Source organism: Rhipicephalus microplus, chromosome 2, assembly GCF_043290135.1.
Source record: "Rhipicephalus microplus isolate Deutch F79 chromosome 2, USDA_Rmic, whole genome shotgun sequence".
NCBI lineage: Eukaryota > Metazoa > Arthropoda > Arachnida > Ixodida > Ixodidae > Rhipicephalus > Rhipicephalus microplus.
In genome coordinates this window covers 23,322,637-23,466,815 of record NC_134701.1, presented here as the reverse complement: position 1 = coordinate 23,466,815, position 144,179 = coordinate 23,322,637, and positions in this window count along the sequence as shown.

The window sequence follows — 144,179 nt, the reverse complement described above, 5'->3', positions numbered from 1 at the left end:
TTCGACTGCTGGTGTTTCTGCATTGTGACAATATACCCTGTGGCACACAGCCACTTCACACATCTGTCTACCTGTCCGGCTGTCTGCCAGCTTGTCTGTCTATTCGTCCGTGCATCCGTCTGTGCGTCCATCTATAGAACACTCAAAGTACCGCCATCTCGCATACCCTGTGGCGCATAGCCACTTTACACGTCCGTCTACCTGTCCGTCTGTCTGCCAGCCTGTCTGTATGTCCGTTGGGGCATCCGTCCGTGGGTCCTTCTAGAGAACACTCAAACTACCGCCATCTCGCATTGTGGCACATAGCCACTTTACACGTCCGTCTACTCGTCCGTCTGTCTGCCAGTCTGCCTGTCTGTCCGTCCGTGCGTCCATCTAGAGAACACTCAAAGTACCACCATCTTGTATACCCTGTGAAACAGCCACTTTACACGTCCGTCTACCTGTCGGTCTGTCTGCAAGTCTGTCTGTCTGTCCGTCCGTGCGTCCATCTGGAAAACACTCAAAGTACCGCCTTCTCGCATACCCTGTGGCACATAGCCACTTTACACGTCTGTCTGCCAGCCTGTCTGTCTGTCCGTCCGTGCGTCCATCCGTGCGTCCATCTAGAGAACACTCAAAGTACCGCCATCTCGCATACCCTGTGAAACAGCCACTTTACACGTCCGTCTACCTGTCCGTCTGTCTGCCAGTCTGTCTGTCTGCCCGTCCGTGCGTCCGTCCGTGCGTCCGTTCGTGCATCCGTCCGTGCGTCCATCTAGAGAACACTCAAAGTACTGCCATCTCGCATACCCTGTGGCACATAGCCGCTTTTTACGTCCGTCTACCTGTCCGTCTGTCTGTCTGTTGGTCCATGCATCTGTTCGTGCGTCAATCTAGAGAACACTCTTAGTACCACCATCTCGCGCGTCCTATACCCTGTGGCACATACCCGCTTTACGCGTCTGTCTACCTGTCTCTCTGTCTGCCAGTCTGTCTATCTGTCTGTCCGTGCGTCCGTCCGTGCGTCCATCTAGAGATCACTCAATGTACCGCCATCTTGCATACCCTGGGGCACCTAGCCGCTTTACACGTCCGTCCACCTGTCCGCCTGTCTGCCAGTCTTTCTGTCTGTCCGTCCTTGTGTCCGTCCGTGCGTCAATCTAGAGAACGCTCAATGTACCGCCATCTCGCATACCCTGTGGCACATAGCCACTTTACGCGTCCATCTACCTGTCCGTCTGTCTGCCAGTCTGCCTGTCTGTCCGTCCGTGCGTCCGTCCGTGCGTCCATCTAGAGAACACTCAAAGTACCACCATCTTGTATACCCTGTGAAACAGCCACTTTACACGTCCGTCTACCTGTCGGTCTGTCTGCCAGTCTGTCTGTCTGTCCGTCCGTGCGTCCACCTAGAGAACACTCAAAGTACCGCCTTCTCGCATACCCTGTGGCACATAGCCACTTCACACGTCTGTCTACCTGTCCGTCTGTCTGCCAGCCTGTCTGTCTGTCCGTCCGTGCGTCCATCCGTGCGTCCATCTAGAGAACACTCAAAGTACCGCCATCTCGCATACCCTGTGAAACAGCCTCTTTACACGTCCGTCTACCTGTCCGTCTCTCTGCCAGTCCATCTGTCTGCCCGTCCGTGCGTTCGTCCGTGCGTCCATCTAGAGAACACTCAAAGTACCACTATCTCGCATGCCCTGTGGCATATAGCCACTTCACACGTCCGTCTACCTGTTCGTCTGTCTGCCAGTCTGTCTGTCCGTCCGTGCGTCCGTCCGTGCGTCAATCAAGAGAACACTCAAAGTACCGCCATCTCGCATACCTTGTAGCACATAGCCACTTTACACATCCGTGTACCTGTCCATCTGTTTGCCTGTTTGTCTGTCTGTCAGTCCGTGCGTCCGTCCGTGCGTCCATCTAGAGAACACCCAAATTACCACCATCTTGTATACCCTGTGAAACAGCCACTTTACACGTCCGTCTACCTGTCGGTCTGTCTGCCAGTCTGTCTGTCTGCCCGTCCGTGCGTCCGTCCATGCGTCCGTCCGTGCGTCCATCTAGAGAACACTCAAAGTACTGCCATCTCGCATACTCTGTGGCACATAGCCGCTTTACACGTCTGTCTGCCAGCCTGTCTGTCTGTCCGTCCGTGCGTCCATCCGTGCGTCCATCTAGAGAACACTCAAAGTACCGCCATCTCGCATACCCTGTGAAACAGCCACTTTACACGTCCGTCTACCTGTCCGTCTGTCTGCCAGTCTGTCTGTCTGTTGGTCCATGCATCTGTTCGTGCGTCAATCTAGAGAACACTCTTAGTACCACCATCTCGCGCGTCCTATACCCTGTGGCACATACCCGCTTTACGCGTCTGTCTACCTGTCTGTCTGTCTGCGAGTCTGTCTATCTGTATGTCCGTGCGTCCGTCCGTGCGTCCATCTAGAGAACACTCAATGTACCGCCATCTTGCATACCCTGGGGCACCTAGCCGCTTTACACGTCCGTCCACCTGTCCGTCTGTCTGCCAGTCTTTCTGTCTGTCCGTCCTTGTGTCCGTCCGTGCGTCAATCTAGAGAACGCTCAATGTACCGCCATCTCGCATACCCTGTGGCACATAGCCACTTTACGCGTCCGTGTACCTGTCCGTCTGTCTGCCAGTCTGCCTGTCTGTCCGTCCATGCGTCCGTCCGTGCGTCCATCTAGAGAACACTCAAAGTACCACCATCTTGTATACCCTGTGAAACAGCCACTTTACACGTCCGTCTACCTGTCGGTCTGTCTGCCAGTCTGTCTGTCTGTCCGTCCGTGCGTCCATCTAGAGAACACTCAAAGTACCGCCTTCTCGCATACCCTGTGGCACATAGCCACTTCACACGTCTGTCTACCTGTCCGTCTGTCTGCCAGCCTGTCTCTCTGTCCGTCCGTGCGTCCATCCGTGCGTCCATCTAGAGAACACTCAAAGTACTGCAATGTCGCATACCCTGTGAAACAGCCACTTTACACGTCCGTCTACCTGTCCGTCTCTCTGCCAGTCCGTCTGTCTGCCCGTCCGTGCGTTCGTCCGTGCGTCCATCTAGAGAACACTCAAAGTACCACTATCTCGCATACCCTGTGGCACATTGCCACTTTACACTTCAGTCTACCTGTCCGACTTTCTGCCAGTCTGTCTGTCTGTCCATCCGAGCGTCCGTCCGTGCGTCCATCTAGAGAACACTCAAAGTACTGCCATCTCGCATACCTTGTAGCACATAGCCACTTTACACATCCGTGTACCTGTCCATCTGTTTGCCTGTCTGTCTGTCTGTCAGTCCGTGCATCCGTCCATGCGTCCATCTAGAGAACACTCAAAGTACCGCCATCTCGCATACCCTGTGGCACATAGCCACTTTACAACTCCGTCTACCTGTCCGTCTATCTGCCAAAATCTAGACAACAATCCGAGTACCGCCATCTTGCTCATCGTATACCCTGTGTCACATACCAGCTTTACGCGTCCGTCTACCTGTCCGTCTGTCTGCCAGTCTGTCTGTGTTCGTCCATGCGTCTGTCCGTGCGTCCATCTAGAAAACACTCTGAGTACCACCATCTCGCGCGTCGTATACCCTGTGGCACACAGCCACTTTTCACATCTGTCTACCTGTCTGGCTGTCTGCCAGCTTGTCTGTCTATTCGTCCGTGCGTTCGTCTGTGCGTCCATCTAGAGAACACTCAAACTACCGCCATCTCGCATACCCTGTGGCACATAGCCACTTTACACGTCCGTCTACCTCTCCGTCTGTCTGCCAGTCTGTCAGTCTGTCCGTCCGTGCGTCCATCTAGAGAACACTCAAAGTACCGCCTTCTCGCATACCCTGTGGCACATAGCCACTTTAGACGTCTGTCTACCTGTCCGTCTGTCTGCCAGCCTGTCTGTCTGTCCGTCCGTGCGTCCATCCGTGCGTCCATCAAGAGAACACTCAAAGTACCGCCATCTCGCATACCCTGTGAAACAGCCACTTTACACGTCCGTTTACCTGTCCGTCTGTCTGCCAGTATGTCTGTCTGCCCGTCCGTGCGTCCATCCGTGCGTCCATCTAGAAACACTCAAAGTACCACTATCTCGCATACCCTGTGGCACATAGCCACTTCACACGTCCGTCTACCTTATAGTCTGTCTGCCAGTCTGTCTGTCCGTCCGTGCGTCGGTCCGTGCGTCAATCAAGAGGACACTCATCGTACCGCCATCTCAAATACCTGGTGGCAGATAACCACTTTACACGTCTACCTAACCGTCTGTCTGCCAGTCTGTCTGTCCGTCTGTCTGTCTGTCCGTCCGTGCGTCCATCTAGAGAGCACTTAAAGTACCGCCATCTCGCATACCCTGTGGCACATTGCCACTTTACACGTCAGTCTACCTGTCCGACTTTCTGCCAGTCTGTCTGTCTGTCCATCCGTGCGTCCGTCCGTGCGTCCATCTAGAGAACACTCAAAGTACCGCCATCTCGCATACCTTGTAGCACATAGCCACTTTACACATCCGTGTACCTGTCCATCTGTTTGCCTGTCTGTCTGTCTGTCAGTCCGTGCGTCCGTCCATGCGTCCATCTAGAGAACACTAAAGTACCGCCATCTCGCATACCCTGTGGCACATTGCCACTTTACACATCTGTCTACCTGTCTGGCTGTCTGCCAGCTTGTCTGTCTATTCGTCCGTGCGTCCGTCTGTGCGTCCATCTAGAGAACACTCAAACTACCGCCATCTCGCATACCCTGTGGCAAATAGCCACTTTACAAGTCCGTCTACCTGTCCGTCTGTCTGCCAGTCTGTCTGTCTGTCTGTCCGGGCATCCTTCCGTCCGTCCTTCTAGAGAACACTCAAACTACCGCCATCTCGCATACCCTGTGGCACATAGCCACTTTACACGCCCGTCTACCTGTCCGTCTGTGCCAGTCTGTCTGTCCGTCCGTGCGTCCATCCGTGCGTTCATCTAGAGAACACTCAAAGTACTGCCATCTCGCAGACCCTGTGGCACATAGCCGCTTTACACGTCCGTCTACCTGTCCGTCTGTCTGCCAGTCTGTCTGTCTGTCCGTCCATGCATCTGTTCGTGCGTCAATCTAGAGAACACTCTTAGTACCACCATCTCGCGCGTCGTATACCCTGTGGCACAAACCGGTTTACGCGTCCGTCTACCTGTCTGTCTGTCTGCCAGTCTGTCTATCTGTCCGTCCGTGCGTCCACCTAGAGAACACTCAAAGTACGGCCATCTCGAATACCCTGCGGCACATAGCCGCTTTACACGTCCGTATACCTGTCCATCCGTCTGCCAGTCTGTTGGTCTCTCCGTCCATGCGTCTGTTCGAGCGTCAATCTAGAGAACACTCTTAGTACCACCATCTCGCGCGTCGTATACCCTGTGGCACATACCCGCTTTACGCGTCTGTCTACCTGTCTGTCTGTCTACCAGTCTGTCTATCTGTCTGTTCGTGCGTCCGTCCGTGCGTCCATCTAGAGAACACTCAATGTACCGCCATCTTGCATACCCTGTGGCACATAGCCGCTTTACACGTCCGTCCACCTGTCCGTCTGTCTGCCAGTCTGTCTGTTTTTACGTCCTTGTGTCCGTCCGTGCGTCAATCTAGAGAACGCTCAATGTACCGCCATCTCGCATACCCTGTGGCACATAGCCACTTTATGCGTCCGTCTACCTGTCCGTCTGTCTGCCAGTCTGTCTGTGTTCGTCCATGCGTCTGTCCGTGCGTCCATCTAGAGAACACTCTGAGTACCACCATCCCGCGCGTCATATACCCTGTGGCACACAGCCACTTCACACATCTGTCTACCTGTCCGGCTGTCTGCCAGCTTGTCTGTCTATTCATCCGTGCGTCCGTCTGTGCGTCCATCTATAGAACACTCAAAGTACCGCCATCTCGCATACCCTGTGGCGCATAGCCACTTTACACGTCCGTCTACCTGTCCGTCTGTCTGCCAGCCTGTCTGTATGTCCGTCGGGGCATCCGTCCGTGGGTCCTTCTAGAGAACACTCAAACTACCGCCATCTCGCATTGTGGCACATAGCCACTTTACACGTCCGTCTACTCGTCCGTCTGTCTTCCAGTCTGCCTGTCTGTCCGTCCGTGCGTCCGTCCGTGCTTCCATCTAGAGAACACTCAATGTACCGCCATCTTGCATACCCTGTGGCACATAGCCGCTTTACACGTCCATCCACCTGTCCGTCTGTCTGCCAGTCTTTCTGTCTGTCCGTCCTTGTGTCCGTCCGTGCGTCAATCTAGAGAACGCTCAATGTACCGCCATCTCGCATACCCTGTGGCACGTAGCCACTTTACGCGTCCGTCTACCTGTCCGTCTGTTTGCCAGTCTGCCTGTCTGTCCGTCCGTGCGTCCGTCCGTGCGTCCATCTAGAGAACACTCAAAGTACCACCATCTTGTATACCCTGTGAAACAGCCACTTTACACGTCCGTCTACCTGTCGGTTTGTCTGCCAGTCTGTCTGTCTGTCCGTCCGTGCGTCCATCTAGAGAACACTCAAAGTACCGCCTTCTCGCATACTCTGTGGCACATAGCCACTTTACACGTCTGTCTGCCAGCCTGTCTGTCTGTCCGTCCGTGCGTCCATCCGTGCGTCCATCTAGAGAACACTCAAAGTACCGCCATCTCGCATACCCTGTGAAACAGCCACTGCACACGTCCGTCTACCTGTCCGTCTGTCTGCCAGTCTGTCTGTCTGCCCATCCGTGCGTCCGTCCGTGCGTCCGTTCGTGCGTCCGTCCGTGCGTCCATCTAGAGAACACTCAATGTACTGCCATCTCGCATACCCTGTGGCACATAGCCGCTTTACACGTCCGTCTACCTGTCCGTCTGTCTCCCAGTCTGTCTGTCTGTTGGTCCATGCATCTGTTCGTGCGTCAATCTAGAGAACACTCTTAGTACCACCATCTCGCGCGTCCTATACCCTGTGGCACATACCCGCTTTACGCGTCTGTCTACCTGTCTGTCTGCCTGCCAGTCTGTCTATCTGTCTGTCCGTGCGTCCGTCCGTGCGTCCATCTAGAGAACACTCAATGTACCGCCATCTTGCATACCCTGGGGCACCTAGCCGCTTTACACGTCCGTCCACCTGTCCGTCTGTCTGCCAGTCTTTCTGTCTGTCCGTCCTTGTGTCCGTCCGTGCGTCAATCTAGAGAACGCTCAATGTACCGCCATCTCGCATACCCTGTGGCACATAGCCACTTTACGCGTCCGTCTATCTGTGCGTCTGTCTGCCAGTCTGCCTGTCTGTCCGTCCGTGCGTCCGTCCGTGCGTCCATCTAGAGAACACTCAAAGTACCACCATCTTGTATACCCTGTGAAACAGCCACTTTACACGTCCATCTACCTGTCGGTCTGTCTGCCAGTCTGTCTGTCTGTCCGTCCGTGCGTCCACCTAGAGAACACTCAAAGTACCGCCTTCTCGCATACTCTGTGGCACATAGCCACTTCACACGTCTGTCTACCTGTCCGTCTGTCTGCCAGCCTGTCTGTCTGTCCGTCCGTGCGTCCATCCGTGCGTCCATCTAGAGAACACTCAAAGTACCGCCATCTCGCATACCCTGTGAAACAGCCACTTTACACGTCCGTCTACCTGTCCGTCTCTCTGCCAGTCCGTCTGTCTGCCCGTCCGTGCGTTCGTCCGTGCGTCCATCTAGAGAACACTCAAAGTACCACTATCTCGCATACCTTGTAGCACATAGCCACTTTACACATCCGTGTACCCGTCCATCTGTTTGCCTGTCTGTCTGTCTGTCAGTCCGTGCATCCGTCCGTGCGTCCATCTAGAGAACACTCAAAGTACCACCATCTTGTATACCCTGTGAAACAGCCACTTTACACGTCCGTCTACCTGTCGGTCTGTCTGCCAGTCTGTCTGTCTGTCCGTCCGTGCGTCCATCTAGAGAACACTCAAAGTACCGCCTTCTCGCATACCCTGTGGCACATAGCCACTTTACACGTCTGTCTGCCAGCCTGTCTGTCTGTCCGTCCGTGCGTCCATCCGTGCGTCCATCTATAGAACACTCAAAGTACCGCCATCTCGCATACCCTGTGGCGCATAGCCACTTTACACGTCCGTCTACCTGTCCGTTTGTCTGCCAGCCTGTCTGTATGTCCGTCGGGGCATCCGTCCGTGGGTCCTTCTAGAGAACACTCAAACTACCGCCATCTCGCATTGTGGCACATAGCCACTTTACACGTCCGTCTACTCGTCCGTCTGTCTTCCAGTCTGCCTGTCTGTCCGTCCGTGCGTCCGTCCGTGCGTCCATCTAGAGAACACTCAATGTACCGCCATCTTGCATACCCTGTGGCACATAGCCGCTTTACACGTCCATCCACCTGTCCGTCTGTCTGCCAGTCTTTCTGTCTGTCCGTCCTTGTGTCCGTCCGTGCGTCAATCTAGAGAACACTCGAAGTACCGCCATCTCGCATACCTTGTGGCACATAGCCACTTTACACGTCCGTCTACCTGTCCGTCTGTCTGCCAGTCTGTCTGTCTGTTGGTCCATGCATCTGTTCGTGCGTCAATCTAAAGAACACTCTTAGTACCACCATCTCGCGCGTCGTATACCCTGTGGCACATACCCGCTTTACGCGTCTGTCTACCTGTCTGTCTGTCTGCCAGTCTGTCTTTCTGTCTGTCCGTGCGTCCGTCCGTGCGTCCATCTAGAGAACACTCAATGTACCGCCATCTTGCATACCCTGTGGCACATAGCCGCTTTACACGTCCGTCCACCTGTCCGTCTGTCTGCCAGTATTTCTGTCTGTCCGTCTTTGTGTCCGTCCATGCGTCAATCTAGAGAACGCTCAATGTACCGCCATCTCGCATACCCTGTGGCACATAGCCACTTTACGGCTCCGTCTACCTGTCCGTCTGTCTGCCAGTCTACCTGTCTGTCCGTCCGTGCGTCCGTCCGTGCGTCCATCTAGAGAACACTCAAAGTACCACCATCTTGTATACCCTGTGAAACAGCCACTTTACACGTCCGTCTACCTGTCGGTCTGTCTGCCAGTCTGTCTGTCTGTCCGTCCGTGCGTCCATCTAGAGAACACTCAAAGTACCGCCTTCTCGCATACCCTGTGGCACATAGCCACTTTACACGTCTGTCTACCTGTCCGTCTGTCTCCCAGCCTGTCTGTCTGTCCGTCCGTGCGTCCATCCGTGCGTCCATCTAGAGAACACTCAAAGTACCGCCATCTCGCATACCCTGTGAAACAGCCACTTTACACGTCTGTCTACCTGTCCGTCTGCCAGTCCGTCTGTCTGCCCGTCCGTGCGTCCGTCCGTGCGTCCATCTAGAGAACACTCAAAGTATCACTATCTCGCATACCCTGTGGCACATAGCCACTTCACACGTCCGTCTACCTGTTCGTCTGTCTGCCAGTCTGTCTGTCCGTCCGTGCGTCCGTCCGTGCGTCAATCAAGAGAACACTCATTGTACCGCCATCTCGAATACCTGGTGGCAGATAACCACTTTACACGTCTACCTAACCGTCTGTCTGCCAGTCTGTCTGTGTTCGTCCATGCGTCTGTCCGTGCGTCCATCTAGAGAACACTCTGAGTACCACCATCTCGCGCGTCGTATACCCTGTGGCACACAGCCACTTTACACATCTGTCTACCTGTCTGGCTGTCTGCCAGCTTGTCTGTCTATTCGTCCGTGCGTCCGTCTGTGCGTCCATCTAGAGAACACTCAAACTACCGCCATCTCGCATACCCTGTGGCACCTAGCCACTTTACACGTCCGTCTACCTGTCCGTCTGTGCCAGTCTGTCTGTCCGTCCGTGCGTCCATCCGTGCGTCCATCTAGAGAACACTCAAAGTACTGCCATCTCGCATACCCTGTGGCACATAGCCGCTTTACACGCCCGTCTACCTGTCCGTCTGTCTGCCAGTCTGTCTGTCTGTCCGTCCATGCATCTGTTCGTGCGTCAATCTGGAGAACACTCTTAGTACCACCATCTCGCGCGTCGTATACCCTGTGGCACATCCCGCTTTACGCGTCCGTCTACCTGTCTGTCTGTCTGCCAGTCTGTCTATCTGTCTGTCCGTGCGTCCGTCCGTGCGTCCATCTAGAGAACACTCAAAGTACCACCATCTCGCATACCCTGTGAAACAGCCACTTTACACGTCCGTCTACCTGTCCGTCTGTCTGCCAGTCTGTCTGTCTGCCCGTCCGAGCGTCCGTCCGTGCGTCCATCTAGAGAACACTCAAAGTACCACTATCTCGCACACCCTGTGGCACATAGCCACTTCACACGTCCGTCTACCTTATCGTCTGTCTGCCAGTCTGTCTGTCCGTCCGTGCGTCCGTCCGTGCGTCAATCAAGAGAACACTCATTGTACCGCCATCTCGAATACCTGGTGCCAGATAACCACTTTACACGTCTACCTAACCGTCTGTCTGCCAGTCTGTCTGTCTGCCCGTCTGTCTGTCTGTCCGTCCGTGCGTCCATCTAAAGAGCACTCAAAGTACCGCCATCTCGAATACCCTGTGACACATTGCCACTTTACCCGTCAGTCTACCTGCCCGACTTTCTGCCAGTCTGTCTGTCTGTCCATCCGTGCGTCCGTCCGTGCGTCCATCTAGAGAACACTCAAAGTATCGCCATCTCGCATACCTTGTAGCACATAGCCACTTTACACATCCGTGTACCTGTGCATCTGTTTGCCTGTCTGTCTGTCTGTCAGTCCGTGCGTCTGTCCATGCGTCCATCTAGAGAACACTCAAAGTACCGCCATCTCGCATACCCTGTGGCACATAGCCACTTTACATGTCCGTCTACCTGTCCATCTGTCTCCCAGTCTCTCTGTCTGTCCGTCCGTGCGTCCGTCCATCCATGCGACCATCTAGAGAACACTCAAAGTACCGCCATCTCGCATACCCTGTGGCACATAGCCACTTTACAACTCCGTCTACCTGTCCGTCTATCTGCCAAAATCTAGACAACAATCCGATTACCGCCATCTTGCTCGTCGTATACCCTGTGTCACATACCCGCTTTACGCGTCCGTCTACCTGTTCGTCTGTCTGCCAGTCTGTCTGTGTTCGTCCATGCGTCTGTCCGTGTGTCCATCTAGAGAACACTCTGAGTACCACCATCTCGCGCGTCGTATACCCTGTGGCACACAGCCACTTCACACATCTGTTTACCTGTCTGGCTGTCTGCCAGCTTGTCTGTCCATTCGTCCGTGCGTCCGTCTGTGCGTCCATCTAGAGAACACTCAAACTACCGCCATCTCGCATACCCTGTGGCAAATAGCCACTTTACAAGTCCGTCTACCTGTCCGTCTGTCTGCCAGTCTGTCTGTCTGTCTGTCCGGGCATCCTTCCGTCCGTCCTTCTAGAGAACACTCAAACTACCGCCATCTCGCATACCCTGTGGCACATAGCCACTTTACACGCCCGTCTACCTGTCCGTCTGTGCCAGTCTGTCTGTCCGTCCGTGCGTCCATCCGTGCGTCCATCTAGAGAACACTCAAAGTACTGCCATCTCGCAGACCCTGTGGCACATAGCCGCTTTACACGTCCGTCTACCTGTCCGTCTGTCTGCCAGTCTGTCTGTCTGTCCGTCCATGCATCTGTTCGTGCGTCAATCTAGAGAACACTCTTAGTACCACCATCTCGCGCGTCGTATACCCTGTGGCACAAACCGGTTTACGCGTCCGTCTACCTGTCTGTCTGTCTGCCAGTCTGTCTATCTGTCCGTCCGTGCGTCCACCTAGAGAACACTCAAAGTACCGCCATCTCGAATACCCTGCGGCACATAGCCGCTTTACACGTCCGTATACCTGTCCATCCGTCTGCCAGTCTGTTGGTCTCTCCGTCCATGCGTCTGTTCGAGCGTCAATCTAGAGAACACTCTGAGTACCGCCATCTCGCACGTCGCATACCTAGTGGTACATACCATCTTTACGCGTCGGTCTACCTCTCCGCTTGTCTGCCAGTCTGGCTGAATGTTTGTCCATGCGTCCATTCGTGCGTCCTTCTAGAGAACACTCAAAGTACCACCATCTCGCATACCCTGCGGCACATAGCCGCTTTACTCGTCCGTCTACCTGTCCGTCTGTCTGCCACTCTGTCTGTCTGTCCGTCCGTGCGTCCGTCCGTGCGTCCATCTACAGAACACTCAAAGTACCGCAATCTCGCATACCCTGTGGCACATAGCCGCTTTACACGTCCGTCCACCTGTCCGTCTGTCTGCCAGTCTGTCTGTCTGTCCGTCCTTGCATCCGTCCGTGCGTCAATCTAGAGAACACTCTTAGTACCACCATCTCGCGCGTCGTATACCCTGTGGCACATACCCGCTTTACGCGTCTGTCTACCTGTCTGTCTGTCTACCAGTCTGTCTATCTGTCTGTTCGTGCGTCCGTCCGTGCGTCCATCTAGAGAACACTCAATGTACCGCCATCTTGCATACCCTGTGGCACATAGCCGCTTTACACGTCCGTCCACCTGTCCGTCTGTCTGCCAGTCTGTCTGTTTTTACGTCCTTGTGTCCGTCCGTGCGTCAATCTAGAGAACGCTCAATGTACCGCCATCTCGCATACCCTGTGGCACATAGCCACTTTATGCGTCCGTCTACCTGTCCGTCTGTCTGCCAGTCTGTCTGTGTTCGTCCATGCGTCTGTCCGTGCGTCCATCTAGAGAACACTCTGAGTACCACCATCCCGCGCGTCATATACCCTGTGGCACACAGCCACTTCACACATCTGTCTACCTGTCCGGCTGTCTGCCAGCTTGTCTGTCTATTCATCCGTGCGTCCGTCTGTGCGTCCATCTATAGAACACTCAAAGTACCGCCATCTCGCATACCCTGTGGCGCATAGCCACTTTACACGTCCGTCTACCTGTCCGTCTGTCTGCCAGCCTGTCTGTATGTCCGTCGGGGCATCCGTCCGTGGGTCCTTCTAGAGAACACTCAAACTACCGCCATCTCGCATTGTGGCACATAGCCACTTTACACGTCCGTCTACTCGTCCGTCTGTCTTCCAGTCTGCCTGTCTGTCCGTCCGTGCGTCCGTCCGTGCTTCCATCTAGAGAACACTCAATGTACCGCCATCTTGCATACCCTGTGGCACATAGCCGCTTTACACGTCCATCCACCTGTCCGTCTGTCTGCCAGTCTTTCTGTCTGTCCGTCCTTGTGTCCGTCCGTGCGTCAATCTAGAGAACGCTCAATGTACCGCCATCTCGCATACCCTGTGGCACGTAGCCACTTTACGCGTCCGTCTACCTGTCCGTCTGTTTGCCAGTCTGCCTGTCTGTCCGTCCGTGCGTCCGTCCGTGCGTCCATCTAGAGAACACTCAAAGTACCACCATCTTGTATACCCTGTGAAACAGCCACTTTACACGTCCGTCTACCTGTCGGTTTGTCTGCCACTCTGTCTGTCTGTCCGTCCGTGCGTCCATCTAGAGAACACTCAAAGTACCGCCTTCTCGCATACCCTGTGGCACATAGCCACTTTACACGTCTGTCTGCCAGCCTGTCTGTCTGTCCGTCCGTGCGTCCATCCGTGCGTCCATCTAGAGAACACTCAAAGTACCGCCATCTCGCATACCCTGTGAAACAGCCACTGCACACGTCCGTCTACCTGTCCGTCTGTCTGCCAGTCTGTCTGTCTGCCCATCCGTGCGTCCGTCCGTGCGTCCCTTCGTGCGTCCGTCCGTGCGTCCATCTAGAGAACACTCAATGTACTGCCATCTCGCATACCCTGTGGCACATAGCCGCTTTACACGTCCGTCTACCTGTCCGTCTGTCTCCCAGTCTGTCTGTCTGTTGGTCCATGCATCTGTTCGTGCGTCAATCTAGAGAACACTCTTAGTACCACCATCTCGCGCGTCCTATACCCTGTGGCACATACCCGCTTTACGCGTCTGTCTACCTGTCTGTCTGCCTGCCAGTCTGTCTATCTGTCTGTCCGTGCGTCCGTCCGTGCGTCCATCTAGAGAACACTCAATGTACCGCCATCTTGCATACCCTGGGGCACCTAGCCGCTTTACACGTCCGTCCACCTGTCCGTCTGTCTGCCAGTCTTTCTGTCTGTCCGTCCTTGTGTCCGTCCGTGCGTCAATCTAGAGAACGCTCAATGTACCGCCATCTCGCATACCCTGTGGCACATAGCCACTTTACGTGTCCGTCTACCTGTGCGTCTGTCTGCCAGTCTGCCTGTCTGTCCGTCCGTGCGTCCGTCCGTGCGTCCATCTAGAGAACACTCAAAGTACCACCATCTTGTATACCCTGTGAAACAGCCACTTTACACGTCCATCTACCTGTCGGTCTGTCTGCCAGTCTGTCTGTCTGTCCGTCCGTGCGTCCACCTAGAGAACACTCAAAGTACCGCCTTCTCGCATACTCTGTGGCACATAGCCACTTCACACGTCTGTCTACCTGTCCGTCTGTCTGCCAGCCTGTCTGTCTGTCCGTCCGTGCGTCCATCCGTGCGTCCATCTAGAGAACACTCAAAGTACCGCCATCTCGCATACCCTGTGAAACAGCCACTTTACACGTCTGTCTACCTGTCCGTCTCTCTGCCAGTCCGTCTGTCTGCCCGTCCGTGCGTTCGTCCGTGCGTCCATCTAGAGAACACTCAAAGTACCACTATCTCGCATACCTTGTAGCACATAGCCACTTTACACATCCGTGTACCCGTCCATCTGTTTGCCTGTCTGTCTGTCTGTCAGTCCGTGCATCCGTCCGTGCGTCCATCTAGAGAACACTCAAAGTACCACCATCTTGTATACCCTGTGAAACAGCCACTTTACACGTCCGTCTACCTGTCGGTCTGTCTGCCAGTCTGTCTGTCTGTCCGTCCGTGCGTCCATCTAGAGAACACTCAAAGTACCGCCTTCTCGCATACCCTGTGGCACATAGCCACTTTACACGTCTGTCTGCCAGCCTGTCTGTCTGTCCGTCCGTGCGTCCATCCGTGCGTCCATCTAGAGAACACTCAAAGTACCGCCATCTCGCATACCCTGTGAAACAGCTACTGCACACGTCCGTCTACCTGTCCGTCTGTCTGCCAGTCTATCTGTCTGCCCGTCCGTGCGTCCATCCGTGCGTCCGTTCGTGCGTCCGTCCGTGCGTCCATCTAGAGAACACTCAATGTACTGCCATCTCGCATACCCTGTGGCACATAGCCGCTTTACACGTCCGTCTACCTGTCCGTCTGTCTGCCAGTCTGTCTGTCTGTTGGTCCATGCATCTGTTCGTGCGTCAATCTAGAGAACACTCTTAGTACCACCATCTCGCGCGTCGTATACCCTGTGGCACATACCCGCTTTACGCCTCTGTCTACCTGTCTGTCTGTCTGCCAGTCTGTCTATCTGTCTGTCCGTGCGTCCGTCCGTGCGTCCATCTAGAGAACACTCAATGTACCGCCATCTTGCATACCCTGGGGCACCTAGCCGCTTTACACGTCCGTCCACCTGTCCGTCTGTCTGCCAGTCTTTCTGTCTGTCCGTCCTTGTGTCCGTCCGTGCGTCAATCTAGAGAACGCTCAATGTACCGCCATCTCGCATACCCTGTGGCACATAACCACTTTACGCGTCCGTCTACCTGTGCGTCTGTCTGCCAGTCTGCCTGTCTGTCCGTCCGTGCGTCCGTTCGTGCGTCCATCTAGAGAACACTCAAAGTACCACCATTTTGTATACCCTGTGAAACAGCCACTTTACACGTCCGTCTACCTGTCGGTCTGTCTGCCAGTCTGTCTGTCTGTCCGTCCGTGCGTCCACCTAGAGAACACTCAAAGTACCGCCTTCTCGCATACCCTGTGGCACATAGTCACTTCACACGTCTGTCTACCTGTCCGTCTGTCTGCCAGCCTGTCTGTCTGTCCGTCCGTGCGTCCATCCGTGCGTCCATCTAGAGAACACTTAAAGTACCGCCATCTCGCATACCCTGTGAAACAGCCACTTTACACGTCCGTCTACCTGTCCGTCTCTCTGCCAGTCCGTCTGTCTGCCCGTCCGTGCGTTCGTCCGTGCGTCCATCTAGAGAACACTCAAAGTACCACTATCTCGCATACCTTGTAGCACATGGCCACTTTACACATCCGTGTACCCGTCCATCTGTTTGCCTGTCTTTCTGTCTGTCTGTCTGTCAGTCCGTGCGTCCGTCCGTGCGTCCATCTAGAGAACACTCAAAGTACCACCATCTTGTATACCCTGTGAAACAGCCACTTTACACGTCCGTCTACCTGTCGGTCTGTCTGCCAGTCTGTCTGTCTGTCCGTCCGTGCGTCCATCTAGAGAACACTCAAAGTACCGCCTTCTCGCATACCCTGTGGCACATAGCCACTTTACACGTCTGTCTGCCAGCCTGTCTGTCTGTCCGTCCGTGCGTCCATCCGTGCGTCCATCTAGAGAACACCTAAAGTACCGCCATCTTGCATACCCTGTGAAACAGCCACTTTACACGTCCGTCTACCTGTCCGTCTGTCTGCCAGTCTGTCTGTCTGCCCGTCCGTGCGTCCGTCCGTGCGTCAATCTAGAGAACGCTCAATTTACCGCCATCTCGCATACCCTGTGGCACATAGCCACTTTACGCGTCCGTCTACCTGTCCGTCTGTCTGCCAGTCTGTCTGTGTTCGTCCATGCGTCTGTCCGTGCGTCCATCTAGAGAACACTCTGACTACCACCATCCCGCGCGTCATATACCCTGTGGCACACAGCCACTTCACACATCTGTCTACCTGTCCGGCTGTCTGCCAGCTTGTCTGTCTATTCGTCCGTGCGTCCGTCTGTGCGTCCATCTATAGAACACTCAAAGTACCGCCATCTCGCATACCCTGTGGCGCATAGCCACTTTACACGTCCGTCTACCTGTCCGTCTGTCTGCCATCCTGTCTGTATGTCCGTTGGGGCATCCGTTCGTGGGTCCTTCTAGAGAACACTCAAACTACCGCCATCTCCCATTGTGGCACTGTGATGCAAGGTTCTTGTTGCTGATTTGTTTTTCTCCCGGGCTGAGCCTCAGAGAGTTTTTCTAATAAGGACAAAGCCGTTCGGTTTCCAAGAAACACACAAAAAGTTTAATTGAAAAGAAAAAAGGCAAAGATTCCTCACAAAACAAAACACTTAATAAACAGTTGACTGGACATGACGAAACACATCGGTAAACACCCAACAAGAACGTTCAAAGTCAGTAACTAAACCTAACGTTCGAAAGGGGCTGAGTGATGGGAGTAGCGCAAGAGTATCGGTGCAGTCTCACCCACAAGTTGGTTTTCGGCGGTGATGAGAAACCGGAACGCCGTGACTCCTGCGTCAATGCGTGGGCTGGACGAGGACGAGGGAACGCTGGCTGCTGACGACACGTCGAGAAACCAGGCCGGAACGTGGTGGCTCTGGCTTTAGGAGTGTGGACCCGTCTGTGACGAGAGAACGCAGGCTGGTGGTGACGCGTCAGAGAACCAGGGTCGACCTAGTCAAGCAGCTGGGCGCACAGCTCGGGCCCGGAGCCCGACGGCTGTAGCTCGCCTGCCGGAACCAAAGTCCGCAGGCCCTGGAAAGGAGTTCAGGACCGGATGGCCACGGTCCTTTGGAACGGGAACACGACGGCAGGAGGCCCCGGCCGGTTGAAGACCTGCAGGCTCGGGTCCTACGCCCGACGGCCCATCTTCAGCGCCCGGTCTGGTGACGACCTTCCGCTTGCCCCGTCTTCTTCGAACTCCCCTTGCTCTGGTCTGCTCAGGCTCCTGCTTCAGCTCTGGCCCACTTGTCTCGTTCTGATTGGAGATTCTGTACTTTCGTGGTACCCAGCCATTGGGCCTTGAAATCTCCGTGGTCTATGATCATTGGTTACCTTATCTTTTATTTTGTTCACGGGATGCCACGCGTCCTCATGCACGCGACATCTTCACTGTCGTCGTCATCGTCGTTGTCTAGGCAGCACCGCGCGTGCACTCTGTTCTCTTCTGTTTTTGTGACGCGCACTTTCCAAAGGCGCGCACTTTAAACGCGCACCACACATCACATACGCCCCCCTTTTATTCAAGTTTTTTTTTAGAAAAAAAAACTGCCGATGAGTGCGCGTTCTGCACTACGTCACAATTAAACCACATATTTGCACCACGCAGTTCAACACATCACCGGGCTACAGTTCGCTACATCGTCCAAAGGTCCACATTCGCTAACCACTATATACACACGAAGCAAAAAAATTCTGAACTCAACTAGCGGATCATAAAAATTCCCAAATTAGCCTGTTTAATACAGCCCATTTTTTTTTATATATACCCTATTAGGTAAAAAAAAGAACTACACATCGAGTCAATGTTATATTGCATGTAACTTCTTAAACTGCAAGTTCACATCAAACACCCTTCCGTGGGCCGCAATCAAGATCCAAGAGAAACCACCAGAATATCGAACTTGACGATTACGTTATAGCGTCCCAAACAAGACGTTTAATGGCTCTAACCAATTGACAAAAGTGAGGAATTCGACGCCGGTGGAATAATTGTCGAACGTATGCCCGTCTGAACCTAAAGCTGTGTATCACCAGACGCCCAACCTCTAAATCACAAGCATACACGCTGGAATGGCTGTACGCCAATCGGAAGCGTTTCCTCCAGGCGTGGCAGTAAAACCACGTCTGAATAATTTCATCCTTCCCAGGAACGCTTTCCTTGAGCTCGTAAGCCGATAATTGTACAGACACCTTTAGAAAAGCGACCTCTTCAACCGAAGATGCCGGAGAGCACCAGTAGGTGTCCTTCCTCGTACAATGAGTTGCTGGACCATTACTCCCTGCGTGCTCAGCCTCCATCACTTCAGCTTTTTGTCTTGCTCTTTCATCAAAACTTTGAACCCCTCTGCCCGAGTCATCGTGCCTATCCTCATTACCACGTAGAGCTGACTTACACTGCAACTCTACTCTCTGTTCTTCAAGTTTTTCTGCATTTTGCTCCAGTTTACTCATGAAAGCATCATCTACAATTTCTCGAGAACTCAAGCCCTCTCTCTGTATAGGCGAGTTATATTCATCGTGAAAAGCTGTGTACGTAGCACCTGTTGCTACATCCAGTGGCCCAAAACAAAAGGCAGAAACTAGATCGGAGCTTTCATTACGGCATTCGCCGGCGTTAGCTAGATGTTTTATTGCTCCTTCAATGGAGCTCTTCAGAGACAATCCTACCTCTGCATGAAGTGTGCTTGACTTCTCGCAGGTTTTAACACACCCTTTACTTTGAATGGAACGTTCTTGTTCCATGCTCACGAAGTATTCCCGTGCTTCAACAAGCTCCTCGAGCCTTTTAGTTTCTTCACTACCCACCTCCCTGTCATACGCTTGCCTAGTTTCACTCTCTAGCGAAAGGTCATGAGGTGGTACAGGGTCAGCCTGATATAAATTCAAATCGCTCGTGACGTAACTGCTGTCAGAGCACACCTCAGCCACTCGTTCACTCCTCTGTATCCCCAGCTTCCCCGTTCTTGCCAGGGCAAGCTCGAGTCGCCGCTCGAAGTCCACCCTCTCTAATTGGAGCTGCTGCTTCTTTGCGCGTGTCTCCAGTTCGAGCTGTTTTTCTTTTTCGCGCGTCTCGAGCTCAAGCTGCTCCTTCTTGGCCTGCGTCTCCCGTTCCCACTGTTCCTTTCGAGCTTCTCGTTCCGCAGCCCGTTGCTCACGCTCCCTCTCCATCCGCTCCTCGTACCATACTCTAAACTCCGCTCCCGTCAGTCCCATTTTATCCGCCAACTCAATTAACTCCCACGTGTTCGTCATCGTGTTAACCGCGTCAAAAAAAATACTGGAAAAACAAACGACTTTGTCCTGTCGCTGCGGACGCCAATTTGTGATGCGGGGTCTTGTTGCTGATTTGTTTTTCTCCCGGGCTGAGCCTCAGAGAGTTTTTCTAATAAGGACAAAGCCGTTCGGTTTCCAAGAAACACACAAAAAGTTTAATTGAAAAGAAAAAAGGCAAAGATTCCTCACAAAACAAAACACTTAATAAACAGTTGACTGGACATGACGAAACACATCGGTAAACACCCAACAAGAACGTTCAAAGTCAGTAACTAAACCTAACGTTCGAAAGGGGCTGAGTGATGGGAGTAGCGCAAGAGTATCGGTGCAGTCTCACCCACAAGTTGGTTTTCGGCGGTGATGAGAAACCGGAACGCCGTGACTCCTGCGTCAATGCGTGGGCTGGACGAGGACGAGGGAACGCTGGCTGCTGACGACACGTCGAGAAACCAGGCCGGAACGTGGTGGCTCTGGCTTTAGGAGTGTGGACCCGTCTGTGACGAGAGAACGCAGGCTGGTGGTGACGCGTCAGAGAACCAGGGTCGACCTAGTCAAGCAGCTGGGCGCACAGCTCGGGCCCGGAGCCCGACGGCTGTAGCTCGCCTGCCGGAACCAAAGTCCGCAGGCCCTGGAAAGGAGTTCAGGACCGGATGGCCACGGTCCTTTGGAACGGGAACACGACGGCAGGAGGCCCCGGCCGGTTGAAGACCTGCAGGCTCGGGTCCTACGCCCGACGGCCCATCTTCAGCGCCCGGTCTGGTGACGACCTTCCGCTTGCCCCGTCTTCTTCGAACTCCCCTTGCTCTGGTCTGCTCAGGCTCCTGCTTCAGCTCTGGCCCACTTGTCTCGTTCTGATTGGAGATTCTGTACTTTCGTGGTACCCAGCCATTGGGCCTTGAAATCTCCGTGGTCTATGATCATTGGTTACCTTATCTTTTATTTTGTTCACGGGATGCCACGCGTCCTCATGCACGCGACATCTTCACTGTCGTCGTCATCGTCGTTGTCTAGGCAGCACCGCGCGTGCACTCTGTTCTCTTCTGTTTTTGTGACGCGCACTTTCCAAAGGCGCGCACTTTAAACGCGCACCACACATCACAGGCACATAGCCACTTTACACGTCCGTCTACTCGTCCGTCTGTCTGCCAGTCTGCCTGTCTGTCCGTCCGCGCGTCCATCTAGAGAACACTCAAAGTACCACCATCTTGTATACCCTGTGAAACAGCCACTTTACACGTCCGTCTACCTGTCGGTCTGTCTGCCAGTCTGTCTGTCTGTCCGTCCGTGCGTCCATCTAGAAAACACTCAAAGTACCGCCTTCTCGCATACCCTGTGGCACATAGCCACTTTACACGTCTGTCTGCCAGCCTGTCTGTCTGTCCGTCCGTGCGTCCATCCGTGCGTCCATCTAGAGAACACTCAAAGTACCACCATCTCGCATACCCTGTGAAACAGCCACTTTACACGTCCGTCTACCTGTCCGTCTGTCTGCCAGTCTGTCTGTCTGGCCGTCCGTGCGTCCGTCCGTGCGTCCGTTCGTGCGTCCGTCCGTGCGTCCATCTAGAGAACACTCAAAGTACTGCCATCTCGCATACCCTGTGGCATATAGCCGCTTTTTACGTCCGTCTACCTGTCCGTCTGTCTGCCAGTCTGTCTGTCTGTTGGTCCATGCATCTGTTCGTGCGTCAATCTAGAGAACACTCTTAGTACCACCATCTCGCGCGTCCTATACCCTGTGGCACATACCCGCTTTACGCGTCTGTCTACCTGTCTGTCTGTCTGCCAGTCTGTCTATCTGTCTGTCCGTGCGTCCGTCCGTGCGTCCATCTAGAGAACACTCAATGTACCGCCATCTTGCATACCCTGGGGCACCTAGCCGCTTTACACGTCCGTCCACCTGTCCGTCTGTCTGCCAGTCTTTCTGTCTGTCCATCCTTGTGTCCGTCCGTGCGTCAATCTAGAGAACGCTCAATGTACCGCCATCTCGCATACCCTGTGAAACAGCCACTTTACAGGTCCGTCTACCTGTCGGTCTGTCTGCCAGTCTGTCTGTCTGTCCGTCCGTGCGTCCACCTAGAGAACACTCAAAGTACCGCCTTCTCCCATACCCTGTGGCACATAGCCACTTCACACGTCTGTCTACCTGTCCGTCTGTCTGCCAGCCTGTCTGTCTGTCCGTCCGTGCGTCCATCCGTGCGTCCATCTAGAGAACACTCAAAGTACCGCCATCTCGCATACCCTGTGAAACAGCCACTTTACACGTCCGTCTACCTGTCCGTCTCTCTGCCAGTCCGTCTGTCTGCCCGTCCGTGCGTTCGTCCGTGCGTCCATCTAGAGAACACTCAAAGTACCACTATCTCGCATACCCTGTGGCATATAGCCACTTCACACGTCCGTCTACCTGTTCGTCTGTCTGCCAGTCTGTCTGTCCGTCCGTACGTCCGTCCGTGCGTCAATCAAGAGAACACTCAAAGTACCGCCATCTCGCATACCTTGTAGCACATAGCCACTTTACACATCCGTGTACCTGTCCATCTGTTTGCCTGTTTGTCTGTCTGTCAGTCCGTGCGTCCGTCCGTGCGTCCATCTAGAGAACACTCAAATTACCACCATCTTGTATACCCTGTGAAACAGCCACTTTACACGTCCGTCTACCTGTCGGTCTGTCTGCCAGTCTGTCTGTCTGTCCGTCCGTGCGTCCATCTAGAGAACACTCAAAGTACCGCCTTCTCGCATACCCTGTGGCACATAGCCACTTTACACGTCTGTCTGCCAGCCTGTCTGTCTGTCCGTCCGTGCGTCCATCCGTGCGTCCATCTAGAGAACACTCAAAGTACCGCCATCTCGCATACCCTGTGAAACAGCCACTTTACACGTCCGTCTACCTGTCCGTCTGTCTGCCAGTCTGTCTGTCTGCCCGTCCGTGCGTCCGTCCGTGCGTCCGTCCATGCGTCCGTCCGTGCGTCCATCTAGAGAGCACTCAAAGTACCGCCATCTCGCATACCCTGTGGCACATTGCCACTTTACACGTCCGTGTACCTGTCCATCTGTTTGCCTGTCTGTCTGTCTGTCAGTCCGTGCGTCCGTCCATGCGTCCATCTAGAGAACACTCAAAGTACCGCCATCTCGCATACCCTGTGGCACATTGCCACTTTACACATCTGTCTACCTGTCTGGCTGTCTGCCAGCTTGTCTGTCTGTCAGTCCGTGCGTCCGTCCATGCGTCCATCTAGAGAACACTCAAAGTACCGCCATCTCGCATACCCTGTGGCACATTGCCACTTTACACATCTGTCTACCTGTCTGGCTGTCTGCCAGCTTGTCTGTCTATTCGTCTGTGCGTCCGTCTGTGCGTCCATCTAGAGAACACTCAAACTACCGCCATCTCGCATACCCTGTGGCAAATAGCCACTTTACAGGTCCGTCTACCTGTCCGTCTGTCTGCCAGTCTGTCTGTCTGTCTGTCCGGGCATCCTTCCGTGCGTCCTTCTAGAGAACACTCAAACTACCGCCATTTCGCATACCCTGTGGCACATAGCCGCTTTACACGTCCGTCTACCTGTCCGTCTGTCTGCCAGTCTGTCTGTCTGTCCGTCCATGCATCTGTTCGTGCGTCAATCTAGAGAACACTCTTAGTACCACCATCTCGCGCGTCGTATACCCTGTGGCACATACCCGGTTTACGCGTCCGTCTACCTGTCTGTCTGTCTGCCAGTCTGTCTATCTGTCCGCCCGTGCGTCCATCTAGAGAACACTCAAAGTACCGCCATCTCGAATACCCTGCGGCACATTGCCGCTTTACACGTCCGCGTACCTGTCTATCCGTCTGCCAGTCTTTTGGTCTCTCCGTCCATGCGTCTGTTCGAGTGTCAATCTAGAGAACACTCTGAGTACCGCCATCTCGCGCGTCGTATACCTAGTGGTACATACCATCTTTACGCGTCGGTCTACCTCTCCGTTTGTCTGCCAGTCTGGCTGTATGTTTGTCCATGCGTCCATTCGTGCGTCCTTCTAGAGAACACTCAAAGTACCACCATTTCGCATACCCTGCGGCACATAGGCGCTTTACTCGTCCGTCTACCTGTCCGTCTGTCTGCCACTCTGTCTGTCTGTCTGTCCGTCCGTGCGTCCGTCCGTGCGTCCATCTACAGAACACTCAAAGTACCGCCATCTCGCATACCCTGTGGCACATAGCCGCTTTACACGTCAGTCTACCTGTCCGTCTGTCTGCCAGTCTGTCAGTCTGTCGGTCCATGCATCTGTTCGTGCGTCAATCTAGAGAACACTCTTAGTACCACCATCTCGCGCGTCGTATACCCTGTGGCACATACCCGCTTTACGCGTCTGTCTACCTGTCTGTCTGCCTGCCAGTCTGTCTATCTGTCTGTCCGTGCGTCCGTCCGTGCGTCCATCTAGAGAACACTCAATGTACCGACATCTTGCATACCCTGTGGCACATAGCCGCTTTACACGTCCGTCCACCTGTCCGTCTGTCTGCCAGTCTGTCTGTCTGTCCGTCCTTGCATCCGTCTGTGCGTCATTCTAGAGAACGCTCAATGTACCGCCATCTCGCATACCCTGTGGCACATAGCCACTTTACACGTTAGTCTACCTGTCCGACTTTCTGCCAGTCTGTCTGTCCGTCCGTCCGTGCATCCGTCCGTGCGTCCATCTAGAGAACACTCAAAGTACCGCCATCTCGCATACCTTGTGGCACATAGCCGCTTTACACGTCCGTCTACCTGTCCGTCTGACTGCCAGTCTGTCTGTCTGTCGGTCCATGCATCTGTTCGTGCGTCAATCTAGAGAACACTCTTAGTACCACCATCTCGCGCGTCGTATACCCTGTGGCACATACCCGCTTTACGCGTCTGTCTACCTGTCTGTCTGTCTGCCAGTCTGTCTATCTGTCTGTCCGTGCGTCCGTCCGTTCGTCAATCTAGAGAACGCTCAATGTACCGCCATCTCGCATACCCTGTGGCACATAGCCACTTTACGCGTCCGTCTACCTGTCCGTCTGTCTGCCAGTCTGTCTGTGTTCGTCCATGCGTCTGTCCGTGCGTCCATCTAGAGAACACTCTGAGTACCACCATCTCGCGCGTCATATACCCTGTGGCACACCGCCACTTCACACATCTGTCTACCTGTCCGGCTGTCTGCCAGCTTGTCTGTCTATTCGTCCGGGCGTCCGTCTGTGCGTACATCTAGAGAACACTCAAAGTACCGCCTTCTCGCATACCCTGTGAAGCAGCCACTTTACACGTCCGTCTACCTGTCCGTCTGTCTGCCAGTCCGTCTGCCCGTCCGTGCGTCCGTCCGTGCGTCCATCCAGAGAACACTCAAAGTACTGCCATCTCGCATACCCTGTGGCACATAGCCGCTTTACACGTCCGTCTACCTTATCGTCTGTCTGCCAGTCTGTCTGTCCGTCCGTGCGTCCGTCCGTGCGTCAATCAAGAGAACACTCATTGTACCGCCATCTCGAATACCTGGTGCCAGATAACCACTTTACACGTCTACCTAACCGTCTGTCTGCCAGTCTGTCTGTCTGCCCGTCTGTCTGTCTGTCCGTCCGTGCGCCCATCTAAAGAGCACTCAAAGTACCGCCATCTCGAATACCCTGTGACACATTGCCACTTTACCCGTCAGTCTACCTCTCCGACTTTCTGCCTGCCAGTCTGTCTGTCTGTCCATCCGTGCGTCCGTCCGTGCGTCCATCTAGAGAACACTCAAAGTATCGCCATCTCGCATACCTTGTAGCACATAGCCACTTTACACATTCGTGTACCTGTCCATCTGTTTGCCTGTCTGTCTGTCTGTCAGTCCGTGCGTCTGTCCATGCGTCCATCTAGAGAACACTCAAACTACCGCCATCTCGCATACCCTGTGGCACATAGCCACTTTACATGTCCGTCTACCTGTCCATCTGTCTTCCAGTCTCTCTGTCTGTCCGTCCGTGCGTCCGTCCATCCATGCGACCATCTAGAGAACACTCAAAGTACCGCTATCTCGCATACCCTGTGGCACATAGCCACTTTACAACTCCGTCTACCTGTCCGTCTATCTGCCAAAATCTAGACAACAATCCGATTACCGCCATCTTGCTCGTCGTATACCCTGTGGCACATAGCCGCTTTACACGTCCGTCTACCTGTCCGTCTGTCTGCCAGTCTGTCTGTGTTCGTCCATGCGTCTGTCCGTGTGTCCATCTAGAGAACACTCTGAGTACCACCATCTCGCGCGTCGTATACCCTGTGGCACACAGCCACTTCACACATCTGTTTACCTGTCTGGCTGTCTGCCAGCTTGTCTGTCTATTCGTCCGTGCGTCCGTCTGTGCGTCCATCTAGAGAACACTCAAACTACCGCCATCTCGCAGACCCTGTGGCACATAGCCGCTTTACACGTCCGTCTACCTGTCCGTCTGTCTGCCAGTCTGTCTGTCTGTCCGTCCATGCATCTGTTCGTGCGTCAATCTAGAGAACACTCTTAGTACCACCATCTCGCGCGTTGTATACCCTGTGGCACAAACCGGTTTACGCGTCCGTCTACCTGTCTGTCTGTCTGTCTGTCCGTCCGTGCGTCCGTCCGTGCGTCCATCTACAGAACACTCAAAGTACCGCCATCTCGCATACCCTGTGGCACATAGCCGCTTTACACGTCAGTCTACCTGTCCGTCTGTCTGCCAGTCTGTCAGTCTGTCGGTCCATGCATCTGTTCGTGCGTCAATCTAGAGAACACTCTTAGTACCACCATCTCGCGCGTCGTATACCCTGTGGCACATACCCGCTTTACGCGTCTGTCTACCTGTCTGTCTGCCTGCCAGTCTGTCTATCTGTCTGTCCGTGCGTCCGTCCGTGCGTCCATCTAGAGAACACTCAATGTACCGACATCTTGCATACCCTGTGGCACATAGCCGCTTTACACGTCCGTCCACCTGTCCGTCTGTCTGCCAGTCTGTCTGTCTGTCCGTCCTTGCATCCGTCTGTGCGTCATTCTAGAGAACGCTCAATGTACCGCCATCTCGCATACCCTGTGGCACATAGCCACTTTACACGTTAGTCTACCTGTCCGACTTTCTGCCAGTCTGTCTGTCCGTCCGTCCGTGCATCCGTCCGTGCGTCCATCTAGAGAACACTCAAAGTACCGCCATCTCGCATACCTTGTGGCACATAGCCGCTTTACACGTCCGTCTACCTGTCCGTCTGACTGCCAGTCTGTCTGTCTGTCGGTCCATGCATCTGTTCGTGCGTCAATCTAGAGAACACTCTTAGTACCACCATCTCGCGCGTCGTATACCCTGTGGCACATACCCGCTTTACGCGTCTGTCTACCTGTCTGTCTGTCTGCCAGTCTGTCTATCTGTCTGTCCGTGCGTCCGTCCGTTCGTCAATCTAGAGAACGCTCAATGTACCGCCATCTCGCATACCCTGTGGCACATAGCCACTTTACGCGTCCGTCTACCTGTCCGTCTGTCTGCCAGTCTGTCTGTGTTCGTCCATGCGTCTGTCCGTGCGTCCATCTAGAGAACACTCTGAGTACCACCATCTCGCGCGTCATATACCCTGTGGCACACCGCCACTTCACACATCTGTCTACCTGTCCGGCTGTCTGCCAGCTTGTCTGTCTATTCGTCCGGGCGTCCGTCTGTGCGTACATCTAGAGAACACTCAAAGTACCGCCTTCTCGCATACCCTGTGAAGCAGCCACTTTACACGTCCGTCTACCTGTCCGTCTGTCTGCCAGTCCGTCTGCCCGTCCGTGCGTCCGTCCGTGCGTCCATCCAGAGAACACTCAAAGTACTGCCATCTCGCATACCCTGTGGCACATAGCCGCTTTACACGTCCGTCTACCTTATCGTCTGTCTGCCAGTCTGTCTGTCCGTCCGTGCGTCCGTCCGTGCGTCAATCAAGAGAACACTCATTGTACCGCCATCTCGAATACCTGGTGCCAGATAACCACTTTACACGTCTACCTAACCGTCTGTCTGCCAGTCTGTCTGTCTGCCCGTCTGTCTGTCTGTCCGTCCGTGCGCCCATCTAAAGAGCACTCAAAGTACCGCCATCTCGAATACCCTGTGACACATTGCCACTTTACCCGTCAGTCTACCTGTCCGACTTTCTGCCTGCCAGTCTGTCTGTCTGTCCATCCGTGCGTCCGTCCGTGCGTCCATCTAGAGAACACTCAAAGTATCGCCATCTCGTATACCTTGTAGCACATAGCCACTTTACACATTCGTGTACCTGTCCATCTGTTTGCCTGTCTGTCTGTCTGTCTGTCAGTCCGTGCGTCTGTCCATGCGTCCATCTAGAGAACACTCAAACTACCGCCATCTCGCATACCCTGTGGCACATAGCCACTTTACATGTCCGTCTACCTGTCCATCTGTCTTCCAGTCTCTCTGTCTGTCCGTCCGTGCGTCCGTCCATCCATGCGACCATCTAGAGAACACTCATAGTACCGCTATCTCGCATACCCTGTGGCACATAGCCACTTTACAACTCCGTCTACCTGTATGTCTATCTGCCAAAATCTAGACAACAATCCGATTACCGCCATCTTGCTCGTCGTATACCCTGTGGCACATAGCCGCTTTACACGTCCGTCTACCTGTCCGTCTGTCTGCCAGTCTGTCTGTGTTCGTCCATGCGTCTGTCCGTGTGTCCATCTAGAGAACACTCTGAGTACCACCATCTCGCGCGTCGTATACCCTGTGGCACACAGCCACTTCACACATCTGTTTACCTGTCTGGCTGTCTGCCAGCTTGTCTGTCTATTCGTCCGTGCGTCCGTCTGTGCGTCCATCTAGAGAACACTCAAACTACCGCCATCTCGCAGACCCTGTGGCACATAGCCGCTTTACACGTCCGTCTACCTGTCCGTCTGTCTGCCAGTCTGTCTGTCTGTCCGTCCATGCATCTGTTCGTGCGTCAATCTAGAGAACACTCTTAGTACCACCATCTCGCGCGTTGTATACCCTGTGGCACAAACCGGTTTACGCGTCCGTCTACCTGTCTGTCTGTCTGCCAGTCTGTCTATCTGTCCGTCCGTGCGTCCACCTAGAGAACACTCAAAGTACCGCCATCTCGAATACCCTGCGGCACATAGCCGCTTTACACGTCCGTATACCTGTCTATCCGTCTGCCAGTCTGTTGGTCTCTCCGTCCAGGCTTCTGTTCGAGCGTCAATCTAGAGAACACTCTGAGTACCGCCATCTCGCACGTCGCATACCTAGTGGTACATACCATCTTTACGCGTCGGTCTACCTCTCCGCTTGTCTGCCAGTCTGGCTGAATTGTTGTCCATGCGTCCATTCGTGCGTCCTTCTAGAGAACACTCAAAGTACCACCATCTCGCATACCCTGCGGCACATAGCCGCTTTACTCGTCCGTCTACCTGTCCGTCTGTCTGCCACTCTGTCTGTCTGTCCGTCCGTGCGTCCGTCCGTGCGTCCATCTACAGAACACTCAAAGTACCGCCATCTCGCATACCCTGTGGCACATAGCCGCTTTACACGTCCGTCCACCTGTCCGTCTGTCTGCCAGTCTGTCTGTCTGTCCGTCCTTGCATCCGTCCGTGCGTCAATCTAGAGAACACTCTTAGTACCACCATCTCGCGCGTCGTATACCCTGTGGCACATACCCGCTTTACGCGTCTGTCTACCTGTCTGTCTGTCTACCAGTCTGTCTATCTGTTCGTGCGTCCGTCCGTGCGTCCATCTAGAGAACACTCAATGTACCGCCATCTTGCATACCCTGTGGCACATAGCCGCTTTACACGTCCGTCCACCTGTCCGTCTGTCTGCCAGTCTGTCTGTTTTTACGTCCTTGTGTCCGTCCGTACGTCAATCTAGAGAACGCTCAATGTACCGCCATCTCGCATACCCTGTGGCACATAGCCACTTTATGCGTCCGTCTACCTGTCCGTCTGTCTGCCAGTCTGTCTGTGTTCGTCCATGCGTCTGTCCGTGCGTCCATCTAGAGAACACTCTGAGTACCACCATCCCGCGCGTCATATACCCTGTGGCACACAGCCACTTCACACATCTGTCTACCTGTCCGGCTGTCTGCCAGTCTGTCTGTCTATTCGTCCGTGCGTCCGTCTGTGCGTCCATCTATAGAACACTCAAAGTACCGCCATCTCGCATACCCTGTGGCGCATAGCCACTTTACACGTCCGTCTACCTGTCCGTCTGTCTGCCAGCCTGTCTGTATGTCCGTCGGGGCATCCGTCCGTGGGTCCTTCTAGAGAACACTCAAACTACCGCCATCTCGCATTGTGGCACATAGCCACTTTACACGTCCGTCTACTCGTCCGTCTGTCTTCCAGTCTGCCTGTCTGTCCGTCCGTGCGTCCGTCCGTGCGTCCATCTAGAGAACGCTCAATGTACCGCCATCTTGCATACCCTGTGGCACATAGCCGCTTTACACGTCCATCCACCTGTCCGTCTGTCTGCCAGTCTTTCTGTCTGTCCGTCCTTGTGTCCGTCCGTGCGTCAATCTAGAGAACGCTCAATGTACCGCCATCTCGCATACCCTGTGGCACGTAGCCACTTTACGCGTCCGTCTACCTGTCCGTCTGTCTGCCAGTCTGCCTGTCTGTCCGTCCGTGCGTCCGTCCGTGCGTCCATCTAGAGAACACTCAAAGTACCACCATCTTGTATACCCTGTGAAACAGCCACTTTACACGTCCGTCTACCTGTCGGTTTGTCTGCCAGTCTGTCTGTCTGTCCGTCCGTGCGTCCATCTAGAGAACACTCAAAGTACCGCCTTCTCGCATACCCTGTGGCACATAGCCACTTTACACGTCTGTCTGCCAGCCTGTCTGTCTGTCCGTCCGTGCGTCCATCCGTGCGTCCATCTAGAGAACACTCAAAGTACCGCCATCTCGCATACCCTGTGAAACAGCCACTGCACACGTCCGTCTACCTGTCCGTCTGTCTGCCAGTCTGTCTGTCTGCCCGTCCGTGCGTCCGTCCGTGCGTCCGTTCGTGCGTCCGTCCGTGCGTCCATCTAGAGAACACTCAATGTACTGCCATCTCGCATACCCTGTGGCACATAGCCGCTTTACACGTCCGTCTACCTGTCCGCCTGTCTGCCAGTCTGTCTGTCTGTTGGTCCATGCATCTGTTCGTGCGTCAATCTAGAGAACACTCTTAGTACCACCATCTCGCGCGTCCTATACTCTGTGGCACATACCCGCTTTACGCGTCTGTCTACCTGTCTCTCTGCCTGCCAGTCTGTCTATCTGTCTGTCCGTGCGTCCGTCCGTGCGTCCATCTAGAGAACACTCAATGTACCGCCATCTTGCATACCCTGGGGCACCTAGCCGCTTTACACGTCCGTCCACCTGTCCGTCTGTCTGCCAGTCTTTCTGTCTGTCCGTCCTTGTGTCCGTCCGTGCATCAATCTAGAGAACGCTCAATGTACCGCCATCTCGCATACCCTGTGGCACATAGCCACTTTACGCGTCCGTCTACCTGTGCGTCTGTCTGCCAGTCTGCCTGTCTGTCCGTCCGTGTGTCCGTCCGTGCGTCCATCTAGAGAACACTCAAAGTACCACCATCTTGTATACCCTGTGAAACAGCCACTTTACACGTCCGTCTACCTGTCGGTCTGTCTGCCAGTCTGTCTGTCTGTCCGTCCGTGCGTCCACCTAGAGAACACTCAAAGTACCGCCTTCTCGCATACCCTGTGGCACATAGCCACTTCACACGTCTGTCTACCTGTCCGTCTGTCTGCCAGCCTGTCTGTCTGTCCGTCCGTGCGTCCATCCGTGCGTCCATCTAGAGAACACTCAAAGTACCGCCATCTCGCATACCCTGTGAAACAGCCACTTTACACGTCCGTCTACCTGTCCGTCTCTCTGCCAGTCCGTCTGTCTGCCCGTCCGTGCGTTCGTCCGTGCGTCCATCTAGAGAACACTCAAAGTACCACTATCTCGCATACCTTGTAGCACATAGCCACTTTACACATCCGTGTACCCGTCCATCTGTTTGCCTGTCTGTCTGTCAGTCCGTGCGTCCGTCCGTGCGTCCATCTAGAGAACACTCAAAGTACCACCATCTTGTATACCCTGTGAAACAGCCACTTTACACGTCCGTCTACCTGTCGGTCTGTCTGCCAGTCTGTCTGTCTGTCCGTCCGTGCGTCCATCTAGAGAACACTCAAAGTACCGCCTTCTCGCATACCCTGTGGCACATAGCCACTTTACACGTCTGTCTGCCAGCCTGTCTGTCTGTCCGTCCGTGCGTCCATCCGTGCGTCCATCTATAGAACACTCAAAGTACCGCCATCTCGCATACCCTGTGGCGCATAGCCACTTTACACGTCCGTCTACCTGTCCGTCTGTCTGCCAGCCTGTCTGTATGTCCGTCGGGGCATCCGTCCGTGGGTCCTTCTAGAGAACACTCAAACTACCGCCATCTCGCATTGTGGCACATAGCCACTTTACACATCCGTCTACTCGTCCGTCTGTCTTCCAGTCTGCCTGTCTGTCCGTCCGTGCGTCCGTCCGTGCGTCCATCTAGAGAACACTCAATGTACCGCCATCTTGCATACCCTGTGGCACATAGCCGCTTTACACGTCCATCCACCTGTCCGTCTGTCTGCCAGTCTTTCTGTCTGTCCGTCCTTGTGTCCGTCCGTGCGTCAATCTAGAGAACGCTCAATGTACCGCCATCTCGCATACCCTGTGGCACGTAGCCACTTTACGCGTCCGTCTACCTGTCCGTCTGTCTGCCAGTCTGCCTGTCTGTCCGTCCGTGCGTCCGTCCGTGCGTCCATCTAGAGAACACTCAAAGTACCACCATCTTGTATACCCTGTGAAACAGCCACTTTACACGTCCGTCTACCTGTCGGTTTGTCTGCCAGTCTGTCTGTCTGTCCGTCCGTGCGTCCATCTAGAGAACACTCAAAGTACCGCCTTCTCGCATACCCTGTGGCACATAGCCACTTTACACGTCTGTCTGCCAGCCTGTCTGTCTGTCCGTCCGTGCGCCCATCCGTGCGTCCATCTAGAGAACACTCAAAGTACCGCCATCTCGCATACCCTGTGAAACAGCCACTGCACACGTCCGTCTACCTGTCCGTCTGTCTGCCAGTCTATCTGTCTGCCCGTCCGTGCGTCCGTCCGTGCGTCCGTTCGTGCGTCCGTCCGTGCGTCGATCTAGAGAACACTCAATGTACTGCCATCTCGCATACCCTGTGGCACATAGCCGCTTTACACGTCCGTCTACCTGTCCGTCTGTCTGCCAGTCTGTCTGTCTGTTGGTCCATGCATCTGTTCGTGCGTCAATCTAGAGAACACTCTTAGTACCACCATCTCGCGGGTCGTATACCCTGTGGCACATACCCGCTTTACGCGTCTGTCTACCTGTCTGTCTGTCTGCCAGTCTGTCTATCTGTCTGTCCGTGCGTCCGTCCGTGCGTCCATCTAGAGAACACTCAATGTACCGCCATCTTGCATACCCTGGGGCACCTAGCCGCTTTACACGTCCGTCCACCTGTCCGTCTGTCTGCCAGTCTTTCTGTCTGTCCGTCCTTGTGTCCGTCCGTGCGTCAATCTAGAGAACGCTCAATGTACCGCCATCTCGCATACCCTGTGGCACATAGCCACTTTACGCGTCCGTCTACCTGTGCGTCTGTCTGCCAGTCTGCCTGTCTGTCCGTCCGTGCGTCCGTCCGTGCGTCCATCTAGAGAACACTCAAAGTACCACCATCTTGTATACCCTGTGAAACAGCCACTTTACACGTCCGTCTACCTGTCGGTCTGTCTGCCAGTCTGTCTGTCTGTCCGTCCGTGCGTCCACCTAGAGAACACTCAAAGTACCGCCTTCTCGCATACCCTGTGGCACATAGCCACTTCACACGTCTGTCTACCTGTCCGTCTGTCTGCCAGCCTGTCTGTCTGTCCGTCCGTGCGTCCATCCGTGCGTCCATCTAGAGAACACTCAAAGTACCGCCATCTCGCATACCCTGTGAAACAGCCACTTTACACGTCCGTCTACCTGTCCGTCTCTCTGCCAGTCCGTCTGTCTGCGCGTCCGTGCGTTCGTCCGTGCGTCCATCTAGAGAACACTCAAAGTACCACTATCTCGCATACCTTGTAGCACATAGCCACTTTACACATCCGTGTACCCATCCATCTGTTTGCCTGTCTGTCTGTCTGTCAGTCCGTGCGTCCGTCCGTGCGTCCATCTAGAGAACACTCAAAGTACCACCATCTTGTATACCCTGTGAAACAGCCACTTTACACGTCCGTCTACCTGTCGGTCTGTCTGCCAGTCTGTCTGTCTGTCCGTCCGTGCGTCCATCTAGAGAACACTCAAAGTACCGCCTTCTCGCATACCCTGTGGCACATAGCCACTTTACACGTCTGTCTGCCAGCCTGTCTGTCTGTCCGTCCGTGCGTCCATCCGTGCGTCCATCTAGAGAACACTCAAAGTACCGCCATCTCGCATACCCTGTGAAACAGCCACTTTACACGTCCGTCTACCTGTCCGTCTGTCTGCGGGTCTGTCTGTCTGCCCGTCCGTGCGTCCGTTCGTGCGTCAATCTAGAGAACGCTCAATTTACCGCCATCTCGCATACCCTGTGGCACATAGCCACTTTACGCGTCCGTCTACCTGTCCGTCTGTCTGCCAGTCTGTCTGTGTTCGTCCATGCGTCTGTCCGTGCGTCCATCTAGAGAACACTCTGACTACCACCATCCCGCGCGTCATATACCCTGTGGCACACAGCCACTTCACACATCTGTCTACCTGTCTGGCTGTCTGCCAGCTTGTCTGTCTATTCGTCCGTGCGTCCGTCTGTGCGTCCATCTATAGAACACTCAAAGTACCGCCATCTCGCATACCCTGTGGCGCATAGCCACTTTACACGTCCGTCTACCTGTCCGTCTGTCTGCCATCCTGTCTGTATGTCCGTTGGGGCATCCGTCCGTGGGTCCTTCTAGAGAACACTCAAACTACCGCCATCTCCCATTGTGGCACATAGCCACTTTACACGTCCGTCTACTCGTCCGTCTGTCTGCCAGTCTGCCTGTCTGTCCGTCCGCGCGTCCATCTAGAGAACACTCAAAGTACCACCATCTTGTATACCCTGTGAAACAGCCACTTTACACGTCCGTCTACCTGTCGGTCTGTCTGCCAGTCTGTCTGTCTGTCCGTCCGTGCGTCCATCTAGAAAACACTCAAAGTACCGCCTTCTCGCATACCCTGTGGCACATAGCCACTTTACACGTCTGTCTGCCAGCCTGTCTGTCTGTCCGTCCGTGCGTCCATCCGTGCGTCCATCTAGAGAACACTCAAAGTACCACCATCTCGCATACCCTGTGAAACAGCCACTTTACACGTCCGTCTACCTGTCCGTCTGTCTGCCAAACTGTCTGTCTGCCCGTCCGTGCGTCCGTCCGTGCGTCCGTTCGTGCGTCCGTCCGTGCGTCCATCTAGAGAACACTCAAAGTACTGCCATCTCGCATACCCTGTGGCATATAGCCGCTTTTTACGTCCGTCTACCTGTCCGTCTGTCTGCCAGTCTGTCTGTCTGTTGGTCCATGCATCTGTTCGTGCGTCAATCTAGAGAACACTCTTAGTACCACCATCTCGCGCGTCCTATACCCTGTGGCACATACCCGCTTTACGCGTCTGTCTACCTGTCTGTCTGTCTGCCAGTCTGTCTATCTGTCTGTCCGTGCGTCCGTCCGTGCGTCCATCTAGAGAACACTCAATGTACCGCCATCTTGCATACCCCGGGGCACCTAGCCGCTTTACACGTCCGTCCACCTGTCCGTCTGTCTGCCAGTCTTTCTGTCTGTCCATCCTTGTGTCCGTCCGTGCGTCAATCTAGAGAACGCTCAATGTACCGCCATCTCGCATACCCTGTGAAACAGCCACTTTACACGTCCGTCTACCTGTCGGTCTGTCTGCCAGTCTGTCTGTCTGTCCGTCCGTGCGTCCACCTAGAGAACACTCAAAGTACCGCCTTCTCGCATACCCTGTGGCACATAGCCACTTCACACGTCTGTCTACCTGTCCGTCTGTCTGCCAGCCTGTCTGTCTGTCCGTCCGTGCGTCCATCCGTGCGTCCATCTAGAGAACACTCAAAGTACCGCCATCTCGCATACCCTGTGAAACAGCCACTTTACACGTCCGTCTACCTGTCCGTCTCTCTGCCAGTCCGTCTGTCTGCCCGTCCGTGCGTTCGTCCGTGCGTCCATCTAGAGAACACTCAAAGTACCACTATCTCGCATACCCTGTGGCATATAGCCACTTCACACGTCCGTCTACCTGTTCGTCTGTCTGCCAGTCTGTCTGTCCGTCCGTACGTCCGTCCGTGCGTCAATCAAGAGAACACTCAAAGTACCGCCATCTCGCATACCTTGTAGCACATAGCCACTTTACACATCCGTGTACCTGTCCATCTGTTTGCCTGCTTGTCTGTCTGTCAGTCCGTGCGTCCGTCCGTGCGTCCATCTAGAAAACACTCAAATTACCACCATCTTGTATACCCTGTGAAACAGCCACTTTACACGTCCGTCTACCTGTCGGTCTGTCTGCCAGTCTGTCTGTCTGTCCGTCCGTGCGTCCATCTAGAGAACACTCAAAGTACCGCCTTCTCGCATACCCTGTGGCACATAGCCACTTTACACGTCTGTCTGCCAGCCTGTCTGTCTGTCCGTCCGTGCGTCCATCCGTGCGTCCATCTAGAGAACACTCAAAGTACCGCCATCTCGCATACCCTGTGAAACAGCCACTTTACACGTCCGTCTACCTGTCCGTCTGTCTGCCAGTCTGTCTGTCTGCCCGTCCGTGCGTCCGTCCGTGCGTCCGTCCATGCGTCCGTCCGTGCGTCCATCTAGAGAGCACTCAAAGTACCGCCATCTCGCATACCCTGTGGCACATTGCCACTTTACACGTCAGTCTACCTGTCCGACTTTCTGCCAGTCTGTCTGTCTGTCCATCCGTGCGTCCGTCCGTGCGTCCATCTAGAGAACACTCAAAGTACCGCCATCTCGCATACCTTGTAGCACATAGCCACTTTACACATCCGTGTACCTGTCCATCTGTTTGCCTGTCTGTCTGTCTGTCAGTCCGTGCGTCCGTCCATGCGTCCATCTAGAGAACACTCAAAGTACCGCCATCTCGCATACCCTGTGGCACATTGCCACTTTACACATCTGTCTACCTGTCTGGCTGTCTGTCAGCTTGTCTGTCTATTCGTCTGTGCGTCCGTCTGTGCGTCCATCTAGAGAACACTCAAACTACCGCCATCTCGCATACCCTGTGGCAAATAGCCACTTTACAGGTCCGTCTACCTGTCCGTCTGTCTGCCAGTCTGTCTGTCTGTCTGTCCGGGCATCCTTCCGTGCGTCCTTCTAGAGAACACTCAAACTACCGCCATTTCGCATACCCTGTGGCACATAGCCGCTTTACACGTCCGTCTACCTGTCCGTCTATCTGCCAGTCTGTCTGTCTGTCCGTCCATGCATCTGTTCGTGCGTCAATCTAGAGAACACTCTTAGTACCACCATCTCGCGCGTCGTATACCCTCTGGCACATACCCGGTTTACGCGTCCGTCTACCTGTCTGTCTGTCTGCCAGTCTGTCTATCTGTCCGTCCGTGCGTCCATCTAGAGAACACTCAAAGTACCGCCATCTCGAATACCTTGCGGCACATTGCCGCTTTACACGTCCGCGTACCTGTCTATCCGTCTGCCAGTCTTTTGGTCTCTCCGTCCATGCGTCTGTTCGAGTGTCAATCTAGAGAACACTCTGAGTACCGCCATCTCGCGCGTCGTATACCTAGTGGTACATACCATCTTTACGCGTCGGTCTACCTCTCCGTTTGTCTGCCAGTCTGGCTGTATGTTTGTCCATGCGTCCATTCGTGCGTCCATCTACAGAACACTCAAAGTACCGCCATCTCGCATACCGTGTGGCACATAGCCGCTTTACACGTCAGTCTACCTGTCCGTCTGTCTGCCAGTCTGTCAGTCTGTCGGTCCATGCATCTGTTCGTGCGTCAATCTAGAGAACACTCTTAGTACCACCATCTCGCGCGTCGTATACCCTGTGGCACATACCCGCTTTACGCGTCTGTGTACCTGTCTGTCTGCCTGCCAGTCTGTCTATCTGTCTGTCCGTGCGTCCGTCCGTGCGTCCGTCCGTGCGTCCAACTAGAGAACACTCAATGTACCGACATCTTGCATACCCTGTGGCACATAGCCGCTTTACACGTCCGTCCACCTGTCCGTCTGTCTGCCAGTCTGTCTGTCTGTCCGTCCTTGCATCCGTCTGTGCGTCATTCTAGAGAACGCTCAATGTACCGCCATCTCGCATACCCTGTGGCACATAGCCACTTTACACGTTAGTCTACCTGTCCGACTTTCTGCCAGTCTGTCTGTCCGCCCGTCCGTGCATCCGTCCGTGCGTCCATCTAGAGAACACTCAAAGTACCGCCATCTCGCATACCTTGTGGCACATAGCCGCTTTACACGTCCATCTACCTGTCCGTCTGACTGCCAGTCTGTCTGTCTGTCGGTCCATGCATCTGTTCGTGCGTCAATCTAGAGAACACTCTTAGTACCACCATCTCGCGCGTCGTATACCCTGTGGCACATACCCGCTTTACGCGTCTGTCTACCTGTCTGTCTGTCTGCCAGTCTGTCTATCTGTCTGTCCGTGCGTCCGTCCGTGCGTCAATCTAGAGAACGCTCAATGTACCGCCATCTCGCATACCCTGTGGCACATAGCCACTTTACGCGTCCGTCTACCTGTCCGTCTGTCTGCCAGTCTGTCTGTGTTCGTCCATGCGTCTGTCCGTGCGTCCATCTAGAGAACACTCTGAGTACCACCATCTCGCGCGTCATATACCCTGTGGCACACCGCCACTTCACACATCTGTCTACCTGTCCGGCTGTCTGCCAGCTTGTCTGTCTATTCGTCCGGGCGTCCGTCTGTGCGTCCATCTAGAGAACACTCAAAGTACCGCCTTCTCGCATACCCTGTGGCACATAGCCACTTTACACGTCTTTCTACCTGTCCGTCTGTCTGCCAGCCTGTCTGTCTGTCCGTCCGTGCGTCCATCTAGAGAACACTCAAAGTACCGCCATCTCGCATACCCTGTGAAACAGCCACTTTACACGTCCGTCTACCTGTCCGTCTGTCTGCCAGTCTGTCTGCCCGTCCGTGCGTCCGTCCGTGCGTCCATCTAGAGAACACTCAAAGTACTGCCATCTCGCATACCCTGTGGCACATAGCCGCTTTACACGTCCGTCTACCTGTCCGTCTGTCTGCCAGTCTGTCTGTCTGTTGGTACATGCATCTGTTCGTGCGTCAATCTTGAGAACACTCTTAGTACCACCATCTCGCGCGTCGTATACCCTGTGGCACATACCCGCTTTACGCGTCTGTCTACCTGTCTGTCTGTCTGCCAGTCTGTCTATCTGTCTGTCCGTGCATCCGTCCGTGCGTCCATCTAGAGAACACTCAATGTACCGCCATCTTGCATACCCTGTGGCACATATCCGCTTTACACGTCCGTCCACCTGTCCGTCTGTCTGCCAGTCTTTCTGTCTGTCCGTCCTTGTGTCCGTCCGTGCGTCAATCTAGAGAACGCTCAATGTACCGCCATCTCGCATACCCTGTGGCACATAGCCACTTTACGCGTCCGTCTACCTGTCCTTCTGTCCGCCAGTCTGCCTGTCTGTCCATCCGTGCGTCCGTCCGTGCGTCCATCTAGAGAATACTCTAAGTACCACCATCTTGTATACCCAGTGAAACAACCACTTTACACGTCCGTCTACCTGTCCGTCTGTCTGCCAGTCCGTCTGTCTGCCCGTCCGTGCGTCCGTCCGTGCTTCCATCTAGAGAACACTCAAAGTACCACTATCTCGCATACCCTGTGGCACATAGCCACTTCACACGTCCGTCTACCTGTTCGTCATTCTGCCAGTCTGTCTGTCCGTCCGTGCGTCCGTCCGTGCGTCAATCAAGAGAACACTCATTGTACCGCCATCTCAAATACCTGGTGGCAGATAACCACTTTACACGTCTACCTAACCGTCTGTCTGCCAGTCTGTCTGTCTGCCCGTCTGTCTGTCTGTCCGTCCGTGCGTCCATCTAGAGAACACTCAAAGTACCGCCATCTCGCATACCCTGTGGCATATTGCCACTTTACACGTCAGTCTACCTGTCCGACTTTCTGCCAGTCTGTCTGTCTGTCCATCTAGAGAACACTCAAAGTACCGCCGTCTCGCATACCTTGTAGCACATAGCCACTTTACACATCCGTGTACCTGTCCATCTGTTTGCCTGTCTGTCTGTCTGTCAGTCCGTGCGTCCGTCCATGCGTCCATCTAGAGAACACTCAAAGTACCGCCATCTCGCATACCCTGTGGCACATAGCCACTTTACAACTCCGTCTACCTGTCCGTCTATCTGCCGAAATCTAGACAACAATCCGAGTACCGCCATCTTGCGCGTCGTATACCCTGTGTCACATACCCGCTTTACGCGTCCGTCTACCTATCCGTCTGTCTGCCAGTCTGTCTGTGTTCGTCCATGCGTCTGTCCGTGCGTCCATCTAGAGAACACTCTGAGTACCACCATCTCGCGCGTCATATACCCTGTGGCACACCGCCACTTCACACATCTGTCTACCTGTCCGGCTGTCTGCCAGCTGGTCTGTCTATTCGTCCGTGCGTCCGTCTGTGCGTCCATCTAGAGAACACTCAAAGTACCGCCTTCTCGCATACCCTGTGGCACATAGCCACTTTACACGTCTTTCTACCTGTCCGTCTGTCTGCCAGCCTGTCTGTCTGTCCGTCCGTGCGTCCATCTAGAGAACACTCAAAGTACCGCCATCTCACATACCCTGGGAAACAGCCACTTTACACGTCCGTCTACCTGTACGTCTGTCTGCCAGTCTGTCTGCCCGTCTGTGCGTCCGTCCGTGCGTCCGTCCGTGCGTCCATCTAGAGAACACTCAAAGTACTGCCATCTCGCATACCCTGTGTCACATACCCGCTTTACGCGTCCGTCTACCTGTCCGTCTGTCTGCCAGTCTGTCTGTGTTCGTCCATGCGTCTGTCCGTGCGTCCATCTAGAGAACACTCTGAGTACCATCATCTCGCGCGTCGTATACCCTGTGGCACACAGCCACTTTACACATCTGTCTACCTGTCTGGCTGTCTGCCAGCTTGTCTGTCTATTCGTCGTGCGTCCGTCTGTGCATCCATCTAGAGAACACTCAAACTACCGCCATCTCGCATACCCTGTGGCACATAGCCACTTTACACGTCCGTCTACCTGTCCGTCTGTCTGCTAGTCTGTCTGTCTGTCCGTCCGTGCGTCCAACTAGAGAACACTCAAAGTACCGCCTTCTCGCATACCCTGTGGCACATAGCCACTTTACACGTCTGTCTACCTGTCCGTCTGTCTGCCAGCCTGTCTGTCTGTCCGTCCGTGCGTCCATCCGTGCGTCCATCTAGAGAACACTCAAAGTACCGCCATCTCGCATACCCTGTGAAACAGCCACTTTACACGTCCGTCTACCTGTCCGTCTGTCTGCCAGTCCGTCTGTCTGCCCGTCCATGCGTCCGTCCTTGCGTCCATCTAGAAAACACTCAAACTACCACTATCTCGCATACCCTGTGGCACATAGCCGCTTTACACGTCCGTCCACCTGTCCGTCTGTCTGCCAGTCTGTCTGTCTGTCCATCCATGCATCTGTTCGTGCGTCAATCTAGAGAACACTCTTAGTACCACAATCTCGCGCGTCGTATACCCTGTGGCACATACCCGCTTTACGCGTCCGTTTACCTGTCTGTCTGTCTGCCAGTCTGTCTATCTCTCTGTCCGTGCGTCCGTCCGTGCGTCCATCTAGAGAACACTCAAAGTACCGCCATCTCGCATACCCTGTGAAACAGCCACTTTACACGTCCGTCTACCTGTCCGTCTGTCTGCCAGTCTGTCTGTCTGCCCGTTCGTGCGTCCGTCCGTGCGTCCATCTAGAGAACACTCAAAGTACCACTATCTCGCATACCCTGTGTGCACATAGCCACTTCACACGTCCGTCTACCTTATTGTCTGTCTGCCAGTCTGTCTGTCCGTCCGTGCGTCGGTCCGTGCGTCAATCAAGAGGACTTTCAATGTACCGCCATCTCGAATACCTGGTGGCAGATAACCACTTTACACGTCTACCTAACCGTCTGTCTGCCAGTCTGTCTGTCTGCCCGTCTGTCTGTCTGTCCGTCCGTGCGTCCATCTAGAGAGCACTCAAAGTACCGCCATCTCGCATACCCTGTGGCACATTGCCACTTTACACGTCAGTCTACCTGTCCGACTTTCTGCCAGTCTGTCTGTCTGTCCATCCGTGCGTCCGTCCGTGCTTCCATCTAGAGAACACTCAAAGTACCGCCATCTCGCATACCATGTAGCACATAGCCACTTTACACATCCGTGTACCTGTCCATGTGTTTGCCTGTCTGTCTGTCTGTCAGTCCGTGCGTCCGTCCATGCGTCCATCTAGACAACACTCAAACTACCGCCATCTCGCATACCCTGTGGCAAATAGCCACTTTACAGGTCCGTCTACCTGTCCGTCTGTCTGCCAGTCTGTCTGTCTGTCTGTCCGGGCATCCGCCCGTGCGTCCTTCTAGAGAACACTCAAACTACCGCCATCTCGCATACCCTGTGGCACATAGCCACTTTACACGCCCGTCTACCTGTCCGTCTGTGCCAGTCTGTCTGTCCGTCCGTGCGTCCATCCGTGCGTCCATCTAGAGAACACTCAAAGTACTGCCATCTCGCATACCCTGTGGCACATAGCCGCTTTACACGTCCGTCTACCTGTCCGTCTGTCTGCCAGTCTGTCTGTCTGTCCGTCCATGCATCTGTTCGTGCGTCAATCTAGAGAACACTCTTAGTACCACCATCTCGCGCGTCGTATACCCTGTGGCACATACCCGGTTTACGCGTCCGTCTACCTGTCTGTCTGTCTGCCAGTGTGTCTATCTGTCCGTCCGTGCGTCCATCTAGAGAACACTCAAAGTACCGCCATCTCGCATACCCTGTGGCACATAGCCGCTTTACACGTCAGTCTACCTGGCAGTCTGTCTGCCAGTCTGTCTGTCTGTCGGTCCATGCATCTGTTCGTGCGTCAATCTAGAGAACACTCTTAGTACCACCATCTCGCGCGTCGTATACCCTGTGGCACATACCCGCTTTACGCGTCTGTCTACCTGTCTGTCTGTCTGTCTGCCAGTCTGTCTATCTGTCTGTCCGTGCGTTCGTCCGTGCGTCCATCTAGAGAACACTCAATGTACCGCCATCTTGCATACCCTGTGGCACATAGCCGCTTTACACGTCCGTCCACCTATCCGTCTGTCTGCCAGTCTGTCTGTCTGTCCGTCCTTGCATCCGTCCGTGCGTCAATCCAGAGAACGCTCAATGTACCGCCATCTCGCATACCCTGTGGCACATAGCCACTTTACACGTTAGTCTACCTGTCCGACTTTCTGCCAGTCTGTCTGTCCGTCCGTCCGTGCATCCGTCCGTGCGTCCATCTAGAGAACACTCAAAGTACCGCCATCTCGCATACCTTGTGGCACATAGCCGCTTTACACGTCCGTCTACCTGTCCGTCTGTCTGCCAGTCTGTCTGTTTTACGTCCTTGTGTCCGTCAGTGCGTCAATCAATGTACCGCTCAATGTACCGCCATCTCGATTACCCTGTGGCGCATAGCCACTTTACGCGTCCGTCTACCTATCCGTCTGTCTGCCAGTCTGTCTGTGTTCGTCCATGCGTCTGTCCGTGCGTCCATCTAGAGAACACTCTGAGTACCACCATCTCGCGCGTCATATACCCTGTGGCACACAGCCACTTCACATCTGTCTACCTGTCCGGCTGTCTGCCAGCTTGTCTGTCTATTCGTCCGTGCGTCCGTCTGTGCGTCCATCTAGAGAAAAGTCAAAGTACCGCCATCTCGCATACCCTGTGGCGCATAGCCACTTTACACGTCCGTCTACCTGTCCTTCTGTCTGCCAGCCTGTCTGTATTTCCGTCGGGGCATCCGTCCGTGGGTCCTTCTAGAGAACACTCAAACTACCGCCATCTCGCATACCCTGTGGCACATAGCCACTTTACGCGTCCGTCTACCTGTCCGTCTGTCTGCCAGTCTGCCTGTCTGTCCATCCGTGCGTCCGTCCGTGCGTCCATCTAGAGAACACTCAAAGTACCACCATCTTGTATACCCTGTGAAACAGCCACTTTACACGTCCGTTTACCTGTCCGTCTGTCTGCCAGTCTGTCTGTTTGTCCGTCCGTGCGTCCATCTAGAGAACACTCAAAGTACCGCCTTCTCGCATACCCTGTGGCACATAGCCACTTTACACGTCTGTCTACCTGTCCGTCTGTCTGCCAGCCTGTCTGTCTGTCCGTCCGTGCGTCCATCCGTGCGTCAATCTAGAGAACACTCAAAGTAACGCCATCTCGCATACCCTGTGAAACAGCCACTTTACACGTCCGTCTACCTGTCCGTCTGTCTGCCAGTCCGTCTGTCTGCCCGTCCGTGCGTCCATCTAGATAACACTCAAAGTACCACTATCTCGCATACCCTGTGGCACATAGCCACTTCACACGTCCGTCTACCTGTTCGTCTGTCTGCCAGTGTGTCTGTCCGTCCGTGCATCCGTCCATGCGTCAATCAAGAGAACACTCATTGTACCGCCATCTCGAATACCTGGTGGCAGATAACCACTTTACACGTCTACCTAACCGTCTGTCTGCCAGTCTGTCTGTCTGCCCGTCTGTCTGTCTGTCTGTCCGTCCGTGCGTCCATCTAGAGAACACTCAAAGTACCGCCATCTCGCATACCCTGTGGCACATTGCCACTTTACACGTCAGTCTACCTGTCCGACTTTCTGCCAGTCTGTCTGTCTGTCCATCTAGAGAACACTCAAAGTACCGCCGTCTCGCATACCTTGTAGCGCATAGCCACTTTACACATCCGTGTACCTGTCCATCTGTTTGCCTGTCTGTCTGTCTGTCAGTCCGTGCGTCCGTCCATGCGTCCATCTAGAGAACACTCAAAGTACCGCCATCTCGCATGCCCTGTGGCACATAGCCACTTTACAACTCCGTCTACCTGTCCGTCTATCTGCCAAAATCTAGACAACAATCCGAGTACCGCCATCTTGCGCGTCGTATACCCTGTGTCACATACCCGCTTTACGCGTCCGTCTACCTGTCCGTCTGTCTGCCAGCCTGTCTGTGTTCGTCCATGCGTCTGTCCGTGCGTCCATCTAGAGAACACTCTGAGTACCATCATCTCGCGCGTCGTATACCCTGTGGCACACAGCCACTTTACACATCTGTCTACCTGTCTGGCTGTCTGCCAGCTTGTCTGTCTATTCGTCCGTGCGTCCATCTGTGCATCCATCTAGAGAACACTCAAACTACCGCCATCTCGCATACCCTGTGGCACATAGCCACTTTACACGTCCGTCTACCTGTCCGTCTGTCTTCTAGTCTGTCTGTCTCTCCGTCCGTGCGTCCATCTAGAGAACACTCAAAGTACCGCCTTCTCGCATACCCTGTGGCACATAGCCACTTTACACGTCTGTCTACCTGTCCGTCTGTCTGCCAGCCTGTCTGTCTGTCCGTCCGTGCGTCCATCCGTGCGTCCATCTAGAGAACACTCAAAGTACCGCCATCTCGCATACCCTGTGAAACAGCCACTTTACACGTCCGTCTACCTGTCCGTCTGTCTGCCAGTCCGTCTGTCTGCCCGTCCGTGCGTCCGTCCGTGCGTCCATCTAGAGAACACTCAAACTACCACTATCTCGCATACCCTGTGGCACATAGCCGCTTTACACGTCCGTCCACCTGTCCGTCTGTCTGCCAGTCTGTCTGTCTGTCCATCCATGCATCTGTTCGTGCGTCAATCTAGAGAACACTCTTAGTACCACAATCTCGCGCGTCGTATACCCTGTGGCACATACCCGCTTTACGCGTCCGTCTACCTGTCTGTCTGTCTGCCAGTCTATCTTTCTGTCCGTGCGTCCGTCCGTGCGTCCGTCTAGAGAACACTCAAAGTACCGCCATCTCGCATACCCTGTGAAACAGCCACTTTACACGTCCGTCTACCTGTCCGTCTGTCTGCCAGTCTGTCTGTCTGCCCGTTCGTGCGTCCGTCCGTGCGTCCATCTAGAGAACACTCAAAGTACCACTATCTCGCATACCCTGTGGCACATAGCCACTTCACACATCCGTCTACCTTATCGTCTGTCTGCCAGTCTGTCTGTCCGTCCGTGCGTCGGTCCGTGCGTCAATCAAGAGGACTTTCATTGTACCGCCATCTCGAATACCTGGTGGCAGATAACCACTTTACACGTCTACCTAACCGTCTGTCTGCCAGTCTGTCTGTCTACCCGTCTGTCTGTCTGTCCGTCCGTGCGTCCATCTAGAGAGCACTCAAAGTACCGCCATCTCGCATACCCTGTGGCACATTGCCACTTTACACGTCAGTCTACCTGTCCGACTTTCTGCCAGTCTGTCTGTCTGTCCATCAGTGCGTCCGTCCGTGCGTCCATCTAGAGAACACTCAAAGCACCGCCATCTCGCATACCTTGTAGCACATAGCCATTTTACACATCCGTGTACCTGTCCATGTGTTTGCCTGTCTATCTGTCTGTCAGTCCGTGCGTCCGTCCATGCGTCCATCTAGACAACACTCAAAGTACCGCAATCTCGCATACCCTGTGGCACATTGCCACTTTACACATCTGTCTACCTGTCTGGCTGTCTGCCAGCTTGTCTGTCTATTCGTCTGTGCGTCCATCTAGAGAACACTCAAAGTACCGCCATCTCGAATACCTTGCGGCACATTGCCGCTTTACACGTCCGCGTACCTGTCTATCCGTCTGCCAGTCTTTTGGTCTCTCCGTCCATGCGTCTGTTCGTGTGTCAATCTAGAGAACACTCTGAGTACCGCCATCTCGCGCGTCGTATACCTAGTGGTACATACCATCTTTACGCGTCGGTCTACCTCTCCGTTTGTCTGCCAGTCTGGCTGTATGTTTGTCCATGCGTCCATTCGTGCGTCCATCTACAGAACACTCAAAGTACCGCCATCTCGCATACCGTGTGGCACATAGCCGCTTTACACGTCAGTCTACCTGTCCGTCTGTCTGCCAGTCTGTCAGTCTGTCGGTCCATGCATCTGTTCGTGCGTCAATCTAGAGAACACTCTTAGTACCACCATCTCGCGCGTCGTATACCCTGTGGCACATACCCGCTTTACGCGTCTGTGTACCTGTCTGTCTGCCTGCCAGTCTGTCTATCTGTCTGTCCGTGCGTCCGTCCGTGCGTCCGTCCGTGCGTCCAACTAGAGAACACTCAATGTACCGACATCTTGCATACCCTGTGGCACATAGCCGCTTTACACGTCCGTCCACCTGTCCGTCTGTCTGCCAGTCTGTCTGTCTGTCCGTCCTTGCATCCGTCTGTGCGTCATTCTAGAGAACGCTCAATGTACCGCCATCTCGCATACCCTGTGGCACATAGCCACTTTACACGTTAGTCTACCTGTCCGACTTTCTGCCAGTCTGTCTGTCCGCCCGTCCGTGCATCCGTCCGTGCGTCCATCTAGAGAACACTCAAAGTACCGCCATCTCGCATACCTTGTGGCACATAGCCGCTTTACACGTCCATCTACCTGTCCGTCTGACTGCCAGTCTGTCTGTCTGTCGGTCCATGCATCTGTTCGTGCGTCAATCTAGAGAACACTCTTAGTACCACCATCTCGCGCGTCGTATACCCTGTGGCACATACCCGCTTTACGCGTCTGTCTACCTGTCTGTCTGTCTGCCAGTCTGTCTATCTGTCTGTCCGTGCGTCCGTCCGTGCGTCAATCTAGAGAACGCTCAATGTACCGCCATCTCGCATACCCTGTGGCACATAGCCACTTTACGCGTCCGTCTACCTGTCCGTCTGTCTGCCAGTCTGTCTGTGTTCGTCCATGCGTCTGTCCGTGCGTCCATCTAGAGAACACTCTGAGTACCACCATCTCGCGCGTCATATACCCTGTGGCACACCGCCACTTCACACATCTGTCTACCTGTCCGGCTGTCTGCCAGCTTGTCTGTCTATTCGTCCGGGCGTCCGTCTGTGCGTCCATCTAGAGAACACTCAAAGTACCGCCTTCTCGCATACCCTGTGGCACATAGCCACTTTACACGTCTTTCTACCTGTCCGTCTGTCTGCCAGCCTGTCTGTCTGTCCGTCCGTGCGTCCATCTAGAGAACACTCAAAGTACCGCCATCTCGCATACCCTGTGAAACAGCCACTTTACACGTCCGTCTACCTGTCCGTCTGTCTGCCAGTCTGTCTGCCCGTCCGTGCGTCCGTCCGTGCGTCCATCTAGAGAACACTCAAAGTACTGCCATCTCGCATACCCTGTGGCACATAGCCGCTTTACACGTCCGTCTACCTGTCCGTCTGTCTGCCAGTCTGTCTGTCTGTTGGTACATGCATCTGTTCGTGCGTCAATCTTGAGAACACTCTTAGTACCACCATCTCGCGCGTCGTATACCCTGTGGCACATACCCGCTTTACGCGTCTGTCTACCTGTCTGTCTGTCTGCCAGTCTGTCTATCTGTCTGTCCGTGCATCCGTCCGTGCGTCCATCTAGAGAACACTCAATGTACCGCCATCTTGCATACCCTGTGGCACATATCCGCTTTACACGTCCGTCCACCTGTCCGTCTGTCTGCCAGTCTTTCTGTCTGTCCGTCCTTGTGTCCGTCCGTGCGTCAATCTAGAGAACGCTCAATGTACCGCCATCTCGCATACCCTGTGGCACATAGCCACTTTACGCGTCCGTCTACCTGTCCTTCTGTCCGCCAGTCTGCCTGTCTGTCCATCCGTGCGTCCGTCCGTGCGTCCATCTAGAGAATACTCTAAGTACCACCATCTTGTATACCCAGTGAAACAACCACTTTACACGTCCGTCTACCTGTCCGTCTGTCTGCCAGTCCGTCTGTCTGCCCGTCCGTGCGTCCGTCCGTGCTTCCATCTAGAGAACACTCAAAGTACCACTATCTCGCATACCCTGTGGCACATAGCCACTTCACACGTCCGTCTACCTGTTCGTCATTCTGCCAGTCTGTCTGTCCGTCCGTGCGTCCGTCCGTGCGTCAATCAAGAGAACACTCATTGTACCGCCATCTCAAATACCTGGTGGCAGATAACCACTTTACACGTCTACCTAACCGTCTGTCTGCCAGTCTGTCTGTCTGCCCGTCTGTCTGTCTGTCCGTCCGTGCGTCCATCTAGAGAACGCTCAAAGTACCGCCATCTCGCATACCCTGTGGCATATTGCCACTTTACACGTCAGTCTACCTGTCCGACTTTCTGCCAGTCTGTCTGTCTGTCCATCTAGAGAACACTCAAAGTACCGCCGTCTCGCATACCTTGTAGCACATAGCCACTTTACACATCCGTGTACCTGTCCATCTGTTTGCCTGTCTGTCTGTCTGTCAGTCCGTGCGTCCGTCCATGCGTCCATCTAGAGAACACTCAAAGTACCGCCATCTCGCATACCCTGTGGCACATAGCCACTTTACAACTCCGTCTACCTGTCCGTCTATCTGCCGAAATCTAGACAACAATCCGAGTACCGCCATCTTGCGCGTCGTATACCCTGTGTCACATACCCGCTTTACGCGTCCGTCTACCTATCCGTCTGTCTGCCAGTCTGTCTGTGTTCGTCCATGCGTCTGTCCGTGCGTCCATCTAGAGAACACTCTGAGTACCACCATCTCGCGCGTCATATACCCTGTGGCACACCGCCACTTCACACATCTGTCTACCTGTCCGGCTGTCTGCCAGCTGGTCTGTCTATTCGTCCGTGCGTCCGTCTGTGCGTCCATCTAGAGAACACTCAAAGTACCGCCTTCTCGCATACCCTGTGGCACATAGCCACTTTACACGTCTTTCTACCTGTCCGTCTGTCTGCCAGCCTGTCTGTCTGTCCGTCCGTGCGTCCATCTAGAGAACACTCAAAGTACCGCCATCTCACATACCCTGGGAAACAGCCACTTTACACGTCCGTCTACCTGTACGTCTGTCTGCCAGTCTGTCTGCCCGTCTGTGCGTCCGTCCGTGCGTCCGTCCGTGCGTCCATCTAGAGAACACTCAAAGTACTGCCGTCTCGCATACCCTGTGTCACATACCCGCTTTACGCGTCCGTCTACCTGTCCGTCTGTCTGCCAGTCTGTCTGTGTTCGTCCATGCGTCTGTCCGTGCGTCCATCTAGAGAACACTCTGAGTACCATCATCTCGCGCGTCGTATACCCTGTGGCACACAGCCACTTTACACATCTGTCTACCTGTCTGGCTGTCTGCCAGCTTGTCTGTCTATTCGTCGTGCGTCCGTCTGTGCATCCATCTAGAGAACACTCAAACTACCGCCATCTCGCATACCCTGTGGCACATAGCCACTTTACACGTCCGTCTACCTGTCCGTCTGTCTGCTAGTCTGTCTGTCTGTCCGTCCGTGCGTCCAACTAGAGAACACTCAAAGTACCGCCTTCTCGCATACCCTGTGGCACATAGCCACTTTACACGTCTGTCTACCTGTCCGTCTGTCTGCCAGCCTGTCTGTCTGTCCGTCCGTGCGTCCATCCGTGCGTCCATCTAGAGAACACTCAAAGTACCGCCATCTCGCATACCCTGTGAAACAGCCACTTTACACGTCCGTCTACCTGTCCGTCTGTCTGCCAGTCCGTCTGTCTGCCCGTCCATGCGTCCGTCCTTGCGTCCATCTAGAAAACACTCAAACTACCACTATCTCGCATACCCTGTGGCACATAGCCGCTTTACACGTCCGTCCACTTGTCCGTCTGTCTGCCAGTCTGTCTGTCTGTCCATCCATGCATCTGTTCGTGCGTCAATCTAGAGAACACTCTTAGTACCACAATCTCGCGCGTCGTATACCCTGTGGCACATACCCGCTTTACGCGTCCGTCTACCTGTCTGTCTGTCTGCCAGTCTGTCTATCTCTCTGTCCGTGCGTCCGTCCGTGCGTCCATCTAGAGAACACTCAAAGTACCGCCATCTCGCATACCCTGTGAAACAGCCACTTTACACGTCCGTCTACCTGTCCGTCTGTCTGCCAGTCTGTCTGTCTGCCCGTCCGTGCGTCCGTCCGTGCGTCCATCTAGAGAACACTCAAAGTACCACTATCTCGCATACCCTGTGTGCACATAGCCACTTCACACGTCCGTCTACCTTATTGTCTGTCTGCCAGTCTGTCTGTCCGTCCGTGCGTCGGTCCGTGCGTCAATCAAGAGGACTTTCAATGTACCGCCATCTCGAATACCTGGTGGCAGATAACCACTTTACACGTCTACCTAACCGTCTGTCTGCCAGTCTGTCTGTCTGCCCGTCTGTCTGTCTGTCCGTCCGTGCGTCCATCTAGAGAGCACTCAAAGTACCGCCATCTCGCATACCCTGTGGCACATTGCCACTTTACACGTCAGTCTACCTGTCCGACTTTCTGCCAGTCTGTCTGTCTGTCCATCCGTGCGTCCGTCCGTGCGTCCATCTAGAGAACACTCAAAGTACCGCCATCTCGCATACCATGTAGCACATAGCCACTTTACACATCCGTGTACCTGTCCATGTGTTTGCCTGTCTGTCTGTCTGTCAGTCCGTGCGTCCGTCCATGCGTCCATCTAGACAACACTCAAACTACCGCCATCTCGCATACCCTGTGGCAAATAGCCACTTTACAGGTCCGTCTACCTGTCCGTCTGTCTGCCAGTCTGTCTGTCTGTCTGTCCGGGCATCCGCCCGTGCGTCCTTCTAGAGAACACTCAAACTACCGCCATCTCGCATACCCTGTGGCACATAGCCACTTTACACGCCCGTCTACCTGTCCGTCTGTGCCAGTCTGTCTGTCCGTCCGTGCGTCCATCCGTGCGTCCATCTAGAGAACACTCAAAGTACTGCCATCTCGCATACCCTGTGGCACATAGCCGCTTTACACGTCCGTCTACCTGTCCGTCTGTCTGCCAGTCTGTCTGTCTGTCCGTCCATGCATCTGTTCGTGCGTCAATCTAGAGAACACTCTTAGTACCACCATCTCGCGCGTCGTATACCCTGTGGCACATACCCGGTTTACGCGTCCGTCTACCTGTCTGTCTGTCTGCCAGTGTGTCTATCTGTCCGTCCGTGCGTCCATCTAGAGAACACTCAAAGTACCGCCATCTCGCATACCCTGTGGCACATAGCCGCTTTACACGTCAGTCTACCTGGCAGTCTGTCTGCCAGTCTGTCTGTCTGTCGGTCCATGCATCTGTTCGTGCGTCAATCTAGAGAACACTCTTAGTACCACCATCTCGCGCGTCGTATACCCTGTGGCACATACCCGCTTTACGCGTCTGTCTACCTGTCTGTCTGTCTGTCTGCCAGTCTGTCTATCTGTCTGTCCGTGCGTTCGTCCGTGCGTCCATCTAGAGAACACTCAATGTACCGCCATCTTGCATACCCTGTGGCACATAGCCGCTTTACACGTCCGTCCACCTGTCCGTCTGTCTGCCAGTCTGTCTGTCTGTCCGTCCTTGCATCCGTCCGTGCGTCAATCCAGAGAACGCTCAATGTACCGCCATCTCGCATACCCTGTGGCACATAGCCACTTTACACGTTAGTCTACCTGTCCGACTTTCTGCCAGTCTGTCTGTCCGTCCGTCCGTGCATCCGTCCGTGCGTCCATCTAGAGAACACTCAAAGTACCGCCATCTCGCATACCTTGTGGCACATAGCCGCTTTACACGTCCGTCTACCTGTCCGTCTGTCTGCCAGTCTGTCTGTTTTACGTCCTTGTGTCCGTCAGTGCGTCAATCAATGTACCGCTCAATGTACCGCCATCTCGATTACCCTGTGGCGCATAGCCACTTTACGCGTCCGTCTACCTATCCGTCTGTCTGCCAGTCTGTCTGTGTTCGTCCATGCGTCTGTCCGTGCGTCCATCTAGAGAACACTCTGAGTACCACCATCTCGCGCGTCATATACCCTGTGGCACACAGCCACTTCACATCTGTCTACCTGTCCGGCTGTCTGCCAGCTTGTCTGTCTATTCGTCCGTGCGTCCGTCTGTGCGTCCATCTAGAGAAAAGTCAAAGTACCGCCATCTCGCATACCCTGTGGCGCATAGCCACTTTACACGTCCGTCTACCTGTCCTTCTGTCTGCCAGCCTGTCTGTATTTCCGTCGGGGCATCCGTCCGTGGGTCCTTCTAGAGAACACTCAAACTACCGCCATCTCGCATACCCTGTGGCACATAGCCACTTTACGCGTCCGTCTACCTGTCCGTCTGTCTGCCAGTCTGCCTGTCTGTCCATCCGTGCGTCCGTCCGTGCGTCCATCTAGAGAACACTCAAAGTACCACCATCTTGTATACCCTGTGAAACAGCCACTTTACACGTCCGTTTACCTGTCCGTCTGTCTGCCAGTCTGTCTGTTTGTCCGTCCGTGCGTCCATCTAGAGAACACTCAAAGTACCGCCTTCTCGCATACCCTGTGGCACATAGCCACTTTACACGTCTGTCTACCTGTCCGTCTGTCTGCCAGCCTGTCTGTCTGTCCGTCCGTGCGTCCATCCGTGCGTCAATCTAGAGAACACTCAAAGTAACGCCATCTCGCATACCCTGTGAAACAGCCACTTTACACGTCCGTCTACCTGTCCGTCTGTCTGCCAGTCCGTCTGTCTGCCCGTCCGTGCGTCCATCTAGATAACACTCAAAGTACCACTATCTCGCATACCCTGTGGCACATAGCCACTTCACACGTCCGTCTACCTGTTCGTCTGTCTGCCAGTGTGTCTGTCCGTCCGTGCATCCGTCCATGCGTCAATCAAGAGAACACTCATTGTACCGCCATCTCGAATACCTGGTGGCAGATAACCACTTTACACGTCTACCTAACCGTCTGTCTGCCAGTCTGTCTGTCTGCCCGTCTGTCTGTCTGTCTGTCCGTCCGTGCGTCCATCTAGAGAACACTCAAAGTACCGCCATCTCGCATACCCTGTGGCACATTGCCACTTTACACGTCAGTCTACCTGTCCGACTTTCTGCCAGTCTGTCTGTCTGTCCATCTAGAGAACACTCAAAGTACCGCCGTCTCGCATACCTTGTAGCACATAGCCACTTTACACATCCGTGTACCTGTCCATCTGTTTGCCTGTCTGTCTGTCTGTCAGTCCGTGCGTCCGTCCATGCGTCCATCTAGAGAACACTCAAAGTACCGCCATCTCGCATGCCCTGTGGCACATAGCCACTTTACAACTCCGTCTACCTGTCCGTCTATCTGCCAAAATCTAGACAACAATCCGAGTACCGCCATCTTGCGCGTCGTATACCCTGTGTCACATACCCGCTTTACGCGTCCGTCTACCTGTCCGTCTGTCTGCCAGCCTGTCTGTGTTCGTCCATGCGTCTGTCCGTGCGTCCATCTAGAGAACACTCTGAGTACCATCATCTCGCGCGTCGTATACCCTGTGGCACACAGCCACTTTACACATCTGTCTACCTGTCTGGCTGTCTGCCAGCTTGTCTGTCTATTCGTCCGTGCGTCCATCTGTGCATCCATCTAGAGAACACTCAAACTACCGCCATCTCGCATACCCTGTGGCACATAGCCACTTTACACGTCCGTCTACCTGTCCGTCTGTCTTCTAGTCTGTCTGTCTCTCCGTCCGTGCGTCCATCTAGAGAACACTCAAAGTACCGCCTTCTCGCATACCCTGTGGCACATAGCCACTTTACACGTCTGTCTACCTGTCCGTCTGTCTGCCAGCCTGTCTGTCTGTCCGTCCGTGCGTCCATCCGTGCGTCCATCTAGAGAACACTCAAAGTACCGCCATCTCGCATACCCTGTGAAACAGCCACTTTACACGTCCGTCTACCTGTCCGTCTGTCTGCCAGTCCGTCTGTCTGCCCGTCCGTCCGTGCGTCCATCTAGAGAACACTCAAACTACCACTATCTCGCATACCCTGTGGCACATAGCCGCTTTACACGTCCGTCCACCTGTCCGTCTGTCTGCCAGTCTGTCTGTCTGTCCATCCATGCATCTGTTCGTGCGTCAATCTAGAGAACACTCTTAGTACCACAATCTCGCGCGTCGTATACCCTGTGGCACATACCCGCTTTACGCGTCCGTCTACCTGTCTGTCTGTCTGCCAGTCTATCTTTCTGTCCGTGCGTCCGTCCGTGCGTCCGTCTAGAGAACACTCAAAGTACCGCCATCTCGCATACCCTGTGAAACAGCCACTTTACACGTCCGTCTACCTGTCCGTCTGTCTGCCAGTCTGTCTGTCTGCCCGTTCGTGCGTCCGTCCGTGCGTCCATCTAGAGAACACTCAAAGTACCACTATCTCGCATACCCTGTGGCACATAGCCACTTCACACATCCGTCTACCTTATCGTCTGTCTGCCAGTCTGTCTGTCCGTCCGTGCGTCGGTCCGTGCGTCAATCAAGAGGACTTTCATTGTACCGCCATCTCGAATACCTGGTGGCAGATAACCACTTTACACGTCTACCTAACCGTCTGTCTGCCAGTCTGTCTGTCTACCCGTCTGTCTGTCTGTCCGTCCGTGCGTCCATCTAGAGAGCACTCAAAGTACCGCCATCTCGCATACCCTGTGGCACATTGCCACTTTACACGTCAGTCTACCTGTCCGACTTTCTGCCAGTCTGTCTGTCTGTCCATCAGTGCGTCCGTCCGTGCGTCCATCTAGAGAACACTCAAAGCACCGCCATCTCGCATACCTTGTAGCACATAGCCATTTTACACATCCGTGTACCTGTCCATGTGTTTGCCTGTCTATCTGTCTGTCAGTCCGTGCGTCCGTCCATGCGTCCATCTAGACAACACTCAAAGTACCGCAATCTCGCATACCCTGTGGCACATTGCCACTTTACACATCTGTCTACCTGTCTGGCTGTCTGCCAGCTTGTCTGTCTATTCGTCTGTGCGTCCGTCTGTGCGTCCATCTAGAGAACACTCAAACTACCACCATTTCGCATACCCTGCGGCACATAGGCGCTTTACTCGTCCGTCTACCTGTCCGTCTGTCTGCCACTCTGTCTGTCTGTCTGTCCGTCCGTGCGTCCGTCCGTGCGTCCATCTACAGAACACTCAAAGTACCGCCATCTCGCATACCGTGTGGCACATAGCCGCTTTACACGTCAGTCTACCTGTCCGTCTGTCTGCCAGTCTGTCAGTCTGTCGGTCCATGCATCTGTTCGTGCGTCAATCTAGAGAACACTCTTAGTACCACCATCTCGCGCGTCGTATACCCTGTGGCACATACCCGCTTTACGCGTCTGTGTACCTGTCTGTCTGCCTGCCAGTCTGTCTATCTGTCTGTCCGTGCGTCCGTCCGTGCGTCCGTCCGTGCGTCCAACTAGAGAACACTCAATGTACCGACATCTTGCATACCCTGTGGCACATAGCCGCTTTACACGTCCGTCCACCTGTCCGTCTGTCTGCCAGTCTGTCTGTCTGTCCGTCCTTGCATCCGTCTGTGCGTCATTCTAGAGAACGCTCAATGTACCGCCATCTCGCATACCCTGTGGCACATAGCCACTTTACACGTTAGTCTACCTGTCCGACTTTCTGCCAGTCTGTCTGTCCGTCCGTCCGTGCATCCGTCCGTGCGTCCATCTAGAGAACACTCAAAGTACCGCCATCTCGCATACCTTGTGGCACATAGCCGCTTTACACGTCCATCTACCTGTCCGTCTGACTGCCAGTCTGTCTGTCTGTCGGTCCATGCATCTGTTCGTGCGTCAATCTAGAGAACACTCTTAGTACCACCATCTCGCGCGTCGTATACCCTGTGGCACATACCCGCTTTACGCGTCTGTCTACCTGTCTGTCTGTCTGCCAGTCTGTCTATCTGTCTGTCCGTGCGTCCGTCCGTGCGTCAATCTAGAGAACGCTCAATGTACCGCCATCTCGCATACCCTGTGGCACATAGCCACTTTACGCGTCCGTCTACCTGTTCGTCTGTCTGCCAGTCTGTCTGTGTTCGTCCATGCGTCTGTCCGTGCGTCCATCTAGAGAACACTCTGAGTACCACCATCTCGCGCGTCATATACCCTGTAGCACACCGCCACTTCACACATCTGTCTACCTGTCCGGCTGTCTGCCAGCTTGTCTGTCTATTCGTCCGGGCGTCCGTCTGTGCGTCCATCTAGAGAACACTCAAAGTACCGCCTTCTCGCATACCCTGTGGCACATAGCCACTTTACACGTCTTTCTACCTGTCCGTCTGTCTGCCAGCCTGTCTGTCTGTCCGTCCGTGCGTCCATCTAGAGAACACTCAAAGTACCGCCATCTCGCATACCCTGTGAAACAGCCACTTTACACGTCCGTCTACCTGTCCGTCTGTCTGCCAGTCTGTCTGCCCGTCCGTGCGTCCGTCCGTGCGTCCATCTAGAGAACACTCAAAGTACTGCCATCTCGCATACCCTGTGGCACATAGCCGCTTTACACGTCCGTCTACCTGTCCGTCTGTCTGCCAGTCTGTCTGTCTGTTGGTACACGCATCTGTTCGTGCGTCAATCTTGAGAACACTCTTAGTACCACCATCTCGCGCGTCGTATACCCTGTGGCACATACCCGCTTTACGCGTCTGTCTACCTGTCTGTCTGTCTGCCAGTCTGTCTATCTGTCTGTCCGTGCATCCGTCCGTGCGTCCATCTAGAGAACACTCAATGTACCGCCATCTTGCATACCCTGTGGCACATATCCGCTTTACACGTCCGTCCACCTGTCCGTCTGTCTGCCAGTCTTTCTGTCTGTCCGTCCTTGTGTCCGTCCGTGCGTCAATCTAGAGAACGCTCAATGTACCGCCATCTCGCATACCCTGTGGCACATAGCCACTTTACGCGTCCGTCTACCTGTCCTTCTGTCCGCCAGTCTGCCTGTCTGTCCATCCGTGCGTCCGTCCGTGCGTCCATTTAGAGAACACTCAAAGTACCACCATCTTGTATACCCAGTGAAACAACCACTTTACACCTCCGTCTACCTGTCCGTCTGTCTGCCAGTCCGTCTGTCTGCCCGTCCGTGCGTCCGTCCGTGCGTCCATCTAGAGAACACTCAAAGTACCACTATCTCGCATACCTTGTGGCACATAGCCACTTCACACGTCCGTCTACCTGTTCGTCATTCTGCCAGTCTGTCTGTCCGTCCGTGCGTCCGTCCGTGCGTCAATCAAGAGAACACTCATTGTATCGCCATCTCGAATACCTGGTGGCAGATAACCACTTTACACGTCTACCTAACCGTCTGTCTGCCAGTCTGTCTGTCTGCCCGTCTGTCTGTCTGTCCGTCCGTGCGTCCATCTAGAGAACACTCAAAGTACCGCCATCTCGCATACCCTGTGGCACATTGCCACTTTACACGTCAGTCTACCTGTCCGACTTTCTGCCAGTCTGTCTGTCTGTCCATCTAGAGAACACTCAAAGTACCGCCGTCTCGCATACCTTGTAGCACATAGCCACTTTACACATCCATGTACCTGTCCATCTGTTTGCCTGTCTGTCTGTCTGTCAGTCCGTGCGTCCGTCCATGCGTCCATCTAGAGAACACTCAATGTTCCGCCATCTCGCATACCCTGTGGCACATAGCCACTTTACAACTCCGTCTACCTGTCCGTCTATCTGCCGAAATCTAGACAACAATCCGAGTACCGCCATCTTGCGCGTCGTATACCCTGTGTCACATACCCGCTTTACGCGTCCGTCTACCTGTCCGTCTGTCTGCCAGTCTGTCTGTGTTCGTCCATGCGTCTGTCCGTGCGTCCATCTAGAGAACACTCTGAGTACCACCATCTCGCGCGTCATATACCCTGTGGCACACCGCCACTTCACACATCTGTCTACCTGTCCGGCTGTCTGCCAGCTTGTCTGTCTATTCGTCCGTGCGTCCGTCTGTGCGTCCATCTAGAGAACACTCAAAGTACCGCCTTCTCGCATACCCTGTGGCACATAGCCACTTTACACGTCTTTCTACCTGTCCGTCTGTCTGCCAGCCTGTCTGTCTGTCCGTCCGTGCGTCCATCTAGAGAACACTCAAAGTACCGCCATCTCACATACCCTGGGAAACAGCCACTTTACACGTCCGTCTACCTGTCCGTCTGTCTGCCAGTCTGTCTGTGTTCGTCCATGCGTCTGTCCGTGCGTCCATCTAGAGAACACTCTGAGTACCACCATCTCGCGCGTCATATACCCTGTAGCACACCGCCACTTCACACATCTGTCTACCTGTCCGGCTGTCTGCCAGCTTGTCTGTCTATTCGTCCGGGCGTCCGTCTGTGCGTCCATCTAGAGAACACTCAAAGTACCGCCTTCTCGCATACCCTGTGGCACATACCCGCTTTACGCGTCCGTCTACCTGTCCGTCTGTCTGCCAGTCTGTCTGTGTTCGTCCATGCGTCTGTCCGTGCGTCCATCTAGAGAACACTCTGAGTACCATCATCTCGCGCGTCGTATACCCTGTGGCACACAGCCACTTTACACATCTGTCTACCTGTCTGGCTGTCTGCCAGCTTGTCTGTCTATTCGTCGTGCGTCCGTCTGTGCATCCATCTAGAGAACACTCAAACTACCGCCATCTCGCATACCCTGTGGCACATAGCCACTTTACACGTCCGTCTACCTGTCCGTCTGTCTGCTAGTCTGTCTGTCTGTCCGTCCGTGCGTCCAACTAGAGAACACTCAAAGTACCGCCTTCTCGCATACCCTGTGGCACATAGCCACTTTACACGTCTGTCTACCTGTCCGTCTGTCTGCCAGCCTGTCTGTCTGTCCGTCCGTGCGTCCATCCGTGCGTCCATCTAGAGAACACTCAAAGTACCGCCATCTCGCATACCCTGTGAAACAGCCACTTTACACGTCCGTCTACCTGTCCGTCTGTCTGCCAGTCCGTCTGTCTTCCCGTCCGTGCGTCCGTCCGTGCGTCCATCTAGAAAACACTCAAACTACCACTATCTCGCATACCCTGTGGCACATAGCCGCTTTACACGTCCGTCCACCTGTCCGTCTGTCTGCCAGTCTGTCTGTCTGTCCATCCATGCATCTGTTCGTGCGTCAATCTAGAGAACACTCTTAGTACCACAATCTCGCGCGTCGTATACCCTGTGGCACATACCCGCTTTACGCGTCCGTCTACCTGTCTGTCTGTCTGCCAGTCTGTCTATCTCTCTGTCCGTGCGTCCGTCCGTGCGTCCATCTAGAGAACACTCAAAGTACTGCCATCTCGCATACCCTGTGAAACAGCCACTTTACACGTCCGTCTACCTGTCCGTCTGTCTGCCAGTCTGTCTGTCTGCCCGTCCGTGCGTCCGTCCGTGCGTCCGTCCGTGCGTCCATCTAGAGAACACTCAAAGTACCACTATCTCGCATACCCTGTGTGCACATAGCCACTTCACACGTCCGTCTACCTTATTGTCTGTCTGCCACTCTGTCTGTCCGTCCGTGCGTCGGTCCGTGCGTCAATCAAGAGGACTTTCATTGTACCGCCATCTCGAATACCTGGTGGCAGATAACCACTTTACACGTCTACCTAACCGTCTGTCTGCCAGTCTGTCTGTCTGCCCGTCTGTCTGTCTGTCCGTCCGTGCGTCCATCTAGAGAGCACTCAAAGTACCGCCATCTCGCATACCCTGTGGCACATTGCCACTTTACACGTCAGTCTACCTGTCCGACTTTCTGCCAGTCTGTCTGTCTGTCCATCCGTGCGTCCGTCCGTGCGTCCATCTAGAGAACACTCGAAGTACCGCCATCTCGCATACCTTGTAGCACATAGCCACTTTACACATCCGTGTACCTGTCCATGTGTTTGCCTGTCTGTCTGTCTGTCAGTCCGTGCGTCCGTCCATGCGTCCATCTAGACAACACTCAAAGTACCGCCATCTCGCATACCCTGTGGCACATTGCCACTTTACACATCTGTCTACCTGTCTGGCTGTCTGCCAGCTTGTCTGTCTATTCGTCCGTGCGTCCGTCTGTGCGTCCATCTAGAGAACACTCAAACTACCGCCATCTCGCATACCCTGTGGCAAATAGCCACTTTACAGGTCCGTCTACCTGTCCGTCTGTCTGCCAGTCTGTCTGTCTGTCTGTCCGGGCATCCGCCCGTGCGTCCTTCTAGAGAACACTCAAACTACCGCCATCTCGCATACCCTGTGGCACATAGCCACTTTACACGCCCGTCTACCTGTCCGTCTGTGCCAGTCTGTCTGTCCGTCCGTGCGTCCATCCGTGCGTCCATCTAGAGAACACTCAAAGTACTGCCATCTCGCATACCCTGTGGCACATAGCCGCTTTACACGTCCGTCTACCTGTCCGTCTGTCTGCCAGTCTGTCTGTCTGTCCGTCCATGCATCTGTTCGTGCGTCAATCTAGAGAACACTCTTAGTACCACCATCTGGCGCGTCGTATACCCTGTGGCACATACCCGGTTTACGCGTCCGTCTACCTGTCTGTCTGTCTGCCAGTCTGTCTATCTGTCCGTCCGTGCGTCCATCTAGAGAACACTCAAAGTACCGCCATCTCGAATACCCTGCGGCACATTGCCGCTTTACACGTCCGTATACCTGTCTATCCGTCTGCCAGTCTGTTGGTCTCTCCGTCCATGCGTCTGTTCGAGTGTCAATCTAGAGAACACTCTGAGTACCGCAATCTCGCGCGTCGTATACCTAGTGGTACATACCATCTTTACGCGTCGGTCTACCTCTCCGTTTGTCTGCCAGTCTGGCTGTATGTTTGTCCATGCGTCCATTCGTGCGTCCTTGTAGAGAACACTCAAAGTACCACCATCTCGCATACCGTGCGGCACATAGCCGCTTTACTCGTCCGTCTACCTGTCCGTCTGTCTGCCACTCTGTCTGTCTGTCCGTCCGTGCGTCCGTCCGTGCGTCCATCTACAGAACACTCAAAGTACCGCCATCTCGCATACCCTGTGGCACATAGCCGCTTTACACGTCAGTCTACCTGGCAGTCTGTCTGCCAGTCTGTCTGTCTGTCGGTCCATGCATCTGTTCGTGCGTCAATCTACAGAACACACTTAGTACCACCATCTCGCGCGTCGTATACCCTGTGGCACATACCCGCTTTACGCGTCTGTCTACCTGTCTGTCTGTCTGTCTGCCAGTCTGTCTATCTGTCTGTCCGTGCGTTCGTCCGTGCGTCCATCTAGAGAACACTCAATGTACCGCCATCTTGCATACACTGTGGCACATAGCCGCTTTACACGTCCGTCCACCTGTCCGTCTGTCTGCCAGTCTGTCTGTCTGTCCGTCCTTGCATCCGTCCGTGCGTCAATCCAGAGAACGCTCAATGTACCGCCATCTCGCATACCCTGTGGCACATAGCCACTTTACACGTTAGTCTACCTGTCCGACTTTCTGCCAGTCTGTCTGTCCGTCCGTCCGTGCATCCGTCCGTGCGTCCATCTAGAGAACACTCAAAGTACCGCCATCTCGCATACCTTGTGGCACATAGCCGCTTTACACGTCCGTCTACCTGTCCGTCTGTCTGCCAGTCTGTCTGTTTTACGTCCTTGTGTCCGTCAGTGCGTCAATCAATGTACCGCTCAATGTACCGCCATCTCGATTACCCTGTGGCACATAGCCACTTTACGCGTCCGTCTACCTATCCGTCTGTCTGCCAGTCTGTCTGTGTTCGTCCATGCGTCTGTCCGTGCGTCCATCTAGAGAACACTCTGAGTACCACCATCTCGCGCGTCATATACCCTGTGGCACACAGCCACTTCACATCTGTCTACCTGTCCGGCTGTCTGCCAGCTTGTCTGTCTATTCGTCCGTGCGTCCGTCTGTGCGTCCATCTAGAGAAAAGTCAAAGTACCGCCATCTCGCATACCCTGTGGCGCATAGCCACTGTACACGTCCGTGTACCTGTCCTTCTGTCTGCCAGCCTGTCTGTATTTCCGTCGGGGCATCCGTCCGTGGGTCCTTCTAGAGAACACTCAAACTACCGCCATCTCGCATACCCTGTGGCACATAGCCACTTTACGCGTCCGTCTACCTGTCCGTCTGTCTGCCAGTCTGCCTGTCTGTCCATCCGTGCGTCCGTCCGTGCGTCAATCTAGAGAACACTCTTAGTACCACAATCTCGCGCGTCGTATACCCTGTGGCACATACCCGCTTTACGCGTCCGTCTACCTGTCTGTCTGTCTGCCAGTCTGTCTATCTCTCTGTCCGTGCGTCCGTCCGTGCGTCCATCTAGAGAACACTCAAAGTACTGCCATCTCGCATACCCTGTGAAACAGCCACTTTACACGTCCGTCTACCTGTCCGTCTGTCTGCCAGTCTGTCTGTCTGCCCGTCCGTGCGTCCGTCCGTGCGTCCGTCCGTGCGTCCGTCCGTGCGTCCATCTAGAGAACACTCAAAGTACCACTATCTCGCATACCCTGTGTGCACATAGCCACTTCACACGTCCGTCTACCTTATTGTCTGTCTGCCAGTCTGTCTGTCCGTCCGTGCGTCGGTCCGTGCGTCAATCAAGAGGACTTTCATTGTACCGCCATCTCGAATACCTGGTGGCAGATAACCACTTTACACGTCTACCTAACCGTCTGTCTGCCAGTCTGTCTGTCTGCCCGTCTGTCTGTCTGTCCGTCCGTGCGTCCATCTAGAGAGCACTCAAAGTACCGCCATATCGCATACCCTGTGGCACATTGCCACTTTACACGTCAGTCTACCTGTCCGACTTTCTGCCAGTCTGTCTGTCTGTCCATCCGTGCGTCCGTCCGTGCGTCCATCTAGAGAACACTCAAAGTACCGCCATCTCGCATACCTTGTAGCACATAGCCACTTTACACATCCGTGTACCTGTCCATGTGTTTGCCTGTCTGTCTGTCTGTCAGTCCGTGCGTCCGTCCATGCGTCCATCTAGACAACACTCAAAGTACCGCCATCTCGCATACCCTGTGGCACATTGCCACTTTACACATCTGTCTACCTGTCTGGCTGTCTGCCAGCTTGTCTGTCTATTCGTCCGTGCGTCCGTCTGTGCGTCCATCTAGAGAACACTCAAACTACCGCCATCTCGCATACCCTGTGGCAAATAGCCACTTTACAGGTCCGTCTACCTGTCCGTCTGTCTGCCAGTCTGTCTGTCTGTCTGTCCGGGCATCCGCCCGTGCGTCCTTCTAGAGAACACTCAAACTACCGCCATCTCGCATACCCTGTGGCACATAGCCACTTTACACGCCCGTCTACCTGTCCGTCTGTGCCAGTCTGTCTGTCCGTCCGTGCGTCCATCCGTGCGTCCATCTAGAGAACACTCAAAGTACTGCCATCTCGCATACCCTGTGGCACATAGCCGCTTTACACGTCCGTCTACCTGTCCGTCTGTCTGCCAGTCTGTCTGTCTGTCCGTCCATGCATCTGTTCGTGCGTCAATCTAGAGAACACTCTTAGTACCACCATCTCGCGCGTCGTATACCCTGTGGCACATACCCGGTTTACGCGTCCGTCTACCTGTCTGTCTGTCTGCCAGTCTGTCTATCTGTCCGTCCGTGCGTCCATCTAGAGAACACTCAAAGTACCGCCATCTCGAATACCCTGCGGCACATTGCCGCTTTACACGTCCGTATACCTGTCTATCCGTCTGCCAGTCTGTTGGTCTCTCCGTCCATGCGTCTGTTCGAGTGTCAATCTAGAGAACACTCTGAGTACCGCAATCTCGCGCGTCGTATACCTAGTGGTACATACCATCTTTACGCGTCGGTCTACCTCTCCGTTTGTCTGCCAGTCTGGCTGTATGTTTGTCCATGCGTCCATTCGTGCGTCCTTCTAGAGAACACTCAAAGTACCACCATCTCGCATACCGTGCGGCACATAGCCGCTTTACTCGTCCGTCTACCTGTCCGTCTGTCTGCCACTCTGTCTGTCTGTCCGTCCGTGCGTCCGTCCGTGCGTCCATCTACAGAACACTCAAAGTACCGCCATCTCGCATACCCTGTGGCACATAGCCGCTTTACACGTCAGTCTACCTGGCAGTCTGTCTGCCAGTCTGTCTGTCTGTCGGTCCATGCATCTGTTCGTGCGTCAATCTAGAGAACACTCTTAGTACCACCATCTCGCGCGTCGTATACCCTGTAGCACATACCCGCTTTACGCGTCTGTCTACCTGTCTGTCTGTCTGTCTGCCAGTCTGTCTATCTGTCTGTCCGTGCGTTCGTCCGTGCGTCCATCTAGAGAACACTCAATGTACCGCCATCTTGCATACCCTGTGGCACATAGCCGCTTTACACGTCCGTCCACCTGTCCGTCTGTCTGCCAGTCTGTCTGTCTGTCCGTCCTTGCATCCGTCCGTGCGTCAATCCAGAGAACGCTCAATGTACCGCCATCTCGCATACCCTGTGGCACATAGCCACTTTACACGTTAGTCTACCTGTCCGACTTTCTGCCAGTCTGTCTGTCCGTCCGTCCGTGCATCCGTCCGTGCGTCCATCTAGAGAACACTCAAAGTACCGCCATCTCGCATATTTTGTGGCACATAGCCGCTTTACACGTCCGTCTACCTGTCCGTCTGTCTGCCAGTCTGTCTGTTTTACGTCCTTGTGTCCGTCAGTGCGTCAATCAATGTACCGCTCAATGTACCGCCATCTCGATTACCCTGTGGCACATAGCCACTTTACGCGTCCGTCTACCTATCCGTCTGTCTGCCAGTCTGTCTGTGTTCGTCCATGCGTCTGTCCGTGCGTCCATCTAGAGAACACTCTGAGTACCACCATCTCGCGCGTCATATACCCTGTGGCACACAGCCACTTCACATCTGTCTACCTGTCCGGCTGTCTGCCAGCTTGTCTGTCTATTCGTCCGTGCGTCCGTCTGTGCGTCCATCTAGAGAAAAGTCAAAGTACCGCCATCTCGCATACCCTGTGGCGCATAGCCACTTTACACGTCCGTCTACCTGTCCTTCTGTCTGCCAGCCTGTCTGTATTTCCGTCGGGGCATCCGTCCGTGGGTCCTTCTAGAGAACACTCAAACTACCGCCATCTCGCATACCCTGTGGCACATAGCCACTTTACGCGTCCGTCTACCTGTCCGTCTGTCTGCCAGTCTGCCTGTCTGTCCGTCCGTGCGTCCATCCGTGCGTCAATCTAGAGAACACTCAAAGTAACGCCATCTCGCATACCCTGTGAAACAGCCACTTTACACGTCCGTCTACCTGTCCGTCTGTCTGCCAGTCCGTCTGTCTGCCCGTCCGTGCGTCCATCTAGAGAACACTCAAAGTACCACTATCTCGCATACCCTGTGGCACATAGCCACTTCACACGTCCGTCTACCTGTTCGTCTGTCTGCCAGTGTGTCTGTCCGTCCGTGCGTCCGTCCATGCGTCAATCAAGAGAACACTCATTGTACCGCCATCTCGAATACCTGGTGGCAGATAACCACTTTACACGTCTACCTAACCGTCTGTCTGCCAGTCTGTCTGTCTGCCCGTCTGTCTGTCTGTCCGTCCGTGCGTCCATCTAGAGAACACTCAAAGTGTCGCCATCTCGCATACCCTGTGGCACATTGCCACTTTACACGTCAGTCTACCTGTCCGACTTTCTGCCAGTCTGTCTGTCTGTCCATCTAGAGAACACTCAAAGTACCGCCGTCTCGCATACCTTGTAGCACATAGCCACTTTACACATCCGTGTACCTGTCCATCTGTTTGCCTGTCTGTCTGTCAGTCCGTGCGTCCGTCCATGCGTCCATCTAGAGAACACTCAAAGTACCGCCATCTCGCATGCCCTGTGGCACATAGCCACTTTACAACTCCGTCTACCTGTCCGTCTATCTGCCAAAATCTAGACAACAATCCGAGTACCGCCATCTTGCGCGTCGTATACCGTGTGTCACATGCCCGCTTTACGCGTCCGTCTACCTGTCCGTCTGTCTGCCAGTCTGTCTGTGTTCGTCCATGCGTCTGTCCGTGCGTCCATCTAGAGAACACTCTGAGTACCATCATCTCGCGCGTCGTATACCCTGTGGCACACAGCCACTTTACACATCTGTCTACCTGTCTGGCTGTCTGCCAGCTTGTCTGTCTATTCGTCCGTGCGTCCATCTGTGCATCCATCTAGAGAACACTCAAACTACCGCCATCTCGCATACCCTGTGGCACATAGCCACTTTACACGTCCGTCTACCTGTCCGTCTGTCTTCTAGTCTGTCTGTCTCTCCGTCCGTGCGTCCATCTAGAGAACACTCAAAGTACCGCCTTCTCGCATACCCTGTGGCACATAGCCACTTTACACGTCTGTCTACCTGTCCGTCTGTCTGCCAGCCTGTCTGTCTCACCGTCCGTGCGTCCATCCGTGCGTCCATCTAGAGAACACTCAAAGTACCGCCATCTCGCATACCCTGTGAAACAGCCACTTTACACGTCCGTCTACCTGTCCGTCTGTCTGCCAGTCTGTCTGTCTGCCCGTTCGTGCGTCCGTCCGTGCGTCCATCTAGAGAACACTCAAAGTACCACTATCTCGCATACCCTGTGGCACATAGCCACTTCACACGTCCGTCTACCTTATCGTCTGTCTGCCAGTCTGTCTGTCCGTCCGTGCGTCCATCCGTGCGTCCATCTAGAGAACACTCAAAGTACTGCCATCTCGCATACCCTGTGGCACATAGCCGCTTTACACGTCCGTCTACCTGTCCGTCTGTCTGCCAGTCTGTCTGTCCGTCCATGCATCTGTTCGTGCGTCAATCTAGAGAACACTCTTAGTACCACCATCTCGCGCGTCGTATACCCTGTGGCACATACCCGGTTTACGCGTCCGTCTACCTGTCTGTCTGTCTGCCAGTCTGTCTATCTGTCCGTCCGTGCGTCCATCTAGAGAACACTCAAAGTACCGCCATCTCGAATACCCTGCGGCACATTGCCGCTTTACACGTCCGTATACCTGTCTATCCGTCTGCCAGTCTGTTGGTCTCTCAGTCCATGCGTCTGTTCGAGTGTCAATCTAGAGAACACTCTGAGTACCGCAATCTCGCGCGTCGTATACCTAGTGGTACATACCATCTTTACGCGTCGGTCTACCTCTCCGTTTGTCTGCCAGTCTGGCTGTATGTTTGTCCATGCGTCCATTCGTGCGTCCTTCTAGAGAACACTCAAAGTACCACCATCTCGCATACCGTGCGGCACATAGCCGCTTTACTCGTCCGTCTACCTGTCCGTCTGTCTGCCACTCTGTCTGTCTGTCCGTCCGTGCGTCCGTCCGTGCGTCCATCTACAGAACGCTCAAAGTACCGCCATCTCGCATACCCTGTGGCACATAGCCGCTTTACACGTCAGTCTACCTGCCAGTCTGTCTGCCAGTCTGTCTGTCTGTCGGTCCATGCATCTGTTCGTGCGTCAATCTAGAGAACACTCTTAGTACCACCATCTCGCGCGTCGTATACCCTGTGGCACATACCCGCTTTACGCGTCTCTCTACCTGTCTGTCTGTCTGCCAGTCTGTCTATCTGTCTGTCCGTGCGTCCGTCCGTGCGTCCATCTAGAGAACACTCAATGTACCGCCATCTTGCATACCCTGTGGCACATAGCCGCTTTACACGTCCGTCCACCTGTCCGTCTGTCTGCCAGTCTGTCTGTCTGTCCGTCCTTGCATCCGTCCGTGCGTCAATCCAGAGAACGCTCAATGTACCGCCATCTCGCATACCCTGTGGCACATAGCCACTTTACACGTTAGTCTACCTGTCCGACTTTCTGCCAGTCTGTCTGTCCGTCCGTCCGTGCATCCGTCCGTGCGTCCATCTAGAGAACACTCAAAGTACCGCCATCTCGCATACCTTGTGGCACATAGCCGCTTTACACGTCCGTCTACCTGTCCGTTTGTCTGCCAGTCTGTCTGTCTGTCGGTCCATGCATCTGTTCGTGCATCAATCAAGAGAACACTCTTAGTACCACCATCTCGCGCGTCGTATACCCTGTGGCACATACCCGCTTTACGCGTCTGTCTACCTGTCTGTCTGTCTGCCAGTCTGTCTATCTGTCTGTCCGTGCGTCCGTCCGTGCGTCCATCTAGAGAACACTCAATGTACCGCCATCTTGCATACCCTGTGGCACATAGCCGCTTTACACGTCCGTCCACCTGTCCGTCTGTCTGCCAGTCTGTCTGTTTTACGTCCTTGTGTCCGTCCGTGCGTCAATCTAGAGAACGCTCAATGTACCGCCATCTCGCATACCCTGTGGCACATAGCCACTTTACGCGTCTGTCTGCCAGTCTGTCTGCCAGTCTGTCTGTGTTCGTCCATGCGTCTGTCCGTGCGTCCATCTAGAGAACACTCTGAGTACCACCATCTCGCGCGTCATATACCCTGTGGCACACAGCCACTTCACACATCTGTCTACCTGTCCGGCTGTCTGCTAGCTTGTCTGTCTATTCGTCCGTGCGTCCGTCTGTGCGTCCATCTAGAGAAAAGTCAAAGTACCGCCATCTCGCATACCCTGTGGCGCATAGCCACTTTACACGTCCGTCTACCTGTCCTTCTGTCTGCCAGCCTGTCTGTATTTCCGTCGGTGCATCCGTCCGTGGGTCCTTCTAGAGAACACTCAAACTACCGCCATCTCGCATACCCTGTGGCACATAGCCGCTTTACACGTCCGTCTACCTGTCCGTCTGTCTGCCAGTCTGTCTGTCTGTTGGTCCATGCATCTGTTCGTGCGTCAATCTAGAGAACACTCTTAGTACCACCGTCTCGCGCGTCGTATACCCTGTGGCACATACCCGCTTTACACGTCCGTCTACCTGTCCGTCTGTCTGCCAGTCTGTCTGTCTGTTGGTCCATGCATCTGTTCGTGCGTCCATTTAGAGAACACTCAAAGTACCGCCTTCTCGCATACCCTGTGTGGCACATAGCCACTTTACACGTCTGTCTACCTGCCCGTCTGTCTGCCAGCCTGTCTGTCTGTCCGTCCGTGCGTCCATCCGTGCGTCAATCTAGAGAACACTCAAAGTACCGCCATCTCGCATACCCTGTGAAACAGCCACTTTACACGTCCGTCTACCTGTCCGTCTGTCTGCCAGTCTGTCTGTCTGCCCATCCGTGCGTCCGTCCGTGCGTCCGTCCGTGCATCCATCTAGAGAACACTCAAAGTACTGCCATCTCGCATACCCTGTGGCACATAGCCGCTTTACACGTCCGTCTACCTGTCCGTCTGTCTGCCAGTCTGTCTGTCTGTTGGTCCATGCATCTGTTCGTGCGTCAATCTAGAGAACACTCTTAGTACCACCATCTCGCGCGTCGTATACCCTGTGGCACATACCCGCTTTACGCGTCTGTCTACCTGTCCGTCTGTCTGCCAGTCTGTCTATCTGTCTGTCCGTGCGTACGTCCGTGCGTCCATCTAGAGAACACTTAATGTACCGCCATCTTGCATACCCTGTGGCACATAGCCGCTTTACACGTCCGTCCACCTGTCCGTCTGTCTGCCAGTCTTTCTGTCTGTCCGTCCTTGTGTCCGTCCGTGCGTCAATCTAGAGAACGCTCAATGTACCGCCATCTCGCATACCCTGTGGCACATAGCCACTTTACTCGTCCGTCTACCTGTCCGTCTGTCTGCCAGTCTGCCTGTCTGTCCATCCGTGCGTCCGTCCGTGCGTCCATCTAGAGAACACTCAAAGTACCACCATCTTGTATACCCTGTGAAACAGCCACTTTACACGTCCGTTTACCTGTCCGTCTGTCTGCCAGTCTGTCTGTTTGTCCGTCCGTGCGTCCATCTAGAGAACACTCAAAGTACCGCCTTCTCGCATACCCTGTGGCACATAGCCACTTTACACGTCTGTCTACCTGTCCGTCTGTCTGCCAGCCTGTCTGTCTGTCCATCCGTGCGTCCATCCGTGCGTCAATCTAGAGAACGCTCAAAGTAACGCCATCTCGCATACCCTGTGAAAGAGCCACTTTACACGTCCGTCTACCTGTCCGTCTGTCCGCCAGTCCGTCTGTCTGCCCGTCCGTGCGTCCGTCCGTGCGTCCATCTAGAGAACACTCAAAGTACCACTATCTCGCATACCCTGTGGCACATAGCCACTTCACACGTCCGTCTACCTGTTCGTCTGTCTGGCAGTCTGTCTGTCCGTCCGTGCGTCCGTCCGTGCGTCAATCAAGAGAACAATCATTGTACCGCCATCTCGAATACCTGGTGGCAGATAACCACTTTACACGTCTACCTAACCGTCTGTCTGCCAGTCTGCCTGTCTGCCCGTCTGTCTGTCTGTCCGTCCGTGCGTCCATCTAGAGAGCACTCAAAGTACTGCCATCTCGCATACCCTGTGGCACATTGCCACTTCACATGTCAGTCTACCTGTCCGACTTTTTGCCAGTCTGTCTGTCTGTCACTCTGTGCGTCCGTCCGTGCGTCTATCTAGAGAACACTCAAAGTACCGCCATCTCGCATACCTTGTAGCACATAGCCACTTTACACATCCGTGTACCTGTCCATCTGTTTGCCTGTCTGTCTGTCTGTCTGTCAGTCCGTGCGTCCGTCCATGCCTCCATCTAGAGAACACTCAAAGTACCGCCATCTCGCATACCCTGCGGCACATAGCCACTTTACATGTCCGTCTACCTGTCCGTCTGTCTGCCAGTCTGCCTGTCTGTCCGTCCGTGCGTCCGTCCGTGCGTCCATCTAGAGAACACTCAAAGTACCACCATCTTGTATACCCTGTGAAACAGCCACTTTACACGTCCGTCTACCTGTCGGTCTGTCTGCCAGTCTGTCTGTCTGTCCGTCCGTGCGTCCATCTAGAGAACACTCAAAGTACCGCCTTCTCGCATACCCTGTGGCACATAGCCACTTTACACGTCTGTCTACCTGTCCGTCTGTCTGCCAGCCTGTCTGTCTGTCCGTCCGTGCGTCCATCTAGAGAACATTCAAAGTACCGCCATCTCGCATACCCTATGAAACAGCCACTTTACACGTCCGTCTACCTGTCCGTCTGTCTGCCAGTCTGTCTGTCTGCCCGTCCGTGCGTCCGTCCGTGCGTCCATATAGAGAACACTCAAAGTACTGCCATCTCGCATACCCTGTGGCACATAGCCGCTTTACACGTCCGTCTACCTGTCCGTCTGTCTGCCAGTCTGTCTGTCTGTTGGTCCATGCATCTGTTCGTGCGTCAATCTAGAGAACACTCTTAGTACCACCATCTCGCGCGTCGTATACCCTGTGGCACATACCCGCTTTACGCGTCTGTCTACCTGTCTGTCTGTCTGCCAGGCTGTCTATCTTTCTGTCCGTGCGTCCGTCCGTGCGTCCATCTAGAGAACACTTAATGTACCGCCATCTTGCATACCCTGTGGCACATAGCCGCTTTACACGTCCGTCCACCTGTCCGTCTGTCTGCCAGTCTTTCTGTCTGTCCATCCTTGTGTCCGTCCGTGCGTCAATCTAGAGAACGCTCAATGTACCGCCATCTCGCATACCCTGTGGCACATAGCCACTTTAGGCGTCCGTCTACCTGTCCGTCTGTCTGCCAGTCTGCCTGTCTGTCCATCCGTGCGTCCGTCCGTGCGTCCATCTAAAGAACACTCAAAGTACCACCATCTTGTATACCCTGTGAAACAGCCACTTTACACGTCCGTCTACCTGTCCGTCTGTCTGCCAGTCTGTCTGTTTGTCCGTCCGTGCGTCCATCTAGAGAACACTCAAAGTACCGCCTTCTCGCATACCCTGTGGCACATAGCCACTTTACACGTCTGTCTACCTGTCCGTCTGTCTGCCAGCCTGTCTGTCTGTCCGTCCGTGCGTCCATCCGTGCGTCAATCTAGAGAACACTCAAAGTAACGCCATCTCGCATACCCTGTGAAACAGCCACTTTACACGTCCGTCTACCTGTCCGTCTCTCTGCCAGTCCGTCTGTCTGCCCGTCCGTGCGTCCGTCCGTGCGTCCATCTAGAAAACACTCAAAGTACCACTATCTCGCATACCCTGTGGCACATAGCCACTTCACACGTCCGTCTACCTGTTCGTCTGTCTGCCAGTGTGTCTGTCCGTCCGTGCGTCCGTCCGTGCGTCAATCAAGAGAACACTCATTGTACCGCCATCTCGAATACCTGGTGGCAGATAACCACTTTACACGTCTACCTAACCGTCTGTCTGCCAGTCTGTCTGTCTGCCCGTCTGTCCGTCCGTGCGTCCATCTAGAGAGCACTCAAAGTACCGCCATCTCGCATACCCTGTGGCACATTGCCACTTTACACGTCAGTCTACCTGTCCGACTTTTTGCCAGTCTGTCTGTCTCACTCTGTGCGTCCGTCCGTGCGTCTATGTAGAGAACACTCAAAGTACCGCCATCTCGCATACCTTGTAGCACATAGCCACTTTACACATCCGTGTACCTGTCCATCTGTTTGCCTGTCTGTCTGTCTGTCAGTCCGTGCGTCCGTCCATGCCTCCATCTAGAGAACACTCAAAGTACCGCCATCTCGCATACCCTGCGGCACATAGCCACTTTACATGTCCGTCTACCTGTCCATCTGTCTCTAGTCTGTCTGTCTGTCCGTCCGTGCGTCCGTCCATCCATGCGACCATCTAGAGAACACTCAAAGTACCGCCATCTCGCATACCCTGTGGTGCATAGCCACTTTACACGTCCGTCTACCTGTCCGTCTGTCTGCCGGCCTGTCTGTATTTCCGTCGGGGCATCCGTCCGGGGGTCCTTCTAGAGAACACTCAAACTACCGCCATCTCGCACACCCTGTGGCACATAGCCACTTTACACGTCCGTCTACTTGTCCGTCTGTCTGCCAGTCTGCCTGTCTGTCCGTCCGTGCGTCCGTCCGTGCGTCCATCTAGAGAACACTCAAAGTACCACCATCTTGTATACCCTGTGAAACAGCCACTTTACACGTCCGTCTACCTGTCGGTCTGTCTGCCAGTCTGTCTGTCTGTCCGTCCGTGCGTCCATCTAGAGAACACTCAAAGTACCGCCTTCTCGCATACCCTGTGGCACATAGCCACTTTACACGTCTGTCTACCTGTCCGTCTGTCTGCCAGCCTGTCTGTCTGTCCGTCCGTGCGTCCATCTAGAGAACACTCAAAGTACCGCCATCTCGCATACCCTGTGTAACAGCCACTTTACACGTCCGTCTACCTGTCCGTCTGTCTGCCAGTCTGTCTGTCTGCCCGTCCGTGCGTCCGTCCGTGCGTCCGTCCGTGCGTCCATCTAGAGAACACTCAAAGTACTGCCATCTCGCATACCCTGTGGCACATAGCCGCTTTACACGTCCGTCTACCTGTCCGTCTGTCTGCCAGTCTGTCTGTCTGTTGGTCCATGCATCTGTTCGTGCGTCAATCTAGAGAACACTCTTAGTACCACCATCTCGCGCGTCGTATACCCTGTGGCACATACCCGCTTTACACGTCCGTCTACCAGTCTGTCTGTCTGTTGGTCCATGCATCTGTTCGTGCGTCAATCTAGAGAACACTCTTAGTACCACCATCTCGCGCGTCGTATACCCTGTGGCACATACCCGCTTTACGCGTCTGTCTACCTGTCTGTCTGTCTGCCAGTCTGTCTATCTGTGTGTCCGTGCGTCCGTCCGTGCGTCCATCTAGAGAAAACTCAATGTACCGCCATCTTGCATACCCTGTGGCACATAGCCGCTTTACACGTCCGTCCAGCTGTCCATCTGTCTGCCAGTCTTTCTGTCTGTCCGTCCTTGTGTCCGTCCGTGCGTCAATCTAGAGAACGCTCAATGTACCGCCATCTCGCATACCCTGTGAAACAGCCACTTTACACGTCCGTTTACCTGTCCGTCTGTCTGCCAGTCTGTCTGTCTGTCCGTCCGTGCGTCCATCTAGAGAACACTCAAAGTACCGCCATCTCGCATACCCTGTGAAACAGCCACTTTACACGTCCGTCTACCTGTCCGTCTGTCTGCCAGTCCGTCTGTCTTCCCGTCCGTGCGTCCGTCCGTGCGTCCATCTAGAGAACACTCAAAGTACCACTATCTCGCATACCCTGTGGCACATAGCCACTTCACACGTCCGTCTACCTGTTCGTCTGTCTGCCAGTCTGTCTGTCCGTCCGTGCGTCCGTCCGTGCGTCAATCAAGAGAACACTCATTGTACCGCCATCTCGAATACCTGGTGGCAGATAACCACTTTACACGTCTACCTAACCGTCTGTCTGCCAGTCTGTCTGTCTGTCTGTCCGTCCGTGCGTCCATCTAGAAAGCACTCAAAGTACCGCCATCTCGCATACCCTGTGGCACATTGCCACTTTGCACGTCAGTCTACCTGTCCGACTTTCTGCCAGTCTATCTGTCTGTCCATCCGTGCGTCCGTCCGTGCGTCCATCTAGAAAACACTCAAAGTACCGATATCTCGCATACCTTGTAGCACATAGCCACTTTACACATCCGTGTACCTGTCCATCTGTTTGCCTGTCTGTCTGTCTGTCAGTCCGTGCGTCCGTCAATGCGTCCATCTAGAGAACACTCAAAGTACCGCCATCTCGCATACCCTGTGGCACATAGCCACTTTACAACTCCGTCTACCTGTCCGTCTATCTGCCAAAATCTAGACAACAATCCGAGTACCGCCATCTTGCGCGTCGTATACCCTGTGTCACATACCCGCTTTACGCGTCCGTCTACCTGTCCGTCTGTGCCAGTCTGTCTGTCCGTCCGTGCGTCCATCCGTGCGTCCATCTAGAGAACACTCAAAGTACTGCCATCTCGCATACCCTGTGGCACATAGCCGCACTACACGTCCGTGTACCTGTCCGTCTGTCTGCCAGTCTGTCTCTGTCCGTCCATGCATCTGTTCGTGCGTCAATCTAGAGAACACTCTTAGTACCACCATCTCGCGCGCCGTATACCCTGTGGCACATACTCGCTTTACGCGTCCGTCTACCTGTCTGTCTGTCTGCCAGTCTGTCAATCTGTCTGACCGTGCGTCCGTCCGTGCGTCCATCTAGAGAACACTCAAAGTACCGCCATCTCGCATACCCTGTGAAACAGCCACTTTACACGTCCGTCTAATTTTCCGCCTGTCTGCCAGTCTTTCTGTCTGTCCGTCCTTGTGTCCGTCCATGCGTCAATCTAGAGAACGCTCAATGTACCGCCATCTCGCATACCCTGTGAAACAGCCACTTTACACGTCCGTTTACCTGTCCGTCTGTCTGCCAGTCTGTCTGTCTGTCCGTCCGTGCGTCCATCTAGAGAACACTCAAAGTACTGCCTTCTCGCATACCCTGTGGCACATAGCCAGTTTACACGCCCGTCTACTTGTCCGTCTGTCTGCCAGTCTTCCTGTCTGTCCTTCCGTGCGTCCGTCCGTGCGTCCATCTAGAGAACACTCAAAGTACCACCATCTCGTATACCCTGTGAAACATAGCCACTTTACACGTCCGTCTACCTGTCCGTCTGTCTGCCAGTCTCTCTGTCTGTCCGTCCGTGCCTGTGAAACAGCCACTTTACACGTCCGTCTACCTGTCCGTCTGTCTTGCAGTCTGTCTGTCTGCCCGTCCGTGCGTCCGTCCGTGCGTCCATCTAGAGAACACTCAAAGTACCACTATCTTGCATACCCTGTGGCTCATAGCCACTTCACACGTCCGTCTACCTGTTCGTCTGTCTGCCAGTCTGTGTCTGTCCGTCCGTCGTCCATCCGTGCGTCAATCTAGAGAACACTCATTGTACCGCCATCTCGAATACCCTGTGGCAGATAGCCACTTTACACGTCTACCTGTCCTTCTGTCTGCCAGTCTGTCTGTCTGTCCGTCCGTGCATCCATCTAGAGAGCACTCAATGTACCGCCATCTCGCATACCCTGTGGCACATAACCACTTTACACGTCAGTCTACCTGTCCGACTTTCTGCCAGTCTGTCTGTCTGTCCGTCCGTGCGTCCGTCCGTGCGTCCATCTGGAGAACACTCAAAGTACCGCCATCTCGCATACCCTGTGGCACATAGCCGCTTTACACGTCCGTCTACCTGTCCGTCTGTCTGCCAGTCTGCCTGTCTGTCCATCCGTGCGTCCGTCCGTGCGTCCATCTAGAGAACACTCAAAGTACCACCATCTTGTATACCCTGTGAAACAGCCACTTTACACGTCCGTTTACCTGTCCGTCTGTCTGCCAGTCTGTCTGTTTGTCCGTCCGTGCGTCCATCTAGAGAACACTCAAAGTACCGCCTTCTGGCATACCCTGTGGCACATAGCCACTTTACACGTCTGTCTACCTGTCCCTCTGTCTGCCAGCCTGTCTGTCTGTCCGTCCGTGCGTCCATCCGTGCGTCAATCTAGAGAACACTCAAAGTACCGCCATCTCGCATACCCTGTGAAACAGCCACTTTACACGTCCGTCTACCTGTCCGTCTGTCTGCCAGTCCGTCTGTCTGCCCGTCCGTGCGTCCATCTAGAGAACACTCAAAGTACCACTATCTCGCATACCCTGTGGCACATAGCCACTTCACACGTCCGTCTACCTGTTCGTCTGTCTGCCAGTCTGTCTGTCCGTCCGTGCGTCCGTCCGTGCGTCAATCAAGAGAACACTCATTGTACCGCCATCTCGAATACCTGGTGGCAGATAACCACTTCACACGTCTACCTAACCGTCTGTCTGCCAGTCTGTCTGTCTGCCCGTCTGTCTGTCTAACCGTCCGTGCGTCCATCTAGAGAGCACTCAAAGTACCGCCATCTCGCATACCCTGTGGCACATTGCCACTTTACACGTCAGTCTACCTGTCCGACTTTTTGCCAGTCTGTCTGTCTGTCCATCTGTGCGTCCGTCCGTGCGTCTATCTAGAGAACACTCAAAGTACCGCCATCTCGCATACCTTGTAGCACATAGCCACTTTACTTGTCCGTCTACCTGTCCATCTGTCTCCCAGTCTGTCTGTCTGTCCGTCCGTGCGTCCGTCCATCCATGCGACCATCTAAGAACACTCAAAGTACCGCCATCTCGCATACCCTGTGGCGCATAGCCACTTTACACGTCCGTCTACCTGTCCGTCTGTCTGCCGGCCTGTCTGTATTTCCGTCGGGGCATCCGTCCGTGGGTCCTTCTAGAGAACACTCAAACTACCGCCATCTCGCACACCCTGTGGCACATAGCCACTTTACACGTCCGTCTACTTGTCCGTCTGTCTGCCAGTCTGCCTGTCCGTGCGTCCGTCCGTGCGTCCGTCCGTGCGTCCATCTAGAGAACACTCAAAGTACCACCATCTTGTATACCCTGTGAAACAGCCACTTTACACGTCCGTCTACCTGTCGGTCTGTCTGCCAGTCTGTCTGTCTGTCCGTCCGTGCGTCCATCTAGAGAACACTCAAAGTACCGCCTTCTCGCATACCCTGTGGCACAGAGCCACTTTACACGTCTGTCTACCTGTCCGTCTGTCTGCCAGCCTGTCTGTCTGTGCGTCCGTGCGTCCATCTAGAGAACACTCAAAGTACCGCCATCTCGCATACCCTGTGAAACAGCCACTGTACACGTCCGTCTACCTGTCCGTCTGTCTGCCAGTCTGTCTGTCTGCCCGTCCGTGCGTCCGTCCGTGCGTCCGTCCGTGCGTCCATCTAGAGAACACTCAAAGTACTGCCAGCTCGCATACCCTGTGGCACATAGCCGCTTTACACGTCCGTCTACCTGTCCGTCTGTCTGCCAGTCTGTCTGTCTGTTGGTCCATGCATCTGTTCGTGCGTCAATCTAGAGAACACCCTTAGTACCACCATCTCGCGCGTCGTATACCCTGTGGCACATACCCGCTTTACACGTCCGTCTACCAGTCTGTCTGTCTGTTGGTCCATGCATCTGTTCGTGCATCAATCTAGAGAACACTCTTAGTACCACCATCTCGCGCGTCGTATACCCTGTGGCACATACCCGCTTTACGCGTCTGTCTACCTATCTGTCTGTCTGCCAGTCTGTCTATCTGTGTGTCCGTGCGTCCGTCCGTGCGTCCATCTAGAGAACACTCAATGTACCGCCATCTTGCATACCCTGTGGCACATAGCCGCTTTACACGTCCGTCCAGCTGTCCATCTGTCTGCCAGTCTTTCTGTCTGTCCGTCCTTGTGTCCGTCCGTGCGTCAATCTAGAGAACGCTCAATGTACCGCCATCTCGCATACCCTGTGAAACAGCCACTTTACACGTCCGTTTACCTGTCCGTCTGTCTGCCAGTCTGTCTGTCTGTCCGTCCGTGCGTCCATCTAGAGATCACTCAAAGTACCACCTTCTCGCATACCCTGTGGCACATAGCCACTTTACACGTCTGTCTACCTGTCCGTCTGTCTCCCAGCCTGTCTGTCTGTCCGTCCGTGCGTCCATCCGTGCGTCAATCTAGAGAACACTCAAAGTACCGCCATCTCGCATACCCTGTGAAACAGCCAATTTACACGTCCGGCTACCTGTCCGTCTGTCTGCCAGTCCGTCTGTCTTCCCGTCCGTGCGTCCGTGCGTGCGTCCATCTAGAGAACACTCAAAGTACCACTATCTCGCATACCCTGTGGCACATAGCCACTTCACACGTCCGTCTACCTGTTCGTCTGTCTGCCAGTCTGTCCGTCCGTGCGTCCGCCCGTGCGTCAATCAAGAGAACACTCATTGTACCGCCATCTCGAATACCTGGTGGCAGATAACCACTTTACACGTCTACCTAACCGTCTGTCTGCCAGTCTGTCTGTCTGCCCGTCTGTCTGTCTGTCCGTCCGTGCGTCCATCTAGAAAGCACTCAAAGTACCGCCATCTCGCATACCCTGTGGCACATTGCCACTTTACACGTCAGTCTACCTGTCCGACTTTCTGCCAGTCTGTCTGTCTGTCCATCCGTGCGTCCGTCCGTGCGTCCATCTAGAAAACACTCAAAGTACCGATATCTCGCATACCTAGTAGCACATAGCCACTTTACACATCCGTGTACCTGTCCATCTGTTTGCCTGTCTGTCTGTCTGTCAGTCCGTGCGTCCGTCCATGCGTCCATCTAGAGAACACTCAAAGTACCGCCATCTCGCATACCCTGTGGCACATAGCCACTTTACGACTCCGTCTACCTGTCCGTCTATCTGCCAAAATCTAGACAACAATCCGAGTACCGCCATCTTGCGCGTCGTATACCCTGTGTCACATACCCGCTTTACGCGTCCGTCTACCTGTCCGTCTGTCTGCCAGTCTGTCTGTGTTCGTCCATGCGTCTGTCCGTGCGTCCATCTAGAGAACACTCTGAGTACCACCATCTCGCGCGTCGTATACCCTGTGGCACACAGCCACTTTACACATCTGTCTACCAGTCTGGCTGTCTGCCAGCTTTTCTGCCTATTCGTCCGTGCGTCCGTCTGTGCGTCCATCTAGAGAACACTCAAACTACCGGCATCTCGCATACCCTGTGGCACATAGCCACTTTACACGTCCGTCTACCTGTCCGTCTGTGCCAGTCTGTCTGTCCGTCCGTGCGTCCATCCGTGCGTCCATCTAGAGAACACTCAAAGTACTGCCATCTCGCATACCCTGTGGCACATAGCCGCACTACACGTCCGTGTACCTGTCCGTCTGTCTGCCAGTCTGTCTGTCTGTCCGTCCATGCATCTGTTCGTGCATCAATCTAGAGAACACTCTTAGTACCACCATCTCGCGCGTCGTATACCCTGTGGCACATACCCGCTTTACGCGTCCGTCTACCTGTCTGTCTGTCTGCCAGTCTGTCAATCTGTCTGACCGTGCGTCCGTCCGTGCGTCCATCTAGAGAACACTCAAAGTACCGCCATCTCGCATACCCTGTGAAACAGCCACTTTACACGTCCGTCTACCTTTCCGCCTGTCTGCCAGTCTTTCTGTCTGTCCGTCCTTGTGTCCGTCCGTGCGTCAATCTAGAGAACGCTTAATGTACCGCCATCTCGCATACCCTGTGAAACAGCCACTTTACACGTCCGTTTACCTGTCCGTCTGTCTGCCAGTCTGTCTGTCTGTCCGTCCGTGCGTCCATCTAGAGAACACTCAAAGTACCGCCTTCTCGCATACCCTGTGGCACATAGCCAGTTTACACGCCCGTCTACTTGTCCGTCTGTCTGCCAGTCTTCCTGTCTATCCGTCCGTGCGTCCGTCCGTGCGTCCATCTAGAGAACACACAAAGTACCACCATCTCGTATACCCTGTGAAACATAGCCACTTTACACGTCCGTCTACCTGTCCGTCTGTCTGCCAGTCTCTCTGTCTGTCCGTCCGTGCCTGTGAAACAGCCACTTTACACGTCCGTCTACCTGTCCGTCTGTCTTGCAGTCTGTCTGTCTGCCCGTCCGTGCGTCCGTCCGTGCGTCCATCTAGAGAACACTCAAAGTACCACTATCTTGCATACCCTGTGGCTCAAAGCCACTTCACACGTCCGTCTACCTGTTCGTCTGTCTGCCAGTCTGTGTCTGTCCGTCCGTCGTCCATCCGTGCGTCAATCTAGAGAACACTCATTGTACCGCCATCTCGAATACCCTGTGGCAGATAGCCACTTTACACGTCTACCTGTCCGTCTGTCTGCCAGTCTGTCTGTCTGCCAGTCTGTCTGTCTGTCCGTCCGTGCGTCCATCTAGAGAGCACTCAATGTACCGCCATCTCGCATACCCTGTGGCACATAACCACTTTACACGTCAGTCTACCTGTCCGACTTTCTGCCAGTCTGTCTGTCTGTCCGTCCGGGCGTCCGTCCGTGCGTCCATCTGGAGAACACTCAAAGTACCGCCATCTCGCATACCCTGTGGCACATAGCCGCTTTACACGTCCGTCTACCTGTCCGTCTGTCTGCCAGTCTGTCTGTCTGTCGTTCCATGCATCTGTTCGTGCGTCAATCTAGAGAACACTCTTAGTACCACCATCTCGCGCGTCGTATACCTTGTGGCACATACCCGCTTTACGCGTCCGTCTAGCTGTCTGTCTGTCTGCCAGTCTGTCTATCTGTATGTCCGTGCGTCCGTCCGTGCGTCCATCTAGAGAACACTCAATGTACCGCCATCTTGCATACCCTGTGGCACAAAGCCGCTTTACACGTCTGTCCACCTGTCCTTCTGTCTGCCAGTCTGCCTGTCTGTCTGTCCTTGCGTCCGTCCGTGCGTCAATCTAGAGAACGCTCAAAGTACCGCCACCTCTAATACCCTGCGGCACATAGCCACTTTACACGTCCGTCTACCTGTCCGTCTGTCTGCCAGTCTGTCTGTCTCTCCGTCCATGCGTCCATTCGTATGTCCATCTAGAGAACACTCAAAGTACTGCCATCTCGCATACCCTGTGGCACGTAGCCACTTTACACGTCCGTCTAATTGTCCGTCTGTCTGCCAGTCTGCCTGTCTGTCCGTCCTTGCGTCCGTCCGTGCGTCAATCTAGAGAACGCTCAAAGTACCGCCACCTCCACTACCCTGCGGCACATAGCCACTCTACATGTCCGTCTACCTGTCTGTCTGTCTGCCAGTCTGTTTCTGTCCGTCCGTCGTCCATCCGTGCGTCAATCTAGAGAACACTCATTGTACCGCCATCTCGAATACCCTGTGGCAGATAGCCACTTTACACGTCTACCTGTCCGTCTGTCTGCCAGTCTGTCTGTCTGCCAGTCTGTCTGTCTGTCCGTCCGTGCGTCCATCTAGAGAGCACTCAATGTACCGCCATCTCGCATACCCTGTGGCACATAACCACTTTACACGTCAGTCTACCTGTCCGACTTTCTGCCAGTCTGTCTGTCTGTCCGTCCGTGCGTCCGTCCGTGCGTCCATCTGGAGAACACTCAAAGTACCGCCATCTCGCATACCCTGTGGCACATAGCCGCTTTACACGTCCGTCTACCTGTCCGTCTGTCTGCCAGTCTGCCTGTCTGTCCATCCGTGCGTCCGTCCATGCGTCCATCTAGAGAACACTCAAAGTACCACCATCTTGTATACCCTGTGAAACAGCCACTTTACACGTCCGTTTACCTGTCCGTCTGTCTGCCAGTCTGTCTGTTTGTCCGTCCGTGCGTCCATCTAGAGAACACTCAAAGTACCGCCTTCTCGCATACCCTGTGGCACATAGCCACTTTACACGTCTGTCTACCTGTCCGTCTGTCTGCCAGCCTGTCTGTCTGTCCGTCCGTGCGTCCATCCGTGCGTCAATCTAGAGAACACTCAAAGTACCGCCATCTCGCATACCCTGTGAAACAGCCAGTTTACACGTCCGTCTACCTGTCCGTGTTGTCTGCCAGTCCGTCTGTCTGCCCGTCCGTGCGTCCGTCCGTGCGTCCATCTAGAGAACACTCAAAGTACCACTATCTCGCATACCCTGTGGCACATAGCCACTTCACACGTCCGTCTACCTGTTCGTCTGTCTGCCAGTCTGTCTGTCCGTCCGTGCGTCCGTCCGTGCGTCAATCAAGAGAACACTCATTGTACCGCCATCTCGAATACCTGGTGGCAGATAACCACTTTACACGTCTACCTAACCGTCTGTCTGCCAGTCTGTCTGTCTGCCCGTCTGTCTGTCTGTCCGTCCGTGCGTCCATCTAGAGAGCACTTAAAGTACCACCATCTCGCATACCCTGTGGCACATTGCCACTTTACACGTCAGTCTACCTGTCCGACTTTTTGCCAGTCTGTCTGTCTGTCCATCTGTGCGTCCGTCCGTGCGTCTCTCTAGAGAACACTCAAAGTACCGCCATCTCGCATACCTTGTAGCACATAGCCTTTTTACACATCCGTGTACCTGTCCATTTGTTTGCCTGTCTGTCTGTCTGTCAGTCCGTGCGTCCGTCCATGCGTCCATCTAGAGAACACTCAAAGTACCGCCATCTCGCATACCCTGCGGCACATAGCCACTTTACATGTCCGTCTACCTGTCCATCTGTCTCCCAGTCTGTCTGTCTGTCCGTCCGTGCGTCCATCCATTCATGCGACCATCTAGAGAACACTCAAAGTACCACCATCTCGCATACCCTGTGGCGCATAGCCACTTTACACGTCCGTCTACCTGTCCGTCTGTCTGCCGGCCTGTCTGTATTTCCGTCGGGGCATCCGTCCGTGGGTCCTTCTAGAGAACACTCAAACTACCGCCATCTCGCACACCCTGTGGCACATAGCCACTTTACACGTCCGTCTACTTGTCCGTCTGTCTGCCAGTCTGCCTGTCTGTCCGTTCGTGCGTCCGTCCGTGCGTCCATCTAGAGAACACTCAAAGTACCACAATCTTGTATACCCTGTGAAACAGCCACTTTACACGTCCGTCTACCTGTCGGTCTGTCTGCCAGTCTGTCTGTCTGTCCGTCCGTGCGTCCATCTAGAGAACACTCAAAGTACCGCCTTCTCGCATACCCTGTGGCACAGAGCCACTTTACACGTCTGTCTACCTGTCCGTCTGTCTGCCAGCCTGTCTGTCTGTGCGTCCGTGCGTCCATCTAGAGAACACTCAAAGTACCGCCATCTCGCATACCCTGTGAAACAGCCACTGTACACGTCCGTCTACCTGTCCGTCTGTCTGCCAGTCTCTCTGTCTGCCCGTCCGTGCGTCCGTCCGTGCGTCCGTCCATGCGTCCATCTAGAGAACACTCAAAGTACTGCCATCTCGTTTATCCTGTGGCACATAGCCGCTTTACACGTCCGACTACCTGTCCGTCTGTCTGCCAGTCTGTCTGTCTGTTGGTCCATGCATCTGTTCGTGCGTCAATCTAGAGAACACTCTTAGTACCACCATCTCGCGCGTCGTATACCCTGTGGCACATACCCGCTTTACACGTCCGTCTACCAGTCTGTCTGTCTGTTGGTCCATGCATCTGTTCGTGCATCAATCTAGAGAACACTCTTAGTACCACCATCTCGCGCGTCGTATACCCTGTGGCACATACCCGCTTTACGCGTCTGTCTACCTATCTGTCTGTCTGCCAGTCTGTCTATCTGTGTGTCCGTGCGTCCGTCCGTGCGTCCATCTAGAGAACACTCAATGTACCGCCATCTTGCATACCCTGTGGCACATAGCCGCTTTACACGTCCGTCCAGCTGTCCATCTGTCTGCCAGTCTTTCTGTCTGTCCGTCCTTGTGTCCGTCCGTGCGTCAATCTAGAGAACGCTCAATGTACCGCCATCTCGCATACCCTGTGAAACAGCCACTTTACACGTCCGTTTACCTGTCCGTCTGTCTGCCAGTCTGTCTGTCTGTCCGTCCGTGCGTCCATCTAGAGAACACTCAAAGTACCACCTTCTCGCATACCCTGTGGCACATAGCCACTTTACACGTCTGTCTACCTGTCCGTCTGTCTCCCAGCCTGTCTGTCTGTCCGTCCGTGCGTCCATCCGTGCGTCAATCTAGAGAACACTCAAAGTACCGCCATCTCGCATACCCTGTGAAACAGCCACTTTACACGTCCGTCTACCTGTCCGTCTGTCTGCCAGTCCGTCTGTCTTCCCGTCCGTGCGTCCGTCCGTGCGTCCATCTAGAGAACACTCAAAGTACCACTATCTCGCATACCCTGTGGCACATAGCCACTTCACACGTCCGTCTGTCTGCCAGTCTGTCTGCCAGTCTGTCTGTCCGTCCGTGCGTCCGCCCGTGCGTCAATCAAGAGAACACTCATTGTACCGCCATCTCGAATACCTGGTGGCAGATAACCACTTTACACGTCTACCTAACCGTCTGTCTGCCAGTCTGTCTGTCTGCCCGTCTGTCTGTCTGTCCGTCCGTGCGTCCATCTAGAAAGCACTCAAAGTACCGCCATCTCGCATACCCTGTGGCACATTGCCACTTTACACGTCAGCCTACCTGTCCGACTTTCTGCCAGTCTGTCATTCTGTCCATCCGTGCGTCCGTCCGTGTGTCCATCTAGAAAACACTCAAAGTACCGATATCTCGCATACCTTGTAGCACATAGCCACTTTACACATCCGTGTACCTGTCCATCTGTTTGCCTGTCTGTCTGTCTGTCAGTCCGTGCGTCCGTCCATGCGTCCATCTAGAGAACACTCAAAGTACCGCCATCTCGCATACCCTGTGGCACATAGCCACTTTACAACTCCGTCTACCTGTCCGTCTATCTGCCAAAATCTAGACAACAATCCGAGTACCGCCATCTTGCGCGTCGTATACCCTGTGTCACATACCCGCTTTACGCGTCCGTCTACCTGTCCGTCTGTCTGCCAGTCTGTCTGTGTTCGTCCATGCGTCTGTCCGTGCGTCCATCTAGAGAACACTCTGAGTACCACCATCTCGCGCGTCGTATACCCTGTGGCACACAGCCACTTTACACATCTGTCTACCAGTCTGGCTGTCTGCCAGCTTTTCTGTCTATTCGTCCGTGCGTCCGTCTGTGCGTCCATCTAGAGAACACTCAAACTACCGGCATCTCGCATACCCTGTGGCACATAGCCACTTTACACGTCCGTCTACCTGTCCGTCTGTGCCAGTCTGTCTGTCCGTCCGTGCATCCGTCCATCCATGCGACCATCTAGAGAACACTCAAAGTACCGCCATCTCGCATACCCTGTGGCGCATAGCCACTTTACACGTCCGTCTACCTGTCCGTCTGTCTGCCGGCCTGTCTGTATTTCTGTCGGGGCATCCGTCCGTGGGTCCTTCTAGAGAACACTCAAACTACCGCCATCTCGCACACCCTGTGGCACATAGCCACTTTACACGTCCGTCTACTTGTCCGTCTGTCTGCCAGTCTGCCTGTCTGTCCGTCCGTGCGTCCGTCCGTGCGTCCATCTAGAGAACACTCAAAGTACCACCATCTTGTATACCCTGTGAAACAGCCACTTTACACGTCCGTCTACCTGTCGGTCTGTCTGCCAGACTGTCTGTCTGTCCGTCCGTGCGTCCATCTAGAGAACACTCAAAGTACCGCCTTCTCGCATACCCTGTGGCACATAGCCACTTTACACGTCTGTCTACCTGTCCGTCTGTCTGCCAGCCTGTCTGTCTGTCCGTCCGTGCGTCCATCTAGAGAACATTCAAAGTACCGCCATCTCGCATACCCTGTGAAACAGCCACTTTACACGTCCGTCTACCTGTCCGTCTGTCTGCCAGTCTGTCTGTCTGCCCGTCCGTGCGTCCGTCCGTGCGTCCATATAGAGAACACTCAAAGTACTGCCATCTCGCATACCCTGTGGCACATAGCCGCTTTACACGTCCGTCTACCTGTCCGTCTGTCTGCCAGTCTGTCTGTCTGTTGGTCCATGCATATGTTCGTGCGTCAATCTAGAGAACACTCTTAGTACCACCATCTCGCGCGTCGTATACCCTGTGGCACATACCCGCTTTACGCGTCTGTCTACCTGTCTGTCTGTCTGCCAGGCTGTCTATCTTTCTGTCCGTGCGTCCGTCCGTGCGTCCATCTAGAGAACACCTAATGTACCGCCATCTTGCATACCCTGTGGCACATAGCCGCTTTACACGTCCGTCCACCTGTCCGTCTGTCTGCCAGTCTTTCTGTCTGTCCATCCTTGTGTCCGTCCGTGCGTCAATCTAGAGAACGCTCAATGTACCGCCATCTCGCATACCCTGTGGCACATAGCCACTTTACGCGTCCGTCTACCTGTCCGTCTGTCTGCCAGTCTGCCTGTCTGTCCATCCGTGCGTCCGTCCGTGCGTCCATCTAGAGAACACTCAAAGTACCACCATCTTGTATACCCTGTGAAACAGCCACTTTACACGTCCGTCTACCTGTCCGTCTGTCTGCCAGTCTGTCTGTTTGTCCGTCCGTGCGTCCATCTAGAGAACACTCAAAGTACCGCATTCTCGCATACCCTGTGGCACATAGCCACTTTACACGTCTGTCTACCTGTCCGTCTGTCTGCCAGCCTGTCTGTCTGTCCGTCCGTGCGTCCATCCGTGCGTCAATCTAGAGAACACTCAAAGTACCGCCATCTCGCATACCCTGTGAAACAGCCACTTTACACGTCCGTCTACCTGTCCGTCTGTCTGCCAGTCCGTCTGTCTGCCCGTCCGTGCGTCCGTCCGTGCGTCCATCTAGAAAACACTCAAAGTACCACTATCTCGCATACCCTGTGGCACATAGCCACTTCACACGTCCGTCTACCTGTTCGTCTGTCTGCCAGTGTGTCTGTCCGTCCGTGCGTTCATCCGTGCGTCAATCAAGAGAACACTCATTGTACCGCCATCTCGAATACCTGGTGGCAGATAACCACTTTACACGTCTACCTAACCGTCTGTCTGCCAGTCTGTCTGTCTGCCCGTCTGTCTGTCTGTCCGTCCGTGCGTCCATCTAGAGAGCACTCAAAGTACCGCCATCTCGCATACCCTGTGGCACATTGCCACTTTACACGTCAGTCTACCTGTCCGACTTTTTGCCAGTCTGTCTGTCTGTCACTCTGTGCGTCCGTCCGTGCGTCTATCTAGAGAACACTCAAAGTACCGCCATCTCGCATACCTTGTAGCACATAGCCACTTTACACATCCGTGTACCTGTCCATCTGTTTGCCTGTCTGTCTGTCTGTCAGTCCGTGCGTCCGTCCATGCCTCCATCTAGAGAACACTCAAAGTACCGCCATCTCGCATACCCTGCGGCACATAGCCACTTTACATGTCCGTCTACCTGTCCATCTGTCTCTAGTCTGTCTGTCTGTCCGTCCGTGCGTCCGTCCATCCATGCGACCATCTAGAGAACACTCAAAGTACCGCCATCTCGCATACCCTGTGGCGCATAGCCACTTTACACGTCCGTCTACCTGTCCGTCTGTCTGCCGGCCTGTCTGTATTTCCGTCGGGGCATCCGTCCGTGGGTCCTTCTAGAGAACACTCAAACTACCGCCATCTCGCACACCCTGTGGCACATAGCCACTTTACACGTCCGTCTACTTGTCCGTCTGTCTGCCAGTCTGCCTGTCTGTCCGTCCGTGCGTCCGTCCGTGCGTCCATCTAGAGAACACTCAAAGTACCACCATCTTGTATACCCTGTGAAACAGCCACTTTACACGTCCGTCTACCTGTCGGTCTGTCTGCCAGTCTGTCTGTCTGTCCGTCCGTGCGTCCATCTAGAGAACACTCAAAGTACCGCCTTCTCGCATACCCTGTGGCACATAGCCACTTTACACGTCTGTCTACCTGTCCGTCTGTCTGCCAGCCTGTCTGTCTGTCCGTCCGTGCGTCCATCTAGAGAACACTCAAAGTACCGCCATCTCGCATACCCTGTGAAACAGCCACTTTACACGTCCGTCTACCTGTCCGTCTGTCTGCCAGTCTGTCTGTCTGCCCGTCCGTGCGTCCGTCCGTGCGTCCGTCCGTGCGTCCATCTAGAGAACACTCAAAGTACTGCCATCTCGCATACCCTGTGGCACATAGCCGCTTTACACGTCCGTCTACCTGTCCGTCTGTCTGCCAGTCTGTCTGTCTGTTGGTCCATGCATCTGTTCGTGCGTCAATCTAGAGAACACTCTTAGTACCACCATCTCGCGCGTCGTATACCCTGTGGCACATACCCGCTTTACACGTCCGTCTACCAGTCTGTCTGTCTGTTGGTCCATGCATCTGTTCGTGCGTCAATCTAGAGAACACTCTTAGTACCACCATCTCGCGCGTCGTATACCCTGTGGCACATACCCGCTTTACGCGTCTGTCTACCTGTCTGTCTGTCTGCCAGTCTGTCTATCTGTGTGTCCGTGCGTCCGTCCGTGCGTCCATCTAGAGAAAACTCAATGTACCGCCATCTTGCATACCCTGTGGCACATAGCCGCTTTACACGTCCGTCCAGCTGTCCATCTGTCTGCCAGTCTTTCTGTCTGTCCGTCCTTGTGTCCGTCCGTGCGTCAATCTAGAGAACGCTCAATGTACCGCTATCTCGCATACCCTGTGAAACAGCCACTTTACACGTCCGTTTACCTGTCCGTCTGTCTGCCAGTCTGTCTGTCCGTCCGTGCGTCCATCTAGAGAACACTCAAAGTACCGCCATCTCGCATACCCTGTGAAACAGCCACTTTACACGTCCGTCTACCTGTTCGTCTGTCTGCCAGTCTGTCTGTCCGTCCGTGCGTCCGTCCGTGCGTCAATCAAGAGAACACTCATTGTACCGCCATCTCGAATACCTGGTGGCAGATAACCACTTTACACGTCTACCTAACCGTCTGTCTGCCAGTCTGGCTGTCTGTCTGTCCGTCCGTGCGTCCATCTAGAAAGCACTCAAAGTACCGCCATCTCGCATACCCTGTGGCACATTGCCACTTTACACGTCAGTCTACCTGTCCGACTTTCTGCCAGTCTATCTGTCTGTCCATCCGTGCGTCCGTCCGTGCGTCCATCTAGAAAACACTCAAAGTACCGATATCTCGCATACCTTGTAGCACATAGCCACTTTACACATCCGTGTACCTGTCCATCTGTTTGCCTGTCTGTCTGTCTGTCAGTCCGTGCGTCCGTCCATGCGTCCATCTAGAGAACACTCAAAGTACCGCCATCTCGCATACCCTGTGGCACATAGCCACTTTACAACTCCGTCTACCTGACCGTCTATCTGCCAAAATCTAGACAACAATCCGAGTACCGCCATCTTGCGCGTCGTATACCCTGTGTCACATACCTGCTTTACGCGTCCGTCTACCTGTCCGTCTGTGCCAGTCTGTCTGTCCGTCCGTGCGTCCATCCGTGCGTCCATCTAGAGAACACTCAAAGTACTGCCATCTCGCATACCCTGTGGCACATAGCCGCACTACACGTCCGTGTACCTGTCCGTCTGTCTGCCAGTCTGTCTCTGTCCGTCCATGCATCTGTTCGTGCGTCAATCTAGAGAACACTCTTAGTACCACCATCTCGCGCGCCGTATACCCTGTGGCACATACTCGCTTTACGCGTCCGTCTACCTGTCTGTCTGTCTGCCAGTCTGTCAATCTGTCTGACCGTGCGTCCGTCCGTGCGTCCATCTAGAGAACACTCAAAGTACCGCCATCTCGCATACCCTGTGAAACAGCCACTTTACACGTCCGTCTAATTTTCCGCCTGTCTGCCAGTCTTTCTGTCTGTCCGTCCTTGTGTCCGTCCGTGCGTCAATCTAGAGAACGCTCAATGTACCGCCATCTCGCATACCCTGTGAAACAGCCACTTTACACGTCCGTTTACCTGTCCGTCTGTCTGCCAGTCTGTCTGTCTGTCCGTCCATGCGTCCATCTAGACAACACTCAAAGTACTGCCTTCTCGCATACCCTGTGGCACATAGCCAGTTTACACGCCCGTCTACTTGTCCGTCTGTCTGCCAGTCTTCCTGTCTGTCCTTCCGTGCGTCCGTCCGTGCGTCCATCTAGAGAACACTCAAAGTACCACCATCTCGTATACCCTGTGAAACATAGCCACTTTACACGTCCGTCTACCTGTCCGTCTGTCTGCCAGTCTCTCTGTCTGTCCGTCCGTGCCTGTGAAACAGCCACTTTACACGTCCGTCTACCTGTCCGTCTGTCTTGCAGTCTGTCTGTCTGCCCGTCCGTGCGTCCGTCCGTGCGTCCATACAGAGAACACTCAAAGTACCACTATCTTGCATACCCTGTGGCTCATAGCCACTTCACACGTCCGTCTACCTGTTCGTCTGTCTGCCAGTCTGTGTCTGTCCGTCCGTCGTCCATCCGTGCGTCAATCTAGAGAACACTCATTGTACCGCCATCTCGAATACCCTGTGGCAGATAGCCACTTTACACGTCTACCTGTCCGTCTGTCTGCCAGTCTGTCTGCCAGTCTGTCTGTCTGTCCGTCCGTGCATCCATCTAGAGAGCACTCAATGTACCGCCATCTCGCATACCCTGTGGCACATAACCACTTTACACGTGAGTCTACCTGTCCGACTTTCTGCCAGTCTGTCTGTCTGTCCGTCCGTGCGTCCGTCCGTGCGTCCATCTGGAGAACACTCAAAGTACCGCCATCTCGCATACCCTGTGGCACATAGCCGCTTTACACGTCCGTCTACCTGTCCGTCTGTCTGCCAGTCTGCCTGTCTGTCCATCCGTGCGTCCGTCCGTGCGTCCATCTAGAGAACACTCAAAGTACCACCATCTTGTATACCCTGTGGCACATAGCCACTTTACACGTCTGTCTACCTGTCCCTCTGTCTGCCAGCCTGTCTGTCTGTCCGTCCGTGCGTCCATCCGTGCGTCAATCTAGAGAACACTCAAAGTACCGCCATCTCGCATACCCTGTGAAACAGCCACTTTACACGTCCGTCTACCTGTCCGTCTGTCTGCCAGTCCGTCTGTCTGCCCGTCCGTGCGTCCATCTAGAGAACACTCAAAGTACCACTATCTCGCATACCCTGTGGCACATAGCCACTTCACACGTCCGTCTACCTGTTCGTCTGTCTGCCAGTCTGTCTGTCCGTCCGTGCGTCCGTCCGTGCGTCAATCAAGAGAACACTCATTGTACCGCCATCTCGAATACCTGGTGGCAGATAACCACTTCACACGTCTACCTAACCGTCTGTCTGCCAGTCTGTCTGTCTGTCCGTCCGTGCGTCCATCTAGAGAGCACTCAAAGTACCGCCATCTCGCATACCCTGTGGCACATTGCCACTTTACACGTCAGTCTACCTGTCCGACTTTTTGCCAGTCTGTCTGTCTGTCTGTCCATCTGTGCGTCCGTCCGTGCGTCTATCTAGAGAACACTCAAACTACTGCCATCTCGCATACCTTGTAGCACATAGCCACTTTACACATCCGTGTACCTGTCCATCTGTTTGCCTGTCTGTCTGTCTGTCAGTCCGTGCGTCCGTCCATGCGTCCATCTAGAGAACACTCAAAGTACCGCCATCTCGCATACCCTGCGGCACATAGCCACTTTACATGTCCGTCTACCTGTCCATCTGTCTCCCAGTCTATCTGTCTGTCCGTCCGTGCGTCCGTCCATCCATGCGACCATCTAAGAACACTCAAAGTACCGCCATCTCGCATACCCTGTGGCGCATAGCCACTTTACACGTCCGTCTACCTGTCCGTCTGTCTGCCGGCCTGTCTGTATTTCCGTCGGGGCATCCGTCCGTGGGTCCTTCTAGAGAACACTCAAACTACTGCCATCTCGCACACCCTGTGGCACATAGCCACTTTACACGTCCGTCTACTTGTCCGTCTGTCTGCCAGTCTGCCTGTCCGTGCGTCCGTCCGTGCGTCCGTCCGTGCATCCATCTAGAGAACACTCAAAGTACCACCATCTTGTATACCCTGTGAAACAGCCACTTTACACGTCCGTCTACCTGTCGGTCTGTCTGCCAGTCTGTCTGTCTGTCCGTCCGTGCGTCCATCTAGAGAACACTCAAAGTACCGCCTTCTCGCATACCCTGTGGCACAGAGCCACTTTACACGTCTGTCTACCTGTCCGTCTGTCTGCCAGCCTGTCTGTCTGTGCGTCCGTGCGTCCATCTAGAGAACACTCAAAGTACCGCCATCTCGCATACCCTGTGAAACAGCCACTGTACACGTCCGTCTACCTGTCCGTCTGTCTGCCAGTCTGTCTGTCTGCCCGTCCGTGCGTCCGTCCGTGCGTCCGTCCGTGCGTCCATCTAGAGAACACTCAAAGTACTGCCAGCTCGCATACCCTGTGGCACATAGCCGCTTTACACGTCCGTCTACCTGTCCGTCTGTCTGCCAGTCTGTCTGTCTGTTGGTCCATGCATCTGTTCGTGCGTCAATCTAGAGAACACTCTTAGTACCACCATCTCGCGCGTCGTATACCCTGTGGCACATACCCGCTTTACACGTCCGTCTACCAGTCTGTCTGTCTGTTGGTCCATGCATCTGTTCGTGCATCAATCTAGAGAACACTCTTAGTACCACCATCTCGCGCGTCGTATACCCTGTGGCACATACCCGCTTTACGCGTCTGTCTACCTATCTGTCTGTCTGCCAGTCTGTCTATCTGTGTGTCCGTGCGTCCGTCCGTGCGTCCATCTAGAGAACACTCAATGTACCGCCATCTTGCATACCCTGTGGCACATAGCCGCTTTACACGTCCGTCCAGCTGTCCATCTGTCTGCCAGTCTTTCTGTCTGTCCGTCCTTGTGTCCGTCCGTGCGTCAATCTAGAGAACGCTCAATGTACCGCCATCTCGCATACCCTGTGAAACAGCCACTTTACACGTCCGTTTACCTGTCCGTCTGTCTGCCACTCTGTCTGTCTGTCCATCCGTGCGTCCATCTAGAGATCACTCAAAGTACCACCTTCTCGCATACCCTGTGGCACATAGCCACTTTACACGTCTGTCTACCTGTCCGTCTGTCTCCCAGCCTGTCTGTCTGTCCGTCCGTCCGTGCGTCCATCCGTGCGTCAATCTAGAGAACACTCAAAGTACCGCCATCTCGCATACCCTGTGAAACAGCCAATTTACACGTCCGTCTACCTGTCCGTCTGTCTGCCAGTCCGTCTGTCTTCCCGTCCGTGCGTCCGTGCGTGCGTCCATCTAGAGAACACTCAAAGTACCACTATCTCGCATACCCTGTGGCACATAGCCACTTCACACGTCCGTCTACCTGTTCGTCTGTCTGCCAGTCTGTCCGTCCGTGCGTCCGCCCGTGCGTCAATCAAGAGAACACTCATTGTACCGCCATCTCGAATACCTGGTGGCAGATAACCACTTTACACGTCTACCTAACCGTCTGTCTGCCAGTCTGTCTGTCTGCCCGTCTGTCTGTCTGTCCGTCCGTGCGTCCATCTAGAAAGCACTCAAAGTACCGCCATCTCGCATACCCTGTGGCACATTGCCACTTTACACGTCAGTCTACCTGTCCGACTTTCTGCCAGTCTGTCTGTCTGTCCATCCGTGCGTCCGTCCGTGCGTCCATCTAGAAAACACTCAAAGTACCGATATCTCGCATACCTTGTAGCACATAGCCACTTTACACATCCGTGTACCTGTCCATCTGTTTGCCTGTCTGTCTGTCTGTCAGTCCGTGCGTCCGTCCATGCGTCCATCTAGAGAACACTCAAAGTACCGCCATCTCGCATACCCTGTGGCACATAGCCACTTTACAACTCCGTCTACCTGTCCGTCTATCTGCCAAAATCTAGACAACAATCCGAGTACCGCCATCTTGCGCGTCGTATACCCTGTGTCACATACCCGCTTTACGCGTCCGTCTACCTGTCCGTCTGTCTGCCAGTCTGTCTGTGTTCGTCCATGCGTCTGTCCGTGCGTCCATCTAGAGAACACTCTGAGTACCACCATCTCGCGCGTCGTATACCCTGTGGCACACAGCCACTTTACACATCTGTCTACCAGTCTGGCTGTCTGCCAGCTTTTCTGCCTATTCGTCCGTGCGTCCGTCTGTGCGTCCATCTAGAGAACACTCAAACTACCGGCATCTCGCATACCCTGTGGCACATAGCCACTTTACACGTCCGTCTACCTGTCCGTCTGTGCCAGTCTGTCTGTCCGTCCGTGCGTCCATCCGTGCGTCCATCTAGAGAACACTCAAAGTACTGCCATCTCGCATACCCTGTGGCACATAGCCGCACTACACGTCCGTGTACCTGTCCGTCTGTCTGCCAGTCTGTCTGTCTGTCCGTCCATGCATCTGTTCGTGCGTCAATCTAGAGAACACTCTTAGTACCACCATCTCGCGCGTCGTATACCCTGTGGCACATACCCGCTTTACGCGTCCGTCTACCTGTCTGTCTGTCTGCCAGTCTGTCAATCTGTCTGACCGTGCGTCCGTCCGTGCGTCCATCTAGAGAACACTCAAAGTACCACCATCTCGCATACCCTGTGAAACAGCCACTTTACACGTCCGTCTACCTTTCCGCCTGTCTGCCAGTCTTTCTGTCTGTCCGTCCTTGTGTCCGTCCGTGCGTCAATCTAGAGAACGCTCAATGTACCGCCATCTCGCATACCCTGTGAAACAGCCACTTTACACGTCCGTTTACCTGTCCGTCTGTCTGCCAGTCTGTCTGTCTGTCCGTCCGTGCGTCCATCTAGAGAACACTCAAAGTACCGCCTTCTCGCATACCCTGTGGCACATAGCCAGTTTACACGCCCGTCTACTTGTCCGTCTGTCTGCCAGTCTTCCTGTCTGTCCGTCCGTGCGTCCGTCCGTGCGTCCATCTAGAGAACACACAAAGTACCACCATCTCGTATACCCTGTGAAACATAGCCACTTTACACGTCCGTCTACCTGTCCGTCTGTCTGCCAGTCTCTCTGTCTGTCCGTCCGTGCCTGTGAAACAGCCACTTTACACGTCCGTCTACCTGTCCGTCTGTCTTGCAGTCTGTCTGTCTGCCCGTCCGTGCGTCCGTCCGTGCGTCCATCTAGAGAACACTCAAAGTACCACTATCTTGCATACCCTGTGGCTCATAGCCACTTCACACGTCCGTCTACCTGTTCGTCTGTCTGCCAGTCTGTGTCTGTCCGTCCGTCGTCCATCCGTGCGTCAATCTAGAGAACACTCATTGTACCGCCATCTCGAATACCCTGTGGCAGATAGCCACTTTACACGTCTACCTGTCCGTCTGTCTGCCAGTCTGTCTGTCTGCCAGTCTGTCTGTCTGTCCGTCCGTGCGTCCATCTAGAGAGCACTCAATGTACCGCCATCTCGCATACCCTGTAGCACATAACCACTTTACACGTCAGTCTACCTGTCCGACTTTCTGCCAGTCTGTCTGTCTGTCCGTCCGTGCGTCCGTCCGTGCGTCCATCTGGAGAACACTCAAAGTACCGCCATCTCGCATACCCTGTGGCACATAGCCGCTTTACACGTCCGTCTACCTGTCCGTCTGTCTGCCAGTCTGCCTGTCTGTCCATCCGTGCGTCCGTCCATGCGTCCATCTAGAGAACACTCAAAGTACCACCATCTTGTATACCCTGTGAAACAGCCACTTTACACGTCCGTTTACCTGTCCGTCTGTCTGCCAGTCTGTCTGTTTGTCCGTCCGTGCGTCCATCTAGAGAACACTCAAAGTACCGCCTTCTCGCATACCCTGTGGCACATAGCCACTTTACACGTCTGTCTACCTGTCCGTCTGTCTGCCAGCCTGTCTGTCTGTCCGTCCGTGCGTCCATCCGTGCGTCAATCTAGAGAACACTCAAAGTACCGCCATCTCGCATACCCTGTGAAACAGCCACTTTACACGTCCGTCTACCTGTCCGTCTGTCTGCCAGTCCGTCTGTCTGCCCGTCCGTGCGTCCGTCCGTGCGTCCATCTAGAGAACACTCAAAGTACCACTATCTCGCATACCCTGTGGCACATAGCCACTTCACACGTCCGTCTACCTGTTCGTCTGTCTGCCAGTCTGTCTGTCCGTCCGTGCGTCCGTCCGTGCGTCAATCAAGAGAACACTCATTGTACCGCCATCTCGAATACCTGGTGGCAGATAACCACTTTACACGTCTACCTAACCGTCTGTCTGCCAGTCTGTCTGTCTGCCCGTCTGTCTGTCTGTCCGTCCGTGCGTCCATCTAGAGAGCACTCAAAGTACCACCATCTCGCATACCCTGTGGCACATTGCCACTTTACACGTCAGTCTACCTGTCCGACTTTTTGCCAGTCTGTCTGTCTGTCCATCTGTGCGTCCGTCCGTGCGTCTATCTAGAGAACACTCAAAGTACCGCCATCTCGCATACCTTGTAGCACATAGCCTTTTTACACATCCGTGTACCTGTCCATCTGTTTGCCTGTCTGTCTGTCTGTCAGTCCGTGCGTCCGTCCATGCGTCCATCTAGAGAACACTCAAAGTACCGCCATCTCGCATACCCTGCGGCACATAGCCACTTTACATGTCCGTCTACCTGTCCATCTGTCTCCCAGTCTGTCTGTCTGTCCGTCCGTGCGTCCGTCCATTCATGCGACCATCTAGAGAACACTCAAAGTACCGCCATCTCGCATACCCTGTGGCGCATAGCCACTTTACACGTCCGTCTACCTGTCCGTCTGTCTGCCGGCCTGTCTGTATTTCCGTCGGGGCATCCGTCCGTGGGTCCTTCTAGAGAACACTCAAACTACCGCCATCTCGCACACCCTGTGGCACATAGCCACTTTACACGTCCGTCTACTTGTCCGTCTGTCTGCCAGTCTGCCTGTCTGTCCGTTCGTGCGTCCGTCCGTGCGTCCATCTAGAGAACACTCAAAGTACCACCATCTTGTATACCCTGTGAAACAGCCACTTTACACGTCCGTCTACCTGTCGGTCTGTCTGCCAGTCTGTCTGTCTGTCCGTCCGTGCGTCCATCTAGAGAACACTCAAAGTACCGCCTTCTCGCATACCCTGTGGCACAGAGCCACTTTACACGTCTGTCTACCTGTCCGTCTGTCTGCCAGCCTGTCTGTCTGTGCGTCCGTGCGTCCATCTAGAGAACACTGAAAGTGCCGCCATCTCGCATACCCTGTGAAACAGCCACTGTACACGTCCGTCTACCTGTCCGTCTGTCTGCCAGTCTGTCTGTCTGCCCGTCCGTGCGTCCGTCCGTGCGTCCGTCCGTGCGTCCATCTAGAGAACACTCAAAGTACTGCCATCTCGTTTATCCTGTGGCACATAGCCGCTTTACACGTCCGACTACCTGTCCGTCTGTCTGCCAGTCTGTCTGTCTGTTGGTCCATGCATCTGTTCGTGCGTCAATCTAGAGAACACTCTTAGTACCACCATCTCGCGCGTCGTATACCCTGTGGCACATACCCGCTTTACACGTCCGTCTACCAGTCTGTCTGTCTGTTGGTCCATGCATCTGTTCGTGCATCAATCTAGAGAACACTCTTAGTACCACCATCTCGCGCGTCGTATACCCTGTGGCACATACCCGCTTCACGCGTCTGTCTACCTATCTGTCTGTCTGCCAGTCTGTCTATCTGTGTGTCCGTGCGTCCATCTAGAGAACACTCAATGTACCGCCATCTTGCATACCCTGTGGCACATAGCCGCTTTACACGTCCGTCCAGCTGTCCATCTGTCTGCCAGTCTTTCTGTCTGTCCGTCCTTGTGTCCGTCCGTGCGTCAATCTAGAGAACGCTCAATGTACCGCCATCTCGCATACCCTGTGAAACAGCCACTTTACACGTCCGTTTACCTGTCCGTCTGTCTGCCAGTCTTTCTGTCTGTCCGTCCGTGCGTCCATCTAGAGAACACTCAAAGTACCACCTTCTCGCATACCCTGTGGCACATAGCCACTTTACACGTCTGTCTACCTGTCCGTCTGTCTCCCAGCCTGTCTGTCTGTCCGTCCGTGCGTCCATCCGTGCGTCAATCTAGAGAACACTCAAAGTACCGCCATCTCGCATACCCTGTGAAACAGCCACTTTACACGTCCGTCTACCTGTCCGTCTGTCTGCCAGTCCGTCTGTCTTCCCGTCCGTGCGTCCGTCCGTGCGTCCATCTAGAGAACACTCAAAGTACCACTATCTCGCATACCCTGTGGCACATTGCCACTTTACACGTCAGCCTACCTGTCCGACTCTCTGCCAGTCTGTCATTCTGTCCATCCGTGCGTCCGTCCGTGTGTCCATCTAGAAAACACTCAAAGTACCGATATCTCGCATACCTTGTAGCACATAGCCACTTTACACATCCGTGTACCTGTCCATCTGTTTGCCTGTCTGTCTGTCTGTCAGTCCGTGCGTCCGTCCATGCGTCCATCTAGAAAACACTCAAAGTACCGCCATCTCGCATACCCTGTGGCACATAGCCACTTTACAACTCCGTCTACCTGTCCGTCTATCTGCCAAAATCTAGACAACAATCCGAGTACCGCCATCTTGCGCGTCGTATACCGTGTGTCACATACCCGCTTTACGCGTCCGTCTACCTGTCCGTCTGTCTGCCAGTCTGTCTGTGTTCGTCCATGCGTCTGTCCGTGCGTCCATCTAGAGAACACTCTGAGTACCACCATCTCGCGCGTCGTATACCCTGTGGCACACAGCCACTTTACACATCTGTCTACCAGTCTGGCTGTCTGCCAGCTTTTCTGTCTATTCGTCCGTGCGTCCGTCTGTGCGTCCATCTAGAGAACACTCAAACTACCGGCATCTCGCATACCCTGTGGCACATAGCTACTTTACACGTCCGTCTACCTGTCCGTCTGTGCCAGTCTGTCTGTCCGTCCGTGCATCCATCCGTGCGTCCATCTAGAGAACACTCAAAGTACTGCCATCTCGCATACCCTGTGGCACATAGCCGCACTACACGTCCGTGTACCTGTCCGTCTGTCTGCCAGTCTGTCTGTCTGTCCGTCCATGCATCTGTTCGTGCGTCAATCTAGAGAACACTCTTAGTACCACCATCTCGCGCGTCGTATACCCTGTGGCACATACCCGCTTTACGCGTCCGTCTACCTGTCTGTCTGTCTGCCAGTCTCTCAATCTGTCTGACCGTGCGTCCGTCCGTGCGTCCATCTAGAGAACACTCAAAGTACCGCCATCTCGCATACCCTGTGAAACAGCCACTTTACACGTCCGTCTACCTTTCCGCCTGTCTGCCAGTCTTTCTGTCTGTCCGTCCTTGTGTCCGTCCGTGCGTCAATCTAGAGAACGCTCAATGTACCGCCATCTCGCATACCCTGTGAAACAGCCACTTTACACGTCCGTTTACCTGTCCGTCTGTCTGCCAGTCTGTCTGTCTGTCCGTCCGTGCGTCCATCTAGAGAACACTCAAAGTACCGCCTTCTCGCATACCCTGTGGCACATAGCCAGTTTACACGCCCGTCTACTTGTCCGTCTGTCTGCCAGTCTTCCTGTCTGTCCGTCCGTGCGTCCGTCCGTGCGTCCATCTAGAGAACACTCAAAGTACCACCATCTCGTATACCCTGTGAAACATAGCCACTTTACACGTCCGTCTACCTGTCCGTCTGTCTGCCAGTCTCTCTGTCTGTCCGTCCGTGCCTGTGAAACAGCCACTTCACACGTCCGTCTACCTGTCCGTCTGTCTTGCAGTCTGTCTGTCTGCCCGTCCGTGCGTCCGTCCGTGCGTCCATCTAGAGAACACTCAAAGTACCACGATCTTGCATACCCTGTGGCTCATAGCCACTTCACACGTCCGTCTACCTGTTCGTCTGTCTGCCAGTCTGTGTCTGTCCGTCCGTCGTCCATCCGTGCGTCAATCTAGAGAACACTCATTGTACCGCCATCTCGAATACCCTGTGGCAGATAGCCACTTTACACGTCTACCTGTCCGTCTGTCTGCCAGTCTGTCTGTCTGCCAGTCTGTCTGTCTGTCCGTCCGTGCGTCCATCTAGAGAGCACTCAATGTACCGCCATCTCGCATACCCTGTGGCACATAACCACTTTACACGTCAGTCTACCTGTCCGACTTTCTGCCAGTCTGTCTGTCTGTCCGTCCGTGCGTCCGTCCGTGCGTCCATCTGGAGAACACTCAAAGTACCGCCATCTCGCATACCCTGTGGCACATAGCCGCTTTACACGTCCGTCTACCTGTCCGTCTGTCTGCCAGTCTGTCTGTCTGTCGTTCCATGCATCTGTTCGTGCGTCAATCTAGAGAACACTCTTAGTACCACCATCTCGCGCGTCGTATACCTTGTGGCACATACCCGCTTTACGCGTCCGTCTACCTGTCTGTCTGTCTGCCAGCCTGTCTATCTGTCCGTCCGTGCGTCCGTCCGTGCGTCCATCTAGAGAACACTCAATGTACCGCCATCTTGCATACCCTGTGGCACATAGCCGCTTTACACGTCTGTCCACCTGTCCGTCTGTCTGCAAGTCTGCCTGTCTGTCCGTCCTTGCGTCCGTCCGTGCGTCAATCTAGAGAACGCTCAAAGTACCGCCACATCTAATACCCTGCGGCACATAGCCACTTTACACGTCCGTCTACCTGTCCGTCTGTCTGCCAGTCTGTCTGTCTCTCCGTCCATGCGTCCATTCGTGCGTCCATCTAGAGAACACTCAAAGTACTGCCATCTCGCATACCCTGTGGCACGTAGCCACTTTACACGTCCGTCTACTTGTCCGTCTGTCTGCCAGTCTGCCTGTCTGTCCGTCCTTGCGTCCGTCCGTGCGTCAATCTAGAGAACGCTCAAAGTACCGCCACCTCTACTACCCTGCGGCACATAGCCACTTTACACGTCCGTCTACCTGTCTGTCTGTCTGCCAGTCTGTCTGTCTCTCCGTCCATGCGTCCATTCGTGCGTCCATCTAGAGAACACTCAAAGTACCGCCATCTCGAATACCCTGATGCACATAGCCGCTTTACACGTCCGTATACCTGTCTATTCGTCTTCCAGTCTGTTGGTCTCTCCGTCCATGCGTCTGTTCGAGCGTCAATCTAGAGAACACTCTGAGTACCGCCATCTCGCGCGTCGTATACCCTGTGGTACATACCATCTTTACGCGTCACTCTACCTCTCCGTTTGTCTGCCAGTCTGGCTGTCTGTTCGTCCATGCGTCCATTCGTGCGTCCTTCTAGAGAACACTCAATGTACCACCATCTCGCATACCCTGCGGCACATAGCCGCTTTACTCGTCCGTCTACCTGTCCGTATGTCTGCCAGTCTGTCTGTCTGTCGGTCCATGCATCTGTTCGTGCGTCAATCTAGAGAACACTCTTAGTACCACCATCTCGCGCGTCGTATACCTGTGGCTCATACCCGCTTTACGCGTCTGTCTACCTGTCTGTCTGTCTGCCAGTCTGTCTATCTGTCTGTCCGTGCGTCCATCTAGAAAACACTCAATGTACCGCCATCTCGCTTACCCTGTGGCGCATAGCCACTTTACACGTCCGTCTACCTGTCCGTCTGTCTGCCAGCCTGTCTGTATGTCCGTCGGGGCATCCGTCCGTGGGTCCTTCTAGAGAACACTCAAACTACCGCCATCTCGCATACCCTCTGGCACATAGCCAGTTTACACGTCCGTCTACTTGTCCGTCTGGCTGCCAGTCTGCCTGTCTGTCCATCCGTGCGTCCGTCCGTGCGTCTATCTAGAGAACACTCAAAGTACCACCATCTTGTATACCCTGTGAAACAGCCACTTACACGTCCGTCTACCTGTCGGTCTGTCTGTCTGTCCGTCCGTGCGTCCATCTAGAGAACACTCAAAGTACCGCCTTCTCGCATACCCTGTGGCACATAGCCACTTTACACGTCTGTCTACCTGTCCGTCTGTCTGCCACCCTGTCTGTCTGCCCGTCCGTGCGTCCATCCGTGCGTCCATCTGGAGAACACTCAAAGTACCGCCATCTCGCATACCCTGTGAAACAGCCACTTTACACGTCCGTCTACCTGTCCGTCTGTCTGCCAGTCTGTCTGTCTGCCCGTCCGTGCGTCCGTCCGTGCGTCCATCTAGAGAACACTCAAAGTACCACTATCTCGCATACCCTGTGGCACATAGCCACTTCACACGTCCGTCTACCTGTTCGTCTGTCTGCCAGTCTGTCTGTCCGTCTGTGCGTCCGTCCGTGCGTCAATCAAGAGAACACTTATTGTACCGCCATCTCGAATACCTGGTGGCAGATAACCACTTTACACGTCTATATAACCGTCTGTCTGCCAGTCTGTCTGTCTGCCCGTCTGTCTGTCTGTCCGTCCGTGCGTCACTCTAGACAGCACTCAAAGTACCGCCATCTCGCATACCCTGTGGCACATTGCCACTTTACACGTCAGTCTACCTGTCCGACTTTCTGCCAGTCTGTCTGTCTGTCCATCCGTGCGTCCGTCCGTGCGTCCATCTAGAGAACACTCAAAGTACCGCCATCTCGCATACCTTGTAGCACATAGCCACTTTACACATCCGTGTACCTGTCCATCTGTTTGCCTGTCTGTCTGTCTGTCAGTCCGTGCGTCCGTCCATGCGTCCATCTAGATAACACTCAAAGTACCGCCATCTCGCATACCCTGTGGCACATAGCCACTTTACATGTCCGTCTACCTGTCCGTCTGTCTCCCAGTCTGTCTGTCTGTCCGTCCGTGCGTCCGTCCATCCATGCGACCATCTGGAGAACACTCAAAGTACCGCCATCTCGGATACCCTCTGGCACATAGCCACTTTACAACTCCGTCTACCTGTCCGTCTATCTGCCAAAATCTAGACAACAATCCGAGTACCGCCATCTTGCGCGTCGTATACCCTGTGTCACATACCCGCTTTACGCGTCCGTCTACCTGTCCGTCTGTCTGCCAGTCTGTCTGTGTTCGTCCATGCGTCTGTCCGTGCGTCCATCTAGAGAACACTCTGAGTACCACCATCTCGCGTGTCGTATACCCTGTGGCACACAGCCACTTTACACATCTGTCTACCTGTCTGGCTGTCTGCCAGCTTGTCTGTCTATTCGTCCGTGCGTCCGTCTGTGCGTCCATCTAGAGAACACTCAAACTACCACCATCTCGCATACCCTGTGGCAAATAGCCACTTTACAGGTCCGTCTACCTGTCCGTCTGTCTGCCAGTCTGTGTGTCTGTCTGTCCGGGCATCCGTCCGTGCGTCCTTCTAGAGAACACTCAAACTACCGCCATCTCGCATACCCCGTGGCACATAGCCACTTTACACGTCCGTCTACCTGTCCGTCTGTGCCAGTCTGTCTGTCCGTCCGTGCGTCCATCCGTGCGTCAATCTAGAGAACACTCAAAGTACCGCCATCTCGAATACCCTGTGGCACATAGCCGCTTTACACGTCCGTCTACCTGTCTATCTGTCTGCCAGTCTGTTGGTCTCTCCATCCTTGCGTCTGTTCGAGCATCAATCTAGAGAACACTCTGAGTACCGCCATCTCGCGCGTCGTATACCCTGTGGTACATACCATCTTTACGCGTCGGTCTACCTCTCCGTTTGTCTGCCAGTCTGGCTGACTGTTCGTCCATGCGTCCATTCGTGCGTCCTTCTAGAGAACACTCAAAGTACCACCATCTCGAATACCCTGCGGCACATAGCCGCTTTACTCGTCCGTCTACCTGTCCGTCTGTCGGCCACTCTGTCTGTCTGTCCGTCCATGCGTCCATCTAGAGAACACTCAAAGTACCGCCATCTCGCATACCCTGTGGCACATAGCCGCTTTACACGTCCGTCTACCTTTCCGCCTGTCTGCCAGTCTGTCGTTCTGTTCGTCCATGCGTCCGTCCGTGCGTTGATCTAGAGAACACTCTGAGTACCACCATCTCGCCTACCCTGTGGCACACAGCCACTTCACACGTCCGTCTAGATGGACGCATGGATGGACGGACGATGGACGGACAGACAGACAGACTGGCAGACAGATGGACAGGTACACGGATGTGTAAGGTGGCTATGTGCTACAGGGTATGCGAGATGGCGGTACTTTGAGTGTTCTCTAGATCGATGCACGGACGGACGCACGGATGGACAGATAGAGAGACTGGCAGAAAGTCGGACAGGTAGACTGCCGTGTAAAGTGGCTAGGTGCCACAGGGTATGCGAGATGGCGGTACTTTGAGTGCTCTCTAGATGGACGCACGGACGCACAGACAGACAGACTGGCAGACAGACAGACTGGCAGACAGACGGACAGGTAGACGTGTAAAGTGGCTATCTGCCACAGGGTATTCGAGATGGCGGTACAATGAGTGTTCTCTAGATTGACGCACGGACGGACGCACGGACGGACAGACAGACAGGCAGACAGACGAACAGGTAGACGGACGTGTGAAGTGGCTATGTGCCACAGGGTATGCGAGATAGTGGTACTTTGAGTGTTCTCTAGTTGGACGCACGGACGGACGCACGGACGGGAAGACAGACAGACTGGCAGACAGACGGACAGGTAGACGGACGTGTAAAGTGGCTGTTTCACAGGGTATGCGAGATGGCGGTACTTTGAGTGTTCTCTAGATGGACGCACGGATGGACGCACGGATGGACAGGCAGACATGCTGGTAGACAGACGGACAGGTAGACATACGTGTAAAGTGGCTATGTGCCACAGGTTATGCGAGAAGGCGGTACTTTGGGTGTTCTCTAGATGGACGCACGGACGGACAGACAGACAGACTGGCAGAAAGACGGACAGGTAGACGGACGTGTAAAGTGGCTGTTTCACAGAGTATACGAGATGGTGGTACTTTGAGTGTTCTCTAGACGGACGCACGGACGGACAGACAGGCAGCTGGCAGACAGACGGACAAGTAGACGGACGTGTAAAGTGGCTACGTGCCACAGGGTATGCGAGATGGCAGTACTTTGAGTGTTCTCTAGATGGACGCACGAATGGACGGAGAGACAGACAGACTGGCAGACAGACGGACAGGTAGACGGACGTGTAAAGTGGCTATGTGCCGCAGGGTATTAGAGGTGGCGGTACTTTGAGCGTTCTCTAGATTGACGCATGGACGGACGCAAGGACGGACAGACAGGCAGACTGGCAGACAGACGGACAGGTGGACGGACGTGTAAAGCGGCTATGTGCCACAGGGTATGCAAGATGGCGGTACATTGAGTGTTCTCTAGATGGACGCACGGACGGACGCACGGACGGACAGATAGACAGACTGGCAGACAGACAGACAGGTAGACGGACGCGTAAAGCGGGTATGTGCCACATGGTATACGACGCGCGAGATGGTGGTACTAAGAGTGTTCTCTAGATTGCTGCACGGATGGACACAAGGACGTAAAAACAGACTGGCAGACAGACGGACAGGTGGACGGACGTGTAAAGCGGCTATGTGCCACAGGGTATTAGAGGTGGTGGTACAATGAGTGTTCTCTAGATTGACGCACGGATGGACGACGGACGGACAGACACAGACTGGAAGACAGACGAACAGGTAGATGGACGTGTGAAGTGGCTATGTGCCACAGGGTATGCGAGATAGTGGTACTTTGAGTGTTCTCTAGATGGACGCACGGACGGACGCACAGACGGGCAGACAGACATACTGCAAGACAGACGGACAGGTAGACGGACGTGTAAAGTGGCTGTTTCACAGGCACGGACGGTCAGACAGAGAGACTGGCAGACAGACGGACACGTAGACGGACGTGTAAAGTGGCTATGTTTCACAGGGTATACGAGTAGTGGTACTTTGAGTGTTATCTAGATGGACGCACGGACGGACGCACGGACGGACAGAAAGACAGACTGGCAGGAAGACGGACAGGTAGACTGACGTGTAAAGTGGCTATGTGACACAGAGTATGCGAGATGGCGGTACTTTGAGTGCTCTCTAGATGGACGCACGGGCGGACAGACAGACAGACTGGCAGACAGACGGACCGTGCGTCCTTCTAGAGAACACTCAAACTACCGTTATCTCGCATACTCTGTGGCACATAGCCGCTTTACACGTCCGTCTACCTGTCTGTCCGTCTGCCAGTCTGTTGGTCTCTCCGTCCATGCGTCTGTTCGAGCGTCAACCTAGAGAACACTCTGAGTACCGCCATCTCGCGCGTTGTATACCCTGTGGTACATAACCACTTTACACGTCCGTCCACCTGTCCGTCTGTCTGCCACTCTGTCTGTCTGTCCGTCCGTGCGTCCGTCCGTGCGTCCATCTAGAGAACACTCAAAGTACCGCCATCTCGCATACCCTGTGGCACATAGCCACTTTACACATCCGTGTACCTGTCCTTCTGTCTGCCAGTCTGTCTGTCTGTCCGTCCGTGCATCCGTCCGTGCGTCAATCCAGAGAACACTCAATGTACCGCCATATCGGATACCGTGTGGCACATAGCCACTTTACACGTCCATCTGCCAGTCTGTCTGTCTCTCCGTCCATGCGTCCATTCGTGCGTTAATCTAGAGAACACTCAAAGTACCGCCATCCCGCATACCCTGTGGCACATAGCCACTTTACACGTCCGTCTACCTCTCCGTCTGTCTGTCAGTCTGTCTGTCCATCCGTCCGTGCGTCCATCTAGAGAACACTCAAAGTACTGCCATCTCGCATACCCTGTGGCACATAGCCACTTTACACGTCCCTCTACCTGTCCGTCTGTCTGCCAGTCTGCCTGCCTGTCTGTCTGTCCGTGCCTCCGTCCGTGCGTCCATCTAGAGAACACTCAAAGTACCACCATCTCGCATACCCTGTGGGACATAGCCACTTTACACGTCTGTCTACCTGTCCGTCTGTCTGCGAGTTGTGTCTGTCCGTTCGTGCGTCCGTCCGTGCGTCCATCTAGAGAACACTAAATACCACGATCTCGCATACCCTTTGGCACATAGCCAATTCACACGTCCGTCTACCTGTCCATCTTCCTGCCAGTCTGTCTGTCTGTCCGTCCGTGCGTCAATCTAGAGAACACTCAAAGTACCGCCATATTGAATTCCCTGTGGCACATAGCCACTTTACACGTCCGTCTACCTGTCCATCTCTCTGCCAGTCTGTCTTTTTGTCCATCCATGCGTCCGTCCGTGCGTCCATCAAGAGAACACTGAGTACCACCATCTCGCGCGCCGTATACCCTGTGGCATATAGCCACTTTACACGTCTGTCTACCTGTCCGGCTGTCTGCCAGCCTGTCTGTCTATCCGTCCGTGCGTCCGTCTGTGCGTCCATCTAGAGAACACTCAAAGTACCGACATCTCGCATGCCCTGTGGCACATAGCCACTTTACACGTCCGTCTACCTGTCTGTCTGTCTGCCAGTCTGTCGGTCTCTCCGTCCATGCGTCTGGAGGTGCGTCAATCTAGAGAACACTCAAAGTAGCGCCATCTCGCATACCCTGTGGCACATAGCCACTTTACACGTCCTTCTACCTGTCCATCTGTCTGCCAGTCTGTCTTTCTGTCCATCCATGCGTCCGTCCGTGCGTCCATCAAGAGAACACTCTGAGTACCACCATCTCGGGCGTCGTATACCCTGTGGCATATAGCCACTTTACACGTCTGTCTACCTATCCGGCTGTCTGCCAGCCTGTCTGTCTATCCGTCCGTGCGTGCGTCTGTGTGTCTATCTAGAGAACACTCAAAGTACCGACATCTCGCATACCCTGTGGCACATAGTCCGTCTACCTGTCCGTCTGTCTGCCAGTCTGTCTGTGTTCGTCAATGCGTCTGTCCGTGCGTCCATCTAGAGAACACTCTGAGTACCACCATCTCGCGCGTCGTATACCCTGTGGCACATAGCTACTTTACACGTCTGTCTACCTGTCCGGCTGTCTGCCAGCTTGTCTGCCTATCCGTCCGTGCGTCCGTCTGTGCGTCTATCTAAAGAACACTCAAAGTACCGCCATCTCGCATACCCTGTGGCACATAGCCACTTAACACGTCCGTGTACCTGTCCTTCTGTCTGCCAGTCTGTCTGTCTGTCCGTCCGTGCATCCGTCCGTGCGTCCATCCAGTGAACCCTCAAAGTACCACCATCTCGTATACCCTGTGGCACATACGCGCTCTACGCGTCCATTTCTCCGTCTGCTAGTTGTCTGTCTGTCCGTCCATGCGTCCGTCCGTGCCGTTATCTAGTGAACACTCAAAGTACCACCATCTGGCATACCCTGTGTCACATAGCCGCTTTCCGCGTACGTCTAGCTGTCCGTCCGTCTGCTAGTCTGTCTGTCTGTCCGTCCATGCGTCCGATCGCGTGTTCATCTAGCGAACACTCAAAGTACTGCCATCTCGCATCTCGTATACCCTGTAGCACAAACCCAATTTATACATCCGTCTATCCATCCGTCCGTCTGCCAGTCTGTCTGTCCGTTCATGCGTCCGTCCTTGCGTCCATCTAGTGAAACCTCCAAGTACCACCATTTCACATACCTTGTGGCATATGGCCGCTTTACATGTCTGTCCACCTGTCCGTCCGTTTTCTAGTCTGTCTGTCTGTCCGTCCATACGTCCGTTGGAAAGTCCCTCTAGTGAACACTCCACGTACCACATTTTCGCAAACCCTGTGGCACATTTCGGTTTCCGCGTACGTCTAGCTGTCCGTCCGTCTGCTAGTCTGTCTTTCCTTCCGTCCATGCGTCCGCCAGTGCGTCCATCTAGTGAACACTCCAAGTACCACAATCTCGCATACCCTGTGGCACATGGCCGCTTTACGCGTTCGTCTACCTGTCCGTCCGTCTACTAGTCTGTCACTCTGTCCGTCCATGCGTCGGTCCGTGAGTCCATCTAGTGAACACTCAAAGTACCATCATCTCGTATACCCTGTGGCACATGGCTGCTTTCCGCGTACGTCTAGCTGTCCGACCGTCTGCTGGTCTGTCTGTCTGTTTGACCATGCGTTCGATCGCGTGTCCATCTAGAGAACACTCAAAGTACTGCCATCTCGCATCTCGTATACCCTGTGGCACATACCCACGTTACGCGTCCGTCTATCCATTCGTCCGTCTGTCTGCTGTCTGTCTGTCTGTCTGTCTGTCTGTCCGTTTTTGCGTCCGTCCGTGCGTCCATGTAGCGAACACTCAAAGTACTGCCATCTCGCATCTCGTATACCCTTTTGCACATACGCGCTTTACGCGTCCGTCTATGCGTCTGGCCGTCTGCTAGTTGTCTGTCTGTCCGTCCATGCACCCGTTCGCGTGTCCATCTAGAGAACGCTCAAAGTACTGCCACCTCGCATCTCGTATACCCTGTGGCACAAACCCAATTTACACATTCGTCTATCCGTCCGTCCGTCTTCTAGTCTGTCTGTCCGTTCATGCGTCCGTCCGTGCGTCCACCTAGTGAGCACTCCACGTACCACCTTCTCGCATACCTTGTGGCACATGGACGCTTTACACGTCCGTCTACCTGTCCACCGTCTGCTAGTCTGCCTTTCTTTCCGTCCACGCATTCGTCCGTGCGTCCATATAGAGAGCACTCAAAGTACCGCCACCTCGCGTACCCTGCGGCACATAGCCGCTTTACGCGTCCGTCTACCTGTTCCTCCGTCTGCTAGGCTGTCTGTCCGTCCGTGCATCCGTCCGTGTGTCCATTAAATGTACAGTCCAAATACAACCATCTCGCATATCCTGTGGCACATACCCGCTTTCCGCATACGTCTACCTGTCCGTCCGTCTGCTAGTCTGTCTCTCTGTCCGTCCGCTCGTCGGTCCGTGCGTCCTTCTAGTGAACAGTCAAAGTACAACCATCTCGCATACCCTGTGGCACATAGCCGCTTTCCGCGTACGTCTAGCTGTCCGTCTGTCTGCTAGTCTGTCTGTCTGTCCGTCCATGCGTCCGATCGCGTGTCCATCTAGAGAACACTCAAAGTACTGCCATCTCGCATCTCGTATTTTCTTTGGCACATACCCACTTTACGCGTCCCTCTATCAGTCCATCTGCCTGCTAGTCTGTCTGTCCGTTCATGCGTCCGTCCGTGCGTCCATCTTGTGAACACTCCAAAGACCATCATCTCGCATACCCCGTGGCATATGGGCGCTTTACGCGTCCGTCTACCTGTCCGTCCGTCTGCTAGTCTGTCCCTCTGTCTGTCCATGCGTTGGTACGTGCCAACATCTAAAGAACACTCGAAGTACCAATATCTGGAATAGTCTGTGGCATATACTCGCTTTCCGCGTACATCTAGCTGTCCATACGTCTGCTAGTCTGTTTTTCTTTCCGTCCATGGGTCCGTCCATGCGTTCATCTCATGAACACTCCAAAGACCACCATCTCGCATACCCTGTTGTGGCACATGGCCGCTTTACGCGTTCGTCTACCTGGCCGTCCGTCTGCTAGTCTGTCTCTCTGTCCGTCCTTGCGTAGGTCCGTGCGTCCATCTAGTGAACACTCAAAGTACCACCATCTCGTATACCCTGTGGCACGTAGCCGCTTTCCGCGTACGTCTAGCTGTCCGTTCGTCTGTTAGTCTGTCTGTCTGTCTGTCTGTCTGTCCGTGCGTCCGATCGCGTGTCCATCTTTAGAACACTTAAAGTACTGCCATCTCGCATCTCGTATACCCTGTGGCACATGCCCGCTTTCCGCGTACGTCTACCTGCCCGTCCGTCTGCTAGTCTGCCTCTCTGTCCGTCCACTCGTCGGTCCGTGCGTCCCTCTAGTGAACAGTCAAAGTACCACCTTCTCGCGTACCCTGTGGCACATAGCCGCTTTCCGCGTACGTCTAGCTGTCCGGTTGTCTGCTAGTCTGTCTGTCTGTCCGTCCATGCGTCCAATCGCGTGTCCATCTAGAGAACACTCAAAGTACTGCCATCTCGCATCTCATATTCCCTGGGGCACATACCCACTTTACGCGTCCCTTATCAGTCCATCCGTCTGCAAGTCTGTCTGTCCTTTCATGCGTCGGTCCGTGCGTCCATCTAGCGAAACCTCCAAGCTCTATCTCGCATACCTTGTGGCACATAGCCGCTTTACGCGTCCGTCCAACTGTCCGTCCATCTGCTAGTCCGTCCATGCGTCCGTCCGAAAGTCCCTCGAGTGAACACCCCACGTACCACCTTCTCGGATACAATGCGGCAGATTACTGCTTTACATGTCCGTCTACCTGTCCACCCGTCTGCTAGTCTGTCTTTCTTTCCATCCATGCGTCCGTCCGTGCGTCCTTATAGAGAACACTCAAAGTACTGCCATCTCGCATACCCTGTGGCACATAGCCGATTAACGCGTCCATCCACCTGTCCGTCCGTGAGCTTCTCGTCTGTCTTTGCGTCCATGCCTCCGTCCGTGAGTCAATCTAGTTAACACTTTGAGTACCATAATCTCGCATACCCGGTGACAAACCACATTACGCGTCCGTCTACCTGTCCGTCCGTCTGTTAGTCTCTCTGTCTGTTCATTCATGCATCTGTCCTTGGGTCCATCTAGTGAACGCTCCAAGTACTACCTTCTCGCATATCCTGTGGCACAAACCCACTTTACGCGCCCGGCTGCCTGTCCGTCCGTCTGCTAGTCTGTCTGTCTGTCCGTCCATGCGTCCGCTCGCGTGTCTATCTAGAGGACGCTCAAAGTACTGCCATCTCACATCTCGTATACCCTGTGGCACATACCCATTTTACGCGTCCATCTATACGTACGTCCGTCTGCTAGTCTGTCTCTTTGTCCGCTTATGCGTCCATCAGTGTGTCCAGCTAGCGAACACTCCAAGTACACCCATATCCATACTGTGTGGCTCATAGCCGCTTTAAGCGACTGTCTATCTGTCCGTCCGTCTGCTAGTCTTTCTGTCCGTCTATGCGTCCGTCCGTGCGTCAAGCTAGTGAACAATCAAAGTACCGCCATTTCGCATACCCTGTGGCACATAGCCGCTTTCCGCGTACGTCTAGCTGTCCGCCCGTCTGCTAGTTTGTCTTTCTTTCCGTTCATACGTCCGTCCAAGCGTCCATATATAGAATACTCAAAGTACCACCACCTCGCATACACTGTGGAACATCTCCGTTTTACGCGTCCGCCTACCTGTCCGTCCATGTGCTTGTCTGTCTGTCTCTCCGTCCATGCGTCCGTCCGTGAGTCCATCTTGTTAACACTTTGAGTACCGCCATCTCGCATACCTGGCGGCACATAGCCACTTTACGCATCCGTCTAGCTTTCCGTCCGTCCTCTAGTCTGTCTTTCTGTCTGTCTGTCCGTGCGTTCGATCGCGTGTCCATCTAAAGAACACTCAAAGTACTGCCATCTAGCATCTCGTATACTCCGTGGCACATACCCTTTTTACGTGCCCGTCTATCCGTCCGTCCGTCTGCTAGTCTGTCTATTCTTGCGTCCGTCCGTGCGTCCATCTAGCGAACACTCAAAGTACCGCCTTCTCGCATCTCGTATACCCTGTGGCACATACACGCTTTACGCGTCCGTCTATCCATCTGTCCGTCTGTTAGTTGTCTGTCTGTCCGTCCATGCGTCCGTTCGCGTGTCCATCTAAAAACACTCAAAGTAGTGACATCTTGCATCTCGTATACCCTGTGGCACACACCCACTTTACACATCCGTCTATCTGTCCGTCCGTCTAATAGTCTGCCTGTCCGTTCATGCGTCCGTCCGTGCGTCCATCTATTTAACACTCCAAATACCACCTTCTTGTATACCCTGTGGCACATGGCTACTTTACGCGTCCGTCTACCTGTCCGCTGTCTGCTACTGTGTCTTTCTTTCCGTCCATGCATCCGTGCGTGTGTCCATCAAGTGTACACTCCAAATACCACCATCTCGCATACCCTGTGGCCCATACCCGCTTTACGCGTCCGTCTACCTGTCCGTCCGTCTGCTAGTCTGTCTCGCTGTCCGTCCATGCACCCGTCCGTGTGTCCATCTATTGAACACTCCAAATACCACAATATCGCGTGCCCTGTAGCACATACCCGCTTTCCGCGTACATCTGGCTGTCCGTCCGTCTGCTAGTCTGTCTTTCTTTCCATCCATGCGTCCGTCCATGCGTCCATCTAGTGAACACTCCAAAGACCACCATCTCGCATACCCTGAGGCACATGGCCGCTTTACGCGTCCGTCTACCTGTCCGTCCGTCTGCTAGTCTGTCTCTCTGTTGGTCCATGCGTCGGTCCGTACGTACATCTAGTGAACACTATTGTACCACCAACTCGCATACCCTGTGGCACATAGCCGCTTTCCGCGTCCGTCCACCTGTCCTTCCATCTGCTACTCTGTATGTCTGTCTGTCCATGCGGCCGTCCGAAAGTCCCTCCAGTGAACACTCCACGTACAACTTTCTCACATATCCTCTGGCACAAATCCGCTTTACGCGTCCGTCTACCTGTCTGTCCGTCTGGTAGTCTGGGTGTCTGTCCGTCCATGCGTCCGTCCGTGCGCCCATCTAGTGAAAACTCTGAGTACCACCATCTCGCGTACCCTGTGGCACATCGCCAGTTTAAGCATCCGTCTACCTGTCCGTCCGTCTGCTAGTCTGTCTGTCTCTCTATCCTAGCATCCGTCCGTGCGTCAATCTTGTGAACACTATATACCACCATCTCGCAGTCTCTGCAACACATGGCCGCTTTATACGTCCGCCTGCCTGTCCGTCCGTCTTCTATTCTGTCTGTCTGTCTTCCATGCGTCCGTCCGTGCGTCCGTCTAGAGTACACTCAAAGTGCCGCCATCTCGCGTGCTTTGTGGCACATAGCCGCTTTACGCGTCCGTCTATTCCTCCAAGCGTCTGCTAGTCTGTCTGTCTGTCCGTCGATGCGTCTGTCCGTAAGTCCATCTCGAGAACACTCAAAGCAACGCCTTCTCGCATCCCGTATACCCTCTGGCACATACGCGCTTTACGCGTTCGTCTACCCGTCCGTCCATCTGCTAGTCTGGCTGTCTGTCTGTCCTTTCATGCATCCGTTCGCACACCCAACTAGAGAACACTCCAAGTACACCCATATCGCATACCTTGTGGCACATAGCCGCTTTAGGCATCTGTCTACCTGTCCATACGTCTGCTAGTCTTTCTGTCCGTCTATGCGTCCGTCCGTGCGTCCGTGTAGTGAACAATCAAAGTACCGCCTTCTCGCATCTCGTATACCCTGTGGCACATACACGCTTTACGTGACCGTCTATCCATCTGTCCGTCTGCTAGTTGTCTGTCTGTTCGTCCATGCGTCCATTCGCGTGTCCATCTAAAGAACACTCCAAGTACTGCCATCTCGCATCTCATATACCCTGTGGCACAAACCCAATTTACGCATCCCTCTATCCGTACGTCCGTCTGCTAGTCTGTCCGTTCATGCGTCCGTCCGTGCGTCGATCTAGTGAAACCTCGAGTACCACCATCTCGCACACCTTGTGGCACATGGCCGATTTCCGCGTCTGTCCACCTGTTTCTCCGTCTGCTAGTCTGTCTGTCTGTCCGTCCATGCGTCCATCCAAGAGTCCCTTCATTGAACACTCCTCGTACCACCTTTTCGCATACCCTGTGGCACATAGCCGCTTTCCGCGTACGTCTAACTGTCCGTCCGTCTGCTTGTGTGTCTTTAGTTCCGTCCATGCATGCGTCCAGGCGTCCATCTAGTGAACACTTCAAGTACCACCATCTTGAATACCCTGTGGCACATAGACGCTTTCCGCGTACGTATAGCTGTCCGTCCGTCTGCTAGTCTGTCTGTTTGTCCGTCCATGCGTCCGATCGCGTGTCCATCTAGAGAACACCTAAAGTACTGCAATCTCGCATCTCGTATACCCTGTGACACATACCCACATCACGCGTCCGCGTATCCGTCCGCCCGTCCGTCTGCTAGTCTATCTGTCTGTCCGTCCATGCTACTGTCCGTGCGTCCATCTCGCATACCGCCATCTCGCATACCGCCAAGTACCGCCATCTCGCATACCGTGTGGTACCTCGCTGCTTTACGCGTCCGCCGACCTGTCCGTCCGTCTGCTAGTCTGTCTGCCTGTCCGTCCTTGCATTCGTTCGTGTGTCCATCTAGTGTCCTCCTCTGACCAGTGAACAATACGAGATGATGTGCTCGTATCTGCTATTCAGTTTCACTGTGACTAATATGGAGGACTTCCTCTCTCCTGCGACAAAAATATTGTTGCGGGTTCGCGGCTATGCAGCTATGCGGGCGGTGCGAAGAAGAAGACGACGACGTTTTTGGGCTGTTCGAAATACACAACGGCTGCCATCTTGACTGCTGGAGTACTTTTCTACTCTAAAGTAGTAAATACATTCGCAACATTTTGGTGGAGGTGCTGGGTACGACGCAAGACGGAACTTCGAAGCGGACGTGTTCTCGACTGCCCGACCATGGCAACAGAAACCAATTCTGCCGCTCCTGTTTCAGCCGCGACTCCGGCGCAGCCTGTACAGCCGGTCGTATTGACGCAACCGCGCGACCCTGGCAACTTCTGCGGCACCGACCATGTTGACGTTGACGACTGGATTCCGAAGTTCGAGCGGTTTGCAGCAGTGTACCGGTGGGACCCTACGATGATGCTCGCCAACGTTGGCTTCTATCTCTGCGGAACAGCTGGCGCGTGGTTCGAGGCTCATGAAGCGGACATAACCAGCTGGGATACTTGCAAACAGAAGCTTCGTGACCTGTTTGGTAAGGCCGTCGGACGCCAGCGGGCCGCTTCTAAAGAACTCTCTGGTCGGGCACAAACTACGACCGAATCATATGTCACCTACATCCTTGACGTTCTCGCCCTTTGCCATCGTGCCGACCCCAACATGTCCGAGGAAGACAAAGTAAGCCATTTACTTAAAGGCATTGCAGATGATGCTTTTAACATACTGGTTTCCAAAGACTGTTCCACCATTGATGACATCATCAAAGAGTGCCGCCGATTCGAAGAGCTGAAGAGTCGCCGGGTCGCCAAGAATTTCTTGCGACTTCCGAACACGGCCGCTACGTCATCTTGCGAGGACCTTCAGCCGCCATGCAGTCAACCACATAACAACGAAAGTGTGGTTCGCATCGTTCGTAGAGAAATCGAGGCCGCGTCTCCGTCTTTTCTGACCCGCCCATCTGATGATCGACCAACGATCTCGTTGATCCAACAGGTCGTGAGAGAGGAGCTGGCAAACGTTGGGCTGCAGCCTGTGTGTTCGTTGACGGAACCTCGGGTCAGTACCATAGCGCCTTCTCCTGCACCAGAAAGATTCCGCCGCTATCGTGATCCTGCTCAGTGGAGGACACAGGACGACAAGCCTATATGTTTTCATTGTCATGGTGTAGGACACATCTCCCGCTACTGTCGTTTCCGCACGTATCCACCTCGGTCGTTTCCTGGCTATCGACGTGACGACAACCACCGGCCCCTGCAGTACAGCGCTCGTGACGATGGACCGTACAATGGCACTCCTGCGACACCAGTCCGCCGGTCCAGCCGTTCGCCGTCCCCGCATGACCGTCGCTCCAGGTCACCTCAGCACCGCCGCTATTCGTCGCCCCACCCTAGTGGACGTCCTTCTTCGGAAAACTGAGCAATGCAGCTCCCGGAGGTGACGCTGCATTGGACTCCCGACCTGAAAACCCTCTGCTGACCTTGACTACGGACAAGAACCTGCTTGATGTAGAAGTGGATGGCCTTCCTGTTACTGCCCTTATTGACACCGGCGCACATATTTCAATTCTGAGCTCTGACCTCCGTGCACGATTAAACAAGGTCCTTACGCCGCCAGAGTCCCTATTTGTACGTGTCGCTAGTGGAGCGACCCCGGCTGTGCTCGGAATGTGCACCGCGCGTGTGAGATTCGCCGACCGCCAGACGTCCGTTCTATTCCATGTTCTCGCTCACTGTCCACATGACGTCATCCTTGGACTCGATTTTTTGTCCGACCACTCCGCTGTAATTGACTGCTCAGCCGGCGTCGTGCAACTTGACTTGCCTGCGGCCACCGAAGAGTCGAAGATGGTACAGAACAAGCTTTCGTGCGCTGAGTTTGTTCGCCTCCCACCCCAAGCCCTAACTTGTGTCACAGTTGAACCATATCCCAGTGTTCCGGATGGGGATTACGTGGTCTTTCCCTCTCCCGGTGTTTTATTGGCCCGCAACGTTTCCTCCCCGTACACCATATTAACTGTCACAGCGAACAAGACGTGCCTTCCTCTTCTGAACTTCGGACTCAGCCCTCAAATCCTACCACAAGGCATTGTTCTCGCCACTCTTTCACCGTCACACGAGTGCCAGATCTCATCAGTGTCACGTGAACTGGCCACAGTCGCCTCGCCGAACCCGCATAGCACCGACGCAGCCAAATCTACACGGCTCAACAATGTAACTAAGATGATTGCCTCAGACCTCTTGCCGTCTCAGGTCAAAGACCTCACTGATCTTCTCACGAGCTATTCGGACATATTTGACTTTGACGGTAGGCCCATAAGTCAAACATCGCAAGTCAAACATCGCATTAATACCGGTGATGCAGCTCCAATTCACAGGCGTCCCTATCGAGTGTCACCATCAGAACGCCAAGTTATCCAACAGGAGGTGAATAAGATGCTCACAAAAGGCATCATAGAGCCCTCATCGAGTCCGTGGGCGTCCCCTGTAGTCTTAGTTAAAAAGAAGGACAATACCTGGCGTTTCTGCGTGGACTATCGGCATTTAAACAAGGTCACCAAAAGGGATGTCTACCCGCTTCCTCGTATTGATGATGCCCTGGACTGCCTTCATGGCGCAACCTATTTTTCTTCGATAGACTTACGCTCCGGTTACTGGCAGATCGCCGTGGACGACCTCGACCGGGAGAAGACCGCCTTTGTAACGCCTGACGGTCTCTACCAATTCAAGGTAATGCCGTTTGGCTTGTGCAATGCGCCGGCAACGTTCGAGCGGATGATGGACACGCTTTTGCGCAGCTTTAAATGGTCTATCTGCCTGTGTTATCTGGACGACGTGATTGTGTTTGCCCCAACCTTTAAGTCTCACCTCGAGCGCCTTTCCTCAATTCTTTCAGTATTTCGAGAGGCTGGGCTCCAACTTAATTCCTCGAAATGCCATTTTGGGCATCGCCAAGTTACTATTCTAGGGCATCTCGTTGACTCCTCCGGCATCCGCCCCGATCCCGACAAAGTCCGAGCTGTCCTGGATTTTCCTGTACCGACTTGTGCCAAGGACGTTCGAAGTTTTGTGGGCCTATGCTCATATTTCCGACGATTTGTCAGAAACTTCGCAGAGGTCGCACGCCCCCTCACTGATCTTTTGAAGAAAGATGTACCATTTGAGTGGGGTCCTGATCAAGGCACGGCCTTTTCCCAGCTCATAACACTTCTGACCACGCCACCGATTCTCGCCCACTTCGACCCGTCTGCTCCAACCGAGGTCCGCACTGATGCTAGTGGCTACGGTATTGGCGCGGTTTTAGCCCAGCGTCAATCCGGTCACGATCGAGTTCTTGCGTATGCCAGCCGGCTCCTTTCTCCTGCCGAACGCAATTACTCTATTACGGAACGCGAGTGCCTGGCGCTTGTATGGGCAGTTGGTAAATTCCGCCCCTATTTATATGGCCGGCCTTTCACAGTTACCACTGACCATCACGCTCTATGCTGGCTTTCAGCCCTCAAAGATCCAACGGGGCGCCTTGCTCGTTGGGCTCTGCGCCTCCAGGAATTCACATACACAGTGGTTTACAAGTCTGGCCGTTTACACCAAGACGCCGACTGCCTCTCTCGGTACCCCGTTGACGCTCCAGATCTAGTAACCGACGACGCGTCCATCTGTATTTCCTCGCTCTCTGCTTTCGGCAACATGGGATGTGAGCAACGGCGTGACGCGTCCCTACGCGAGCTAATCGACCGCCTGAACACAGGCTGTACAGACAGTTCGCTTCGCATGTTCGTTGTCATAGACGGCATTTTATACCGCCGCAACATGCACCATGTGGGAAACGAACTACTACTCGTAATACCCACTCATTTGCACTCGACCGTACTTCAGCAACTACATGATGTACCAACGGCTGGCCACCTTGGTGTTGCCAGAACGTACGACCGTGTCCGCCGACGCTTTTTCTGGCCCGGCCTCTACCGTTCTGTACAACGTTATGTTAGGTCTTGTGAGTCGTGCCAACGCCGCAAAAGGCCAGCGGTACACCCCGCCGGGCTCCTTCAACCGATCGACGTACCTGCCGAGCCTTTCTATCGTGTCGGCCTCGACCTGCTGGGCCCTTTCCCTCTTTCTACCGACGGTAACAGGTGGGTCGCCGTCGCCATAGATTACTCGACCCGTTTCGCAATTACGAGACCTCTTCCAAGCAGCTGCGCTACAGATGTCGCCGACTTTTTGATTCAAGACGTCATCTTACATCATGGTGCTCCTCGTCAACTGGTCACCGATCGCGGTCGCTACTTTTTATCTAAGGTAATTGACGATCTACTTCGTTCTTGTGCAACCAAGCACAAGCTTACGACGGCCTACCATCCTCAAACAAACGGCCTCACAGAACGTCTGAATCGCACACTCACTGACATGCTCGCCATGTACGTGTCGACGGATCATCGTGACTGGGACATTGCGCTACCCTTTGTCACTTTCGCTTACAATAGCTCACGCCACGACACTGCTGGATATTCTCCCTTTTACCTTTTGTATGGAAGAGACCCGACATTGCCGTTCGACACGCTTGTACCCAACCCTACCGACCTGTCCACAGCATATGCTCGCCGCGCTATTAGCACCGCGGAGAAAGCCCGTCAGATTGCCCACCAGCGCCTTTCGGACTCGCAGCTCCGTCAGAAACGTAGCTATGACAGCCACCATCGGGACGTCCACTTTAGTCCAGGTGACCTCGTTCTTCTGTGGACTCCGTCGCGACATGTTGGTCTGGCTGAAAAGCTTCTACCCAAGTATTCCGGACCTTATCGTGTGCTACGGCAGGTAACTGATGTTACCTATGAAATAGCACCTCTAAACCCTTCGATACCTTCCACATCTTCCGACATCGTCCACGTCGCTCGCCTCAAGCCGTACATCTCGTCCAACACCTGCTAACAAGCGCCGGGTCGGCGCTTTTCGCCGCCGGAGGTCGATGTTGCGGGTTCGCGGCTATGCAGCTATGCGGGCGGTGCGAAGAAGAAGACGACGACGTTTTTGGGCTGTTCGAAATACACAACGGCTGCCATCTTGACTGCTGGAGTACTTTTCTACTCTAAAGTAGTAAATACATTCGCAACAATATGATCACTTAATACAATGTTTCTCTTCCCCTCCTCTGACCAGTGAACAATACGAGATGGTGTGCTGAAATATACTATTCAGTTATACTGCAACTACTGCGGAGGCCTTCCTCTCCTCTGTCATGAAAGAAATCATTCCTGAATTCACTATGTTTGCTTTTGTCCTTTTCTGACCAGTGAAGAATGCGAGATAGTGTGCTGTTATCTGCTATTCAGTCTCACTGCGACTACTGCACAGGACTTCCTCTCCCTTGCAATGAAAGATACCATCCCTAAATACACTATGTTTGCTCTTGCCCTCCTCTGACGAATGAACAATACGAGATGGCACGCTTCTATCAGCTACTTGGTCTCACTGCGACTACTGCGGGCGACTTTCTATCTCCTGCGATAAAAGATATCATTCCTAAATACACTATATTTGCTTGTGCCTTCCCCTGACCAGTGAACAATACGAGATTGTGTGCTTCCATCTGCTATTCAGTTTCACTGTGATTAATGGGGAGGGCTTTCTCTCTCCTGCGACAAACATCCCTAAATACACTACGTTTGTCTTCCCCTCCTCTGACCTTTCAACAATATGAGATGGTGGGCTACTATCTGCTATTCAGTTTCGCTGTGACTACTGAGGAGGACTTCCCCTCTTCTGCGATGAAAAATACCATCCCTAAATACACTATGCTCTTCGCCTCCTCTGACCAGGGAACAATACGAAATGGTGTGCTGCTGACTGCTATTCAGTCTCACACCGACTACTGCGGAGGACTTCCTCTCGCCTGTGATGAAAGATACCATCCCTAAATGCACAATGTTTCCTCTTGCCCTTCCCTGACCAGTGAACAATACGAGATTGTGTGCCGCTACCTCCTATGCCGTATCAGTGCGATCACGTTATAGGACTTCCTCTCCACGGCGATGAAATATATTATCCCTTTTACACTATATTTGCTTTTGCCATCCTCTGACCACTGAACCATACGGCATGGTATGCTGCTATCTGCTATTCAGTCTCACTGCGACTACTTCGCAGCACTTCCTCTCCCCTGCGAAGAAAGGTATTATCACTAAATATACTATGTTCGCTCTTCCCCTCCTCTGACCAGTGAACAATACGAAATGGTGTGCTGCTGACTGCTATTCAGTCTCACTGCAACTACTGCACAGGCCTTCCTCTCCCTTGCAATGAATGATACCATCTCTAAATACAATATGCTTGCTCTAGCCCTCCTCTGACGAATGAACAATACGAGATGGTGTGCTGCTATCAGCTATTTAGTCTCACTGCGACTACTGCGGACGACTTCCTATCTCCTGCAAATAAAGATACCAATCCTAAATACACTATGCTTGCTTTTGCCCTCCTCTGACCAGTAAAAAATACTAGATGGTCTGCTAATATCTGCTATACAGTCTCAACGCGACTACTGCGGAGGACTTCCTTACTCCTGCGATGAAAGATATCATCCCAAATATACTATATTCACTCTACCCCTCCTCTGACCAGTGAAGTGTACGAAATGGTGTGCTGCTGACTGCTATTCAGTCTCACTCCAACTACTGCACAAGACTTGCTTTACCTTGCAATAAAAGATACCATCGCTAAATACAATATTGTAACGCACTCTTCAATAAACTCTTTTAATACGCTAACGTACGCTGGGCGAACTTGTGCCCGAGAATAATAGCACAGCTAGATTGTCTCGAGGATTTCCTTCTGCCTCTTCTTCTACGTTCGTCTTTTTCCCAACATGGTTCGCGCGCAGCTGGGTTTCACAGGCTCGTGCGTCGCAAATCATCTAAAGGGCACAAGTATTTGCTAGCGTGCGTAACTTGAAGTCACCTTGTGTCATTGCCCCCCTTTCCAGAGTGCATCGTCCCGATGCTTGTGTCAAACTGGACACATGGCAGTCATTCACAAACCCTCGTTGGGGATGTCGTTAACGTCAAAGAACGTTGTATCTTCAGCGTTTCATTGCCTGTCGTGATAGGGTTTCATCCTGACGACATGCACAGTTTCCGTGCGATGCCGCCGTCGGGATTGAATATCCTGTCCCTCTGGCATAACTTCGTAGTTGAGCGAGCCGACGCGACGGAGCACTCTGTACGGACCGAAATAGCGGCGAAGCAGTTTTTCTGACAGGCCACGTACTCGTACAGGAATCCACACCCATACTCTGTCTCCTGGTGCGTACTGGACGTCTCTTCTTCGCAGATTGTATCGATGCGTGCCGGTTTTCTTTTGTTGGATAATGCGGTATCGTGCCAGCTGTCTGCCTTCTTCTGCTCTTTGTATGTAGTCGTGAACGTCATAGTAATTCCCGGGCGTCTCGTCAATAGGTAAAATTGCATCTAAAGGTGTCGTTACCGTCCGGCCAAAAACAAGTTGGAATGGCGTCATCCGTGTTGTCTCTTGCATCGCAGTGTTATAGGCGAATGTTGCATAGGGTAATATTTTATCCCAAGTACGGTGTTCTATATCAACGTACATTGACAACATATCAGCCAGCGTTCTGTTCAGTCGTTCCGTAAGACCATTTGCTTGAGGATGATATGCCGTCGTTTTTCTATGACTGGTGTGCGTCAATTTCATGATACATTTCATCAGGTCGGCCGTAAATGCAGTCCCTCGGTCCGTGATCAACGCTTTTGGAGCTCCGTGCCGCAGTACTATGTTGGAGACGAAGAATTCGGCTACTTCAACGGCTGATCCTTTAACAAGAGTAGCTGTCTCGGCATATCTGGTTAAATAGTCGGTGGCAACTATTATCCACCGTTTTCCCGATGACGACGTAGGAAATGGGCCCAGTAAGTCCATTCCCACTTGTGTGAATGGGGCTTCTGGTGGTTCTATCGGTTGAAGGAGACCTGCTGGTTTTAGCGGTGGCGTCTTACGTCTTTGGCAGTCCCGGCAGGTTCTGACATAGTGTCGTACAGAGCTAAGCAATTTCGGCCAGTAGTATTAAGTGCGGATGCGTGCTAACGTTCTGCTTACTCCTAAGTGTCCAGCTGATGGATCGTCGTGGCAAGCCTCCAAAATCTCTGGTCGCAGAGGTGAAGGGACGACAAGCAGGAATGTCGCTGTATTGTTGTCAAAGTTCCTTTTATACAGGATGTTGTTTCGTAGGACAAACGCTGACAAGCCGCGCACAAAAGGTCGTGGAATATCGACAGACTGTCCTTGTAAGTACTTGATCAAGAGGAGTATCTCAGGGTCGGATCACTGCTGAAGTGCCATCTCTGATGGTGTCACAGCTCCCAAGAAAATAAAATCTTCACCATCCTCGGTGGAAGCAGAAGCAGCAGGTTGAATCGGAGCACGTGACACGCAGTCCGCATCACTGTGCTTGCGACCTGACTTGTACACAAGCGTGATATCATACTCCTGTAATCGCAAGCTCCATCGTGCAAGCCGTCCACATGGGTCCTTGAGATTAGCCAGCCAGCATAGCGAATGATGGTCGCTTATAGCCCGAAAAGGCCTACCATATAAATATGGTCGAAACTTGCTGATAGCCCATACCACGGCAAGGCATTCTTTCTCGGTCGCTGAGTAGTTCACCTCAGCTTTCGAAAGAGTGCGACTGGCATACGCAATGACTCGTTCTTGTCCGTTTTGCCATTGGATGAGCACGGCCCCAAGACCTAAATTGCTTGCATCTGTGTGGATATCGGTTTCCGCTTCCTCGTCAAAATGCGCCAGAACAGGATGGCTTTGAAGGCACTTTCGTAGTTCATTGAAGGCATCCTCTTGTTCGGCAAGCCATACGAAAGGCATTTCCTCTTTTGTCAGCCGTGTCAGTGGTTCAGATATTCGTGAAAAATTTTTAACGAACCGTCGATAATAGGCGCAGAGACCTAAAAATCGCCTAACAGCCTTTTTGTCTGTTGGCTTCGGAAATCTTGCTACGGCCTCAGTTTTTGCAGGGTCTGGGCGGACGCCTTCTGCACTGATGACATGGCCGAGAAAAAGGAGCTCACGGAAGCCGAAATGACATTTCTGCGGTTTTATCGTCAAGTCCGCTGATTTGATCGCAGTGAGCACGGCCCGGAGCCTTTCCAAATGTTGCTCGAAGGTAGCAGAGAAAACTACAACATCGTCGAGATAAACCAGACATGACTGCCATTTAAGACCACAGAGCACTGAGTCCATCATCCGTTGGAATGTGGCGGGTGCTGAACAAAGGCCAAAAGGGAGTACCTTGAACTCGTATAAACCGTCAGGTGTCACAAACGCTGTCTTTTCGCGATCTCTTTCGTCAACTTCTATCTGCCAATACCCACTTTTAAGATCCAATGAGGAAAAATACCTGGCATTTCGCAGCCTATCCAGAGTGTCATTCAATTCTTGGCAGAGGATAAACATCCCGTTTGGTGACGGCATTCAGCTTCCGATAATCAACACAGAAACGTAAGGTTTGGTCTTTTTTCTTCACAAGAACAACAGGTGACGCCCATGGACTTGATGAAGGCTGGACTACATCGTCTTTGAGCATTTCTTTAACCTGATTACCAATAGCTTCTCTTTCTCTTGGTTACACTCGGTAGGGATGCTGGTGTATTGGCCTCACTGACTCGTCGACAATGATGCGATGTTTGGCGACAGGAGTGCGTCGAACCTTAGATGACAACGAGAAACATTCGGCGAATTCCCATAAAAGACCCTCTATTTGCTCTTTTTCGCTCGGTAGTAGGCCTGGCTCGATGTCGATGGCTGCAAGGACAGACTCCACGTCTTCGAAATCAGAATCATTGGTTTCAAAAGTTCGCAGCTCCGTAACCTGGACGAAATCATTCAGACTGGCGATGACGGTTCCTTTTGCAACATGCTGCACCTCAATTCCAAAGTTTGTGAGTAGAACGTTTGCACATCCGTCACGTAACTTAATAAGGCCTCGTGCCATGCAGATCCCTTTTTGGAGTAGTAAGGCAGTGTTGTTGTCAGCAAATCCTTCGAATTCACTGAATGCTTTGTTGTTTACTGCGACAGATATGCTCCATCTTGGCGGCACCATGACGCCATCATCTGCAATACAAAGGTCATATACGTTTTCTTCCGTTTCAAAGGTAGCAATCGCGTGCCTAGTCGAAAATGAGACGGAAGATTCTCGCAAGTTAATTACAGCGCCATTAGCTCGTAAGAAATCCATGCCGATAATCAAGTCTCTTGAGCATTCCGGCAGCACAATAAAACTGGCGACGTACGTGAAACCCCGTATTCCGATTCTCGCAGTGCATATTCCAGTAGGGTTGATGAGGTGCCCTCCTGCTGTGCGAACTTGTGGTCCCTTCCAAGGAGTCAGCACTTTCTTTAGTATTTTAGAAAGTCCGCTACTTATCACTGAATAATCTGCGCCGGTATCTACCAGTCCGATGACTTCATAGCCGTCAACTAACACACGTAAATCGGAAGTAACGTCACTATCAAAGCACCGGTTTCTGAATCGGTCGTCGTTGATAGTCAGCACTGGAGGTTTTTCTGCATTATCGTCGACAGCGGCCTTGCCTCCACAGGTCGCTGACTCTAGTTTTCCCGCCGTGGGCTTGGGGAACGAGACCTTGGGGAGCTTGCTGAAGGTCGGGGGCTAGGCGATCTATACCTCCCCGTTGTCGTTGCCCGAGGTCGGTGTCGTTGGAAGCCACTTGAGGTTTGACGACCTGACAGGTATTCTTCAATTTCGAAGGGACGTTCACCATTTCGTGGTCGAGGTGCATTAACAGGAAAACCACGTAGTCCTGCTTGGCGGTAGTGGCACGTTCGGTAGAGATGACCAGGCTACCCACAGTGGTAACACAGCGGTATCCTGTCGGGGGTGCGCCAGACATCGCTTTTCCTTAGTCTCCTCTCTGGCGTTGGCTGCAGGGTGCTCGGCGGCATCGGGTACTGCATAGGTGTAGCCGCCGCGACGTCCGCACGTCCTGGAGGTCCTCGTAGTAGCACATCAGCATACGTCATTCTCGTGTTCTGTTGTAGTGGCAGCCCTGGCTGTGCGTTGCTCGAAGGTTCGCGTACCACCTGCCTGACCTCCTCACGGATCACATCGGCCAGAGACGAAAGCATTGGAGTGTTCTGGTCAAGACGCTGCCTCTGCAGCTCTTCTCACACAACAGACCGCACCAGCTCGCGTAGTGCTTCCATGCTGTTACCGAAGGTTGGTGGAAACATGTCCAAGGAAGTGACGATCGCATCCCGGTTGTATAACCTTGCTCGCTGTTGTAGCGTCCTTTCCATTGTAGTAGCCTCGGAACGAAACTCGGCGACGGTGCGCGGCGGGCTTCGAATTAGTCCGGCAAAGAGCTCTTGCTTCACGCCTCGCATCAGATGGCGCAGCTTCCTGTCTTCGCTCATATTTGAATCCGCTCGGTGGAATAAGCGAGACATGTCTTCCACATACATGGCGACAGTTTCGTTATTGCGCTGATTTCTTGTCTGGAGCGCAGCTTCAGCTCTCTCTTTGCGGTCCGTGTTCGGGAAAGCAGAGAGCAGCTCCCGTCGAAAATCATTCCATGACCGGAAGGTGGCTTCGTGCTTTTCATACCACGTTCGTGCGCTATCTTCCAGTGCGAAGTAAACACTTCCAAGTTTGCGCTCTTCCCCAAATCCGTTAGCCTTTGCGACGCGTTCAAAGTGCTCAAGCCAGTCCTCTGCGCCCTCGTAGCTTTCGCCGTGGAAAGGCTTTGGTAGCATTGGCTGGTTTACTACAATGTTGGCTGGAGTGACCTGAGCTGTCATGTCAGTTGCGTACCCGTTCACAGCCGTTATGTTCCAAGCGAAGTCGATAAAGGTGAAAATTCAGGACCCTCTCCACGTAGGCGTCGACTGCAGCGCTGATGAACAGGCGTCAGCTCGTTGGGTCGAAATCGCTGTGGTTCTGGACTGTGCTCCGTCACTCGAGAGGGGCTTGGCATCACACCCAGCACTTCCACCAGATTTGTAACGCACTCTTCAATAAACTCTTTTAATAAGCTAACGTACGCTGGGCGAACTTGTGCCCGAGAATAATAGCACAGCTAGATTGTCTCGAGGATTTCCTTCTGCCTCTTCTTCTACGTTCGTCTTTTTCCCAACACGGTTCGCGCGCAGCTGGGTTTTACAGGCTCGTGCGTCGCAAATCATCTAAAGGGCACAAGTATTTGCTAGCGTGCGTAACTTGAAGTCACCTTGTGTCAATATGTTTGCTCTTGCCCTCCTCTGACGAATGAACAATACAAGATGGGGTGCTGCAATCAGCTATTTAGTCTCACTGCGACTACTGCAGACGACTTTCTATCTCCTGCAATGACAGATATCATTCCTAAATACACTATATTTGCTTTTGCCCTCCCCTGACCAGTGGAACATACGATATTGTGTGCCGCTATCTCCTATTTCGTATCTGTGCTACAACGTTGGAGGACATCCTCTCTCCTGCGATGAAAGATACCATCCCTATTTGCAATATGTTTGCTTTTGTCCTCCTCTGACCTCTCAATAATACGACAATGTATGCTGCTATATGCTATTCAGTCGAAGTGCGACTACAGCGGACGACATACACTTTCCTGCGATGAAAGATACCACCCCTTTATACACTAGGTTTGCTCTTGCCCTCCTCTGACCAGTGAACAATACGAGATGGTGTGCTGCTATCTGCTACTCAGTTTCACTGTGACTACTGCGCACGACGTCCCATCTCCTGCAACGAAAGATACCATCCCTAAATACACTATGTTTGCTTTTGCCCTCCTCTGACCACTGAACAATACGAGATGGTTTGCTCCTATCTGCTATTCTGTTTCACTTTGACTACTGCAGAGGACTTCCTTTCTTCTGCGAAGAAAGATACCAAGTCAAATACCCTAAATTTGCTCTTGCCTTCCTCTGACCAGTGAAAAATACGAGATGGTGTGCTCCTATCAGCTATTCAGTTTCACTGTGACTACTGGGGAGGACTTCTCTTCTACTGTGATGAAAGATACCATCCCTAAATACACTGTGTTTGCTCTTCCCCTCCTCTGACCAGTGAACAATACGAAATGATGTGCTGCTGACTGCTATTCGGTCTCATTGCGACTACAACGGAGGACTTCCTCTCGCCTGTGATGATAGATACCATCCCTAAATACACAATGTTTCCTCTTGCCCTTCCCTGACCAGTGAACAATACGAGATTGTGTGCCGCTACCTCCTATGCCGTATCAGTGCGATCACGTTATAGGACTTCCTCTCCACGGCGATGAAATATACTATCCCTTTTACACTATGTTTGCTTTTGCCCTCCTCTGACCACTGAACCATACGGGATGGTATGCTGCTATCTGCTATTCAGTCTCACTGCGACTACTGCGCGGCACTTCCTCTCCCTTGCGATGAAAGGTATTATCACTAAATATACTATGTTCGCTCTTCCCCTCCTCTGACCAGTGAACAATACGAAATGGTGTGCGGCTGACTGCTATTCAGTCTCACTGCAACTACTGCACAGGCCTTCCTCTCACTTGCAATTAAAGATACCATCTCTAAATACAATATGTTTGCTCTTGCCCTTCGCTGACGAATGAACAATACGAGATGGTGTGCTGCTATCAGCTATTTAGTCTCACTGCGACTACTGCGGACGACTTACTATCTCCTGCAAATAATGATACCAATCCTAAATACACTATGCTTGCTTTTGCCCTCCTCTGACCAGTGAAAAATACGAGATGGTCTGCTAATATCTGCTATACAGTCTCAACGCGACTACTCCGGAGGACTTCCTCACTCCTGCGATGAAAGATATCATCCCTAATTATACTATGTTCACTCCATCCCTCCTCTGACCAGTGAAGTATACGAAATGGTGTGCTGCTGACTGCTATTCAGTCTCACTCCAACTACTGCACAAGACTTGCTTTACCTTGCAATGAAAGATACCATCCCTAAATACAATATCTTTGCTCTTGCCCTCCTCTGCCGAATGAAAAATACGAAATGGGGTGCTGCAATCAGCTATTTAGTCTCACTGCGACTACTGCAGACGACTTTATATCTCCAGCGATGACAGAAATCATTCCTAAATACACTATATTGGCTTTTTCCCTCCCCTGACCAGTGGAAAATACGACATTGTGTGCCGCGATCTCCTATTTCGTATCAGTGCGACAACGTTGGAGGACTTCCTCTCTCCTGCGATGAAAGATACCATCCCTATTTGCAATATGTTTGCTTTTGCCCTCCTATAACCTCTCAATATTATGAGATGGTATGCTGCTATATGCTATTCAGTCGCAGTGCGACTGCTGCGGAGGACTTACACTTTCCTGCGATGAAAGATACCACCCCTTAATACACTAGGTTTGCTCTTGCCCTCCTCTGACCATATTTGCAAGATGTTTCAGCGCGCGAACAAAGGAAAAAGGACAGGGTAGACAGAAAGAGCGGCTTTGAGGCAATAGAGGACCTGTCACACGTGTTTTGTTACTGATGTGTAGATTAGGGTGCATTTTACCTTCATGCTCTGTTATCATCCTTTTTTTAGCAGTATATATTCTTGCCACTCTGTGAAATAAAGTTAGTTGGACACAGCGCTCTTTCTGTCTACCCTGTCCTTTTTCCTTTGTTCGCGCGCTGAAACATCTTGCAAATATTGTAACGGTAGGATGAGAACGACGAAGAAGACAAAGAGGAGGACGATGTTGTCAGATCTGTGAGCCAACTGGGCGCCATCTTGTCCACCACCGAGTTTATTCCTCGTTTTATAAAGTAAAGTTATTCTCCCGTAACATCATTGGTGGGAGGTGCGGGGTACTCACTTCACGCAAAACGGAGCTTCGTAGCGGGCGCCTAGTGGTCTCCCCCATGGCGACTGCAGTCAACAATGCCGACCCTTCCCCGTCTACCGTGCCTTCTCCAACTACGTCCGTGCTTTCTCCAATTGGACCGTCAACCCTCATCTTGGAGCCCCCGAGAGATCCAGGTACCTTTTCTGGCACTGATGGCATTGACGTAGAAGCCTGGCTGAAGTCATACGAACGAGTGGGTGTACGTATGCGATGGGATCCAACGCTCATGCTGGCCAACGTGGTTTTTTATCTCAGAGGTACCGCAAAGGTCTGGTACGAGACGCACGAGGAAGAACTGACTAGCTGGGAGTTATGCAAGCAAAAGCTCCGGGAGCTATTTGGCAGGCCTGTGGGAAGTCAACGCGCCGCCCAAAACGAGCTCGCACGTCGAGTTCAGACGTGCACCGAATCATACCTCACGTACATTCAGGACGTGCTCGCTTTGTGCCGCAAGGTAGACTCGCAGATGTCCGAAGCCGATAAGGTTGGCCATATTATTAAGGGCATAGCAGATGACGCCTTTCACCTTCTTGTGTTCAAGAATTCATCTACGGTCCACGACATTATTTCTGAATGCCGGCGCTTTGAAGAAGCGAAGAGCCGCCGTGTTCTCCACCAGTTTGCCCGGCTTCCAAACACGGCTGCAACGTCCACATGCGAAGACCCTCGCCTGCCTTCTACGGAAAGTCCCGGTGACGTTGTCCGTATTGTCCGTCGGGAAATAGAAGCCGCAGCTCCACTCGTGTCAGCCTCCCCCAACTCCGAAAGCTATCACGCCACCGTCTCTCTCATACAGACCGTCGTGAGGCAAGAACTGGCCAACGCCGGCTTAAACGTCTGCTCCATTCATCGTCCAGACTACGCCACACCAAATCCACCCGTGACTGTCCCGCCCAACCGACGTTTTTCTGCCAGCCCACATTATCGCGACCCGGCGGTATGGCGCACCCCAGACGACCGGCCGATATGCTTCAATTGCGGTCGTATAGGCCACATTTCGCGTCACTGCCGTGCTTGGTCCAGCTCTGCTCCGTGGTCTCACCCTCCGCCCCATCGCCCACCTGTCTGGAATTCACGCTCATCACCGAAAACAGAGCCGCTAACGCCTGAGAATTCCTCGCGCCCCCGATCCAGCCGCTCCCCTTCGCCACAACGCCGTTTCTCCCGCTCGCCCCCATCTCGCCGATCGCCGTCCCCAAGCTCGTTCCGGCGTTCACCTCCGGAAAACTGACGGGAGCAGCTCTTGGAGGTGATGCTGCAATACCGACCCGATCCCAAAATCCTCTACTGACCTTGCCCGCACATCAGAACCTTATCAATGTTGACGTCGACGGTGTACCTACTACAGCCCTCATTGACACTGGCGCACACGTGTCTATCATGAACGCTGACCTTAGAGCACGGCTGAAGAAAGTCCTTACTCCTGGCCCAACTCCTGTGGTCCGAACGGCCGATGGTGGAAAAGTCGCCGTAATTGGTGTGTGCTCAGCTCGCGTCAGCGTCGCCGGACACCACACATCAGTTCTGTTTTATGTTTTAGAACACTGCCCTAATGACATAATTTTGGGCCAAGACTTTTTGTCTGAACATTCGGCCTTGATAGACTGCTCTGCCGGTATAGTGCAACTCGCTCTACCTAATGTTGTTGATCCTCCAAGTTGCCCTCCAAGTCGGCTTTGTTCTACAGAACACCTGCGTCTCCCTCAACGAACAGTAGCTTACATAGGCGTCTCCCCTGTTCCACCTGTCCCAGACGGTGTTTATATTGTGTCCCCCAATGTTGACGTCCTGCTTTCGCACAACGTTGCGTTTCCTCACACCGTCATCACTATTACGGCCAATGCATCCTGCCTACCCTTAGTGAATTTTTCACTATGTACACAAGTCCTCCCTCGTGGTATATCTCTAGCCGAGATCGTGCCGGCGGCAGAGTGCCATATTTGCACTCTAAGTTATGACAGCATCCCGAGTGCCGAAAAAACTTCGTCTACTCCTCCATCAGACCAAAGTGTGTTAACCAAGATGATTGCCCCCGACTTGCCGAAAGAACAAGCTAACGACCTGCGTTCCCTGCTTGCATCTTTTTGGGACATCTTCGACCTTGGCGACCGCCCACTCGGCCAGACGTCCGTTGTTAAGCACCGGATTGATACAGGCGATACGAGTCCAATCCATCGGAGACCCTACCGTGTTTCCCATGCAGAGCGGCGCATCATCCAACAGGAGGTCGACAAAATGCTTTCTCGGAATATCATCGAGCCTTCATGCAGTCCCTGGGCGTCCCCTGTTGTACTTGTAAAGAAGAAGGACAACAGCTGGAGATTTTGCGTCGATTATCGCCATTTAAACAAAATAACGAAGAAGGACGTCTACCCTTTACCACGCATAGACGATGCCCTGGATTGCCTTCACGGCGCAAAATATTTTTCCTCCATTGACCTCCGCTCTGGGTACTGGCAGATTGCCGTTGATGACATGGACCGTGAGAAGACGGCGTTTATCACTCCCGACGGCCTTTACGAGTTTAAAGTGATGCCATTCGGTTTATGTAATGCGCCCGCCACATTCGAACGTATGATGGACGCTCTGTTGCACGGCTTCAAGTGGTCCATCTGCCTGTGCTACCTGGACGACGTTATCGTTTTTTCGCCTTCTTTTGCGACGCACCTTGAAAGGCTATCGAAAATCTTATCTGTCTTTCGTAAGGCGGGCCTGCAACTCAATTCGGCAAAGTGCCACTTCGGCCGTCGTGAAATTTCTGTCCTCGGACACCTCGTTGATTCCGTGGGGGTTCGCCCTGATCAAGATAAAATACGCGCAGTAAGAGATTTCCCTGTACCAACCTGTACCAAAGACGTTCGCAGTTTCGTTGGCCTCTGTTCTTACTTCCGCCGCTTTGTTAAAAACTTCGCCGACGTAGCACGCCCTCTCACTCAACTTCTCAAAAAAGACGCTGGCTTCATCTGGGGCCCTGAGCAAGCAGATGCGTTTCAAAATCTAGTGTGTCTGCTTACGTCTCCGCCTATCCTCGCCCACTTTGATATTTCATCTCCAACAGAAGTTCGTACAGACGCAAGTGGCTATGGCATCGGTGCAGTCCTCGCCCAGAAACAACAAGGACGAGACCGTGTTGTTGCTTATGCCAGCCGCCTTCTTTCGCCTGCTGAAAGAAAATATTCAATAACCGAACGGGAATGTTTGGCACTTGTTTGGGCAGTCGGTAAATTTCGTCCCTATTTGTACGGCCGGCCATTCACAGTAATCACAGATCACCACGCCTTGTGCTGGCTTTCGTCCCTTAAAGACCCTTCAGGCCGTCTTGGCCGTTGGGCGCTGCGCCTTCAAGAATTTGATTACTCAGTCCTGTATAAAACCGGCCGCCTGCATCAAGATGCGGACTGCTTGTCCCGGTATCCTGTCGACCCTCCAGACGGCGACTCCTCTAAAACCACCCTTCCTATCGACGTTTTCTCTCTATCCGCGTTTCATGACATTGGAATCGAGCAGCGACGAGATACTTTCTTGGACGGTATTATCCGAAGGCTCACATCGGTAAGGCCCGACCCTTCCCTTCGAATGTTTGAAATACATGATGGTGTATTGTACCGTTGCAATATGCGTCCTGACGGCCCCGAAAGACTACTCGTCGTTCCCATTCAATTGCGTCACACTGTTCTCGCCCAGCTTCATGATGCACCTACAGCGGGTCACCTCGGCGTGTCACGGACCTACGACAGAGTTCGCCGGCGCTTCTTCTGGCCTGGCATGTACCGCGACGTCTGCCGTTATATTGCAGCCTGCGACCCTTGTCAACGACGGAAAAAACCAAATGCCCCTCCGGCCGGACGTCTTCAGCCACTGCACATCCCACAAGACCCATTCTACCGTGTTGGCGTGGACCTGCTTGGCCCTTTTCCTACGTCAGCTGCGGGTAATCGGTGGATTGCAGTAGCAACCGATTATGCTACCCGATACGCGATCACACGGGCCCTTCCAACCAGCTGTGCAACTGACGTGGCCGATTTCCTTCTGGAGGACGTCATCTTACATCATGGCGCCCCTCGACAACTCCTTACCGACCGAGGCAGCTACTTCCTTTCCAAAGTGGTTGATGACCTCCTCCGCTCCTGCGCCACTAAACACAAGCTCTCGACTGCTTACCATCCACAAACAAATGGTCTAACGGAGCGCCTCAATCGCACTCTCACGGACATGCTCTCCATGTATGTCTCCGCCGATCACCGCGACTGGGACACTACGTTACCGTTTGTAACATTCGCGTACAATTCTTCCAGACACGACACCGCTGGGTTCTCTCCTTTTTTTCTGTTGTTCGGCCGTGACCCTGCGCTACCTTTCGACACCCTCCTGCCGGCCGGACTAAATGACAAGTCTCAGTACGCTCGTGATGCAATAATGAAGGCCCAAGCGGCACGCCAAGTTGCTCGACGACGCTTACTGGACTCCCAGGACAATCAGAAGAGCGTATACGACGCCCGCCATCGTGACGTCCACTTCACACCCGGAGATCTCGTTCTGTTATGGTTCCCCTCGCGCCGCGTTGGACTTTCGGAGAAGTTACTCCCACGCTATTCAGGTCCCTACCGTATCTTACGCCAAGTAACTGACGTCACATACGAAATCACCCCTACGGACCCCGCCATCCTTCACCCTCACACTGACGTAGTGCATGTTACGCGACTCAAACCGTATTACTCCAGTGCCTCCTGATTAGCACCGGGTCGGTGCTCCAGCCGCCGGGGAAATCATGTAACGGTAGGATGAGAACGACGAAGAAGACAAAGAGGAGGACGATGTTGTCAGATCTGTGAGCCAACTGGGCGCCATCTTGTCCACCACCGAGTTTATTCCTCGTTTTATAAAGTAAAGTTATTCTCCCGTAACAATATGACTACGCACCAACTAGCCCAAGTTTCCACTCCTCTGACCAGTGAACAATACGAGACGGTGTGCTGCTATCTGCTATTCAGTTTCACTGTGACTACTGGGGAGAACAACTTCTCGCCTTAGATGAAATATACCATCCCTAAATATACAATGTTTCCTCTTGCTGTTCCCTGACTGGTGAAAAATACAAGATGGTGTGCCGCTGTCGGCTATTTAGTCTCATTGCGACTACTGCGAGCGACTTCCTATCTCCTGCAACGAAAGATACCATTCCTAAATACACTATGTTTGCTTTTGCCCTCCTCTGACCACCAAACAATACGAGATGGTGTGCTGGTACCTGCTTTTCAGTCTCACTGCGACTACTGCGGAGGACTTCCTCTCTCCTGCGATGAAAGATAGGATCGCTTATTACACTATGTTTCTCTTGCCCTCCTCTGACCAGTGAACAATACGAGATGGTATGCTCCTATTTGCTATTCAGTTTCACTGTGACTAATAGGGACGACTTCCTCTCTCCTGCGACAAAGATAACATCCGCAAATACACTACGTTTCTGTTCCCCTCCTCTGACCTGTGAACAATACGAGATGGTGTACTGCTATCTACCTTTCAGTCTTACTGCGTTTACTGCGGAGGCCTTTCTCTCCTCTGCGATGAAACATACCATCCCTAACTACGCTATGTTTGCTGTTGCCCTCCTCTGACCAGTGAACAATACGAATTGGTGTGCCGCTATCCACTATTCGGTATCACTGCGACAACATTGGAGAACTTCCTCTCTCCTGCGATGAAAGATACCATCGCTAAATACATTATATTTGCTCTTGCCTTCCTGTGACCAGTGATCAGTACGAGATTGTGTGCCGCGATCTCCTATGCTGTATCAGTGCGATCACGCGATAGGACTTCCTTTCCACTGCGATGAAAAATACTATCCCTATTACACTATGTTTGCTTTTGCCCTCCTCAGATCACTGAACCATACGGGATGGTATGCTGCCATCAGCTATTTAGTCTCACTGCGACTACTACGGACGACTTCCTATCTCCTGCGATAAAAGATACCATTCCTAATTACACTATGTTTGCTTTTGCCCTCCTCTGACAAGTGAACAATATGAGATTGACTACTGATATCTGCTATACAGCCTCACTGCGACTACTGCGAAGGACTTCCTCACTCCTGCGATGAAAGATATCATCCCTAAATATACTATGTTCACTCTACCACTCCTCTGACCAGTCAACAATACGAAATGGTGTGCTGCTGACTGCTATTAAGTCTCACTGCAACTACTGCACAGGCCTTCCTCTCCCTTGCAATAAAAGATACCATTCCTAAATACATTATATTTGTTCTTGCCCCCCTCTGACGAATGAACAATACGAGATGGGGTGCTGCAATCAGCTATTTATTCTCACTGCGACTACTGCAGACGACTTTCTATCTCCTGCGATAAAAGATATTATTCCTAAATACACTATATTTGCTTTTGCTCTCCCTTGACCAGTGAACAATACGAGATGAGGTGCCGCTATCTCCTAATTCGTATCGGTGCGACAACGTTGGAGGACTTCCTCTCTCCTGCGATGAAAGATACCATCCCTATCTGCAATATGTTTGCTTTTGCCCTTCTCTGACCACTCAATATACGAAATGGTATGCTGCTATCTGCTATTCAGTCGCAGTGCGACTACTGCGGAGGACTTACACTTTCCTGCGATGAAAGATACCATCCCTTAATAAACTATGTTTGCTCTTGCCCTCCTCTGGCCAGTGAACAATACGAGATCGTTTGCTGCTATCTGCTATTCAGTTTCACTTTGACTATTGCGGAGGACTTTCTCTCGCCTGTGATGAAAGATACCATCCCTAAATACACAATATTTCCTCTTGCCCTTCTCTGAGCAGTGAACAATACGAGATGGTGTGCCGCTATGGGCTATCTAGTCTCACTGCGACTACTGCAGCCGACTTCCTATCTCCTGCAACGAAAGATACCAATCCTAAATACACTGTGTTTTCTTTTGTCCTCCTCTGACCACTGAACAATGTGCTGTTACCTGCTATTCAGTCTCACTGCGACTAATACGGAGGACTTCCTTTGTTCTGCGATGAAAGATAGGATCCCTTAATACACCATGTTTGCTCTTGCCCTCCTCTGACCAATGACCAATACGAGATGGTGTGCTCCTATCTGCTATTCAGTTTCACTGTGACTACTGCAAAGGACTTCCTCTCTTCTGCAATGAAAGATATCATGTCAAATACACTAAATTTGTTCTCTGTCTCCTCTGACCAAAAAACAATACGAGATGGTGTGCTGCTACCTGCTATTATGTTTCACTGTGACTACTGGGGAGGACTTCCCCTCTCCTGCGATGAAAGATACCATCCCTAAATACACTCTGTTTGCTCTTCCTCTCCTTTGACCAGTGAACAATACGAAATGGTGTGCTGCTGACTGCTATTCGGTCTCATTGCGACCACCACAGAGGACTTCCTCTCGCCTGTGATGAAAGATATCATCCCTAAATACAAAATGTTTTCTCTTGCCCTTCTTTGACCAGTGAACAATACGAGATTGTGTTCCGCTATCTCCTATGCCGTATCAGTGCGATCACGTTATAGGACTTCCTCTCCACTGCGATAAATATATTATCCCTTTTACACTATGTTTGCTTTTGCCCTCCTCTGACCACTTAACCATACGGGATGGTATGCTGCTATCTGCTATTCGGTCGCACTGCGACTACTGCGGAGGACTTCCTCTCTCCGGCGATGAAAGATACCATCCCTAAATGCACTATGTTTGCTTTTGCGCTCCTCTGACAAGTGAACAATACGAGATGGTCTGCTGATATCTGCTATACAGCCTCACTGCGACTACTGCGGAGGACTTCTTCACTCCTGCGATGAAAGATATCATCTCTAAATATACTATGTTCACTCTGCCCCTCCTCTGACCAGTGAAGTACAGGAAATAGTGTGCTGCTGACTGCTATTCAGTGTCACACCAACTACTGCACAAGACTTCCTTTCCCTTGCAATGAAAGATACCATCCCTAAATACGCTATGTTTGCTCTTACCCTCCTCTGACGAATGAACAATACGAGATGGTGCGCTTCTATCAGCTATTTAGTCTCACTGCGACTACTGCAGACGACTTCCTATTTCCTGTGATGAAAGATATCATTCCTTAATACACTTGTTGAGACGTTTATTGGCGGACACTTATCGATGAGGTTTGACAGCGACAGTCAATGCGAGTACCGACTCGCTGCACGAGCTGCTCTTCTTTGCTAAAAGGGCGACCCACTAAAAGGCGCTGGAGAGGACGACCCACTGTTCGAAGTCTTCGCCGCAATTACTCCGGGTACGAAGAGGGAGCCACCTGGCGACCTAACAGCTGGTTACAATGAGCGGGTCGTGGTAGGCTTGGAGGTGCTCCACGTTGACAATGCCGTGCCCTCGACGGCGCATGTCCGAAGATGGCTCGATGGGTTCGATGGGTTCGTAACACGAACCTGGATGAATTTAAACTTGTGTAAACATAATATAATAATATTGTTACTATGGTGTTAGAAGCAGTGCTAGTTTGCATTGTTTCTGTTTGTACGTGTGTGTATGTACATACATACACGCATGTACACATACACACACTTTAAAACTAAGTTGCTTGGGTAGCTAGTGCATTTTAGGATTTGTGATTGTGCGATTTATTTTTTTAGGGTGCGGCGATGGCGTAGTGGTTAGAGCATCCGCCTCGCATGCAAGAGGTCCGTGGCTCAAATCCCGGTACCGCGCAGTTTCCAACCGGACTAAAAAAATCCGCGTGTTGATGGAACTGCATTAAGAGGCTTGGGGTGCGGCCTCACCGGCAAACACCGCCGAGAACGCACTCCCTCACCAGAGAAGGATTGGCCACCCTGGTGCAGTATCTGGCCACTACCTCCCACATGCTTACGTCTAATAACTCACGGCCCTGATTCCCCAGCAGCTGCGAAGCAACTGGCCACGGCGGCGGTCAGATCTGCAACGCAGCAGAGGGTGCTAAGAATCTCTGGATCCGGACAGGCCGCCATTGGAACCTGAACTTGGCAACGTTTAACGCTAGAACCTTATCTAGTGAGGGAAGTCTAGCTGTACTATTCGAGGAGCTAGAAAGTGTTAAATGGGATATAATAGGCTCAGTGAGGTTAGGAGGACAGATGAGGCCTTTATGGTGCTACAGAATGGGCACCTCCTTTGCGACAGGGGCTTGGCAGACAGAAGAAAACTGGGAGTGGGGTTCCTAATTCACAGAAACATAGCTGGCAACATAGAGGAATACTATAGCATTAATGAAAGGGTGGTAGGTATCGTAATTAAACTGAATAAAAGATACAAGATGAAGGTAGTACAGGCTTACGCGCCTACATCCAGCCATGATGACGCTTCAGTTCAAAGCTTCTATGAAGACGTGAAATCGGCAATGAGTAAGGTAAAAACACAGTATACTATAGTGATGGGCGACTTTAATGCAAAGGTAGGGAAGAAGCAGGCTGGAGACCAGGCAGTAGGAGATTATGGCATCGGTACTAGAAACGCCAGAGGAGAGCTACTAGTAGAATTCGCAGAACGCAATAATTTACGGATTTTGAATACCTTCTACCGAAAACGAGAAAACCGCAAGTGGACATGGAGGAGCCCTAATGGCGAAAATAAGAACGAAATAGACTTTATAATGAGTGCACACTCTGGAATCGTGCAGGATGTGGAAGTGATTGGCAAGGTACGATGCAGTGACCATAGAATGGTACGGTCTCGAATTCGCCTAGACTTGAAGAAGGAACGACAGAAACTGATACGCAAGAAGCCAATGAATCAGCTAGCACTGAGAGGGAAAGTACAGGAATTCAGAGTCTCGCTTGAGAACAGGTACTCGGCTCTTAGTGAGGAAACCAACCTTAGCGTAGATACAATGAATGATAATCTGGCGAATATCATTACGGAGTGTGCAGTAGAAGTTGGAGGCAGTGTAGTAAGACAGGACACTGGCAAGCTTTCCCAGGAAACGAAGAACCTAATTAAGAAGCGTCAAATCAAGAAAGTGTCAAGTACAACAGAAAAAATAGAACTAGCAGAGCTTTCGAAGTTGATTATTAGACGTAAGGTATGCGATGTAAGAAGGTATAACATGGAGAGAATTGAACACGCTCTCAAAAACGAAGGAAGTGTCAAAGCATTGAAGAGGAAACTTGGGATAGGCAAAAGTCGGATGTATGCACTAAGGGACAAAGAAGGCAAAATAACTACCAATATGGATAGGATAGTTAAAATAGCGGAGGAGTTTTACAGAGATCTGTACAGTAGCCGAGACAACCACGAACTTAATACTATAAGAACTAGCAGTAACCCAGATTACACCCCACCAGTGATGATAGAAGAAGTCAGAAAAGCTTTGGAGAGCATGCCAAGAGGCAAAGCTGCTGGTGAGGATCAGGTAACATCAGATCTGCTGAAAGATGGAGGACAGATGGTGTTAGAAAAACTAGCCACCCTGTTTACGAGGTGTCTCCTGACGGGAAGAGTACCAGAGTCTTGGAAGAACGCTAACATCATCTTAATACATAAGAAATGAGATGACAAGGGCTTGAAGTATTACAGGCCGATCAGCTTGCTCTCTGTAGTATACAAGATATTTACAAAGGTGATTGCTAACAGAGTAAAGAAAACATTAGAATTCAATCAACCAAAGGAACAAGCAGGATTTCGAACAGGCTACTCAACAATTGACCACATTCATACTATCAATCAGGTAATAGAGAAATGCTCAGAGTATAACCAACCACTATACATAGCCTTCATAGACTACGAGAAGGCGTTTGATTCAGTAGAAATATCAGCCGTCATGCAAACACTGCGGAATCAGGGCGTAGATGAAGTATATATAAACATTCTGGAAAAAATCTACAGGGGATCAACTGCTACCATAGTGCTTCATAAAGAAAGCAACAGAATACCAATCAAGAAGGGTGTAAGGCAGGGGGACACAATTTCCCCAATGCTATTTACCGCGTGCTTACAGGAGGTTTTCAGAAGCCTATAATGGGAACAGTTAGGGATAAGAGTCAATAGAGAATACCTTAGTAACCTGCGCTTCGCCGATGACATTGCATTGCTGAGTAACTCAGTGGACGAATTGCAACTCATGATTACGGAGTTAGACAAGGAGATCAGAAAGGTAGGTCTTAAAATTAATCTGCAGAAAACGAAAGTAATGTACAACAACCTCGGCAAGGAGCAGCGCTTCGAGATAGGTAATAGTGCACTTGAAGTTGTAAAAGACTATGTCTACTTAGGGCAGGTAATAACCGCAGAGCCGAACCACGAGATTGAAGTAACTAGAAGAATAAGAATGGGGTGGAGCACATTCGGCAAGCACTCTCAAATTATGACAGGTAGATTGCCACTATCCCTCAAGAGGAAGGTATATAACAGCTGTATCTTGCCGGTACTTAGCTACGGGACAGAAACCTGGAGACTTACAAAGAGGGTTCAGCTTAAATTGAGGACGACGCAGCGAGCAATGGAAAGAAAAATGGTAGGTGTAACTTTAAGAGACAAGAAGAGAGCAGAGTGGATTAGGGAACAAACGGGGGTTAAGGATATCATAGCTGAAATCAAGAAGAAGAAATGGACATGGGCAGGGCATGTAGCGCGTAGACAGGATAACCGCTGGTCATTAAAAGTAACTGACTGGATTCCCAGAGAAGGAAAGCGGGCTAAGGGGAGACAGAAGATTAGGTGGGCAGATGAGATTAAGAAGTTTGCGGGTATAAATTGGCAGCAGCAAGCACAGGACCGGGTTAACTGTCGGAACATAGAAGAGGCCTTTGTCCTGCAGTGGACGTAGTCAGACTGATGATGATGATGTTGACAATGTCGTGCCCTCGACGGCGCATTCCGAAGATGGCTCGATGGGTTCGATTAAGTAATTTACAGGGGAAGTGCGATTGACGACACGGTAGGGGCCTTCGTATTTGGGCAATAGTTTTGAAGATAGGCCAGTTGAAGTGGTAGAGATCGAGAGCCAGACGAGCGCTCCAAGGATGAACGTGGGCGCAGTAGTGCTGGTGTCAGCGCGAATGCCTTTTTGCCGCTCTTGATCATGCGCTGTAAAGGTCCTTGCAAGCTCCCGACACTCTTCAGCAAGCTTGACTGTAGCAGAAATAGGCGCCCACTCAGACGGATCTGGCTTGTACGGAAGGATAGTGTCGATGGTGTACGACGGGTGCCTTCCATATATTAAAAAGAAAGGTGAAAAGCCAGTAGTGCTCTGAGGGGCGGTGTTATATGCGTAGGTGACGAAGGGTAGAATGGCATCCCGATTTGTGTGATCGGCGGCGACGTATTTGGAGAGCATGTCGCCGAGCGTACGTTCGAAGCGTACAGTGAGGCCATTCGTCTGCGGGTGGTAAGCAGCAGTTTTGTGGTGAACAACGTTGCACTCTTTGAGAATGGCTTCGACGACTTCAGACAGGAAGACGCTGCCTCGATCACTGAGCAGTTCCTGAGGTGAACCATGTCGCAGCATGAATCGTTGGAGAATAAAGGAGGCCACATCGCTCACTGTAGCCGCGGAAAGAGCGGCAGTTTCGGCGTATCGCGTGAGGTGGTCCACAGCAACAATGGCCCAGCGGTTACCAGTCGACGTTAGTGGAAGTGGCCCAAACAATTCAATGAAAACGCGCCCAAACGGCCTGGCAGGGCAAGGTAGAAGTTGCAGACCTACCGGCGACAGGTGCGTTGAAGTTTTGTGGCACTGACATTCTATGCGGGAGCGAACGAATTTCTGCACGTAGCGGTACATGACGCGCCAAAAGTACCGTTGGCGAATGCGGTGGTAAGTCTTCGACACCCCGGAGTGCGCACATTGCGGATCAGAATGAAAGAATTCACATATGTCAGAGCGCAGACTGTGGGGTATGACTAGTAGCCACTGGCGGCCGTCACCGTTGTAATTGCTTCGGTGGAGAAGGTCGTCGCGAACGGCAAAATGGTGGGCTTGACGACGCAACGCGCGAGTGGATGGTGTGGATGGATCAGTCAGCAAGTCTATCAGTGAGGCAATTCATTGATCTTTGCGTTGTTCATAGCAACGGCATGAATGGTAATGGAAGAAACGGCAAGGTGAGACACTGAGTTGTGGGCATTGTCGTCAGGCAAGGGAGAGCGCGACAGGGCGTCGGCGTCAGCATGTTGCCTTCCGTTGCGGTACAGCGCGCGGATGTCGTAGTCTTGCAGGCAAAGTGCCTACCGTGCGACACGGCCTGAGGGATCTTTCAATGACGACAACCAGCATAGTGCATGATGGTCAGTGACTACATCAAATGGGCGACCAT